General features: G+C 29.4%; 13 protein-coding genes, 1 long non-coding RNA gene and 3 pseudogenes across 32 annotated transcripts; 6 read left to right on the top strand and 11 right to left on the bottom strand.

Annotated features, from left to right (window-relative positions):
• Positions 1-5,121: 5,121 nt before the first annotated feature.
• On the bottom strand, positions 5,122-9,331 carry LOC145197894 (synaptotagmin-15-like). Of its 4 annotated transcripts, none has more exons than XM_080073951.2 (4): positions 9,003-9,331; positions 6,004-6,899; positions 5,728-5,842; positions 5,122-5,622 (listed from the first exon to the last, which is right to left on the bottom strand). In XM_080073951.2, exons 1-4 carry the CDS (start codon positions 9,022-9,024, stop codon positions 5,144-5,146), a joined length of 1,512 nt encoding a protein of 503 aa, XP_079930077.2. In that variant the 5' UTR covers positions 9,025-9,331; the 3' UTR covers positions 5,122-5,143. The 4 variants fall into 4 exon arrangements, with proteins under 4 accessions (XP_079930077.2, XP_079930084.2, XP_089936434.1 ...); XM_080073958.2 differs by lacking the exon at positions 9,003-9,331 and adding an exon at positions 7,616-8,077; XM_090080308.1 differs by lacking the exon at positions 9,003-9,331 and adding an exon at positions 7,338-7,436.
• A 191-nt stretch (positions 9,332-9,522) lies between these two features.
• On the bottom strand, positions 9,523-29,581 carry LOC145197868 (ATPase family AAA domain-containing protein 2-like). Of its 7 annotated transcripts, none has more exons than XR_016450226.1 (20): positions 29,430-29,581; positions 28,663-28,772; positions 26,681-26,864; positions 24,830-25,031; positions 24,519-24,662; positions 24,097-24,281; positions 21,996-22,137; positions 21,402-21,550; positions 21,022-21,270; positions 19,925-20,334; positions 19,594-19,723; positions 17,753-17,909; positions 17,441-17,656; positions 12,114-12,219; positions 11,814-12,007; positions 11,118-11,363; positions 10,792-10,828; positions 10,284-10,670; positions 10,040-10,188; positions 9,523-9,689 (listed from the first exon to the last, which is right to left on the bottom strand). XR_016450226.1 is itself a non-coding variant. In XM_090080305.1 (20 exons), exons 1-20 carry the CDS (start codon positions 29,535-29,537, stop codon positions 9,651-9,653), a joined length of 3,525 nt encoding a protein of 1,174 aa, XP_089936431.1. In that variant the 5' UTR covers positions 29,538-29,581; the 3' UTR covers positions 9,523-9,650. The 7 variants fall into 7 exon arrangements, 2 of the variants coding, with proteins under 2 accessions (XP_089936431.1, XP_089936432.1); XR_016450224.1 differs by having other exon boundaries at positions 17,441-17,601; positions 19,594-19,726; positions 19,947-20,334; XR_016450225.1 differs by having other exon boundaries at positions 17,441-17,601; positions 19,947-20,334.
• On the bottom strand, positions 14,276-15,691 carry LOC149892402 (uncharacterized; annotated as a pseudogene).
• On the top strand, positions 15,864-16,451 carry LOC149892401 (uncharacterized; annotated as a pseudogene).
• Positions 25,750-28,774, top strand: LOC149892400 (uncharacterized). Its single transcript, XR_016450229.1, has 3 exons — positions 25,750-26,150; positions 26,293-26,408; positions 26,506-28,774. It is a non-coding gene; the product is annotated as an uncharacterized LOC149892400 (long non-coding RNA).
• Positions 29,582-31,958: 2,377 nt separating the features above from the next.
• On the bottom strand, positions 31,959-35,187 carry LOC149892399 (uncharacterized). The gene is made up of 3 exons (XM_090078129.1): positions 35,103-35,187; positions 32,360-32,590; positions 31,959-32,290 (listed from the first exon to the last, which is right to left on the bottom strand). The coding sequence occupies exons 1-3, from the start codon at positions 35,185-35,187 to the stop codon at positions 31,959-31,961; spliced, it is 648 nt and encodes a 215-aa protein (XP_089934255.1).
• A 393-nt stretch (positions 35,188-35,580) lies between these two features.
• On the bottom strand, positions 35,581-44,393 carry LOC145193707 (ornithine decarboxylase-like). 2 transcript variants are annotated; one of them, XM_090077353.1, is made up of 9 exons: positions 44,233-44,393; positions 42,687-42,907; positions 42,149-42,311; positions 37,407-37,539; positions 36,926-37,014; positions 36,617-36,698; positions 36,461-36,544; positions 35,999-36,334; positions 35,581-35,828 (listed from the first exon to the last, which is right to left on the bottom strand). In XM_090077353.1, coding segments are annotated over exons 1-9 (1,335 nt in total). In that variant the 5' UTR covers positions 44,235-44,393; the 3' UTR covers positions 35,581-35,603. The 2 variants fall into 2 exon arrangements, with proteins under 2 accessions (XP_089933479.1, XP_089933481.1); XM_090077355.1 differs by lacking the exon at positions 44,233-44,393 and adding an exon at positions 43,031-43,647.
• Positions 44,394-47,826: 3,433 nt separating this feature from the next.
• On the top strand, positions 47,827-48,407 carry LOC149892398 (uncharacterized). The gene is made up of 2 exons (XM_090078128.1): positions 47,827-48,174; positions 48,282-48,407. Exons 1-2 carry the CDS (start codon positions 47,827-47,829, stop codon positions 48,405-48,407), a joined length of 474 nt encoding a protein of 157 aa, XP_089934254.1.
• Positions 48,408-50,302: 1,895 nt separating this feature from the next.
• On the top strand, positions 50,303-51,701 carry LOC149892397 (uncharacterized). The gene is made up of 2 exons (XM_090079468.1): positions 50,303-50,396; positions 50,523-51,701. The coding sequence occupies exon 2, from the start codon at positions 50,545-50,547 to the stop codon at positions 51,589-51,591; it is 1,047 nt and encodes a 348-aa protein (XP_089935594.1). The 5' UTR covers positions 50,303-50,396; positions 50,523-50,544; the 3' UTR covers positions 51,592-51,701.
• Positions 51,702-56,558: 4,857 nt separating this feature from the next.
• Positions 56,559-58,011, bottom strand: LOC149892396 (uncharacterized; annotated as a pseudogene).
• Positions 58,012-63,209: 5,198 nt separating this feature from the next.
• LOC145193716 (antizyme inhibitor 2-like) lies at positions 63,210-66,371 on the bottom strand. 2 transcript variants are annotated; one of them, XR_016449496.1, is made up of 10 exons: positions 66,106-66,371; positions 65,719-65,808; positions 65,413-65,630; positions 65,171-65,333; positions 64,851-64,983; positions 64,606-64,694; positions 64,428-64,509; positions 64,116-64,260; positions 63,694-64,038; positions 63,210-63,617 (listed from the first exon to the last, which is right to left on the bottom strand). XR_016449496.1 is itself a non-coding variant. In XM_090077352.1 (10 exons), exons 3-10 carry the CDS (start codon positions 65,627-65,629, stop codon positions 63,393-63,395), a joined length of 1,338 nt encoding a protein of 445 aa, XP_089933478.1. In that variant the 5' UTR covers position 65,630; positions 65,719-65,808; positions 66,106-66,371; the 3' UTR covers positions 63,210-63,392. The 2 variants fall into 2 exon arrangements, 1 of the variants encoding a protein (XP_089933478.1); XM_090077352.1 differs by having other exon boundaries at positions 64,177-64,260.
• A 12,098-nt stretch (positions 66,372-78,469) lies between these two features.
• Positions 78,470-91,251, top strand: LOC145180440 (suppressor of tumorigenicity 7 protein homolog). 5 transcript variants are annotated; one of them, XR_016449647.1, is made up of 19 exons: positions 78,470-78,773; positions 80,807-80,889; positions 80,961-81,084; positions 81,709-81,763; positions 82,180-82,249; positions 82,522-82,573; positions 83,916-83,997; positions 84,084-84,138; positions 85,951-86,047; positions 86,225-86,322; positions 86,446-86,538; positions 86,762-86,783; positions 86,888-86,960; positions 89,577-89,679; positions 89,863-90,024; positions 90,437-90,529; positions 90,622-90,761; positions 90,854-90,945; positions 91,071-91,251. XR_016449647.1 is itself a non-coding variant. In XM_090077867.1 (19 exons), the coding sequence occupies exons 1-18, from the start codon at positions 78,584-78,586 to the stop codon at positions 90,941-90,943; spliced, it is 1,671 nt and encodes a 556-aa protein (XP_089933993.1). In that variant the 5' UTR covers positions 78,470-78,583; the 3' UTR covers positions 90,944-90,945; positions 91,071-91,251. The 5 variants fall into 5 exon arrangements, 4 of the variants coding, with proteins under 4 accessions (XP_089933993.1, XP_089933994.1, XP_089933995.1 ...); XM_090077867.1 differs by having other exon boundaries at positions 89,863-90,013; XM_090077868.1 differs by lacking the exons at positions 89,577-89,679; positions 89,863-90,024; positions 90,437-90,529; ... (1 more) ...; positions 90,854-90,945; positions 91,071-91,251 and adding an exon at positions 87,718-88,611 and having other exon boundaries at positions 86,888-87,040.
• A 129-nt stretch (positions 91,252-91,380) lies between these two features.
• On the top strand, positions 91,381-93,983 carry LOC145180447 (acyl-protein thioesterase 1-like). The gene is made up of 10 exons (XM_090077872.1): positions 91,381-91,525; positions 91,840-91,871; positions 91,955-92,020; positions 92,110-92,157; positions 92,523-92,593; positions 92,882-92,941; positions 93,022-93,137; positions 93,230-93,275; positions 93,350-93,471; positions 93,554-93,983. The coding sequence occupies exons 1-10, from the start codon at positions 91,481-91,483 to the stop codon at positions 93,602-93,604; spliced, it is 657 nt and encodes a 218-aa protein (XP_089933998.1). The 5' UTR covers positions 91,381-91,480; the 3' UTR covers positions 93,605-93,983.
• Positions 93,984-99,409: 5,426 nt separating this feature from the next.
• Positions 99,410-102,149, bottom strand: LOC145188064 (histamine H2 receptor-like). 2 transcript variants are annotated; one of them, XM_090077871.1, is made up of 2 exons: positions 101,447-102,149; positions 99,410-101,102 (listed from the first exon to the last, which is right to left on the bottom strand). In XM_090077871.1, the coding sequence occupies exon 2, from the start codon at positions 100,787-100,789 to the stop codon at positions 99,551-99,553; it is 1,239 nt and encodes a 412-aa protein (XP_089933997.1). In that variant the 5' UTR covers positions 100,790-101,102; positions 101,447-102,149; the 3' UTR covers positions 99,410-99,550. The 2 variants fall into 2 exon arrangements, 1 of the variants encoding a protein (XP_089933997.1); XR_016449648.1 differs by having other exon boundaries at positions 100,991-101,102; positions 102,025-102,139.
• A 5,407-nt stretch (positions 102,150-107,556) lies between these two features.
• Positions 107,557-110,463, bottom strand: LOC149892395 (uncharacterized). 2 transcript variants are annotated; one of them, XM_090080487.1, is made up of 2 exons: positions 109,610-110,463; positions 107,557-109,499 (listed from the first exon to the last, which is right to left on the bottom strand). In XM_090080487.1, the coding sequence occupies exon 2, from the start codon at positions 109,314-109,316 to the stop codon at positions 107,700-107,702; it is 1,617 nt and encodes a 538-aa protein (XP_089936613.1). In that variant the 5' UTR covers positions 109,317-109,499; positions 109,610-110,463; the 3' UTR covers positions 107,557-107,699. The 2 variants fall into 2 exon arrangements, with proteins under 2 accessions (XP_089936613.1, XP_089936612.1); XM_090080486.1 differs by having other exon boundaries at positions 107,557-110,463.
• A 6,777-nt stretch (positions 110,464-117,240) lies between these two features.
• On the bottom strand, positions 117,241-122,681 carry LOC145192606 (N-acetylglucosamine-6-phosphate deacetylase-like). Its single transcript, XM_090079994.1, has 8 exons — positions 122,084-122,681; positions 119,573-119,712; positions 119,263-119,317; positions 118,973-119,185; positions 118,401-118,628; positions 117,924-118,053; positions 117,753-117,799; positions 117,241-117,577 (listed from the first exon to the last, which is right to left on the bottom strand). Exons 1-8 carry the CDS (start codon positions 122,322-122,324, stop codon positions 117,369-117,371), a joined length of 1,263 nt encoding a protein of 420 aa, XP_089936120.1. The 5' UTR covers positions 122,325-122,681; the 3' UTR covers positions 117,241-117,368.
• Positions 122,682-125,868: 3,187 nt separating this feature from the next.
• On the bottom strand, positions 125,869-130,587 carry LOC145184879 (dual serine/threonine and tyrosine protein kinase-like). 2 transcript variants are annotated; one of them, XM_080060661.2, is made up of 6 exons: positions 129,889-130,587; positions 128,412-129,269; positions 128,029-128,079; positions 127,304-127,851; positions 126,979-127,225; positions 125,869-126,655 (listed from the first exon to the last, which is right to left on the bottom strand). In XM_080060661.2, exons 1-6 carry the CDS (start codon positions 130,528-130,530, stop codon positions 126,146-126,148), a joined length of 2,856 nt encoding a protein of 951 aa, XP_079916787.2. In that variant the 5' UTR covers positions 130,531-130,587; the 3' UTR covers positions 125,869-126,145. The 2 variants fall into 2 exon arrangements, with proteins under 2 accessions (XP_079916787.2, XP_079916803.2); XM_080060677.2 differs by lacking the exon at positions 128,029-128,079.
• Positions 130,588-139,926: the final 9,339 nt, after the last annotated feature.

The raw sequence follows: 139,926 nt of genomic DNA, 5'->3' as shown, positions 1-139,926 counted from the left end.
TTGTTCTGGCACTGCATTGATATTGAAGGCATGTTGGTACATATTTGAAATTTTCCAGTCAACTGTAGAGATCTATTTTCTATGTGCCTGCCAAATTTCATTAAAAAATATTCATGACCACATACCCTATTGTTCCACGCAGTTAAGGTATGTATTTCCACTTCCGTTACATATGTTAGGGGGAAGGGCGGTTTATGACAGTAGAGAATTCAGTATATTTGTTTTTTTTATTCATTATAATGATATATTTTATTAGAACTGTTATTTATATATTTACATTTCATTGAAATTCATTAGTAACGATACAAATAAGGCGAAAACGCTGAGGCTTTTAATATATATATATATATATATATATATATATATATATATATATATATATATATATATATATATATATATATATATATATATATATATATATATATATATTTATATATATAATTATTGTAAATATTGCAAAAAAAGCGCGACATTTTTTATGCATGTTTTATAAAATTTTATTATAAATTTTACTATTACGTTTTAATCATTAAAAATACTTTGTTTCTTTAATTCGAAACTTTTTTAGTTACGTTTTTTAATCATTTTGCACATTTCACTATGCAAAATCATGCGCAAATTAACAATGATTCTATTACAAAGCTGCCGTTAGCCGAACGCGAGTTTTATACGAAGGTTGCATTTTTCTTAAGCAATGCTTCATAAAAATAATGTTACTTAAATGAGCATAACTTTTTTTGTAATGATTCTTTTTTCATAAAGTTTTCACCATTTTATTACAAATTCAGAGCTCTTTCGAACCATATATAAAACTTGAATAAATAAATGGTTTGAAATTTTTACACACGTACCTAAAAATTAAGCTTAAAACCTGATTCTATTGTTGTTATCTTGATTAACTAAAAGGAAGTTGATGTGACTGGTTAGACGAGACCAAAGATTTTCGACGAATCCGACAGACTATAATAAAATTTTATTTCTATTGTTTAAAACAAAAGATTTGTAACAATGCGCATCGAGTATGGTTTGCAAAAAAAACAACAGGTTGCAATCCATCTCTTATAGGTCCATGATCCTAAGTATCTTCTAAGCCTACAATAATTAACTTAGTAAATTGTTTTCGAGGACAGTGTTCTATTACTGATAGGTCTCGATCTGGACGAGGTCTCAGTACGTACGCCTGAAAATATAGAAAATTTGCGGCGCAGCATTGAAGACAATCCAACTACATCGACTCGAAGACGTTCTCAAGAACTTGGAACCTCACGGAGTTTGGCAGCGGTTGAACATGTATCCATGCAAGGGCATTGGTTGGAGTAATATGGTGCAAATGCACGTATGGCTATAGCCACTGCAAATTTAATTGCGATGTTTCAAAAATAGAATTTCTCAAAATTCTGATTTTTTATGGCTTCCACGACCACCTGCTTTGATAGCAATATGCTTTTCCTCAAAGAAAAGGTTTACATAGGTAAGCCTTAAATTATCCAGCAACTTTTAGAAGCAAAGCAAACAGGAAGAAATTCGCTCCATCCCAGCCTCAAATGCTAAAAACTGCAATGGAAAATGCCTTAAAAAGAGCTCGTGTTTGCGAAGCTAATAATGAAGGCCATTAACGTGATATTTTTCATACATAATCAAAATAAAATTGTGATTTTAAATCTTTGTAAACAAAAAATTAATAAAGTATGTTAATTTATAAAAATTATTTTAAAATGATAAAGCGATTTAGGCGCGCCACCCTGTATTACCAACAAGTGATGTTAAAGATTTTTAATCGACTAGACTATGTAACTGTCGTACTGCATTTTTTAAATTTCTTAAAAGCTCTAACTGCTTAGCATTACCAACATGGCATCAACGAAATTGTATTCTAATGTATTACGAGCAAAGCATACTAATACCTTTTTACAGATTGTTTATTTACTCCGAATCAAACATAGAATGTGCTATCTTTCAAGTCATCTATATTGTTTACTATACTGCCATCTATACTGTTTGTAAAGTCATCTATACTGTTTGTCATCTATACTGTATCACTACTCTGGCCTTTACACTGCTGATAATATAATGACAGTTAAATGTTGTTACCAAACGTTTAGAATGTCACCAATATTGCTGTGTAGGTGGAGCAGTTCTCAAAAGTATCAAAATCCTTTTTAAGAATATAGGCATTGTTTAAATTACTTATGATAAGTATGGTGGTTACTTTTGAAGGTGTTTTAAAATCCAGCTTCATCTTTTGATCCAAGTTGAAAGTGTAGAAGTGTTTAAATTTAAAAGCACAAGTTCTACTTTAACAAGATTAAGTTAAATACAAAACAGAATCAAATCTACACTTACAACTGCATTAGTTATTTCCATTATTCAGTCTTTAGATTATTTCCATTATTCAATCTTTAAATTATAACACCATATTAGAGAGTAGCAATACCATCTGATTCTAAGAATTTTTCTTCTAAAGAAGAACCTTAAATGAACAGACGAGAACGATTACATCCCAAACGCTATTTAAGTCATTTTAAAATACTTAAGATTCAAGGTATTTTAATTTAGACCAATTCGTATAAATGCTCCTAATTGTTGAGATAGTTGTCCTATAAAAATTCCTTTATTCTTGCAAACTTTAATCCGACTAATTTTCTAATCTCCAATTGAAATAGTCAAGTCTCCGATTAAATAGTCAAGTCTCCAATTGAATAAATGTCAAGTAGTGTTCTAAGAATGGGGAAGTGGAGTCATGCAGGCTGCATGACTCCACGTTTGTTAAGAAATTTCTAGAACGTTCTTTAACTAGTAATACCCACTTTGTACCCCTTCTTTAATTAACATACTTTAGAGCTTTGATACATACAGCAAGCTGCTGGTATCCTCTAAGGAGGATACCAGCAGCTTGCTGTATGTATCAAATCTTTGAAATAGAACAGTCTGGTAAAGAAGTTGTCTAACAATCTAAATTTTCTAAGTTTCCTTTATAACAGAAAAAAAAACATGTTCGTTAAATTGTATAAAGAACAATGAATGTTCCCACAAGTTTGTTGTGAAACGGAATCTACAATGAATCAAGATAACCTGTCACGTATACTCATCCATCCATAAAAATAATTGAAAACAATTAAGTATCTAAAAGTCAATCATTAATTTTAGAAAACCTTTCCTGAAATAATTAAAACAACTATAAAACAGGTTATCTATTTTTGATATACTAAAGCCCTGTAAACAAAAAACAAAATTTCTTTGCTTGTTTTTTTTTTTTTTTTTTGTAGTTTTATACCATAATGTGATTTTATAATTATTACTGTAATAGTACAGTAATAACTATAAAATCGCTATAATAATGAATAAATTTTTGCCATTATTTTGTTCTAAGTTACTGGTGTACTAGATGTATTTTGATAGAATAACAACATTAATTTTTTTATGCACATACAAATCAAACAAGGCTGCTATTCAAAGTTACAGAATGTAAATTACACAAAGTTTAAATGAATTAGTACCAAAAAATTACCAAAAGGCTGTTAGATATCTTGCTGCAATTGCTAAAGAGGTTGATTGAGCCGAAGTTTTCGTCTCAAATTACAACCTAGAAAGCTATCGAACTTAAAATTTGCAATCGTTGTAATTAAATTAGTAATAGCTTAGTTTACTGTAAGCATTGCAATAAACTTTTTAGAATCAGAGTATGATGAGAACCACTGCATGAGAATCATTTGAGAATCATTTTGTAACTGATCCAGAACTTAGTAACTTTAGTAATAGAAGTTAGTGTGTACAGCTTGATTTTGTGAAGGTTTAAAAACCTATATTAAACTTGCAGCAAATCATCAAGTTCATGGTGTTGGTAGCAACTAAAAAAAGTATTCCAAAATATTTTAAACACCTTATCATCAATAAGTCTTGAGCATTTTTTTTCTAGCTGTACAGATTGTAAAGTTAAATCTTCATTCTTTGATGAAAAAGTCACTTCCGATAGGCTCCGTATTGGACGGAGCATTTGATTCAGAATGTTTAAACTTGAGATAGAACTAAATAATTCTAACCTCGCGAAATGTAGAACTGACTTTAAGGGATTTAATAAATAAAAATTATTTTTTCAATATTTAAAAAGTGAAGTGATGCCAACATATAAAACTAATCAGGCTGAGTCATACCTGTATCATGTTGCTTCTAAAAGAAAAGGATGATGCTTATCATCCTTTTCTTTTAGAGTTGAAACCATAAAAGTTTTCGGTTCTGTTGCTTTAGTGCAGTCTGTCAACTTTTGAATTTTTACATTTGTCAAGATTTTACATCGCCTTATGGTGAAGTTTACGGTTTTTTTTGTCGGTGAGAAACTTTTTTTAAAAACACATTTTTATCACGAATTAAATTATGATTTCTCATTTTGCAACGTGTCGGGATTTTAAAAATTGTTTGAAGAAAAAAAAAATATCTTTTTTTATCAACTCTGTTTCATTTTTGAGGTTTTCCTTCAAGGTAAATGCTTTTTTCTATTGTATACTTGTTGTTATTGCGTACTTGTTATTTCTTTTTGCACTCTCCTTTTAATATATCATGTGCTTTGTCCTTTCACTAGTTAGCAGCGTCAAAATCATCTTATGTATCCTTTTATTCTTTACTTACAGTATTCTTTCACTAATTGATTTTTTCCCCCAGTTACATAAACTGTAACAATTTATATGACGTTTTAACTCTCTAAAGCGTTTATGTTACAGCTCTTTCTTTCAATAAGTATTCTCTTTTGAGGTTGGGATTTTATTGGAAATAAGAGAACTTGGAATTATTTTGAATTTTACACTGGACGGTTTTTTGAGAACGGGAGTAAAAACAACTGGGTCCATATTTGAAACTTGACATCTAAGGGCGAAAACGAGACAGGAATATTTCATTCTTTCATTTACAGGAAATAAATTTTGGTTTTGTAGCAAAACTTTGTTATGTAACTTAAACTTTAAGAATAAAAATCTTCCCAAACGCAATCATGCGCAGCAAACTGTTTATATTTAATTTTTCTTTAATAAAAAAATATTTCACGTTTCTATGCTTTAACTTTGAAAGTTTTATAAATAATATATAGAGATTAAGTATAAAAAAAAAAAAAAAAAAAACTCTCCAGTGTCGCGACCAATAGAATTTAGAACTATATTCTATCAAGCCTGAGAAAGTGCCATTGGGTTATATGATTGTCAAAATGTTTAAGCATTTCCCGCCAGTGAATTTGTTCTTCGTTTTCTGATTTGTTTGTCTTTCCAATATATAAACGTCCTATGACACGCTTGGTGATATTACTTGTGATTGCACGAACACTTAGCAATATTCCCATGTGATTTTTTAAAGAATCGGGGGGATGTAGATCCATTACACCGTCACTTGGAACATTCCGCTTGTTTCGAAAAGATGGTGATCTATTTACAAATTTCGAACGGTACGAAAGCAACTCCTGAGTCGTATCTAGCTGAGAGTTCTGAAGAAAGCTGTCCTTATCAAGATCGCCTGACAATGCGTTAAAATCAAACGTTTGTTTATTTGTCAAAATATCTCTTGAGGAAGGAAATGAATTTGTTTTTTTACTTAAAAGGACTTTGTTATCCAAAAGGATGGAAATCTTCACATAAACCTCTAAGAAATAAATAATCAGCAGAATTTAAACTTGTTTTTCACGTTTAATAAAATTTTAACAAAATGGTTACTGAAAGATACCTTTGTAACTATAAAAAAATTCACCTTTGTCTTCTTTTGAGATTTGTAAGTTTCTTAATCTGCGTACATTAACAACCACTTTATCGGTTACGCAATCATAAAACAATGACACCAGAACTTCACCAATCAAACAACTTGGCTTAAAGGTCATTTTTAAAGAAATTTTTAAACAAAATTGTAGACCATATCAAATAAAATTTAACTTACAATTTTTAAAAATAAAATCTCTTTTCAAATACTCTACTTTAAACGCGTGCACGTACGCATACGCGCACTCATGCAAAATATGAAAAAACTAACCTGCTTTGTTAAAGACATTGAGATGTTGCCATGGATGAGGGGAGTGACTTCTCCACGAACTAGTATTGATTCGTAATCACGCAGCAAAACTCGTACAAAACCAATAATCCTGACTTCATGGCTGTATAAAAGATCTCTGACTGTAAATCGCAAGACGCCACCACTCAACATATTTACAGGTATTGGGAACGAAAATTCTTGGTCATACATCGGATGAGGAGCATCATCTGGATTAGAAGTAACCTCTGATTCATCATTGTCTTCTAATTGAATGGATACAGCTGGAAATTTAAAAACATCCTCTAAATCAGCAGAATGAATTTCTCTACCAGAAATAAGTGCAACAGTTAATATCTCTTCTGAAACAGAGTATTGCAGCGTCAATTCAATCAATCCAAAGCCTTCAGTATAAATATTTTCAGACTTAATTTTGCAGCTTTCAACATTCACTTGATCATCAGTGTTAATAATTTTTTTATCGTAAATTTTTGACGGATTTTTAAGCCAACCTAAAAACCGGTCTTTGTTTTGATTTAAAGACTTTTCAACAGATGGAGAGCGCTCTTGGCGGTAGGGAAGAAGTATTTCTTTATCATTCTCAAACTCTGACGTTAGATGATCATCCATTGACTCATCGTAGACCAGCTTTTGGCGTTTTAAAGGCAACGGCTTTGGAGGAACAAGATTCACCTTGACATAAGAGTTCGAAGGAGGTTGGATAGGATTTCGCATTGTACCGATAACTTTACTGTCCCCATGTTCGCGTATTGTATATTTACGCAACAAAGCACGAGTTCTACTTTTCGTGCGTCTTCTCTTATAAAGTAACACAACAGCGACAAGAACCCCTCCGAAAATCAAAGCAAGGAGAACCAATAACCCAATTACTGGGGCCCCTAAATAACGCAATAAGTATAAATGTAGTTTAAGAACAATACGAGTTTAATCACATTAATCCGTAGAGATATAGACCAAAGGGCAATTAGAAAAGTAATTTTCGACCAAATTTTAAGCAAAAAGTTGTCTTTTTTGAAAATATTATGCTATACAAATTTTTATCAGCAAAAATCAAATCTTCGCGACTTTCGTAGAATTTTATTTTAAAAAACTATTTGAGGGGATTTTTATTGGAAGGTTTTCATTCTTGAAACTGTTGAATTACTAACTTCATACCGATCATACTGTGAACTCCTAAAATGTTCAGACATGCGCTTTTGCAACCTTTCTCGAGCCTCGATATTTAATTATTAAAATAGGTTTTGCGAGAAGACTATCGAAGTTTAGAAATGTATAATAACTATTTAAAAAAAAAAATCAAATATAAAATAACCCACGTTTAAACTGTACAACGTTTACACTTAAAATCTTTTTTTTTTTTGAAAACAGATATCAAAAGATAAACACGAATGACGGGTTTGGATTCAGCGAAAACTAACCACCATTAATACAAATAACACTGCTAAATGCTCAAATTTCAAGATGTATCAACCACGCGCATTTTCCTCTTTTATTCAAGTAAATATTAAAAAGGAAATTAGTAAAAAGGTTTAAACCAGTTTAAACATACTCCGCTTAGCTAAAACACACCTACTAATGGTAGATTGCAGCTTACCAATGTGTGGCATAGCAGAAGAACTTATCGTAACGCCACTTCTCAGTTTGCTAATGTCAAACAAAAAAACGGAATGTTCGTAACGACCTGAAAAAGTCTTTCATTGCTTCAAAAACAAACCTGTAGATGTTATCCGCACGTGGATTAAAAGTGTTTCTTCGAAAAAACGAGCAACAAAATAAAAATGTGTATGCGTCCTTTAGGATGCTTGTTGGTTTTAAAGAAATCTTTAAAGCATATTTGTCGATTAATGCCTTTTACAAAGAGACGCACGAGAGAATGAACTAAAATAATCTTCAGTTGTTACAAATGCCTTATTTAATAGCATGCAATATAAATACTGTTTTCTGACGAGTTTTACAAATTTCTGACAAAGAACTTAATTTATTAGAAAGATTGACAACTTTTTGAAATTACTAAGTTGTAACTACGCGGTAGTCGATTCGAAAGCACTTCAAAAGTAACTTATTAAATTACAGATGAAAATAACTGCTAAATCACTTTTAATTCGTATAACATGTTGGTCATTCCCACAAAATTACTCTCCGTCGAATAAAATTGCTTTAACTAAATGCACGACTTAAAATAATGGATCATTTTATTGTAACCCTGTTTCTTTCCATTCTATTATGGAATTGATAAAAGGACAGGATATTTGTTATAGAGCTTTATGCAATCAAATTCTTCGGCAATTAGATCGCTTGTAGTTAATAACTTTCAACGTAATGAGATCTTTATTAAAAACAAATTTAATTAATCTCTGCGAGCGGTCTTTGCATCCTCAAAAAAACATGAAACATAGTTTATACCGTAGAAACGTGTAAACCATAGCAACTACAAGGGTAGGCGGATAATTTACTTGATCAATTTTGTGTCATTTTTTATTACACTCATAAAAACTCATATTTCTATGCATTTTTAGAAAAAAATTTTTTTTTGGGGGAACTTACTTATAGGTTTACAGCTGAGAAAAAAAAAAAAAATTCACTGATTTACGTAAACCGAAATGTGTTCGGAAACAAACTGTTTCACCATCCGCCGTTGATATACAGTTATTGAACAGAAGGGTATTTTATTAAAACTTTTTAAGGAAATCTTCAATCGCACGGAAGCGCTTATTTAAAAATCAACGAATCACGTGACAGTATACAAAAGTAATACGTGAATTATGCAAGGATATCTTATCAGGAAATCTTGAAAAATATCGACAATGATTTAAGAACTAGAGCACGATTAACTAAATCAACGTAAGAGGTCTATAGGTGCATTTAAAAAACAATCAGCCAACTTTAACACAAAAACAGATTAACTGATAAAATCTGACTTACAAGACAAACAAAAATTAAAATCAAATAAAAAAGTAGCATATTTACAGAATCAAAAATACCTTGTAAAACGTGAAAAGGCATAAAATGATTTGCGCTTTGTTGTTGTCTTATTGCCCCAAAGTTTGAACAAAATAAAATAGTACAGAAATCTTGATAGGAACCCGGAAATCCAGCTTGCTAAGCTTCACCATTCGATAGGCTATAATGACTGAAGTGATTATTTTGAAAATCGCAAAATACAAAACAAACAATTCAAAATGATAGCTTCTTTTGCACGACGAAAAAATTTCAATACTTCAACTGAAACTAATAAGCGAGTTTAACAAACAGTTTAATATTTTTTTTGTAAATGTTTTTTTTTTTTTAATCGTAGAAAAAAATACGAACAGATTTTTAATCAGAAGAACGCAAGTTTGAACTATTCATAGATTTAATTGGTTTAAAAGTCCAAATGAAATGACAAAAGCAATCAAAGAGGCAGTTATTGACATAGTCGTGTTTGAAGTACTTAATATTAACAACGTAATACTCACGACCAAATCACTTCAAACAAAATTTTGAAACAAAGAACACAAGCTGTGCATACAGAATGATCTTATTAACGATAAAATTTTGTCATAATAAATAAGTACAAGTTAACTATGAAAAAACTTTAAAAAAAACAAAAAGAAAAGAAAATAACGGTTTTGTAAAAGATCCAGCCACTTTCATTTATTTTCAATACTTTCGACGATGTCTTTAAGACTCTAAAACAAAAGACTTTTACTTTACAAAATAAAAATACAATATTAAAATATGTTAATATAAATAATATAATAATATGAATATAAGTTTGATGTATTTATTGCAAGTTGTTGCCAATGATTGATTTAAGAATACAAAAGTATTCTTTTATATTAACCAAAGTTTTAATGAAAAATCTTTACATTTCCCACCCACCAAACTCTCAGAACAAAATAAACCAGTATCAAAATATTATCTCACAAAAATATTTTTCTTTTAAATTTCTAATTGCATAAACTAAACTAAAATGAAAAAAGAAAGCATCAAGATATTATGTTCAAATTACTAAAAAGTAAAACTAAATTTCCCCTACTTTAAGAACTAGACTTCTGTCTTCAGTTTTCAGATTTTGAATAATGCAATGTTTGAGCCGTGCATAGAGACGTTCAAGTCGATCAATATTCCAATACTTGGTTCCATCGACAAGTTGCGTTAACAGTGAAGTAGAATCTCGTAATAGTTCTGGAGAGAAAGAAAAAAAAAAAAAAAAAAAACTCAAAAGAACTCTTTTTGAACCCCTCTAATAAAAAGAACCAAAAAAATAGACGAAATCGCACCAGTGACTTGTGTGTTAGACTTTTTCTCATTTCGAAATGGTTCTGGAACTGAAGTTAGGGACTCATTTATTTCACCACCAATCGATTGTTGCGATTTTGTTTGTTTGGCAGGAGAGTTTACTTCTCGTTCTGATTCTTTATCGAAAGACTTTTTAGTTTGAAATTTTCTTTTTCTTCCTTCCAGCATGTTGAGCGTATTTAAATCAACATCTATTCCATCATTGAGGCCTCGAACACGATGACTAAACCTTGTTCCGGCAACATCAGGAATAGAGTTCTTGTCAGGCGTATCGTTTATATCTGATACAGACTGGTTGCTAACATTATTGCTTGATCTTTTGTATTGAGGCATGACTTTCATAAAGGCAGGGCCATTTGATTTAACTCCTAAAATATACAAAATGTCAGCAATCTAAAATTTATTGTTAAAATATTTTTTTAAACCTTCAAAGTTAAACGAAAGAAAGACTTAAAAACAATGACAAGTCTGAGTCCTAGATTACTTTACCTCGTTTTTTTCTCGATTCACTGATTTCAAGACATAGCTAAGATGATAAATATTAAAGATACATAAGTGAAAAAATATAAATAAACAGAGACTGTAATTGAAGTTCCACTAAAACTAATTAACTCTTACAACTATTCCTAGATATTCAAAGATAATGCTAGTATCTTTGTATACTAAGTTTGCTCAAAAAATATCTATCTTCTTATTATGACTCTAACTAATCTGTGTACCTACATTAAGTAGTTTAAACTTCTGTTTGAGTTATAACACTTGAAAACAAAAGTGCTTCATTTTGCCCTGCATTAGCCTATACAGTATTTACATACCTTCTCAAACTCTGGATCTAAGTCTGCATATATAAGAGCATTAGCTACATCTTTCATTTCACATGCTCGGTTCCGGAGCAACTTGTCAAATTGATCCTTGTCAGGATTGTATTCTAAACAATTGTTCATGATTAAATCAATGTCTTTTAAATAATGAGAACAGGATTCATAATAATGAGAATTGATTCGAGTCATCACAGTGGAGAGATCCATTGGTTCTTTGACCACCTGAAGGTAGTCATTAACCTAAATGATATAGAAAAAACTTGGTATTGAAATTGAATTTAACAGAGATTTTCCTTTATAATTTTAAGAAACTATATTGAAAGTCAATTAAAGCACAGTTATCAAATGTTATCAACCACAATTTTAAAGACCCTTGTTTTTAAAATGTTTCAACACTTTTTGAAAGTTATCAATGTTATTATTTTAAAAACCCACAATTATATTTAGTTTAGAAGATTCTTTTTAATTTCTTTAAATTGCAAATTTGTTCTAAAGGAGCTCTAAAAAAAAATTCTGATCATTTAAAGTAAAAGGTTAAAATAGAAGACATTTTAAACTTATGCAAGCAATTAACTGAATGCTGCATAGATTTATGCTCATTACAAATTTTTAGTGGATTTTAAACTGAAATTTAAGTAGTTTTAGGTTAAACAAAAGAAAAGAAAAAAGCAAAAAAAAAAAAAAAAAAACCTCTTCTAAATCAACTGGCTTTGAAAACTCTTTAAATTTTCTATCTGCCAAAAGCTTCCACGTAACTTGTCTAAGAAATACTCTCAACTCACGCAGTGTGGCCTCCTCCGTTTCTTGCAGAAGCATTGCTTCATTTGCTGAAAGTTCTCTGGGTTTAGGAGGAGTGGCTTCTAATAACACTTCTTTGTGAACTTCTGAAACAAATAAAACGGTTTACTACTTTGGTACTTCAATTCTTGAAAACCAATAAATTGATTTATATACCAGATCAGATTTGATTTAAAAAATGCAATTGCATACCTTTTTTTATAGATTTCTTAACAGATTTCTTTAAAGCGTATAGTAAAAATGTATCTTTGAAATAATCATATCTTTCTGAGTCAGAAGGAAATGTAACATGAAATGTCTATAAAAAATTTTTTTGTTTAAAATAACAATTTAATTATAATTCAAGTAACAGGCAACTGAAAATCTAAAAGTAGTAATATTTATAAACCAAGTAATATTACTTATGAAACAAAAACATTTCAGGGATGGTAATTGATTAAATCTTTAACTAACCTTTTTTTTTTTTTATTACAAACTGATTAATTCAACTAGTTAATGAAATAAGTTAATTTATCCTAATTTTAACAAGGATAACTTATAAGCTCTACAAATATTTTAAACAGCCAAGTTTTGACTCCTAATTTAAAAAACAAAAGGGAGCTCAACAACAACAACAACAACAACAAAACAAAAAAACAAAAAAAAAGTAGAAAAAACAGCTGAATAAGTCTTTGCTTAACTGCGGTAAATAATTATCCAGGCCCAAGAGCTAAATAACTTATGTGAAAGGCAAATTACCAAGACAATTTTTATGAAACCTATGAGCTGATTAATAAGATCAACTAAGGAACTAAGGAAGCGCACAAAATAAAAATAAAAAAACAATTTTTGAATTCAACAACTAAATTCTAATTTTCTTCATTTCTTTAAATTATATAAATTACACATTTGTATGTCATTTGTGTAAATCTCTTATTGAATGTTACAGTATGTCATCTTTTGAATAACAAAGGGACGAATATAGAGTATCTACCACAAAACAAATGAAATGTTTAATTGTTTTCAAATTTTATCCAAAAAGTAAATCATTTGTAATTAAGCTTTCTTGTATGTTAATGCACATAAATGTATTAGAATAAAACTTATTTTTGTTATTTTAGTTGAGCAATTTTTAACAAAAAACTTACAGAAAAATGACAAGAAATAAATATTGCATGGAATTATTTGTCCATCCAGTGCATATGAGATCACTTATGAACTTGATAATTCCCCAGATATATGGTAAGAAGATGCATCACACTGTGGACCAGAGTGATTGCCAGGTTGTTCCCCAGGTCTGATTTTTCTTTTTCAATAATCAGGTATACATTAGTAGACACCATTTATGAAACTAAAAACTTCTGAGAGGTTGGACAAAGTCAAAAAATCTTTCGTCTAATTCTATTAACATTTTTAACCATTAAAATGTTAATAGAAATAGACAAAAACTTGGTTGAAAATCTGCAAAATCAAAAAAATTGTTTATACAATTGTGGACTGTTTACATAAAACGTGTACTACTTGTCTTACACAGTTCGGTAAAAAGTCAACTTAAATTCAAAAGATCACTCCTGCAATTAAAACAAAGACAAAAACTTTCCTCTAGAACTAGTCTAGGTTAAAAATAACCAATTATCCCGATTACTTGTAACATTTGGCACAGAAACCTTTAAGACCTCAGCATTAACAACATGGAGTGTACCTGGAGAACTGGATAGAGAAGATATCGTAGGTAAAATTCATGTTAATTTACGTTTTGTTGTTTTTATTATTTATTATTACTTTCTAGTTAATACTTTGTTTTATTTTACAAACACATTTTCTTAACAAAAATATGGAATTGAGAAAACTGAATGCTTTTTAATAATACACATTTTATTAAAAAACTTTCAGCTTTCTCAATGTATTAAAATGCAAGTATATAACAAAGCTCATCACACTTAAATGTACGTTTAAGTATACATACATTATGGCATTTAAGAATAAAATGTATATGCATATAAGTTAGGTAGTTGCACCAAAAAAGCTTTATTTTAATCTATTACCAATAAATGTGTAATAAAATGAAAGTGGATGAAAAATGCTTTCCAACAACACCAAATTTATGATGCTGGCATTATTGGTTTAAAAGTTATTGAGATTTTTAGTTTGTCTGAAGTGCCTTGACATCCTATGGACTTTATATAGAGAAATAAAAAAAAAAGTGAAGCAATTTTCTTTCAAATGTAAATATTTCAAAAAGTATTATGAATACATTAACAAAAGTATATACCAAAATGAGCAGTTTCAAAAGAGGAATTTATTTGTACTAGTTGCAATGAAATATGAAATGAAATAAAGAAATTATTATCCATAAATTATGCAAATTACAAAAAAACGTTTGATGATTTTTTTTAAATAAATATGAATATTTCATAAGTTTTTAAGATTACATGTAGGGAAAAACACATCAAAATGAACAGTTTCAAGAGATGAATTTGAACTTATAAGTAGCAAAGGAACATGAAAATTTTTTTTTTACATAAACAATAACAGTTAACTAAACTTCAAAAAGTAGTTCGCCAAGTATCATGTCAGCAATAATTGACTCAATAAACATGTCAAAATCCTCTGATGAGTCCTCCTTGAAACCCCAGTAAGATGTAACATACACAGTTCTCTTGTCTTTTTGCCTTTCTGTTAGTATTTGTCCATAAAAAATTTTGTCCTGTCCATTGTCTAGTTCCCATTTATGATTAAACAAATGATTAGCCATACTTTGATTGCTTAACATTTTTTCAAGAAAAGGTTTCTGGTTTGGGGCAACTTTTATAAACATTTCATTACCAACAGAGGCATTATTTAGCAAGACTTTTTTAATGTCTTATTCCAGTTTCTTCCTGGATGTATTGTTAGCCTTTTGAGATGCTTCAATCCGTCTTGTTTTAATGTTATCGTCTATCCCTTTACTTTCAAGCACTCCTGCTTTTTGGATCTGTGATCCTCTAGTGATAGAAAATTGTATTAGGTTTCTTTGAATATCTTCTTGTTTGGATTCAATCCACTGAAGAGTGTGATTTAGTTTTGCTTTAACTTTTGAATCTAGATACCCAATAGTGGCATTGGGGGCTTTTCTAAGTAGACAGTCTGTCATGCCAAGAGCACGTTCTGCATGCATATTGTTGGCAGGTGCTGATAGTGTGTCCTTCAATATTTTCTCAGTAGGGTTAGATAGAACCCAGATATATAATTGTGTAACTGTCTATGAATAACACACTCAATTGAACTCAGAAGAGTTGATGTTGATGTTATTTTGTTGAGGAGCGTTATATTGTTGACTAAACTGATTGTAATACAATTTTAAACTAATATAGAAAAACGAATTTGCTAGGTGTATGGTTAAAAATTAGATATGTACGGTCAATAGATAAATTTTAATTAAAAAAACAAAACTTACCTTATTTCAAAGGGAAAAAACTCCAAAATGGCTACGGATACACAAAAATAAAATTTTACTGATGCTTAGAGATCCTCTTGTTGGTAAAATGAAACAAACAATTTGACTGAAAATGGCTGATTTATCAAACAATGCTTGAAGCACTGACGTGCCAAAAAAGCATTTTGTAAAAACGGAACAGAAAATGGACGCAAATGTCAAATCCAATATAGCGGACTATGGCGGACTATGCGAGTCACTAATATAAGTGTATTGTATAACTTATACAATAAATATATATATATATACATTATATACATTATACACATTATATATATACATGTAAACTATACTCAAATGCCTCAATATATGCCATACTTACACTATAAATATATGTATATACATTTAACTTAAATTGTTAAATGTATATACCTATACACAACTTGAAATGTGTACACAATTTGAAACATATACACAACTTGAAACATATATACAACTTGAAACGTATACAAAATTTGAAATGTTTACTTAAAGTGTAAACTAAAACTCTTCTTGAGGAGTTAGTTCCTGTTCCTGAGCTCCATGTTAAAATGGGAATAGAAAGAAAACTTGCAGTACTTCTGCTAAGCGTATGGCCCTGGTTTGAAAAGTGGTTACACTCAAATAAAATCATGTTTTGAGGATACCAAGACGTAGGATTTAATGGAAACAATTCAAGCAAATTCCTGAAGTTAGTGGATATACTTCAGAGAGATATTATAAATAATGGAAAGTATGACTTATTACCAATTGTAAACTGTCTTAGAAAGTTTAAATGTCTTCAAGTAGAAGCATTTGGTATAGTAGCAGGGGATAATATTAAAACTGCTGTTCTGGAGTTTAAAAAGTCCTATGCAGATATGTACATGACACATTTGAGGGTATCAAGCTTCAGTGTTACATGAAAAGTTCACATAATAGTACGTCATATACTTCATTTTCTTCATTCTACCAACTCCCGCCTAGGAGTCTACCATGAACAAACTGGAGAAGCTATTCATCATGAGTTCAAAAAAAAAAGGAATAGATAAAAGGGAAGAGTTAACTGTATAAATTATGCAAAATGGATAAAATCCAGTGTTGCTGAATTTACATAAAAAGAAAAAAAAAAAAAAAAAAAAAAGAAAAGATAATTCAATTTTTATAATTTAAAGTAAATATTGTAAAGTATACTATTTTTAGCATTCAGACTTTTAATATAACTAATAAACATAAAGATTTCTTATTTTATGCTTTAATTTTTATAGGATAAATTATGGCTGTTTTTTGAATTTTTTTGTTTTTAAAATTTTTCAAAAATCCCAACCTCAGAAGTTCTAAATGTTATAAATGGTATCTACTAATATATACCCAACTACTGAAAAAGAAAAATCTGAAAAGACCTGAGGAATAACTTAACCTGGTAGAAACTCTGGTCCACAGTGATGGGAAAATATGACTTGGCAATCTATTTATCAACTAACTAATGATCCTAAGGTACAGTCAAATCAATCAAAGCTATCTTTCTCAACCAAAAAACAATTTTTTGCTGTGGCCTGCTAAATCAACTGAGTTAAATCCTATTGAAATCTATGGAAACAGTGCGACAAGAGTGTTAACAGTGCTCGGCTATATAGGATGCTCAGAAGTACCAGTCAATTGTTCCAACAAATTGAAGTAGTTTGAAATATGATTCCACAAAAAAAAAAAAAAAAAAAATTACCCAACATCAAAATGGCTGCCTATAAATAATTAAAAATAAATGTTAGATTACCAACTACTAATTGAAAGACTAAAATGTTAATGGCTTCCTTTGCTTTGTGCACTTTTTTTTTTTTGATAATTTTTTTTTAAGTTTTGTAGGACAGTGATCAACTAATGCATCATTTTTAAAGTGCAAATCTACAACTTCAAATTAAAAAACAAAAAACTTCAAACTTAGAAATTTTAATTATCAACAATTTCTATTCAGATCTTATCATGAAGAACTGTAAAAAACCTTTTTAAAAATTCAAATTATATTTTGTAATCTTTGATAGATTAATCTTTTAGGGAAATTTTTAAATGAATTAAACATTACTTCAAAACAGAGTTTGGTGATTTCTACCTGTGTTTCTTTTGAAAAAATATTTTGAATCTCCTCTGGCAAGTTGTACCAATTTGTTTCAGCCGTCGACAACAAAAGTATAGGAAGATCAGCAGGTGTATCATTTAACAAAGTCAAAAATGTGGCACAAGCTACATCTGACATTGCACTGAACCAAGCATCTATATGAGGTAGATAGATAATACTTGGCACAGATTTTCTAGCCTCAAGAAAAATCTGTTTAAAAAGAAAAAAATTGAATTGAAAAAAAGCAGACTAATGTTTAAAAAAATAAGGATAAGCAAAAATGTAGGAAAAGTTTTAAAAACTAACTTGTGAAAGTGCTTCTTCAGGAGTGCGTGATGAATTGCCAGCAATTGAAGGAAGGTCAATATTGAATGAACTCAAATGCTCCATTGAGTGCAATAACGCAGGACATATATAAGATGATTGCCCATTGCCTGCATGGCCATACACAAGCAAACGAGATCTAAAAAATAGAACAAGGATAAAGAACTCTTCATAAATAATTTACACCTATAAGTTTTTTGAGCGTCTTTCTTTTTCCTTATTTTTTTTATGCATGTATTTTATGCATGCTTCCCTATTAAGTGAAATTAGATACATGTAAGGTAGCACCAATTTGCATTTCAACATATAAAAACTTTATATGAAACTTATATAAAACTTTCTATAGATTAGGGATAAGGAGTTGCATAGCTTTGCCATTAAAAAAAAAATAACATTATTAAAAAGTTCAATTAAATTTTTTTTTTTAAAAAAAAACTTTTATCATTGTTTGTTTTTTTTTTATTAACTTTTTTTTTTTATTAACTTCTAACTGTTTTATTAGATACTAATTTAAAAAAAAACTCAAGCTTTTCAGCTGTATATAAGTATCAACATTTGATTTTTCAGTTTTTAATAAACAATAACAAGAAATAAATAACTTCTGTACCAGGCTTTTAAAACAAATCAAACTTTCTGATGTTTATTAAAAAAGAGCAAATTTCTGCAATTAAAACAGCTAAACTTTTGGTGAGACAAGTTTGTTTTTATACATTAATTTGTTATTATAACTTGTTATAACAATAATTTTAACGGTTTTAGTCAAATAGCAATTTTGTACAATTTATTGAAACGATGAAACAAAGTAACAAGGTATTCAAGGTATCTTAGTTTTTTTCTGGAATCTTATCGTATTACTTTTTTTTTATTATTATTCTAAACATACTCAAAAATCCTTTTATAAAAATGTAATTTTTTAGTGATGAATCTGTAAGTAAAAACTTTACAAAAGATGAAAATTGAACTTTTTCAAAAAGTCACCCATTTTGAAATTCACCCATTTGAAAGTCACCCATTTTGAAAGCTTTGAAAAAACTTTTTTTAAACAACATTTAGACTTTATAAAGTCTAAATTTTTAAAAAATCAAAAAAAACTTGACTTTTTTCAAAAAATGCCATATCAACTTTTTAAAAAGTCAAAACTTCAAAAATGTTCAACTTTTTATAAAATTTGGAACTTAAAGAAAGCGAACATTTTTAAAGGCAAAAAGAGGAATATAACTCTGTAAATGTACATGATGCAAAATGAACTAATAATAACTAAATTTACAAAAAAATTACATATCATACAAGTTTAAATCTGAGAAGATTAAATTGTATACTTAAAAATTTTAAAAATCAAATTATTTTGATATCAAGATTGTTGCTGTGTAGCAAATTGCTCTATGAATCATAAGCAAATCTAGAATCAGCTCAACAAGAGTTCTTAAGAGAGTTTTGTGTTCCATAGAAATTAATCTAGGATGGAGAATATCTAAGTTTAAAGCTACTTTTTTGAACAGTATAAACTTTTGAGTTTTTACAGGTACAACTTCTTGATTATTGAGTTGGACGGATTTTTCAATTTTGTTTAAAAAAACATGTCACTTATCTGAAAAGGAATGAAACTTAGGCTTATTAAAAACTTTATAAACTTTAGTTTTATAAAAAAGGTTTTCAGGTATTAAAGATTAGCTAGTTTATTAGGGTCAAACGATTTATCAGGTTAATAAAAACTAAAGATTATTAAGACCTTAAGGTCTAATGATTATTTAAGCGCTTAAGTTTGAAGGATTAATTACATTTGAAACACTGCATTTGTATTTACAAAATATTTTGCCTCTTACTTGTATGATACTTTTTTGTTTAAAAGCATGTAATTGCTAGAAGATTCATTTGTTATCTGAGATGTGCGTTGATTACAAGTTGAATGTTCAAATATATCTTCATTTTCACTGCAACTGCTCTCATCAGAATCTGCTGGTAAAAGTAAAAAATTTATGTATAAATTTGTATAGTTAATTAATTATAGTAATTTGTATAGTAAAGTTCTAGTTTTGCAAAACAAAATGATTTATGCATTAATTTAAGCCATCTAAAAACAAACATGTGAAAAATTACATAAATATAAATTATATAAAAGTATTAAACAAAAAAAACTTAAAAGTTTTAACTTGCATTGATAAAAAAAGATTTTAACCATTATTATGCATTCCTGCAGGAAAGATATTGTTTAAAAGTTCCAAAATTTTCGTTACGCAGTTGTTTAGTAACAGCTTTACTTCTAAAGGAAGTGCCCTTGATAATAAAAGTGAGGATCTTGAAGATGCAGGAGTTATACGTTTCATTGCATTTTTAAAGTCAATTGATGATATTTTTATCTCCTTAGTATTCAGGACAAGTTTTTTGTTTGTCTCGTAGATCTGAGGATACCGTCTACGAAGGGCCAACAGGGCAGCCTCAGTACATAATCCTTTAATATCTGCACCACAATATCCAACACACTTCTCTGCTAATTCTCTAATAAATTCTGGAGACAATTTTGGCTGCCATTCAGAAGTATGAATAGTAAGAATTTTCTCCCTGGCCTAAATGAAATTTAAAAAAAAAAGAGCTTTTCAAACCTTTTCTTGTTTGAATGAAATGGTTAGATTCTCTGAAACTTTTATCTACTTTTAGTTAGAATCATAACACAAGGCTAAAATGTTTAAGAATCAAACAAACACTAATTATATTCATATTTTTTTTAAACTAAAGATGTATAATGGTGTGTACTAATGAAATTTAATATAAAGTGCACAAAGAATTAAAAAGGATAATCTTTGCACATCACCAAATGTGCATATCACTAAATGCCTAAATGCAGCCACTATTAAAGCAATTAGTAACTGCATTTTGTGTATTAAAAAGACAGAATTATAGAATAACTCTGTTTTTGATTTTTTAATTTTGAAAAAAGAACACAAAAAATAAAAAATTGTAATAGTTTTTAATGATTTTTCTTTTAAGTAAAGAGTGGATTAAAAAGGTATTTTTGATGAAACATTTAAAACAACAATTCATATGCTGAAGATTTTAAACTGCTTTATGGACAATAATATTTCAGAAACATTAAAATCAATACTTAGATGATAGTTTTATTTTGCTGGGTCTTTTTTGTGATAAGCTTTAAAATAATTTACTTTAACATTTTTTATGAACCACTCATGAAATAAAATACTTAAACAAATAACTAAACTTTTAATGAACATCTAGTATACCTAAACTCTACTTACAAATTTGTCAGGAAGCCCAAACAGAAATTCTCTATCAAATCGACCAGGCCTTCTGAGTGCAGGATCAATAGAATCCAATCGATTTGTTGCACCAATTATAACAATTTCTCCTCGAGCATCAAGCCCATCCATAAGAGCAAGAAGTGTAGATACAATTGAACTATGGATTTGATCCTGACGAGTAGAACGCACCGGTGCAATTCCATCAATTTCATCAAAAAATATTATAGATGGCCTCATAGTATACGCCTAATTTTAAAATGTGACATGCTGATTTTAATTTTGAAATAAAACTTTTGAATTAATTTCAGTTTTTTTATTATCTGTTTATAAGAATTGTTGTAGCAAAAAAAAAAACTCTTCTTTTAAAGAAAATGTACCTGATCAAACAGTAATCTCAGTTGGCGCTCAGATTCCCCAACCCACTTGCTTAAACAGTCTGCTCCCTTACGCATGAAAAAAGCAACTTTCTGACCATCTCGACTGCATTCATTAGCTAATGCACGAGCAACCAATGTTTTCCCAGTCCCTTGAGAAAAAAATTTTTTAGACAATTATTCGAAAGTATTAACAACTAATTGATGCGTAGCCATGAGAAAAAAAGCTGAAGCACATAAATAAAAATAAGTTGTAAAGTAAAATATCTTAAAAGAACTTTTTTTTTTTATTGTTAATCAAGTCATCACTGGTTTAATTTGATAAGAGTTTTTAAAATAACAAGAATTAAAATAACATTATGCATAAACTGACTTAAACTTTATACTTGTAAAGAAGTTAAAAATGAAGTTTTTTAAAAATTGAAGAGAACTTTTGTTTAAAAGTTAAATGAAAATTGACTTTGTAATAAAAGTTTTTAGTAAACAAAGGTTATATACAATGGTTACGCTGTTTATTTCTAGACAAAAAAAAAATAAAACAATACCTGCCTAAAAAAAGCTAACATAGAAAAAGGTTCAAGAAAAGTAAGTGCATACCTGGTGGACCATAAAATAACACTCCTCTTGGAGGAGTAATGTTGAATTTAGCAAACACTTCAGGATATAGCAAAGGAAATACAATCATTTCCTTTAATGATCGAATATGTTTATCTAGGCCACCTATGTCAGCAAATGAAGTCTAAATTCAAAATACACTTTTATCATTTAAATGATAGAAGAAAGTTTATTATAACTCAAATTACCTTGGAGGTTTAATTTAAGGATTGCAAAGTATAATTGTAACAAAACTGTTTACACTTTTTTCAAATGCTATTTCTAGATTTTTGTTTAGCTTTTAAAATTATGGTTATCCTGAAGCAGTATGGAGCATTTCATAAAAATTTTTTTAAAAAGTCAAGAGAAATCTATTATTTAGAAATTTATTAATTTGTTTCTTTTAAAAAACAACTAATCAATAAATATCAAGAGTATACATAAAAATTGTTAATGCAGTACAAAATGTGGTTTTAAAGAAGATAAGTAAATTAAACCAAAAAACACGAGACTTACGCACAATGATTTAAAGCATCAGAAAAAAGAGAGAACCTTTTCGCTTGATTATCTGATTTGTATTATAAAAAAATTTTTATTGAAAATTTTAAAAAATTTAACATCTTCAGGTGACTTTTCAAGATTTCAATTAAAATAACTTCTTATAAGGAGCACCAACCTTGATATTACAATACAGAACTTTTAATGTGTATAATCTATCATCTTAAAAAGTTTAACAGCCTGAGGTTATTTTTCTCGTAAAATTGACCATATTGATTTAATGTTGTTTAAATATTCTCTTACTATGTTTTTCTTAACTTTTATTGCATAAACATTTACATTTAAAAAAAAAAAATTTGTATACAATAGTGGCAAGTGTTATGGGCTAACTCTGGAGGTAAAGTGTCTGATTTTGCAGTACTTCTTTAACTTCATTTAGAATTGCAAAAGAAGCTGTATCTGTTGCAGGAAAACAGATAAGTACATTTCATTTTTTAAATCTTCTTCATTACCTATCTTTCTCCGATTTGATGGAAAGATATTTAAGGAATTCACAATTGGAAAAAAGTTTCATCATGGTAGAATTGCTGTATCCATCAGGATGGACATACAGAGTTTCTTAGGATTCCTTACTTCTTAACTCTAATGTAGGAAACTGTGCAATCGCAGAACTTGTTTAAGTAATTTGATATTTCTGAAAAGTTACCATTTCTTAAGTTACATTGGTAACAAAAAAATTTGATTAGCCGCATGCAGGACACATCTAGGAAATACATGTTGTTTACTGCTACAACATTTATTCAAGCAGTAAAACTAATAGACTAGGCAGCTCTTTGGTTAAGAAGCTTAAGATTGTGTAGAACTCTTTAGGTCAAAACTTAACTGCTTGTTTTTAATAAAATAAAGATAGCAGATATTTTTGATAGCTGGATGCAGGAACAGTTCAAGAAACCCTTGGAATTTTCTCAAAACATTATTAAGATGGAAATAATGAAGGTGCATAGTATTAACTAGTAAATAATAAATACACTACTCAAAAAATAACATTATTGAGAAAGGATACAGGTCTGATTATCTGATGACAAACCAAACAGACTCAAAAAGCCTGGGCCTGTGCATCATACCAGATATATGGTGAAATGAATATATTTTCTAAAGATGTATCTCTTGACAACTCAACCAAAAAAATGGTTAAAAAAGGGTTTAAAAAACAGACTTTTGGTTCTTTATGGGGATTGATGGAGTGTTCCAATCATAAAACAAAATTATTTATATAGTTATATCAAGGTTAGGTCACCTTATAAGAAGTAATGTTAATTGAAATTATGAAGTCTTTTTTTTTAAACACTTTAATGTATATTAGGTAAAAAAAAAAAAAGTAAACAAGAAATATTGTGGACTTATTTGATGTGATCAGAAATGAAATTGGCGATGTTCATGTTAAGCTGCAAGTTTAAAAAAATATATCACTTTTGAACACAATGAAATAGTAAATGCTAAACGTGTCTTCTCAAAAATAATTAAAAAAAAAAAAATGAAAAAAATACACTATGACTTGTTTTTAAGTCCATTTAAAAACTGTGTAAAATGCAATGTAGCAAGTTACCTTTGTATCAACAGTCATTGGATCAACATCGGCAAGACTTGACCCTAAATTACTTTCTTCTCTTGCTCTACTTCGATCTTTTAAAATACCAACCAGATCCTTTTCCTTAAAATTCATAGGTAGACATCTAGCACGACTGATAGCCATGCTCTTAGATTTTCTTCTTTCAAATCTAGCCTCATCATCTAAAAATTAAGATACCAGTACTATAAAATAAAATAAATCTCAATGCAAATAGTTTATATAATGGAAATAACCAATACACCGAATGCCAATGAAAAAATGCAAGAAATAAAAGATAATTAGTACTAAAAAAGAACTATGCAAGTGTTATAAAAGTTTTATGCACATCTTTTAAATGTTCCTGCAAGGAAGCTTTTTTTTTTTCCTGAAATTTCAAGAGCTACTTTAGAGAACTGTACCTGAAGAAGATGTTGAAGAACTTCTTCTGCTGTGCCTACAATGATGATGCGGTGAAGAATGTTGTGGGATTCGTTTAACATGATGAATCTTTAAAGGAGATTGTGACCCAGCATAGAGAATATCTCGACGAGGACGCCCATTGTCTTAGAGGAAAAAAAACAGTTTCTTAACTATTACAATACTAAAGTACTGTAAATATTGCATACTAAGATATTCAATAATAATATTAATAAAATATAATACAATAATATTTAGTATGATACAATAATATTTAATACAATACAATAATATTTAACTTCACAAAACTTACTAATTGGAGCTTGATATTTGTTAGTTTTAGGTTTTTTCTTGCGCAAACAGTATGCTGGCTGTAACTCAACTTCTTCATCTTCCTCATCTTCTTCATCATCCCCATCACTATCTTCTACCTCATTGGCAGTACCATCTTCATCATCTTGAGTGTCTGATTCACCTCTCCTTCGTTTAATAACATCATACATACTTCCTTGATCCTGTAGTTAAAAAAGCTGCTAGATGCAGAGCAACTAGCTCAAACTAAGAGAATATTACCAATATCGCTTTCATATGGACAAAATTCAAACAAAAAAAAACTCAGACTTATCAGCTAAGAAAAGATTTTCTTTAAACAATTTTTTTCAAATTTTAGAGGATGAAATAAGTAGTAATGATTTGAGTTGTAATTAAAGTTGACCTTAAACTAATAGATTAAATAATTAAGATAAGAACTAAAAGTAATTAAAAAAAAACTCCAGAAGATAAATTTCTAGAAATTCCAAAATAAAGTAGTTTTGTAACTAAACTGCTATTTAGAATTTTTTAAAGCTTTCCATGTAATAAATTAATATTTTTTACACAAAATAAATTTCTATTTTAAAATAAGAGTAATATACTATCTACTTGAAAAAAAACCATTGAGCAAGAAGAAACTTTGAGCAAGAAGAATTAAATAAAAAATCATGTTTTTTTTTTTAATTTTGTTAATGAGCTAAAATTAAAAATGTAAATCTGACAATTTGTTAAAGACAATTACAAATCAAAGTTTCAAAAATAGGAAGAAAAGTGCAGTATTCTTGCTTTATGGTATTTGTTATATGGTATAATATGTTATAATACATTTTACAGTTCATTTTTTTCAAAGGAGCTTTTTTTTGTACAAGGATTAGATTTCTTTCAAATGGAATTTTTGTAAAATTTTATTTATTATAATTGTTTTTTTAGTTTTGTTTTTTTGTTTGTTTGTTTTTTTAATTTACCAATAATAAGGTATTAAAGCGAAGCAAAGTAATAAATTGTATGTTATTAAAATTCAAAATAAGGTTTTTGAAGGTTACTGAAAGAACTGTTATTAAGAAAAATGAGTGTGGGATGACAGTCCTGGAAATTGTAAAACTGGTAAGGCCTATATGAATGCAATATTTTATTTTTAAAACAGTGAAAGATTGAGAAAGATTAAGAGGTCTGAGAACAGAGGAAAAGATTTAAAGATTCAAATCAGAATTCAAAGAAATCTACAAATCCATCAGCAATAATTATTAGCTATAGAAGAAAGTGTAAGATTTTTCAATAAAAAAAGTTTAACCTATTTAAAAGAGAAAATTTTTTTTTTCTTGGTAGAGCATTGCATTTTAGTAAAATACTACTATATTTACTAAAATGCAATGCTCTACCAAGAAGCTAAAATGTAGGATGATGTGAGATACATCTATGAAAAACTAAAAACCATAATTTTCTCTAATGAAAAGTTATTAGTAGATATGGTAGAACATTTCTTGTTTTATTTTTATTTAACAGTTTTGTTGTAAACAGTTTAATTGGAAAGAGATAGCCAATCAGATGTGTATCACTACAAAAGAGATAGCCAATCAGATGTGTATCACTACAAAAGAGATAGCCAATCAGGTGTGTATCACTACAAAAGAGATAGCCAATCAGATGTGTATCACTACAAAAGAGATAGCCAATCAGATGTGTATCACTACAAAATTTTTCTTATGTTTCTTAAAACTGATTTTATTTACATCTGTTTTTTTTTTTTTGAACAAATATTGGAATAGCAATAATATAAGAAATTTCCAAATATATGATTTTAGAAGTTCACGATCATTAAATTTATTTAAATAATTTTTCGAAACAAACAAACCATTTCCAACATTTCTTGATGTTTCTTTTCTATGGTTCGATATATTTCTTGTTCATTAAATGTTTCAAAAACTCTTTTAATTCTTCTGTCACTTCTTCTAACATATGAACTTCCATGTGAAGCAAACCGCAATGCAGGGACATGTTTTAGCGATCGACGTGATTTACCAATATGGTTTAAAGATCTGGATAGTAAAAGTATTTACTTAAATCTTTATCTTAAAAGATTTTTTACTTCTTTAAAAAAAAAAAAAAATGCAGTTAACAATCTCTATATACATTTACATACAAAATACTATCCCTATGCAACTGAATTTTGTTTGCAGTAAAAAACAGTATGATTTTTTCTTATTAAAATGAAATAGATAAAGTAAAATCTTATTAAAACAAAAGGCACAGTAAGATATTGAGACTTTTCAAAAGTTCGTGGTGGTAAACCTTCCAAGCATTTAATTACTTTTGAAATTCTAACAGTTTAAATTACAATACTTTGATAAACATTTTCAGAGTTGATTCTTTTTCTGAAGTCTTTCTTTTTTTCTTTTTAACTTTTTAAAGTCTTTGTGAAAAAAACTGGTTTTAAAGAATAGTACTTTTTTTCTATTTTTGTTTAAGGACACAACATGATTTTTTGCAAACTTGTAAAAACGCGCTTCTTGTTTTTTGATGTTCACACTGATATACAGTAAAATTCAAGTGGATGTACAAAAAAGTGTGATGGTACTATTTGATTAACTTCTTACTATGTGATTTTTTTTTATGTGCATTTTATGGAGCATAAACAAATATTGCTTGTATGAAAAACAATTTGCTCCCAAATATGGATTTTTATGATTTTTAAAATTGTATTACATATGATACAATTTTAAAAATCATAAAAATGTTTGTATGATACAACATCAGATAGTTAACCATAATATCCTTAAATCTAAATTGTTTCATGTGATTCTTTCCACTCCATGTGGGAAGGGATTAAAATGTTTTGAAACTTTACTTCCACTCAAACAAGAGATGGCTTCATTTTTCTTTTTCAAGGTTTGGCTTTTTAAAGAAACCAACCTTTTATTGAATAAAAAGTTCAACTTTTTTCTTCTTAATTGAAACCATTCTTTATTTCAAGAACATACATTTATACAAATACATTTTTAACTCGCTGAAGTTCTTTTACTTTCATAAATAACTACATTCAGTTTGTAACGCTCTTTAGAAAAGTTGAGATCAAAAGTATTTTTACTCTTAATTTTTAAAAATTTTAAAATTATTTGCATCAAATTTTTTAAGCAAATTTCATTGAAAATAAATAAAATCACATTCAAAAATGGGAGTCACAAGGAGTATAGTGAAGATCTCTTTAAGTCAGTAACAAATGTGGATCACAAAACAATTGTGGAATCACAAAAGCAAAAGCTGCTCTTTTGGAGTATCCAAAAGCAGCTTGCATGGATATGGATCAACATAAAAGCACAAAGGGGAATTTGAGATTTGAAACCCAGATCTGGTCAACCAAGAAATTTTACTGAAAGTTATAATCAACAACAAAATATCAAATGTCAAAAGTTGATGCTTACCTTACTTCTGAATTAAGATTACTTCTGAAGAAAACAAATATTCTGAAGTAAAAATATCTGATTTAACTGTAAAAAGAAGTTTAAGCAAAAACAATTGGAAAAACTAGGCCAATAGAAATACTAATTAAGCTTGTTGACTCAATGCCTAAAAGATGTGCCACTGTGATTGCCTCAAAAAACCACCAAATACTGATTAACATAATTACATATTTAATGGCATAATATAACATAACAACATAGCATAACATAATAGCCTCCTAATATAGTAATTTTATAAACAACTATTATGTTGCATGGACAACGGATATATTGTTTAAGTAAAATTCCAATGATTATTTTGTGTGTTATTAATATTAAGAATGCTTTAAGAACCTGTAATTTAATAAGCACAAAATGGAGCAAACAACAAAATTACCTTTGCTGATGTCTTATACTTCTTCTTTGAATAGCATCATAGTTAAAACTTTCAAATAACTCATTAGCTTTTTTACCCTTTTGAGATTTATCTACCTCTAGTGGTAAATCCTATAAAGTTTGTTTAAGAAATCATTTTAAAAAATACTATAATATGGTCTAAATATATATTCACATATGTATATGCATGTATATATACTATTGTACATATGTACATATATATCTACATATGTATTTCCATACATACTTATATACTGAACGTATGTGTGTGTGTGTGTTATATATATATATATATATATATATATATATATATATATATATATATATATATATATATATATATATATACATATACATATACATATATATATATATATATATATATATATATATATATATATATATATATATATATATGTATATACATACATATCTACATATCTACATACATACATACATACATACATACATACATACATACATACATACATACATACATACATACATACATACATATATAAGAACATTCTGAAGAAAGAAAAGAAGTATAATTGATAAAAAGGATAAAAAAGAAGTACAATAATTATGAGGAACCATGAAGAAATGAACAATATAGAACCAATGAGTACAAAACCACTATCAACTTAACCCAAACAGCAATTCATTCAAAATAAAAATGTAAATTAATTATAGTTATTATAAAGTATTTGTAAATTGTTAGTTTTATACATACATTAATATAAATTAACATTTAAAACATTTACATACCTCTTCTTTATCTATTTTTTTGCCTGCAATTTTAACGCAATTTCCATTAACACTTTTTAGATCTTCATCTTCATGTGAAGCATTAATGGAATGTCTGGTATTAACCATTTTTTGCTAAAGTTTAAAGATAATTCAAATAAGAAATAACACAAATATCATAAATATGTACAGCAAAGAAGTGCTAGAAAAAAAAACTTAATCAAAAATAGCTTTAATTTATAGGTAAGTATATTATGTAATCTAGCTATCTATGCATTTTTCTCATAATAAAGTTTAGTAAATAAGTTTAAAACCATGTTTTAATCTAGCATACACTAATGTATCTTACATTAAAACAGGGTTTAGTATACAGTATGAAACTTTAGCATTTATACTAAGTAATTTTATTAAGCAGCATTGTGGATTTTTCTAATGTATTTTAAATATCTGGCTAGTTTTCTAGTGTATTTAAAGTATCAAGTTAGTTTTCTATTGAACTCTATAAGTTCAATAGAAAACTAGGTAGATATTTTAAATATACAAGAAAATAGGTTTTGTTCCACATGGTCTGAATTGTTATTTTCTGTAGAAACAATTCTTCTTAGATTGCAAAAACTTTATTTCGAACTTCTATGGTTCGAAATGACATAAGTAAGACCACCACAGAAGTTTCTTCTTTAAAAAGCTTTTGATGCTCATTTTTTGAAAAGTTAAATAGTCGGCGTTTAACAAAATTATTTCAATATGAATAGAAAAAAATAATGTTATGCAAAGAAACTTATGCAGAAATAGTCGTTTTAAAAAAGAGTGCCTAGGAAGTAGCGCTGGAAACACTATGTAAAAAGTTTATCTATTGGCTTAACTTTTTTTTTTTTTTTTTAATGACAATGTAAAATCAGCTTTTCTTTCATTGAGCACTCGGTTGGCAGTTTGTCAGGAATTTTTGCTGGAAGAAATTATCGCGGATTTCATAGAACCTAATTGTTCTATTTTTCAACATTGACAAAACTAAATTTCTTGAATAAATTTTGCTCATTAACTCGTAAATTTTTTCACCTCGGCTACTTCTGCGAAAATAAATTCCCGCGAAATCTTCTTAGCTTCGCGCTTAACTCGATATGCGAAAATATCTGACATTAACACAAAACAACACCAGCATATTTGAAATACCAAGTTCTGCCATAAGCAGTCAGAATAACTGCTTCCCAAATACTATACACAATTTGAGAGAATATGTATATAATTGTTTATTAAATAATCAAACTAGTTGTTACAAGCATATTTTAGTATTTTACAATATGGTCGTGTATAAACAATTAAATTTCCATAAACAAAACAATTATTTTAATTTATGATTGATACATGAAGTAAAAGATTATTCTTTGAAATTTTTAAAAACAATCTGTTTTGTCAATATACATTTTCGATATACATATTTTTTGCATATATCGCAAATAAATATACTTTTGTTGTTATTGCAGTATCGTATTTGACACTGTTTACGAGTTTTATCCATTAGATATATAAGTTTAGCTGCATATTTGCACCATTCTCGGTATATGGCATCTTGAACTTACAAAATCATCGGCAAGTTCGTCTGTAAGTTGAAACATATAATCTTTTCGAGCTATATTTATTCCTGTTGTTTCCTTATATAGTATCCAAGCATTTATCATTGCGAGATCTAGTGTATTGAAGAATACTTGTAGTGGCCAACTTATAGATCCGGATTTTGTGCTGTGTTTTCTTGCCATTTGATCTGATGAATCTAAACCACATTTATTTTTTTATGAAATAAGTTTTTTTTTGTTAATTTTTACCGACTTGTGTTTCGAGCTCAATACAATCACCTATTTTTTGTGGCTTACTTTTTTATAAGAATGTTTTTTTTTTTTTTTGTAAGAATAAAATCATTTGATTTGTAAAGTAAGCTTGAAAAACGTTGCATCCTTTTTTATTTTTTCTCAAATTTTGGCAAATTTCGTTTATTAGCACAAATGGCTCCAACTAACGTGGTCTTTTTCGCAAGTAACTTCGATGCTAGCGGCAAGCTTATAAAAAAGTTATCAGTTGTTACAATTCTTCCTTTAATTGTATATGGTTCCATTAGTTTCAAAATAAAAAATTCTGATAAAGACGTAGATGTTGAACGAGTTTCATCATTTCCTAAATATGGAAATCCATTTATAATATACTTGCTTTGGACATCTGCTTTTTATCTGCTTTTTTCTGCTTTTAAAATTTTATCCCAAATTTACCGGGCTTATTTGGCATATACTGGATAAATTTGCATCTAGCTTTTGTAGAAACAGTTCTTCATCTAATGTAATATTTTGGCCTGGTTTGTAGCAGTTTTGACTATTTTCAATAAAATTGTTCCACACTGTAGATACTAAAGCAAATTTATCGCTTTGTAAACGTTGACTTCTAGAATTTTTATTATCGAAACAAATAAATCTTAAAATTTCTGTGAAATCATTTGTACTCATGGTATTTGAAAAAAACTTTGGTCCTCATTTTTTGTTCCATAAATATGCCAGGCTTTTGGCTTCATATGCTCCACGTCCACATAACAGCTTTTAATTTTTCTTCAGTTAGAGTCCATTTATTCCCCAAAATTCTAAAGGCTTCCACTTCTGTGCATGTTTTTATATTTTTCTGTGCATGTTTATTATATATATCAATAATCTTGCTGTCGATAATCAAAGAAAATGCACTACTTGCAGAACCATTCACAATATTTCTTTTTGCATGTCCTGTTATACCAGGTACATCTTTGAATATGTTGTACAGTGGTAATCTTCTGCTGCAAAGACCATCAGGTAATTTTTTCCAGGCTATTCCATCCACAGACATTTCAATTTCATCATCTTCTACTTCATCTCGTGAAATTGAAAACAATTACTGAATCCTTTTTCTTTTTCGTATATTCAAAATATTTTCATATTCACTCTCAGATGATTCACCATTATAAATATCATTTACACTATCGTCTTGATTGCTGTCATTATCATCACTATCAAAAATGTCGTTATCGCTGCCGTGCGGTCCGTTCTTATTATCAATTAGATCCCCTTCAATGTCATGAAGTTCATTATCTTCGATGTCAGAGAATTCTTTTTGTATATTATGAATTTTTTCTAATATTTTTACTACTTTCATTTGCTTTGTCATTTTATGGTCTAATAAATAAAATAAAAAAATAACAACCAAAATATTATTCATTTTTTTAAATTTTCTTACTTCAAGTTATTTTAGTATTTTGAAGTATATTTACTATATTACATTCGTACTATAATTACATATAATTTTACATCTTGTGTCTATGTCTATGAATGCAGAAGACAAGCTAAATAATAATATTGTTTTACAAATACAGATACTTACTGAGAGGTCATTTCTGCAGTCAAACCTGTGTCAGTTCGGCTCCAGTCAAAACGTATGGTGTAGTATAAATAGGTGTAATAAAAAAAAAAAAAACATTATTGTGAAATATAAAATTTTTAATATGAGTCAGCTATTATAAATATCTTAAATTTGTTTACGTTTATTAACACCATTTAAGCTGATAGCGGTAGCAATCATTATGACTGCTGTCGGTAGAAATAGGTATAGCACAAAATTTTTCGCCTTTGGAATACATTTGAAAATACACCATCATAAAATTAATTACCACTATATATCTAGAAAAGTCATGTAACTGTTTCAATAAAATATTGTTTGTAATTATATAATTTTCTAGCAAGAAAATTAAAAACATGCATTCTGACTGCCTTGGTAGTTCTAGTGTTAAAGAACTTGTAATTGTGAAGTATTGTGTTCCTCCACCAAAAGAGCTTTAAAATGCTCTGATGCAATTCTGTGGGGAAAAAGGCACATGTAGTTATTTTTCATTAGGTTTCCTACCTATTTGTAGCTACCTATTTGTTATATAGCTTTAAAACGGTTTTAGTTTTTAAGCTATTTTACATTATGTATGATAGTAGGTCAAGTCACACTTATTAAGTTGTGCTTTCTAGACCAACTACCAGATATAGCACATAAACTTAGGGCACATAGGTTAAAGGTTGCCATGAACCTAAAGTCACCATAATGCTTATGTAGATCTTCGGTTTTACAAATGAAACTTGAATGCCATAGTTTGTTTAGGTAATAAACTTGTATAATTCACTTTCCTAAAAAAGTGACAAACTCAAGTTTACAAAGTTGTGAATTTTTGTTGTTAAATTTGTGTTGATCGGGATTGCTACATTTTGTTGTGAGTTTGTAACTAGATATCCTCAAGTTGGGCGATTTTCTTCACTATGTAACAAAACTTATTTACTTTTACAGTTGCTCATTTCAGCTGTTGTTAGACCTGTATTAAGTTTATTTTCTGTAAAGTGAGTAAGTTGGTTATCTACTATACCTTAAGTCGTTACGTTAAGCTCCGAATGTCGACCTTAAGTCGTTACGTTAAGCTCCGAATGTCGCCAGTGATTCATGTATTTTTAAATTCATTTAATTACCACGATGGTAATATTTTCAAAAATAGTAATATGACTGGCCAATTAGAATTATTTAGGTTGAACTAATTAGTAGAGCTCTGCGTTACGACCGTCCGATTCCGGCTCGTACCGACTTTTTTGTCGGAAGTTCGACACCTACTCGTAACAAACTTGGAAATTCTGACTTCCATTCTGAGTCAAGTCGTAACATTTGAATTTCCCGCGTTTTGAATCGTAAGCTGTCGTAATTTTGCGTAATTTACCTTGGTTCAAGGTTTCAACTAAAATTTTTGCGTGATGATGAAATTTATGAGTTGATATTGAATCTTGGATATCCTAATCTAGTTTTAGTAAATTGAATAAATGAATTATATTATGACTTAAACTGCAATAAATCATTTTTAAGCTTTGACTAAAAGCTTTGTCTTGTTTTATTACGAACTTTTGCGTTAGATTACGGTTCATACCGACTTAATTCCGACTTTGTCGTAACATTAGGTTAGATTACGGTTCGACTTCGACATTAGGTTGTAACATTAGGTATGATTACGTTCCGAACCGACAAAGTCGGAATTTTTTAGGCTAACGCAGAGCTCTACTAATTAGATTTAGAATTAATTAGTTATTTAGAGTTAATAAGTTATTTGATTATTAATTTATTATGTAGTATTAAGTATTTAATATGACTATTTATTATGTAACATTAATGCTATAAAATTAGTTAATTAGTTATTATTAGTAAATTAGTTATTAATTAATTATTTTGTTTATTAGCTAATTAGAATTAATTAGTTGTATAAAATTTTGCTGTAAAGTTTATTTGAGTTCTTTATTAATACGTTTTTTTTATGAAGGTACTTATTTTTATGAATATGATTTCCCCTGTATTGCTTCAGGTGTTTGTTTCTAACCTCCTGAGCCTCCTACGATATTTGTCCAATAGAATTATCAATATTAGCAATAGCTTTTGTATCATCAAATTTTAAGAACGGGAATGTAATATATTCATTTAGGTTTGAAAGCAATTTCAGTTTAATATATTCATTTAGGTTTGAAAGAAGTTAATGACTGTAGAATATTCATCAAAGTTAGTGGTTAGTAATACAAAATCTAGTATTTACACGATAATCCTTGAAAAATAACCCAACACCTTTCAAATAAATTCATATCAAGTCCGATTATATACGATATACTAGATCAAATTAACTGCCACATTGAATGTCAGGGCGCTCAAAGTAACTGCCACATGTCGGGGCGCTAAAAGGGGACTTTTTTGTTAGAGTGTCATCCATATAGATATAGAAAAAAGTTTTTTTTGAAATCAAAATGAGGTGGCATAATATATGTTTTTATAAAAATGCATCTAAATATTACATAAAAGTTGATAATTCCCGAACTTAGAAAAAAATTTTTTTAGTACCGGAAACTATTATAAGTTGTGTATTAACAGAGGGTTAAGATTGCTATTAATTTACAACACATTTAGCATAAGAAGTTTAGTATTCCCAGATACCGACCGTGGATTATGTCATTACCGTTGTTAATAAGGTGAATGTACAAAACGTATTTATGATCTGAGAACAGCGTTAAATTCGTTCCAATATATTAGCAAATGTTTTCATTAATTTAGCTGTCTCAACCTAACGTACGCAGAATCAAGTTAATCTAAATTAAAGATTCAGTAATGCTTTCTAGAATCATTCGACTTTTAAACTTTTACAGGAACAGGTTCAAGTGTAAAAGGAACAAATAGATTCTTTTGAGATCCACACCTTATAATTGTACTTGTTGTGTCAGAAGGAGACAAGTCTTCGTACATATTTTTCGTACACGCATAGTAAACAATAGGCGGACTGAAGCCATTAAATTTCGTTGCTAGAGATGTGGCATACGATCCCATGTTTTCAAAATACAACCAATCGCCAACAGAAAGCTATTCGAACAAAGAAAATTTGTTGTGTAAGATAATTTCTTACTTTGATTTACGAAATCAATATCTTCAAATCGAGGCCTGGGTTAAACCGAAGCCCGGGTACTTATTTAGAAAGTTCTAAAGAAAAATAAACAATTTAAACAACAACATCCTTATTCTTCATTACTTACCTTTGGCAAATACGCTTCTTCAGAAATGCAGTCGCTGGAATCGCAAGTTGGCCCCCAGAGGCTGCATTTAAACAATGTACAGGTGTTCATTTCATGTAGAGTAATAGCGTCATAATGGTCGGAAAATAGAACGCTCAAAAAGGAATTGTAAATTCCATCATTCAAGTAATACATGAACTCGCTTTTTCTGTCAAAATCAACTTCCCTAACTGATGTTACATTACAGCATAACGTAAATGCTGATTGAACAAAATACGTTCCTGGTTCAGCAATCATGTTTATATTTCTTCCTGGAGGAAAGAACTTAGCTATACTAAGGTTCAATTGCGATGCAATCTAAATAATATGAAAACTCACAACTAATGACCCTTCCTCTAATACCACCAAAAATGCTAGTACTGTCTTTTGTACCAGCAAAATATTAATATTTTTAATGTCAGCAGATATAATTTAAATTCTTACCAGTTCAAAAGAAATCTTTCCCCCTTCAACACCAGGAAATCCGCCACCTATGTTCAATAATGTGAAATTGAAACCAACCTTATCCTGTGAACAAAATTAAATTAAAATGAATCTTAGAAAAAAATTTTTCCGCCGAGGATGTTGTTCTTCACTCACCCCTTGGTCGAATACATCAGCTGCCGACTTCACTGCATTATGGTACAACGAGGCATCATAGCAGCCAGTTCCAACATGAAAACTAAACGTAAGGTGCAAAACTTTAACGTTTGAATGATCCCATTTATTCTTTAAACGTTTGAACACGGACAATTACTGATGTGTAATAAAAACCTAACTGATTATCTTACCTAACTATCTTATAGCCTAACAACAACAATACATATAACTCCAATTAGATATCTACTAAATGTGTTACAGAAACTGGATATACAACAGGGTAAGCTCCAGCAACTAAACAGAATTTACCTTACACCAATGACATTCAAGTTTAGGTCCTTGGCAAGCTGTAACAGCTTTTCTGTGTTTTGAAGACTAGCACCAAACTTTTTTCCAAGCTAAATTAATTTTTTATGAATTACATTTATTTGGTACAGAGCAGTTAGAAGTAAATTCTAGTAAACGAATATTAAGGAAACAAAGGAGAAAGAAATTACCGAAAGGGAAATTGGTTGCTCTTTTAAAAAAATATTATTTTATTTTTGGTAAAAATAATTTTTCGATATCCTTTTTTTAACAAATTTTATGCTGGAATTTTTACAAAAACAAAAATCTCTCACGAAAACTAGATATACCAAACGTATAAAAATCCTACAAAATAACCTTTTTTAACATAATTCAGTATAAAATGCATGTGAAGCTAGTTTCAAACGATAAATAAACCATGTTAGTTTCAAACAATAAATAAACCATGTTAGGACGTACTCTATATTCAGTTTTAATCTTTTACCTTATATGTCGATTTTGAGTCGTCTACCTTAATTCTTAAGACAAGCTCGGCACCAGGGAAATGCTCTTTTACTTTGTGGAGCTCTGCTTCATTGTCGAACGTCATTTTCTTTATGTTTTTCTCATTTGCATATCTAATTAAAAGAGAAATATTTAAAATTTCATACAGCACAACTTATCAATCTTATGAAGCATTTGAAGTTCTGTTGTAGGCATCGCGCAGAACATCTTTACAAAGTCAACAATTTTTTTTTTAAAAAAGCCGTAAGTAAAAAAAAGTGTTGAAACGGTTTGATTTAAAAATAGTTTCCATTTAAAATAAACCAGATAAACCACAACTCATGATTAAACCAAATTTAGATTTACTGCCCTTAAATATATATCAACTGATAGCATCCGTGTGACTTAAGCGTTCAAAGTATTTTTAACAAACATTTTTAAAGTTTATTAATCAAGCAAAAATAGAAATTGATAGATTTATTAACGAAAAGTGTTTTGGATTTTGTTTCTAATTCCCAATTCCAATTGTTGTTTTAAGTTTTTCTTTGAAATACTCGCAGTTGCGAATTCTTTTTGCATCAAATAAATTGTATTCGGGATTTCAGAAAAAGTAGTTTGCTTATTTTTGAAGACAGGAGCTACTTAATTGAAATGTCATCATTGATTGGTTGTAATATCAGAAAACATGGTTTATGGTTTTACGACCTTTTTTTAACTTATCTCTAGTTCTTTTATTATCAATCCCCCAAAAATTCGTATCCATGAAAATTTTGTTTCCGAGAAAAACTTTATCCCCAAAACGCATCCATGAAAATTGTGCTTCGGAGAAAAACTTTTCTTCACCGAGTAAAATAATTTTATTGACGGTTTTTAGCTTTTGAGCTACTAAAGTGCTTTGTGTTGGCGATGAAAATGTATTTTCTTCATTAACTGACGTGATACCTTTTTCTGATAACGCGAGATGGTGGAACAGTCTTGAAAAAGTGCTTGATCAAGATTTAGTATCATAGAGTCAGAAGCGTTTTTTATCTTCCTCAAAAGATACCTTTTTTTTCTTCCAAATATTCAATTAAATCGTTGTTTCAAAAAGGGCTTCTAGCTAAATTTAAAGGTTTTATATGCTTGAAATTAAGTTTCGATTGTGATTAACTAATGCTTTAGTTCTTGTTGTTAAAGTGTCTTCCGGATTGTTGTGGCCGAAGGTCCAAAAACAAAAATCTCCAATTTTGCAAACTGCTGCTTCACATTTACTTGCATATTTTCCAACTTGCATAGTAAAGAACTCCTAACTAATGTGAAGAAATTTTCACTAACAGTAGTTGTTGTTAATGCTGAAGCCTCACGGCAGCTGGTTAACTCATTAGTAAGAACTCCCCAATGATATATAATAACTAGATGTCTAACTTCGCAAAAATTCAGTAAGAAAAAGTGAAGCAAGTTTTTAAAGTTTTTAATGCCGTTAGCCGTTTTATTTAAAATGATAACAATTCGTTTTTGCTTGCTTTATCATTGCGTCGTTTCAGGCTGGCAAAACAAACTTGGACTGGCAAAAAATTTGCTATACTGCGGAAGCGCGAGTTAGATATCTAGTTAATATATATCATTGGAACTCCCTAACGGTTGTATTGTTTCACTATGGAAGTCTGAAATAGAATAACATTTTAAAATTCTAGTGTTAATAGATTTCAATTGAAAGAGGCCAGTTTTTACCTTGGTTATTTCTGCTTTTTTAATTGTTAATTGTTTAACTCAAGCTCTTTTTCTTTAGATTCTTTAACGCAAAAAGAAAAGGTACGATGATTTACACACAAACGTCGCTTAAGTAAACTTAAGTAACTGTGTGTCACACTTAGTAATCTACGTGCCAATCCCAATGTCAAAATTGCGAGAAAAGAATTGTTCGCAAGAATTAAATGGAAAGCTTTAATATTCAAATACAAAATTCAATTTTTACTTTTTATATCTTTTTTTTTCGTATTATGTAAAATTTGGTATTTGGCATGCTCGTACTTTAATACAACGCAATACGTTTAGAATTTTGAAACTACATAAATGCAGTCTAATTTATTTGATCTCATGAGCAAGGAAGGACTAGTAATCTGGAAGAAATAGAAAAGTTCACGAGGGCCGTCTCCAAATTAGGCTATTTTTCCGAATGTGTACATGATATATCGATCAGCACAGTTTTTTTCCGAAATGTTTTTTATTTATTTCTATTTCATTGAGTAAGATAATTTTTAAAATGTTATCAAGTTAGTAACACTACCAAATGGAAGCCTCAGGGCAGCCATAACTTAGCCTTCTTTATCATGGCGTTTGGATAGTAATCTTTTTTCAAAAATATTTAGATTTTAGGAGAACGTGGGGCATAGCAGGATTCCTGCTATATGGATATCGTGATATCCATAGATTAAATATATAATATTAATAATATTATTAGATTTACAGCTTCCTTGTTCAAGATTATGTGATAAGAATTTTGAATCAAAATATCGATTACTTTATTACTAATCGACGAAAAACCCTGAACGAGTCTGTTAAATAAACTGATAAAATTTTGTTCGGCTGTTTTATGAATTTTTTGCTTTTAAATCATTAAATTGTCAAATCATTCGATACCGTAGATTTCCTTAATTCCGAACAGCTTTAGTTCACTTATTGTTACATCTTTTATTTTTGTAGGATTTTTAAAAGGAAAACTGATTGATAAATCGGAAGACTAGGGTAATAGAATATGAAAAAATATTTTCAAAATATATATTGATACCATTAAATTTTAATTGCAAGCAAAACACTTTTTAAAACCCTGAAAAACCAACAATATAAAACCGACTTAAAAAAAAGACAATTTAAATTGCGTACTGTTCAATGTAGAATTTGATGGTGATTATTTATCTGAAAAAAAAATTCAAAAATTAGCAATACTTTGTAAGATATCTTAAAAACAGTACTTTTCTGCATAATTAAAACGTTTCCCAAATTCCGAACGTACGGCGTGATTTTCTCACGTATGGCGTGAGAAAATCAAAGTTGAATACTTATTTTGTGATTTCAAAGTATGATGTCCGAGAAATTGTTTTGTGATTTCAAAGTATGATATCCGAGAAACTGTTTTGTAGAAGTATTTGCAAAATAATTTTAGTCTTTAATTTTCTTGAATTTTTTTTAATCGTTAACTTCAAACATAAAAACAAGCAAAGATCCAACTACAGGGTGGCCAGCGGTCCTTGAAATCCTTGAAATCCTGGAAAAGTCCTGGAATTTTATAGGTCCTGGAAAAGTCCTGGAAAAACACCCCTTTAAACAAAAAGTCCATATATATATGTATGTATGATTAAAAATACATATGTATATGTATGTATGTATGATTTATATGCGTATTCAAATGTAAATATTTAATTGTTTCGTTCTAGGACAATATATTTTGAATTTACTGGTCCATTTTATTGTTGAGAAAAAATCAATATATCCTTGAATAAACCAAAAGTTTCTTGAAAAATCCTGGAAATATCCTGGAATTTAAAATTTACTTTTAGCTGGCCACCCTGAACTATGATATACATGTATAGCTAAACTAGAGATTTATTATGCATCTCATTCATTATCATTCTAGTTTACTAAAACTTCTAAAAGTAAACTTTACCAAAAAAGTTTAACAACTGCTCGAACGCATCGTAATTAAGTTTTTTTTAGAAAGAACGTCCACATTTTAATAGAGAGCGTGATTCTACGGCATATATTCAAATCTTGCCACTTAATAAACTACGAAAAGTTTCAACTTGTTTTCCCATGTGATTTAGCAATTTTCATACAGCTATGATGTTAGCGGTAGTTTTAAAATTAGTGTTGTTACGACTTTGAAATTATTCGACTGTCGACTAAATCGATTAATGTATTTTTCAAGCTCGACCAAAATCGACTAATAGATTTTTAAAATCGACTTAGTCAACTAAAAGTCGATTTAGTCGAAATATTTGAATAAAAGTTTTTATTCAAATATTTCGACTAAAAAATTGTCAACATTAAAGAATATGATTATAATAATTGAATATTATAATCATATACTTTAATGTAAAAAAAAGAAACACAGATGGGCATTTTATATCAGTTTTCACAACAATTAAAGCATAAAGTTAACAAAAAATTTAATATAAAATGGTGGCGTAGATAGGTGGCGGGCAGATGGGGGGCGGCTAAACATTTTTGGGGGGTAACAGATTTATAAAACTTTTTCGCATCCTTAACTGAGTAACACATTACTTAACACTTTCTTTTAAAAAACATCAACTGGTTATTATAATGAGAAAAAGGAAACATATTAATGAAGTGGTGCTACATAGAGTTAGGTTTTTGTGACACAGCAAATTAGGTTCAGTGTTCAGATATTTTGGTTGAATTAAAAAAAACCTCTATGAATGATATTTTTACGCATGGCTTAATCTTTATAAATAATTTATTTTTAAAAGATAAACTACTCATCAAGATATCTCTTCACTAATTGGTCAGCATAATAACAATATTAAAGATTGATAAAACTAAATCAAGTGAAAAAATTGAGGTAAGGATGTCAGGATGATTAACCGACTAAATCAACTTTCAGTCGATTAGTAGGAAACCCAGTCGATTAAATCAACTTTTTAATTTTTCAGAGTCGACTAATTTCGACTTTCGACTAGTCGACTATAAGTCGATTTAAGTCGAAGTCGACAACAACACAAATTATCAATTTAAACGAAAAAATACTTGATAAACGACGTTTGCTTGCACGGATTAGCAAAAATAATTCTTTCAGAGTCAACTCCCAAATCAAGGACAGCTTTAATTTCACCCTTGCTTGCGCAGTCAAAGTTTATACCAAGGTGTGCCAACAGCGAAATCACTACGGGGTCTGGGTTACATTTAACAGCTAGAAATAAAGAGTAACATAAATAGAATTTATAAAGTCTAAAGCAACTTTATCAACAAAAAAAATAAGTAAAAGTTTAATTAATAAATATATTAAAAGTAATAAAATTCGTATGGTGCAACAAATGATTGCCGTTTAATTCTATTTCTCCCGACAAAGTTACCACGAAAATAAAATTTTACCAAAAAAAAAAGTCGGTCTCCAAAATAGTTTGTTTTGCAAAATTTGTTTGCATTTAAAGGATGCCAGTATATATTTTAAAATCAATTTTAGGTATTTTTTTACCATTAAAACATGGTAAAATATTATTTAAAATGCTCTAAACTCAGTAGGCTACATACCAAAAAAATACTCTACACTAAGTAGGCTACATACCAAAAAACGGTTTAACTTGAGGTAACAAATCTTGGAACTTTAAGTGTTTCTTGACAATATCATCTATGTTGCATACATAAAATGGGTCATCCAGGTATTCACGACCGTTTGAATTAACTTTAAAGCGGAGATACTGCTTTATATTGAAATCATCATTACAAACGTCTATAAAAGTATTATCGAAAAACACTGTGCCGAGTTTCATTGCGACGGGATTCATCCTGAGATGGAAAAAAAGTTCAGTAAAATCAATAGTTAAATAGCACACATAATTGATAATGGACTATATTAATAAGACAATAATCAAGGATATGTAACAAAATAGGAAACTAAGCACGGTCTACCCTTAGTTAGTTTCCTCTCTATGCGGACGGTATAGTCTATAAGTAAATTTGCAGCCGAATGAGTTTTTTTTATTATGCATAAGTTTGATAAATATAACTATAGAAATTTTTAACAGAGGAATTTCTTATTATCTGCCTGCATTATAAATTCTATTGTTTTATGATCGCTAAGATCACGAATGTGCTTTTCATACACTTTTATTACTAGATGATTTAGTGGTAATTACAGTTTCCTTTTTTTTTTATCAGTATTATATGGAGCTGTGCGAGATAAGGTTATTTTTTATCTTCGATTGAATTCGATCGAGATTGTAAAAATTTCAATTGAGTTCGAGTTCGCGATCTTCGAGTCGAATCGAGTTCGATATTTATTTTCTTACTTTTTCATTCTTTTTGTTTACTCTGCCTTTTTATCACACTCTGCTAATTCTTTCTTATGATAACTTCTCAGGTGAGTAAATAAACCAGTTGCAGATGAAGTAGGACAAGATATTTTTTGATTGCATTTTCCAACTTTGCAAAAACCAAAAATAATATCGTTTATTTTACGCACATCAAAATAATTCCGAATAACGCTCCTTACTCTCTACACCTCCATTTTGAAGCGTTTTAATAATATTTTATTAGCACATCGAAACTGAAAATATATTCGATTAACTAAACACATTCGATTCCAGTTCGATTATTGAATAAGCTCAAACTCGAACTCGAAATTCGACTTTCGCAAACTCCTTGTAAGCTCCTACTCAAAATGTTAAAATAAAATTCAAGTTAAAAAATGCGGTTTACATTTTCGACTTAACCATACTTTTTGGAGTCTGCTTTACAGGAGCGAATGATTTAAGTACAGTTATAATGTTATTCTATACACCAGAATACACTTTACAGGAGCGAATGATTTAAGTGCAGTTATAATGTTTGCGCCCTTTGCATTTCTATACACCAAACTACACTTTAAACAGACTGGGTCCCGATTCTAGATAACCTTTTAGCATATTGTACAAGTTACACTATTTTTTCAATTAAATTTCGTCGTATGAATTGTTTTTTATAATTTGCATGTTTTACCATAAATGTTACGACAGCAAAATTTTATACTTACAATATGATACAACTTCATACTAAAAGTATGCACCAGTTTTGTACTAATAATAATAAGCTATAATTCTTGAATTTAATATTTTTATATCAACTATACTTACATTTGTTGAAATATACTTTTTAGTCTTACTTTCCTCTTTTATTTCGCCGTCTGTAAAAAACCAAAGTTCTTGCTGCAAAAGAATATAGTTTTGTATCTGTTAATCCTTCGTTTTTTTTGTTTATTTACGATAAGCTTCTCAATTAGGATCGGCTAAAGGCCTTAAACCAGTTTTGTATTAAATCAAACCCAATCAGAATGCTTTATTCATGGATACGAGCTATTAATGATTGAATGAGGGATAATGCCTTTCAAACATACTATGTCCTGATGTAGACATACTGTGTTTGAAAGGCATTATCCCTCATTCAAATATTTTAACATTAAACCGGTAATTCTAGTTTTTATTGTTTGCATCGATAATGAGGTATTATTGTTGTTGTTCTATTGAACTAACTGTTGAGTGGACTAACTTGAAAGCTATTATGCGATATAATGTAAGTGCATGTTCGATTAGTCAACCACATATATGAAGATAGTGTACAAATTACAAATGAAATACCCAAGATAACAATGTTTCAGTAAGCTGAAGTATCTTCGAAATTATGAGGTTCAAACACTCGTTCAAGACTTTTTTATTTTTAATTTTATATACGTTTTCGTGTTATTTATGAAATAAAGTTTTCTTTTTTGTTCGGAAATAACCTAGATGACTTAAAAATTTAAAGAAGCAAGAGAATAAACCTTCTTCAGATAACACGTGCTCTCCTCTGAAGCAAACACGTGTACTTAAAAGAAAACACCTCAACAAGGAACAACGTGATAATTTACGTTTTTTTGGACTAGATTTTTTACACTCATTTACGAATCTATCTACTATTTAGATCTATTAGACAAGAAATTCTTCTCTCAGATCAGAGAAGAATTACTGATCTAATAGACCCTACTCACGTTCCATTTCGCCCTTATTTTTTCATTTTTCAGTGACAAACTGCGCATTTTTTCTTTCTCATGAAATATTCAAACAATTCTGCGTAATAAATTTGGTGGTTGAAACTGCGATTCAAAGGTTGTTTGAAAATGTCAGAAAATAGGGCAGTTTTTTAAATAAATGATTTTTCTGTGTTCTTTAAATCAAACAGTTGTTGTTTAAGATACTAAATTTTACATATGAGGACTTTTATGACGAACTGTAAACTGAAATTTATTACTAAAGCACTTTAAAATCTAAATATAGATCTGGTTTCTTTTTTAAACGATTATTAGTACAACTACTGATGTGTATAAGTCCTACTTATATGTTTCTTATTGTTTTTATATGTTTTTACGTTGTAAATCAACAACGTAAATGTTAATCACAAAGTAAAATAATCAATTCCAGTTGCACACTTATGGGCACACTTATGTAGCACACTTATGTAGCACACTTATGTAGCACACTTATGGACAAAGTTTACACTCAGAATTGATGGATATTTAGATTGAGATTAACATTAAATTGTGGAGGAGTATAAATTAAACATTGCTCTAACGAATCTATAAATAAATGCCATTCTATTAGTGTCCATTTATGTCTCTAAACTAAGAATATTTCCTATTGGGATGATGTAACGTTTGTTTTCAGTCAAAAGATTCCCTTGATGTAATCTAGAAATTAAGACTTCTGCTTTGTTCTTAGGATGATCCTAGTCATACTTTAAATCCTTATCTAAAATCATTTCAATTGGATTGATTTTTCATATTCATCTCATTTAATGTTTGATTTACCATTTTGGTCAACTGTATGTAAAATACAAAAAAAAAAAGGATACAAAAAAATGTAGACATTTTGTTTACATATTCAATGAAATGTATATTGGTAAATTTTGATTGCATAAATCCTAATTTGACCAATCCTGTTTACAGTAATAAAACTGACAAAAGTTAATAATAAGTAAGATCATGTTATGTACAACTGGTTTGTGCAAAGATTCTTGATGAGGTTAAGTTACTGTTTATAAATGCATTCGTTATTTCAGGATGATGGTAAGAAAAAGCTATGTACAAATAGTCAATCATAGTTATACTGTGCAGATCTTTTACATAGTTTAAAATAAAAAAGATAAAATGATAAAAAAAGATTATGATGATTTTTTACTTTTTATTTTAACAGACAGAAATCGGTAAAAAAAAAAAGTTTATAAGTCTAGCGCAGGTGACGTCCAATTTATTTTTGACCCCCACTATTATGATTCTTAGAAAATTTTTACTATTTTGTATATTTAACTTTCCTCTTTCATTCAAGCTTTTGAAAAAACTTGATATTTGGTATGAAATTTTAAGTAACTGTCGCTGTAGCTGAAGTTTACCTAATTACTTTTACTGAATTTTTTCTAAAATTTGCTAGTGGCCATGAAAATAAATAAATATACAAACTAATCTATTATGGTGTAAACTCAGGTACTCATTAGCAAGTCAGTAGGCTGTCATACTTTTCCAATCCATGTCTTGATTAACCTGTATTTGCATTTTTTATAGGGATTCTTTGCTCAGGAAAAAAAAAAACACGAAACATTAAAAAAGCTTACAAAATCTAATTGACCAACATCAGTAACCTACCCAACATAAGACGACTTTAAGACATCTGTAACTTACCTTTAACTCGTCTAGGCGTCTGCAACTAGTTAAAGACGTTTTAAGACGACTTTTGCACACGCCATTGAGACGTCTTCCAACAACCAGTTTAAGAAGCCCATAAGACATCTTAACAAGACGCCTTTCGGAATAACAAGTTTAAGACGTATTCCGAAATGACCAGTTTAAGACATCCTTAAAACATCTGAACAAGACGTCTTTCGGAATAACCAGTTTAAGACGTCTTTAATCATGGAAGTATAAGAGATGGACGTGCAACGTTATTGTTTTTTGCAAACCATCTTAGTTGCGCATTCTTAAAAATCTATAGTTTTAAACAATACAAATTTAATTCTCTTAAAGTCTGTCGGATTCGTCGAAAATTTTTGGTCTCGTCCAACCAGTCGCATCAACTTCCTTTTACTTATTAAAGATAACAGCAATAGAACCAAGTTTTAAGCTTAATTTTAGATAGATAGACATTCTTAATATTTTAATAAATAATGCGAATGTACTAAATGTGGTCACTTGTTTGACCACTTTAGTACATGTATGATTTGAGATATAATAAATAATACAAAGTATCTACTAGTTTTCTACCTGGAGCACAATGGCTCCATGTTTAGTGAACTACTCCATCTACTATATTGCTGCAGTCTTCCAGTTTATATATATATATACACACACACACACAGTGGCGACAACATAAATAGCACACTTTCATGACCAGTTGGTTGTACTTTTTGATACCAACTATTTTGTATTTATAGAAATTGCTGTTATTTTTTATAGCATCAACAATGTTCACCTTTTTGAACGGAAATACTCATTTGACATTTACAGCTGTCAAAATTTCTTGTTTTGAGCATTTAAGCGGTCGTGTTTACCCTTTGACGGTCATTTTAAGTAGCACACATTTACTTTTTATTTAAAAAAAAATTTAAATTCTTTTATTATATCAAAAAATAATCATTTTATTAAGTATTTATGATATTCTTATAATTCATTTAGCAAAAAAAAAATAATTCATTATCTATCAACTATGGGACGAGGTAAACATGGAACAGATGTCTTTCGAGGACAAGTACAGGCATTTCGAGATCTAGGATTGAACAATTCTGAAATGGCTCGAAAACTGGGTTGCTCTCGTAAGAAATTTATCAATGCTATTAATTTATTTAACGATACTGGTTCATTAAGAAACAAAAAACCCAAGTCTCGCGAACGAAAGACAACCCCAAGAGAAAACGCTGCTATTGCCCGTATCGCTAAGCTGAATCCTTTTGTTGGCGCACCAAAAATTAAAGAACAAATAGCTCAAAATTTAAAACTCGATCTGTCTGTCAGCACTGTTAAAAGTCGTTTATGCGAAAATAAGCTACTTGGAAGGGTTGCCGAAAAAAACCATTGGTCTCAAAACGTAATCTCGTTAGCAGTTTGAAGATTGCAAAACAGCACGTACACAAAGATTTACATTTATGGCAAAATGTGCTTTAGACTGACGAGTCTAAGTTTAATCGCGTTGGATCCGACGGAAAAAAATATGTTCGTCGTCCCCAAAACCAAGAACTCAGTCCTCGGTATACTCTTAAGACCGTAAAACATGGTGATGGCAATCAGTAAATCATGTATTACAACGTAATCGACAGGCTGGTGTTGCTGATAGACGAATTGGTAGTGGGAGGCGCCCAACTGTTAATACACCAGAAAATAGAGGGACTGTAAGCCGTTTGATAGTTAGTCCTGTTGGTAGGAAACATTTATCGTCAAGGATGATAACACGGAGAACTGGAATATCTCATCTGTTTGTAGAATTGTTAAATATTTGAATTTAAAGGTGTTCAAATGACAATTTGTTTAGAAGTTGACTGATGCTCAAAAAGACCGACGTATAGTATGTTGCCAAAAATTATTAGATAGATTTCCTATTCGTCAAGCTCAGAACATTTTCTTCACAGATGAAAGGATTTTTATTGCGAAAACTCCAAACAATACTCAAAATAACAGAGTGTATTGTGAAGTAGACAAAAAAAATGCGATGTTCCTAGTGAAAATCTTTGCAATCCACGGAGTCATTTCTCAAAAAGTGTTATGGTTAGTCTCGGTGTCACTAAACACCATAAAGGATTAATTCATTTCGTTGAACCAGGCACCAAAATTAATGCTCAGTATTACCAAAATGCTATTCTTCAGCAATTTTTACTGCCTGACTGCGAGTGAATTTTTGGTAAATACCGCTACACTTCTTAACAAGATTCTGCTCCATCACATCGTGGAAGAAGCGCAATAACATTTATGAGGAGTAAAGTTCCTTCTCTTATTTCACCAGATAAATGGCCCTCAAACTGGCCTGAACATAACCCATTAGACTATTTGGAAACCCATTAGACTATTTGGAAAATACTACAAGAGAAAGTGTACAAGGGAGTGGAAATAAGGGATGAAGTTCACTTGCGTGAACAATTTTTATATTGTTGGGATCGTGTGAGACAAGATACCATTGCGAAAGGAATTGATCAATGGCGTGCAAGACTGCAAAAATGCATCGAGCAGCAAGGAGGGTATTTTGAACAATTTTTCACTTGAACATTCTGGATACTGTAATTATTCGTATATTACTCTGTACTCACAACTATGCTTCTTACTGTTGCTCACTTTTTTGTAAGTGTTGTAGTTTCAAAAAAAAAAATCGTACCACTTTTTCTGACACACCCTGTATGTATACACACACACACACACACACACACACACACACACACACACACACACACACACACACACACACACACGTCTTTTTAAGCCGTCTTTAATACGTGTGAAATAAAGCAACTTTAAGACGTTTTAGTGAAGACAACTTAGAGTGTTTCATTTTTGATCAGTTTAAGACAACTTTAAGACGTCTTAAATAAGACAAATATAAGACGTTGTAAATATGCATTTGTGTCTGCAAAACTACAACTTAATAGTTTTCTTTTGAGCTTTATTAAACTGTAACTTAAGAGATATCAAACTGGCAACCATGTGACACATCAACTCATCATAGATGCTAGTATCATGATTTCCAAATTCCATTAAAAACTATTTTTTTAAATAAAAACAAAATCTTGCGATTTCCATACACTGCATACAAATGTCATAAAATACGCTTAAAATATCAAAAAAGTTTAGGCGAAGCCACAACATTAACGCTGACTATTTTATTAACAAAGAATTATATAATAAATTATAATAAAAAACACAATACTTTCAGAAAATCAAGAGCATGACAAAGAAATGTGATGTTAATCATCAATCTCTGATTAATGATCAAACTCTGTACTACTATGCATGTCACTGTGCTTTTAAATCTTTTGTGTCAAATATTAAATTAAAGTAAAGTCTTTTGATGTCTTATTTGATCATTAGCTGTTAGTTTTTAGACAATTCATCACTGTTAGTTTTAGGGTTGGGAATACCGGGATCCCGGTATTTTGAACAATTTATAGTTGCCGAAATACCGGTATTAAAAAAGTCGAATACCGCTATTTCGGTATTCGAAATAATTTCACCATTCGAAAGCTCATTTTAATTGATCTTATAAATGGAAACAAAATTCATCGTACAAAATTAAATGTGGGTATATATATACCAATATCATATATGATATTGGTTATTTTTAGTTAAATCAAAATATTATATAAAGTTCCAAACGGTAAGTTAAATTATACATTATAAATTATACATTTTATTACCTTTTAGAAAATTTGTATTTTATACCGATATGAATATTCAAGATTTTGAGGAGCATTCCAAAGCAAATTATAAAAATTCACCATGGTTTCATTTTTTAAGAGAAAAAGCAGGACAGTGTGCTAAATGCAAATTGTGTAAGAAAATAATAAAAACACATGGAGGTTCTACAAGCGGTCTTCATACCCATTTAAAAACAATTCATAAAGTCAATTTGTTAAAAAGAGATGTAGGTAGCCCCACTGTTTTAGATTCTTCAGAATTTTTACAGACATCAAAACCTTCAGTAACTATAAACAACTTTTTTAAAAGTGGTAAAATGGATGATTCATTGCCAGCGATTTTAGCTAGGATGACTGCGTGTGATGGTTTATCATTCAATATTATTTGCACATCATATGATATCAGAAAAGGCTTAACAGCCAGAGGCTTTTCTAACATACCAAAGGATCACAAAACAATTCACAAAATGGTATTGAATTACAGTAAAAATATACAAGATGAAGTAATTAAAGAATTATCTAGCAGAATTGCTAATGGAAACAGATTTTCTCTAACTTTCGATGAATGGACATCAATAAGAAATAGACGTTACATAAATATTAATGTCCACTCTGACAAAGAATTTTGGAATCTAGGATTAATTCGTGCTTTTGGAAAAATTCCCGCAGAAAAATGTGTTGAGCTTGTCAACGATAGGTTAAGTGATTTTAAGCTTTCGATCAAGAATATTGTAGGTATTACCACTGATGGCGCTGCAGTTATGACAAAGGTAGGCAGGTTATTCGAAGCACATCAGCAGCTATGTTTAGCGCATGGAATTCAGTTGGCTGTTATCAGCATACTCTATAAAAAACCTAATAATGAGGATAGTCTGTATAATGAAGAAGATGCCAACATTACATCAGTTCCTACACCCAGATTTGAAAAAGAGCAGAGTTCCACAGATGATGACGAATTAGTTGATGAAGATTATGAAAATGAAAATGGTTTACTCATAACCTCCACTGAAAACGATGATGATAATTCTTCTTTTCTGGTACATCAGCAAACGTTACCATTAATTCAAAAAGTTTGAAAAGTGGTCAAAATATTTCTTTCTTCGCCTACAAAAAATGACAAAGTCCTACAAAAATATGTAAAAGAAGAGTTCGGGAAAGAATTGTCTCTGGTTTTAGACTCAAAAACACGATGGAATAGTTTGGTGTCTATGATAGAACGTTTTGTCAAATTAAAAAGTTGCATCAAAAAGAGTCTAATAGATTTAAAATCACCTATTTTTTTTTCAGATGCAGAGTTTGAAATGTTGTCAAATATCCTTTCAGTTTTACTTCCTATTAAGCTTACAGTTGAAGCAATCTGCCGACAAGATGCAACTTTATTATCTGCAGATGCTGCTATTCAATTTATGATGAAATCAATAACTGGCCATCCATGTTCATTAAGTTATGAATTGAAAGCAGCTTTAAAAGTACGTATTCTTGAAAGACGAACAGAAATCTCAAGTGTTTTGCAATATTTACACAATGCAGACTCCAATGAAAATCCGAGCGATGATGAAACCGATAGAGATTATGAATTATTTCCAATCATTACCAAAGCTGCAATCGCAAAAGTTATTGTTTCACAGATACAACGTCTGGGTGTGGCCAACTTGCATTATGAAGCTGCACCTTTAGCAATAACATCTACTTCAGCCAACAATATAATAGACACAAATATAATATTCAATGTCGATGATGATGAAGTTGATCAAAGAAATGAAATTTCTATGACTTTAAAAGAAAAGTTGGAGATAGCAATATCAAAAAAAATTTGCACCAGATTACCTGAGAGTGGAATCGACCGAAATAAAAAAGATCTCACACGCTCAATAAAAAAAGAAATGTCATTTTTTGAGACAAATGGCGTAAGGGGAAAATACTTAACTTTAATATATAACTATTTGCTAAGTATTCAACCAACCAGTGTAGAATCAGAGAGAGCTTTTTCGGTAGCTGGCTTAATCTGCACCAGAATTCGGTCAAAGATGGGAGATAATTCGCTTAACAACCTATGTTTTCTGAGATCTTATATCAACAACCAACTGCAGAAAAAGTAGAACCTTAAAAATTTGTGTTTTCTTCCTTTTCTTATGATTAATATATAACTAACATTTTACTGAATTGTTTTTCTTTTTTTTATTCTTTAAATAAGTTAATATAGCTTTTTTTAATTGCCAAACCATTTTTTAATTATATTATTCATTCATTTGTATTATTAAAGGAAATCTAATATTACCGGTTTAATACCGGAATACCGGGATTATAAATTTTCAATACCGAAATACCGGTATTTGATTTTTGGTCCGGTATTCCAAACCCTAGTTAGTTTATTGAATTATATTGATTACCATTTTAAAAGTTGACATTTATTTCTATATTAACTCAAAAAAAAAAAGAAACTATAATATAAAGATAATAGAGAAAGAACTTTTAAAATAAAAAAATAATAAGTGAAAAAAGTGTTTATTTTGGTCAAAATCAGGAGAAATAATTTTTTCACGACCTGCACCAGCTCTTTTACTGATAAAAACTTTTCGCAGAAAACTTTTTAAGTTAAACAAAGAATATTGTTGCCATTCTTTGATTTATTATTTCGCTGTACTCCTTTTTTAACCAAGGTTTAGTTTTTTTATCATGTATAAAAATTATAAATCAATACAAATCATTAAATTGGTGACCGAATTGAACTCTTAGGTGGTCTTTATTGGTTCAATGTGAAATTAAAACAACAGCTATTAAAACAAAGAATTTATGCTTTATTAATTACATTCGAAAATATTTACTTTATGTTATTTGACAAAATTGTTTGACATAACAGAATTTCTTTTATAAAATAAAGTTACTTAAAAAAACCCTAAATAAATAAAAATCTAAAGCGAAACCGAACTTTTATATGTATGTGTTTGTATATATATATATATATATAAATTTAGAGTTGTCTACATTTTTTGAACAAATTACATTTGTTTGGGGCACATGCATTTAGGTTTGCAAAACTAATTAAATTCGTGTAAATAACGAAAGTCATTTTACAAAGTTTTAAAAATTCTAATAGAATTGTTTTCACTTGTTTTCATATATTTAAGCAAATGTTCAAATGACTTTTAATAGAAAATGCTATTACGACTTATGAGTTTTAATAGAAAATCCTTCTATGACTTATAATAAATGATGACTCAATTTTTTTGTAAACCAGCATAATTAGTTTTTTTGCTATCAAAATCTGTTGTTGTTTTTAGAAATTGATAATGATAGGTTAACGCTTCTTGGTTTCTTATTCTTTTTAACGAATCTTACTTTGTTAAAAAAATTTAATCTACTAAAAAAAATTTACAAATTTCTTTGGAGACTTTTTTATTTTATTTCAATTAAGTTTTATTAAAAGTTCTCTTAGTCTTTTTAATATTTGAATTTAAAATATTTAAAGTTCAGAAAACTTTTTATCTTTCAACTGAACACTAGCCTGAGCTAAAAAAAAACAGCAAGATGCTTAAATCCTTTAGATGATGATGATGATGAGCTTGTTAAATATGCATTTTGTGACAATAAGTTAATAACGTCAGATGAAGACCTTGTTTACTAGTAAGTTAGCAAGTTCTTACCGTTGAATTCTGTACTTAACAGGTTTTTTTCATTGACTGAGATATCTATGGTAAACATGTTATGCACTCACTTTGACGTTAACATAGTTTTCAGTGCCGTTTAAATGGTTGCTTATTAGGGTGGTTCACAGGTATATGGAAAAAGGCCATTTTAGTATTATTGCAATTTAAAAGACATTAACCCTTTCATGCACAAATTATTTTTCTGTAACTAACATAACTCATAAAAAATCATCTACAAAATGACAGTGGTACTATGAAATGTTAAAGTAGACTTTCTCTACAGCCTTTTTGAACTCTCATTTATAAAACAATATTGTTTTCAATCGGTTAGAATGCACCCTTTGAATTGGGGAAGCTTAGTTTGATTTGTTGTTATACAACAACCCAGCGCATGAAAGGGTTAAATGAGGCCAACAAAATGATGAAAGTTCGGTGAAAGGTTTTCGGTACTTCAAAACAGTTTTGATACGCTGATGATTGGCGGTAAAATTCGTATTTTTGTTCGATATGCCGTTTTTATTGGATGAAATAACTACATAAAAAGCTTTTCATAACGTCGTTTTTTTTTTTGTTTTCATTCTAAAAACTTCACGTTAACGATGTTCCCTTAAACATTTTTATTGCGAGCTTCTTCAGCTTTTTAACTAAACAGACCTAATGAAAAAACTAAAACAGTCCGTTATTTCTGGTCCGTAAATTAGGATCTTGCGAAGACTCGGAGGCATGTAATAACAACGGTACAAGCAGGAGTAAAGCTTTGGGGTTTCCAAACAAATTTCCTGACAAGTTTCTTGTCAAAATTTTGACAAAATTTCTGACGAAACTTACCGGAATTAAATTCAAATCTACTTTGTATACAAATTTTGTGCAACTTCACAACTAGTTTATTGTTTGTTCTTGTAATTTCGGCGAATGCATCTTAATTTGAAAAGGTTGGTCGAGCAATGTTGTCGTTGTTGGATGTTCCTGGTCCTCCACATTTAGAAAAGTCAACAACAAGTTTGTTGAAATGCCTTTTGTGTATTGTTTTTTTCTTGTTTAATAAAAGCTTCCTGCTTCCTCCTGCTTCTCATTCTTTATCTCCTCTTGCTTTCCATTTTTTGATTGGCTTCTTCTATGAATGACACAAAAGTTCTTATCTATGCATTAAGTGTAGGGGAAGTCGGGGCAAAACTGGAGGCACAACTGATTTTTAATATTTCCCTTTGAAAAGTGTTATTAAATGTGGCAAAAAAACCGTGCGTCGGTAAAATAGTTTCCTTTATTTAATTTCTGGTGTTAAAAAGATGTCATTTCTTATTCCTGTTGCGTTTCTAAGAGGTTGTGCATAAAAATGTTTGTTTTAATAAAAATATTATACATCATATTTTTCCAGACCTTTCTTTTGAGAATGAAGCAATATTTTTATTTAGTGTTAAACATATGTGTTATTATCGTTATTTCATCAAGTGAAAACCATTTTTGATATCAACATAACCTAATAAGCAAACTATGAAACTATTCTTTCCAAAAACTGTCCTCTGGGGCAGAACCGCATAGACGCACAGGAAGCACAATCGCATACTTTTGATATTTATCATAGTCAGATAATTAAGAATGGCAATAATTACAATTTTTACACTTTAATGCGTTCATGTAAAAACTAGAATAGAAATAGTTTTGTTTTGAGAAGTTGAAAATTAGATTTCGTATTTTTTATTTATTTTTTATGAGTTTTTGATTAAAATATAAAGCTAAGAGTATAAATCGATATCTTGTTATATTTATGTATATCTGGTGATTATTATATTATTATATAATGTAGGTATGTAATTATTTATTTCTTCGATTGAGAACGTAACAAATTATATTAATAACTTGGTATTTTTTGAATTGTTATTTTATCATACGGTTACTTAATATGGCTAGAAAATACAAACGTCTTACTAATCGACAATCTTAAGAAGAAAATTTCATGAAAGCAGCTATTGAATCAGTAATGAAGAAGGAATTGGGATATAAGAAGACATCAGTTGCCATGACTGCAGAAACAAAAAATGCTACACCAACGGAAATTGTAAGTATTTCGAATGAGAAAACTCAGACTGTAAACACAAAGAATGCCTACACAGTATGCAAACGTGCAACAAAATCAGCAAATAATCTGAGCTGTGACAATTATAAAGAAAATGTACTACGAAAGGGTACCCCTAACGATTTATGTGAGGGTGCGGCAGTAGCGGACTGGCAAATTTGAGCGGCCCGGGAAACCCCAAGTGGACCGGCCTCAAAAAAAAAAAACAATATAATATAACATTTTAATATAATATTACATATAAATACATGCTTAATAAAAAATAAATAAACAAAAGATTCTTAACCATTTAAATATTTACTAAAACCAGGAGCATTTTCTCTTATTTTATCTATTATTGTATAATTATTTAAGTTAACCAAAATATCCTTCTCTATCGCCATAAGCATCAAAAACTGCAAATTATCTTGTGACAAGGAAGATCTGAGTCTATTTTTTATAATTTTTAATTTGGAAAAACTACGTTCACAAGCTACTTGCTTGTGAACGTAGTTTTAATGTTAAATAAATTTATATGCAAAATAAAAATTGCTGTATACTTTGCTATATAAATTATATTTAGCCAAGAAATTAAAACAGCAATAAATACAATTTTTGCAACTCTTTTTGTTTTTGAGGCATACTTCACTTATTATTTCTGAATCTGAATCAGTTAATTCATCGGTGTTATATCTTGCATAGATATTTTAAAGTCGTCCCATTTTGTCATTAAATCAGTTAATTCCTCCCTTAAATTTGACGCTGTAGTTGTTTTACGATATTTTACTAGTAATTTACTGAGCTCTTCTAAACTGTTTTCTGAACATTAACTGTCGGTAAAATTTTTAGGGTCTAATATTGCCATGTCTGCATATAATTTTCCATGATTTTTAAAACGGTTTTCTATAGTATTTATTGTGGTATCCATAATTACGTTAAACGTGGTTATTTTATATTTTTCGATTGGGTTTTGAAATTCATGATCTTCGGTTATTTCGTCGGGCATTCTCTTTCGTCGTCTAAATCTCTGTTCTGGTATATCTTGTTCGACAATTATTTCACAATTTTCCTCTTCAAGTAGTGTATTCGCATGTTTAGCAAATGAATTTGACTTTTCTTTTACATTACTAAAATCGCGTGAAAATTTTTTTAACGAATTTAATGTGGAAGTTACCATGTTATAAGCTGTTAAATAATTTAAATTGCTGGTTTGTAAATATTTAGATAACGGTCCAATATATTGAAAAATTTTTAAATAAATATGCGCTGTAAGTATAACTTTAAATTTCAATAGACTCCATTAGTGTTGATGCAGTGTGTCTAATTTGAGCATTGAAAGATACGTTAGACACAAAATAGTTCAAAGTTATCAATAAGTCTACATATAATGAGGTTTCTTTGTTATCATAATGCCCAAAAAATTTTTTAAGTGCTGTTTCTTTAGCTGACCATCTTGTTTCACCTATAACGTTAAGCCTCTGATACCTTATTTTTACACTGGTGTTTTCCCAAACATCCATACATTGATAAGATTCTCTTAGAAATACGGCACACGAGTTGAGTAATTGAAAGAAAGAAGTACCTTCAATTACCGAACTAGTAGCATCTGTGACAACTAAATTAAATACGTGGGCATAACACCAAACGTGAATTTGACCAGGCGATTCTTTACTTAACCAACTGGTGAAGCCATTATACTGTGCACGCATGTTTGCTGCTCCGTCTGTCGAATTACCGATACAATTTTTAATATGTAATCCACCGTTTTTAATAAAAGTACTAATTAAATTGCGCATGTCTTTCCCTGTAGACGATTTGCAATTTAAAACAGCTACTACACGTTCATAAATATTTCCCTTTACATATCGGACAACAATTGAGCACTGATCCTTTTGTGTTATGTCCTGTGTGGTGTCAATTTGCAAAGAAAAAATACCTCCTTCCTGTATATCTAACAAAATGCTATCTTGAATTAATTTTCCACTGGCCAAAATTACCTGGTTAATAGTAGATTTTGAAATTAATGAAATGAAACTGCCTCTACCTTTAGTTCTCGCAGACGTTTCATTATTTGTCTTCTTTTCTTTGATGACTCTTGATAAATGTAATTTTAAAACAGCGTCATATTTAGAGAGTAGCAATATTAAAAATGAGAATAAGATCTGCCAACACCGTTCTTAATTTTTTTTTTTTTTAAAATGCAATCTAAAAAATTTAAAATTTTGTAATTTTAACAATTTTAATAAATTTATAAGATGTATTTTAAATGTTGTTCGACCGGCCCACCGGGAAATGTCCCGGTGTCCCGCCGGCCCAGTCCGCCACTGGGGTGCGGTTGTGCCTCACAATGGGAGTATAACTGTTTTTTCTACTAAGTGTAATTTTTGTGTAATAACATTTTAAAAAACTGTTTTATTTTTTTCTTAATTGCAGCAATTTAAAGCTTAATTACGTGGTTACTGAAATCAACTGTTAAAAAAAACGTCGTTTTTATTTTCATATTTGATGGATCGAAATGGTCAAAACGCGTTCAAAACTCAAAATTTTGTAAAGTAATAAACGTTTTTGTAAAATTATTGTTCCAATTCTCTGACTAGGATAGTACACATGAGAGAACCAAAATATATATTTTTCTTATCATTTGAAATTTTTTCTAATAAGTCGTAAAAAAAAATTAATGAAAATGGTGTATTAAAAAAATTCCACTTATGGCCACTTTTTGAGCTTTTCGCTTCATAGTGTAACAGTTTGCGAGGTTAGAATTATTTTGTTCTATCTCCAAGTTTAAACGTTGAGAGAAAGTTATTGATTTTTTCTAAAAGTAAAAATTGTTTAAATCTTTAGCTCTAATTTTTAAAGAAATAATAGCTTATACTTTAAATAATTTATGTTCAAGCAAATTATTTAGAAAAAAATTTATAAAATAATGCGTATTTTAAAAGTTATTATTACTAACTAAAGTTATTAAATCATTTTCTCCCAACTTTTAAAATGGAAGATAGAACAAAATAATTCTAACCTCGCGAGTTAGAGTTTTTTCAACAAAAATTGAAATCTGAAGTGGAACAATGCGAGTTTTAAACAACGACTCTTTTTAAATCACGGAGGTGATCAATATTTTTCTATTTGATAGTAACTGTGATTTAAACAATTTTGTTGTTCTGATCAAACGACAAGTCAAAAAATTTTATTAAATAATTCTACGATTTTATTAAACGATTCTATGATTTTGCAGTATCTTGAATGAATTACAAAAATACAAAAAAATTTTACTTTATGTTGCTTTTTCTAGTCGACATAAAACTGCAATAACATGCTAATAATAATAATATTAATAATATTAACAATAATAATAATAATAATAATAATAATAATAATAATAATAATAATAATAATAATAATAATAATAATAATAATAATAATAATAACAATAATAATAATAATAATAATAATAATAATAATAATAATAATAATAATAATAATAATAATAATAATAATAATAATAATAATAATAATAATAATAACAATAATAATAATAATAATAATAATAATAATAATAATAATAATAATAATAATAATAATAATAATAATAATAATAATAATATTAATAATAATAATAATAATAATAATAATAGTAATAATAATAATAATAATAATAATAATAATAATAATAATAATAATAATAATAATAATAATGATAATAATAATAATAATAATAATAATAATAATAATAATAATAATAATGATATTAATAATAATAATAAAAATAATAAAAATACTAATAATAATAATAATAATAATAATAATAATAATAATAATAATAATAATAATAATAATAATAATAATAATAATAATAGTAATAGTAATAATATATTAGTATGCTATAAAATGTAATAAAAAAAGATGTACTGAAAAAGTTACAAAGGTTTAAACTTTTGTTTAGATGTAAGATGGCAGCAATCACCATAACAACGAAAAATGTTTTTTTAATTGAAAATATTAGTAAAAAATTAACTAAAATTTATATTTACTCAAGATTTTTTACTTAAAAGATTTTGTAGTTAAAAAGTTGTTAGGAAGTATTTGTCAATAAACAACTTATTAAAAAATTATTTTTTGCATCACCGACTTTTAACCGAATATGAAATCATTTATAATTTTATTTACGGAAAAAACTGGAAAAATATTTACGCCGCATGCTCACTTACATACTTTGGCAACGGAAACCGATTCGCAAGAGTTTCGAGAATATTTGACCAAAGTTTTTCAGACGCCTTAAATTACAAGGTTATAAAATCTGTTATTAATACATGGAAACCATTAATTTCATCTTATTTAAACGAAATTTTTTTCTTTTTTTTATGAATCTTTTTATTTTAATGTCTAAACATAAAAATTATTTTAAGTTCAATTTATTTCAAAGGACTCATGTAGAAATTTTTTAAAGCATTCATTATTATTTGTTAAAAGCCTAAAAACTAAACGTCGATGTTTACTAAAAACAAGTTTTAAAAATTCATAATTAGATTAACCGAAAAGGTTTGCGTTTAGGGGCATAAAATCCGCCAACATGTCAGAGTTACGAAAAAGTTTTTTCACTTATGTTTTGGTCACAGTTACAAATCGGTCTACGATATCAGAGTAATGAAAGTAGATATTTTACTAAAATTTACATATCAATCCGGATTTATGAGTTACAAAAGGAGGATGCATTGGAACTTTTAACTCATTTTTTTGACAAACAAGATTTTATAAAAAGAATGAGAGCAACTTTGATTCAAAACATGAAAAAAATACATTCTTATAACCTTTTGCACAAAACATAAAAAAATACAGTTAAAGTCCTCTGGTCTCTAAAAAATTTGGATTTGGATTATTTAGACAAAGTTAAGGTCTACTCAGACTCAGTGGCAATAAAATTAGGAGGGCAATGTGGGTATATAGGCCGATTTCTCCAATTTTTTACTGCAGCATTGATGTTTTTTTTTTTTTTTTTTTTTTTTTTATCAACTTGTAAACTTTTTAATGAAAAATTTATTCAAAGCAAAAATTGCGTTTTTAATCTCTGGACATTCAAAAAGTATTTTTAGTTAAATTTTTGTGTTGTGTCATTTTTTGAAACCAAAAAACGTCATCCAAACCAGAAAACTTTGTTATAATACAGGAAGATTGTTTAAAGCAAATGTGACTTTATGTTTATCTATTGGTTGCTAATAACTATTCAAGTTAAAAGCCTCAATGTTCAAATGAATTTCGGCAGGCTCTAAACTGGAGCTCTGTCCGAATCGGAAAAAAGTTTTTGAAAATTAATTTGAAAACTTCACACGAAATTTCGTAAAAAGTTAAAATCAATGTAAATTTTAAGTTAAAAACGACCTTAAATCCGGAAAATTCTAAAACTTATTTAGTGCTTGAAATGCGGCGCCAAATTATTCAAAACACAGGTATCAATGCGGCGCCAAATTATTCAAAACACACAGGAAAGAATGGAAACATTGAAATTTTTTTAAGTTGTAAAACCGAAAGGTATTAGGTTCTATTTTTATACAATTTAAAGAAAGTAAGCGTTACTCAAAACTCTGATTTTCTAAGAGAAATTCTTCGTGTTTCTTTGAGTAAGCAGATGTTTTCTGAATGCGGATGTTTTTCTATTTTGGGAATTTCAGAATCTTTAAAGCGTTTTTTTATAAATATTTAATATTTATGAATGACAAGTAGTAGAATTTTTGTTTTTATTCTCTTGTTTCGGTAATTCTGGGGGTCCTTAGTAAATTAAAATATTTTTGACGTTTTGAAACGGAATTTTCTCTTACACATGACAACAGCTGCACTTCAAAGTGAATTATAAAACTAAATTCTAATTGAGAACGACTGGTTGTTTCACTTTTCCAGAGTTTGACTTGATTATCTTGTTCTTTTGTGATTCTGATACGTTTCGTATAATAATTTTCAAGTTTTCGAGAAAATACTGATACATTTTGATTTAGAGAAAATACCCGTTAAATAGTTTACAACCGAAAGCCATAGCACCAAAACAATTTGATCAGCCAATTTACCATAACCATCAAATCAACATTCAAGAAGGATAAAAAGCATAGAAGATTTTTTTTAAGAAGCAAAGTAAACTTTTGGCTATTACGGACGGTATAGTGGAGACTAAATACTTTACCCACTTCCTCTCTGAATTTAAAGTGCAGTTCATAATGTAATCTAGAGCATTTTGACTCAAATTTGTACTTTTGGACATACAAAATTTGTATTTAAATACGTGCTGAAAAACAACATACCCAATCAAATTTTTTTCCCATTCGGCAATACTGATATTATCATGCTACAGTATTGCTATATAGTGTGAAAAATAATTTGTCAGTATCAGTAACCAAGTGAGTGTTCTAGTTTTTGCAAACACTTGCGCAAGCTGTTTGCATAATTCACATAAGAGTTTATAAACGAAGTCCCCTTCAATACATAACATTTTACATTCTCATAAAGTTCCACACTGAAAAAACTCTAGTAAACATCTATAATTTTGACCGTGGTTTTAAATAGAATACATTTTATGATGTAAAATTGATGTTTTTCAAAGGCATGGAATGTTGAAAACGGTCAGCATGTAGGCGCGATCAGAGAAATTTTTCAGACTGCAAAAAACAACATTGTTATTTATATTTTTTAGTGCGAAAAGGTTACACTTAACGCTTTTGCTAAATTTTACGTTTAAACGCAGAATAACATGTTGACTTAAGAAGACAAGGTTGCTCATAGTAATTCAGTTGACATTAGCCTGAGTCATTTCAAACTTTCATTTATAGATTTTTCTTAATTTCACAGCATGACGAGTTCTTGTAGCGGATTTAAAACTGTATGATTTTTTCCTTCAAGGTCTAGGTAATCGAAAATTTCTAATTTACATATTAACGGAATGGAGATATTAAGTTTCAAATGAAATCAGAGAGGCTTAACAAATTTTTTAGATGAGAGATTTAAAAAACTCTAAAATTAAAATTTATTTTCTTTGAAATAGTTTACATCAGACATAACGTCTTCATAATATTTCTTGAAGATTCTTTAAATTTCAAAATAACTTTAAAACCTTTTAAATGAGATTCACAACGTCTTTTACTAAACCAGTAGCACACTGTAACCAGTAGCAACGCAAGTTAAATAAAAACATTGCTTAAACTAATACTGAAACATGTTCAATAGATGTTGGAACAAGAAGATTTTTAAGAGGTCCACACTTCATAACAGAGGTAACCATATCAGTTGGAGATAAATCCTCATACATGCTTTGCGTGCACATGTAGAAAACAACCGGAGGCTTGAAGCCATTAAATCTTATTGATGGAGCAATTGTGTAAGCTCCCATATTTTCAAAATATAGCCAATCGCCAATTGAAAGCTATGAAAGTAAGGTATAATTTAATCATAATATAATAAAAACTTTAAAAACCTTAATGTGCAAACAAGAAACTTACTTTAGGCAAGTAGGTTTCTTTAGATATGCAATCCATTGAATCACATGTTGGTCCCCAAAGACTACACTTGAATCGAGTGCAATTATCTGTTTCATGAAGAGTTAAAGGTGAAGGCGATTGATGGTCAAATAAAATGCAGTTGAAAGAACCATAAACTCCATCATTTAGATAGTACATAAACCCAGGAGGAGCATTTTTGTTAATGCTCACCTCCCTGACGGATGTAACATTACAAGATAATGTGAATGCAGATGCAACAAAATATCGGCCTGGTTCAGCAATTATGTTCACATTTCTCTCAGGAGGGAAAAACTTGGCAATTCCCAGGTTGAGCTGAGCAGCAGTCTGTAACAAGTTAATTTTCAATTAATATGTATTAGTTAAAACTTAACCATTATAGTATGATATAAAAAAAAACTTACAATTTTAAATTAATGTTTTCCACCATCAGCACCATTTTTCCAGCTATGAAATAGAACTTACTAATTCAAAAGAAATCTTTCCTCCCTCAACACCAGGAAATCCACCACCAATGTCCAGCAAAGTAAAATTGAAGCCAAGATTTTCCTTAAAAATACAAATTTGGTCTAAGAAAAAAAACTTACAGAGTAAAAAAAAAAAAAAAAAAAAAAAAAAAAAAAAAAAAAAAAAAAGCTGTTTTATATTCAAAATTTTCAAGTGATTCATAACTTTATCTTATATCTTCACACTAACAAACTTTGTTATTTACTTACTGCTTGCTCAAAAACTGTGGCTGCCAATTTCACAGCATCATAGTATAAGGAGGCATCATAACATCCACTTCCAACATGAAAACTAAATATAAAGTTTTAAATTTCAAAGCAGTCAAAAAAAAAAAAAAAAAAAAAAAAAAAAAAAAATTTGATTAAAAGCACAACTAAATTAGTGTACCTGACACCTATAACATTTAAATCAAGTTCTTTAGCAACTTGAAGTAATTTTTCTGCACTTTCGAGACTTGCACCAAATTTTATTCCAAACTAAACAAAACCAGACATTAAACTCATTAATAAATAATATTTATCTTGAGTTACATAACCATAATATTTATGTTTAAAAAATGGTTAAAAACATAAAAAATATTTGGTATATTTGGTATAAATGTGTAAGATTTTATCAGAGTATTTTCAACTTACCTGACAAGATGACTTAGAGTCATCTACCTTGATTCGTATAACAAGCTCTGCATTTGGGAAATGTTGCTTAATCTTATAGAGCTCTGCTTCATTGTCAAAGGTCATTTTCTTAACATTTTTCTCATTTGCATATCTAAATATTTATCATTGATGTATTTTAAATACTAAACAAAACAACCCAATAACAATATGATCTTTAAGAAATTGTTTTATTGTATTTTTCCAAAGTACTTTTGTAATTTTTTTTTTTTTTTAAATAATCTTACAAGGTTTAGGCATTCTTATAAATAAAAAAAATTAAATAACTTTAACAAACATACTTAATAAATGATGTTTGCTTGCATGGATTAGCAAAAATAATTCTTTCAGAGTCAACACCCAAATCAAGGACAGCTTTTATTTCACCCTTGCTTGCGCAGTCAAAATTAACTCCAAGATGTGCTAGCAAAGCTATCACCACTGGGTCTGGATTACATTTAACAGCTAAAAAAAAATAATTCAGTAACACTATTTCATACTTATCAGTTATAAGATTCTTTTTATTAATGGATAATTTATTTACCAAAAAAAGGCTGCACTTGTGGTAAATATTCTTGAAACTTCCAATACTTCTTCACTATGTCATCAAGATTGCACACATAAAAAGGATCATCTTTATATTCACGCCCACTTGAGTTAGTTTTCAAACGTAGAAAATCTCTCATATTGAAATCATCATTACAAACATTGATAACAGAGTCTTTATGAACTGTACTCAGTTTCATTGTGACACTGTTCATCCTGAAAAAGTAATAAAAAATAATTGGAAAAATAAAACTTGCCACAAGAAAACTTAAACAAATTTATGTACTTAAATATCATAGTGTACCTGAATCTTGCTTAGCAAATGCTAGCTAAACCCTTTATAAGCAGAATCCCACGAGTCGTGCGCCCAAATGATTAAAACTGGCCTGTGGCCCTAAAAATTTATATTTGAGTGTAAATTTCCGGTAGATATCAAAATATGAAATATTACATACTTGGATATAAAATGTATTAAAATCCATAATAAAGTACATAATTTGGAGAAAAAAAATTTATTTAACGGTTAATGCTAAGTACAACAGCAACTACATCTACATTCATTCTAACATAAAAAATACAAAAATGTGTTTTGGTTTTTAAATAAAAGTGAATAAAAGCCGAACTTTTTGCGCTTTTTAATTTTAAAAATGCTAACAACGACAAATAATCAGCATAATATAATCCAACTTACAAGTTCACAAATGGTGAACTGCCTTCGGGTGTTTTGACGAAGAATTTTCAAAGAAGCGAAAGAAAATATGAGATCTGTATTAGTTACTCGTTTCCTTGCCTTACTGAAAATTTTGTGTCGGAATTCTTTTTTATATGTTATTGAGTATGACACGTGATTTCTTTAAATATAACTTATTTCCACGTGATTTTACATGAATGGTTCAGTGATAATAGACAGAGTAACACCAAACACGATTATTTTGGGTGTAGATAACAATAAAATTCAATCTAAAAAAACTGTACTGGATAGGTATTAGATAATAGAAAACATATGTTAATCAGGAAATCTAACTAGTTTAATCTGGTAAGACTAGTTTTATATTTACCAATCCTATAGGAGATAATTCACAAATTTTATTTATATTTAGTAGTTAAGTTACCAAAAATAACATTTCACGCAGATTATAAAAAACGCCTTATGCTTTTTCTATTCATTTAACAAATGTCAAGCTTCGTTGTGATCAACAATGATAAATACACTAACACATACGGTTACATATATATATATATATATATATATATATATATATATATATATATATATATATATATATATATATATATATATATATATATATATATATATCACTTATTCATTTCCTTGAGGGGCAATATGCAGATGATAATTTCTTAATCCTTAACAATTAATTAAGTCTTAATTTTGCAGTTAATAGTTATCATTATCCAGTTCATTAGAAATGTGCTTACTTTTAAACGATCATTTTTAGATGTTAAACTTTTATTTATAAAAATATGCGCGTTAAGTTGAGAGAAAAAAAAAAAAAGAAAAAAGGTTTCAATAGATCAAAATAGAGATCGAGGTTTTGGAGTGCGACCAGATAAATTGATAACTTTTTATTCACACCTTTTTGTGATACTTTTTATTCGCACGATTTATTTCTCTATAAATATTTTTTTTGCGACAATCATCACATTTTTATAAGATAACGCTGCATATTGTAAGTGATATAAAAGAATGATGATGTCATCTGTTTTGAGGAAAAAAATCGATAAACATTTTTCTAGTTTAACTTGGAAGTACAGAAAATATTTACAAATCTCTTTTCGTGACGTATTAATGATAAAGGCTACTTTTATTTTATTGCCATTTTAAAATTTCTCCATTTTAATTTTTTTTTTTTTTTTTTTTACTTCTGATAAACAGAAGACGAAAAGGTGAAAAAATATATGTTTATGTTTTTAACGAGTATTTTATGACGCTCGACTGAAAAGTCTGTGGTAAATTTAAGAGTAAAAATAAATTCCAAATTTATCACTCAGTTAATGTTGTTGTTTCAGAGTTTTCTAAAAAGTTCTAGAAAAAACATCTGCTCGCCCCCAAAGAAGAAAACATTTCAATTGGATTAGTATGCTTGTTTCTCAAAATTAATCACGATTCTTCCGTCATTTTTATTTATTGATCACGTTTGCATTTATTATTTGATTGAATTGGATTCAATTTCTGGAAAAAGGTTTTTTTCTATTAACAGAATATTTTATATTTATGTTTCAACCAACGCTTGCAGCTTCATATTTATGTTTCAATCAACGCTTGTATTTTCATATTTTAAGTAAATATTTAATCCTGTTCATTAAAACGATTACTTTTCCTGTTACTTAACCCTTTTACCCCTCGTTTCTTACCCTGCCAAAAAACAATGCTCACAGTTGCGTATGAAAAAAATGATAAACCTGGGGAATAATTTCTGCTCATCTTGTATAATCTCATCTCTCGTATAATTCTCTTTCCGATCCCTGTGATTGTGAGCATGTTGAGCCTTCTATTTAAAAATATTTTTGCAAAAATTTCACCAAGTCTTGAAATTACCATAACAAACGTTTAGTAGGCGATCTATGCAGCAAGAAGGTTTTTCATGATTTTCTTTTATTTAGGGAACAACGTGTCGAGTATCTTATTTCTACTTAATGATATTTTTCTATCAACCAGGAATCATGATTATCAACATCAAGTGCTATTTTTAGCAAAACCTTTTATTTTTAAAAGTATATATATATATATATATATATATATATATATATATATATATATATATATATATATATATATATATATATATATATATATATACTTTTACACGTGAATAGTAAAAAGAAGTTAAATTTAAACTGTTTTTGCAAAAATTAGAATACTTTTATTGTCTTCATTATCTATTAAAGCTTTCTACAGAAAAAAAATGTTTTTCGTTTACATAATCAGTCTGCTCTAAAAAAATCTTTCTTTAAAGTAATGGCTTAGAAATGTCACGAACAGCAGACAATAAGGTTGATATTGATGAACTTTGTTGTCGTTGTTTTTTAGATGACGTAAAAAAACCAGTTAAAGCCTTTTTGAAAGCAGCAGTTTTTACACAAAAACAAGTCTATTTTTTAGATAGCACAGTGTTTCAAAAAACTCAAGCAAACTAATATAATCCTAATATACACCAAAGGAGACGCGGTAAAAAAACCCAACATTTAAAAAGTTATTTTGTCCTTGGAAAAATTTTTTATTAGGTTATTTATGAATGCTTTTTATGGCAAGGTATATAACGGTAAATTTCATTTGAATGCTTTTGGTTGAACGTTTTGTAAATGTCTTAAAATGAACCTGGTATAGAGTGAACCTGGTATTGAGTTTCTGATTATAAAATTTATTAAGATAAAAAATGCTTAGTTTTAAATTTGTATTTAAAGAGATCTCATTTCCCATTTTGATAAGAATAGAGATTCAAAGTCTTGTAACTCTACATTTACTTTTCTTCTTCTTTAAAAAAAAAACAAGTATTTTAAATAAAATTCCATGAGCACGTGGTTACCAAGGAGAATTTTTATGTTTTTCACTAAATGCATTTCTAAAACATTACTGATTTGAACAAAGCCATCCACACAAATTACTACTTAAAACTGATGCAAACCAAAAAGAGATTTTATTTGCGCTGCAGGAAGACAACTATTTCGTTAAATTCGGATCCAAAACGTTTCGACAAAAAAACGTTTCGACAAAAAAAACGTTTCGACAAAAAAACGTTTCGACAAAAAAAAACGTTTCGACAAAAAAAAACGTTTCGACAAAACAAGTAGCAAAAAAAAAAAAAAACCTCAAGAATGAATTCACTCAAAACTGCTATTTAAAAATGACAAAATTGTTCAAAAGTACGTTTGTTGCGGAAAAGCAGTTTAAATATTAGCGTTTTACAAATAATCTGCTTATAAATGAGAACCTAAACGCGTAAAGTGGAATTTAAAAAACACAAGCTAAAAAGAGAAAAAAAATTTATGTTATCGTGTTAAATATATTATTAATAAGTATATTAGAAATGACTCAAAAAATAGTTATAATTTTGCTGTCATTACTAAGTGCGCTAATAAAACACCCCAAAAAAAAACAAACAAATACTGTCAAGATATAAAAGTGTGATAAATTCTAGTAATTCTAGTAATTCTAGAAATTCTAGAAATACTTGAAATAGTTTCTACCTAACCTTTAAGTATTCTTATGATATAAAAGACTCCGGTAAAACAAATACTTTGTTTTGCTTCTTGTTTTTTTTTCCCGAAATATTTATTTTTGTCTATACTGTTTTGTGAAATATTTCATTTGGTTGTCTGCTACTTTTGTTTATGAAATGAAATTGCTTTAGTTGTTGTCATAAAAATATGATAAGAATTGTAAATAAATGATAGGAAAAATATTATAAAAAGTTTTATTATGGTTAGTGTAAAACACGCAACGTAAACACAAGAATTGTAAAAAGTCATTGCGTTTAACATTTTTTCATTACAATTATAGAGTTACAAGTTTAATAAAAATGTTAGAACTAGATTAAAATTGATTAAATTTTGTTCCAAAGTAAAGATTTCTTTTCGTGCTAATGACGCATTATAAACTCAGTGAATAATGTAACACATCTACTGAACTTTTTTTTAATTAAAAATCTTTTATCATGTAGCAAAAAAGAGATAATAGAAGATATTACAAAAATAATAGTAAAAAAACCGGAAGATTATCCTTCTTAACTTTTAAATATATTTAAAAAAAAATCTTGGTACATTGTGTAATCAGCGGAGTTTTTAGTAAACCTTTTAGAAAATAAAAAAACTTTATTTTTTAAAAAACATTTTTGTTTTTACAAACATTCACACAATTTTAAGAATAAATCTTAGGTTTTTTGCGCAGGTTTTATTCTCAAATTGCTCATTCAACACCTCATAAATATCCTATTACCAACATACAATAACCGCCCAGTTACCATGTGATAGCTTTCTAAATATAAAGCATACGATAATCTTCTAAATATAAAAACTCAAAAATAAATTTAGAAAAGGAGAATGAAAGACTTTTTTTAAGTAATTAGTAATGATTAAAAATGCAACACGTTTTTTAACTTCAAAATATAAACTTTGTTTAAAACAAGCTGACGTAACTTTTCTCTATTTGAAAAAATTTGAGGCGCACCTTTTTTTAAAAAGCTAAACGCAAGACTATTTATTCAAGATGCGTTGAAGCTAAAATTCGCTTAAAAAGTTGAAAACAACAAATCCCATCATCCACCTCAAATAAACAAACTCCACCACTCATCCCAGATAAAAAAAAAAAAACCTCCCCACCCACCCCAAATTAACAAACTTTCTAGTTCCACCACTGAAAAAGATAACTACTTTACAAGAAAATAAATTTCAACCTGGTTTTTATTAAAATGTCTTCCTTTTAAATATTAAAGCAGAAATTGGACTTTTTTTCCTGATATACGTAATACCGAATAATACCAAAAAATACCGAAAAAAAACGAAAAAAAACGAAAAATGCCGAAAAACAAATCTTGAAATTATTTTTGATTTAATTTAAGAGGATAAACGTTTCTGCACAACAATAAAATTTCTTTAAATAAAATGAGAAAATCTCACTTGAATAAATTTTACAAACTGTCACAAATTTAGAGATTCACTAACAATATTTTCTTTTTAATTTCGACAAAAATATATGACATTAAAAACACTTCTATAAAATTTTTCGAAATCGTATGATCAATTATAAAATTACTCTTGTCTGCGTCAAAAATGTTCCTAAGGGTTTCATTGGAGGTTCTGAATGAAATTTGCCATCTAAACCCGAATCAAGCATTTATATTGCTCAATCAGCTCTAGTTTTTGAGATACAAACTGTGTTTTTTAGATGGCATCAGAGAACTCAATGTCCATTTGACTGCGAGCGCGAGTGGTTTTGTAGCGCTTGCTCGTATTTCTATATCTATAAACAGTATTCAATTATATTTCTAAAGCTTTATTCATAAATGTCACTTTTTTAACAGACAAATACATCAGCTAAATAATTTTTATTTCATAAAAATGAATAGAATGTGTAAAAACAGTCCTAAAAGATTCTGCTATGTGTATGCGAAGTTATTTTTTAGGCATCAGCAATACACTATAAGTCCATTAGTAAAGTCCCTTTACCATACATATTTCGAAATAAGGTTGGGCGATCGAGACAAAAGTTTTGCCCCATATTTGTGCTGCAAGCCTGTGTCGTTGTCTTAAGGCGCTGGATTGAGAGCAAAACAAACTGTCTGTCATTTGGAGTACCTTTGATGTGGAGAGAAGAAATGGTCCGAGTTTACAGACTGCTATTTTTGCGTGGCCAAGGTAAGATTATAATTGCTAAAGAAAAATGCTTTTCTTGACAAATTCAAACATATTTATAGAAAACTTTTGGTAGCCTGTAAAAAATCTAGTTAAATATAAAAATTACAATAGAATTACAATAGAAGCCATTGAACAAGATGCATGTCAAGCATTTAGTATAGTAACCGACGGTTTTCTGGAGAACAAAAGACGCTCAGAATGTGTCTCGCATGTAACGCCAATAAAAATGCATTATCTCCAGCCACATTTTGAATATTTTCCAGAAAACTGTGGAGATAAAAACGAATAATAAGGGAAAAGTTTTAATTGAGACATAAAAATGATGGAGATGCTAAGGACGCAGGCTAGTGTTATTAATTTATCTGATTAAGACCAAAAAGTCTCCTTAGCAAAATTAGGAAAACAAAAACGACATAAAAGGGTTTAAAAAACAGTGTGATTTCTAAACATAAACAAAAGATTGTGCGTGTTACAGGAGAAATACAAATGTACTACAAAGTGTATATGTAATGTAATATGTAATGTAATATGTAATGTAAAGTGTATATATAATGGCCAAAAACGAACAGGGTGTGTTAGAGAAGAAAAAACGAATCACAAAAATGTAATAGTCGATATCATAATATTAATTTTTTTATTATAAAAATAAAAGAATTTTAAAATCTTTTTTAAAAAGTAAGCATGCAAGAAAAATAACAGAAAATGTGTCAACAAAAGTTTACAAACAGCGGATTTAAATATGTACATATGACACACTCTGATCATTAAGCATAATGGGCAGGCCTTATACAAGTTTTCAAATTGCTTTTGTTTGTAGTATTTGACTAATGTAATAAATTTATACTAGATACATTTATTTTTGATCATTATTTTAAGTTTGTAGCTAATAACTATAGAGCCATGTTAATGGTGATATATGTAAATGTTAATCTTCCTTAAACAAAAAACAAAGAAATTTTAACAACAGTTGTTAGGTTTTGTGGTTTATAGTTAAGCAACTTAGGCCTACCCGTCGTCGTCGGCGAAAGAAAATAATAGGGAAAAAACAACGAACTCGGATCAACTTTAAAGGCTTACAACTCTTTTATCGAAAACTTTTAAGCTTCAACATTTTTAAAGATTGTTTACTCTTTTTTAAAATTTGAGGAGCTAAGATATCTTTGAGGAGCTAAGATATCTTTTGAGGAGCTAAGATATCTTTTGAGGAGCTAAGATAACTAGAAGGAGCTAAGATATCTTTTGTTAAGAGATTTCGAAAGAAACTAAAAGCGCCCACATTTTATTCAAAGCTCAGCATTAAATATTTAAAACATTAAAAACATCGACGATTTGGTTTTTCGGTTTTGTTTTCCTTATTTTTGCAACAAGTTTTAAATAGTAAATTTATGCATGAAACTTTTAAATTATGCATAAAAAATTTAAAATTTATGCATGAATATAAACTTTTCACAGGAAAACTTTGCAGTTTTAAACGCGTAAAAATTTCTATTTTAATAAACTTCAAAAAAAAAAAAAAAAAAAAAGCGATTTTTATCATCAAAGACATCTACAAATTGGCACTTTATAACTTATTAAAAAAAAGTTTTTAACTACTTGAAAAATTTTCCTCTTTTTTTATTTTAAATGACACATTTTTTTCAACTGTAACATTATGAGCATTTTGTGCTCAGTTACAAAATCAAAAATATTTATGGAAAATATTTTCAACAGTTTGTTGGTTACTTTTCATTTCTCGAAATGCCTCCTGTCACCTTGGCACAGAATTGACCGTTTTTTTGGTAACTTCAGTCGAGATATTTCATTCTTTTTCAATGACGGGCTGGGGGCCATTTTGGTCATTAATTCTTTCGCCTCGAATTTTTGATCCAAATGCTTCCACATGTTTTCAATTTAATTAAGATCTGGAGATTGTGTTGGTCATTCAAAAGCTTCATATAGTTTTCCCTAGGGTCATAAGGTTAAGCGATTGAACTATGCAAAATTCATATAAATAAGCCGAAGTCGATTTGAAATAATTTTATCAAATGTAAACAAATTTGAAATATTAGAGTTTATTTATTATATACATATTTAGAAAGTCTGTTATCCAGTTCTTTTTTGAGCTGTATGACTTAACTGTAAAAGAGTCACCTTTAAAAGTTTTAAGGATTTTCATAACCTTACCCATAAATCATCCATTTCTTAACTGCTAAGCAGATTATCAAGACTTTTCTTTACTGATAGTTCCTCTAATTTTCTCCTCTTCGTCCATTTTGAAGCTTAAAATTATTTTGTCCAGAACGAAGCTCAAAATTATTTCAACCAGTGTTGTAAAGTGGGAGAACGAAAGAAATTATAAACGTGATCACTAATTTTTACTTTAATCAGACATGTAATGTATTCGATTGAAGAAAATGTGAGACAGCCGAAAAACCAGGTGAACACACATGTACAATTGCAAGAAAAATAAAACAGTTACACCGTTAAAGTTTAAAAATGTTTTTGAATTATCGACCAGAAACTCAATTGTAACTAATATTTTTATGAACAAGTTGTGACAAGGGACAAACACTAATCAAAGGATAACTGGTAAACCTGTTTTAGAAAACCATGACTAAGAGGTCGAAACAAAAATATTAAACGAACTCAAAGATAAAATCCATTGTCTATGCCAGAACAACATCTGATTTAAGGAACATCTGCAGATTCATAGAAAAAGAACGGTTGAGAAAATTTTGCAGGATTTCTGGCCATTTGTTGTGGAGGATCATGGAGTTTTTTTTGAGAATATTTGAGAAATTATCAAAAAGTGTGTTTTAGAAAAGAGAGAAAAGGGAAAAAGAAGATTTTGAAAGTGAAAATAAGTCTAATATAAATAGACACTTTGGCCATGAGTTCCGAAGGTGGATAAGGAATGTTTTTTGAGTCACGTTTGGTTGCATATTACTATTTGTATTTGTAAATATTAAAAGAATAGCCATGAGGTAAATAGTTAAGAGTATTTATTGAGTAAAACGGACCATAAGTAAGTATCACTATCATTTCGTGTATATTTCGATTGAGGAATTATTAAACCGTTCTTAATTGTATTAAGGCTTTGTTGTTAAGCTTTATGTAGGTCTAAATGGTTGGAAGACGAGGAACCACCGTTACACAAACCATACACAAACCACACACACACACAACACTGAGGGAAAACCAAAAATCCAATCATAAACACCCAAACACCCTAACATAGCTAAGTACATTTCCAAACATATCTCCATGCTTGCAGTATGAAGTTTTAATAAAAACATCACTCGGTCATCATGTCAGTGATCAATAACAATAAAACTAAATAAATCTATTATCGTTTAGTTTGACACATTATTTTATTACTGTTAACTACAAACTATTTTCAGGTTTAGAGAACTTTATCAATATTTTATGTCAATATATATATATATATATATATATATATATATATATATATATATATATATATATATGTTTTATATCACACCATCGATTGCTGATCATTTTCTAATTTAAAGACAAAAATTACGTACAAAAATTTGGTTTTAAAACGCTTCTTTACTCCAAAATATTTTGCAATTAATAGGAATTGATAACAGAAATTGACGATAGGAATGCCAATAGGATTTGAGTATTGTTGTGTAATAAGTTCTCAGTGATAAATTAAGCAGAAAGTCAATTTCAGTGATCAAATATAAATGTGGATATAATTAAAGATTTGTTTAGGTAACTTTCGACAAACCTTTAAATAAAGAAAATGAAAACATTTTTGACATCTAGTATATATAATATATCATTGTCCCTGGTTTAGTTTGTATATAAAGTTTTGGCCAACGCTCCGGCTGCCGAAAGACAATCAGAAAAATGTTTACGATATCTTTCGTGTTGGCTTCAAAAGAAGCAACGCGAGTTGAAAAGAAAAAGAAAGAAGAAAAAATGAAAGTTAATGAGCAGAAATAAGATCAAAAGTTGTTTTCGCTTAATAATTTTCATTTTTTAGGAAATTAAAAAATTAAAGAAAAAGGATTTAACAAGAATAGGAGATGGAAATGAAAATGAAATCCGAAAAATAAATTCTAAAATCCGAATAAATTTGGACTTACATGTTTTTAATAGATTTTTCGTTGATAAGTTAACATTTAGGTATCTCAATTTATTTTTTTTACGGACTCTTCGTAGATCTAAATAGATAAACTACCTTAAGATTATTTTAAGATTTTTTCAAACAACTGATAAGAAGTTTGTACTTTGTTCGATATTATTTGTTGTTAACGGAAGCGTTAAACGCTTATGGATTTCACTTCTACGGCCAAATGTAATAAAATATGAATATTAGCCGTTATTTTGTAATGTCGCAGGATCATGATAGTTTCATAAAGTGGCTCCTTTTAGACTCTTAATAAGAAGTTTTTTTTTAGATCTAGACTCTTAAAAGGTAGTTTTTGGTCATCCTGGAATTTCACTGGCTAACATTCATCTATCTACTAAACTGGAGTTATCTAAAAATTGGCTTTTCTAACTGGCACTTAAAAATGCTCATGAAAAGCTTTTAATTTCTATTTTCTTATCTGATTTTGTTAAAAAATATGTATGACAAGCTAACTCATTTCTTAATACAACCTTTTGTTCTCATAAGATGAGAACAACCTTACGAGATGGGAAAGTACAATAACTATGCTACACTTGGTGGGCTAATTTGTAATAATGATGGGCTAATTTGTAATAATGGTGGGCTAATTTGTAATAATGGTGGGATAATTTGTAATAATGGTGGGATAATTTGTAATAATGGTGGGATAATTTGTAATAATGGTGGGATAATTTGTAATAATGGTGGGCTTATTTGTAATAATGGTGGGATAATTTGTAATAATGGTGGGCTTATTTGTAATAATGGTGGGATAATTTGTAATAATGGTGGGATAATTTGTAATAATGGTGGGCTAATTTGTAATAATGGTGGGATAATTTGTAATAATGGTGGGATAATTTGTAATAATGGTGGGATAATTTGTAATAATGGTGGGCTAATTTGTAATAATGGTGGGCTAATTTGTAATAATGGTGGGATAATTTGTAATAATGGTGGGTATAATTTATTAATAAATATTTAGTAAAAGTAAAATCATCTACAAAAATGCTGCTAACAATGACACTCTAAACGGAAAACAGGGATTGAAATAAAAACTTTCATACCTTTTTTTTTTTTTTGAAAAGTCATTCTCTGACAATTTTTAGTTAAGTAAATCTTTGCTAAGAGATCCTCTTTGTATGGCCTTGTAAATATGAATCTTCAAAAGGCTTCAATTGAGTTCAGAGAATTTGCAGGCCTGAAAATTTTCTTTTTGTTAACTTTTTGCAACACTATATTTATCAAATGATCGATAAATATCAGGGACTCCGTTATCTTGCCCTTATTTGGAATTGTGTCCTTTGTATTTGCTTTAAATAACGCTCAATGGATAACACAATTAAACTGATTTTGTTATTTGCGATCTTGATAAGTAGAGGCAACCTTGTTAGAAATTGTTACTTTGAAAAAGTTGTTACTGACTTCACGGTTAATCTTAGCTCCATGTTCATTACAACCTTTTTGATTCCGTTCGACTTGGCAATGAAATAGAGGAAACAATTGATAATCAAACGTAATGAAGTAAAAAAACATACGCAAAAGATTGGTTACAAAATCGAATTTGATTTAACATAATTCTTATATATTTACAAAATTTTTAATCAATTTCTAAAAAAAAGTTTTGATGAAAAATCAAAATCTACTTGTAGAGTCTTAGTCTACGTCAAAACATATTTACTTACTCAGTAGCCCTGATATTGTAAGAGGTAGGAGGGATAATGGTTACAATAGAGTTCTCGTAAGGTGAGTCGGCCACTTTTTAGTTTTCGTACAAACTCATGTCCTCATAGACCGATCTCCAGTTAGGATCATTTTCTTCGGACAGAAAAATGTTCTGGTCAGAGAATCCAGTTAAAAAAGTGTTGTTTTTTTTACTAAATACATTATCTATTAATTCTGCTTTCTGAAAAAGCTTGTATTTTTGTCCGCAGAAAATTTTCCCGACTGTACATCAGCCTATCATACCATTTTCCTATCCTGCTTTTACTTATTTTGTTTGAAAAAAATTGAATCTTTGAAAATTTAAAAGCTGTTAATAAGATGGTACTTGAGACGGTTTAGTTCGCTCATAATTACAAGCAGCTGTGCTACTCATGGTTTACTAAAAATATTCAAACATCGAGACTTTTTTATTCAAAATACTTAGGAATATTTTTTATTTCATACTTTTTTTTACGGACTTGGATATCTAACAATTAAATTTTGAAAGTATTTCAAACTTAATTCAACCTTATTAAACCATTTAAAGTTTTTCTTTACCCCATTTTGAAGAACTTTAAAGCAAGCTGAAGTTGAACAAGAAAATGCAAATGTACTTTAACTTTTGATGACACGAATGATTTAAATTTTGTCATTTTTGATAAAATTTAAATCATCTATGTCATCCAAAGACACATACACACAAAAGCAAGTTACCAACTCAATTTCAACCAAATTCAAATCAGTAAGTGCGTATTTTCAGCCCAAATTTTCTATCGAGTGCCAAAAAAAGCGATTTCGCAATAGTCATTTCAGTCCACTTTATCGTGGTAGCTCGCATCTTTTAAAAAGCACCCTCTTAAATGTGAAATCAACTGTTACGCGAACAGGCTCAATTTTTTTTTTTTTTTTATTTTCCCAATTTTACATTTTTTTCAACATTCTTCCGTGACAAACACATATATAAAAGATGGCGGAATCAGAGGGCATGTGTGATTCACAAGCTACTATTTCTGTACCACCTACTACTATTTCAGATCGTATCTACAATTTTTTGATATCTAGCTGTGAATATCTTTTAAAATTTTGGTTCATTATGCTCTTTATAATAATTTGGTTTTTAAGAGGTCCATTGAAACTAACAGATGCAAGTAATACAGGTAAAAGGTCAATTTTACTAAATTCCTCATATACGTATGATCATTTTTTAAAACGTAAAATATCTTCGTTTTTCTATCATTATAATAATAATCAGTTATAAAAAATCAAAAAGTAAAAAGTAATTTAGGTTTTAGATTAGATATATAGTATAAAAAATTGAAAAATAAAAATTATTTTAAAGTTACTTCTATAATGCTTCAAAATCAACGTCAAATAAGAAATCAGGTTTGAGAGTAATCAGGTTTCAAAATCAATGTCAAGTAAGAAATCAGGTTTGAGAATATAATTCTGCTTAACAAAATCTACCCTTTATAACATGAAAATCATAAAAGCCTCTGCTTTTTAAGAAATCCATGAAAGGAAATATGCGAAAAAGTATAAATAGCAATTTTCTTACAGAAAAAGTTTAACTTTTACTTGTCACCTCAAGAAGTACTTAAAATGTTAATTAAAAATTGTGTAATAACTTCTGTAACAAATGTTACCCATCTACCTAATATTAACTTTAAGGGAGCTATGCTCTTACTATATACAATTAGGATAATATTTTTATTTTGCTACTATATTTTTTACCGATGTTTAATATCCTAATTTTTTCTATCTCTATCCTGAATCCAAACAATTTAGATTAGACACAGAATTTAAAAAAATGATTTCAAGCAGAATAGGGAAAGCAACCTGCAACTATACAAAGCAAATCTAGCTGATCTATTGTGTATTGCATAAATCTGTTGTGTAAGGTAAAGCAGATATTTTTAAAAATATTTGAAAAAAAGAAATGTATTTAGCTATTTTGCTTAAAAATATAGCTGCATACCTTTAGTATCCAAAGCATGTTAGTAAACATGCTAAAGAAATAGAAATGGCAAGACAATAGTTGTATGGTGAAATAGTATTGATCTTAAAGCTTTCATTACCAATCAATCAATTATAAATCAAATTTAGAACCTTATTCAGCATTCCTCTTTCTATTCACTTTTGTTTACTTAGGTGATGGTACTTTAGTCATTTATTTAGGATACCAGTTGCCTAAATGCCACTTAATAGTAATACGCAAAGTTGTTTTTTTTTTGTCATTATTTGACGGTCTAAATTCATGAAAAAAAAAAAAAAAAAGAAGAAAGGTGCCAGGTATCAAAAGTGATAAAATCATAAAAGGTGCTAGGTATCAAAGTGACATAATTGCAGTAATAAAATTTTATTCAGGTTTTGTTTTTCTTTCCTTAAATAAAAAAAATGAAATAATGTCTTAGGCAGGTGTGATATAAGCATGATAAAATTCAATCAAAATTAGGTAATATTCTAGGAGTATAGTAATGTACTTCCAGATGATAAAATTCAATCGAAATTAGGTAATATTCTAGGAATATAGTAATGTACTTCCAGATGACAAAATTCAATCGAAATTAGGTAATATTCTAGGAGTATAGTAATGTACTTCCGGATGATAAAAAGGCAATGAACTTGAAGCTTATTGTTTATTTGGCAAAAGTAGTTCATTTGCTCATCTCCATCATAGTTCATTTGCCCATCTCCATCATAGTTCATTTGCTCATTTCCATCATAGTTCATTTGCTCATGAATTAGGTCAAAATTATTGAAATATGTTTTTCATTTTGGAAACAAAATTTTCCAGCTATATAGCAAAATAAATCTCAATAATTTGCTGTGTATGGGGAAACAAACATTTTATTTCTTATTTACCTGTTTGTAATGTTTTCATGAATGAATATAATCATTCATGTACAAATAATCCTATTATACAAAGAAATAAGTATGGTATTTTTAAATTTTACTTGTTCTAATAAATGAATATATCAAAACATGTATATGAAAATAATTTGTGTGTAATAAATGCCTTTTAAACAAAAGTGAACTAAAATGAACAAAATACACAAAAAAACATAAAGTGAAGGTATTTTAGTTGCTTCATTAAAGATTGCTAACTTGTCTACTTTTCTAACTTTTCTAACTCTAACTTTACTACTTGTCTAACTTTTAGTTGACCTGCATTTTTTTGTGCTTTATTTAGTTGCAATGTTTCTGGGTACTCTTACTCCTAAGTTTTATGTGGCATTGACAGCAACATCTTCAATTTTATCAGGCTTAATACTAGTAAGTTCTACTTTAAGAAGAAGAAAACTGCTTGCTCCATCATTAGTCAACTTTTTTTTTTTTCTAATTAGATTTTTGATTGGTGGTATTTCTGCAAGTATGGAAGCTCATTTATAGAGTATTTTTCTCTTTCATACTTTGGACCAATACTTGGTCTTACACCAAGCCAGCCAAATGTAAAGCAGTTAATTGCAGGTAATCATTTAATATATCAATCAAAGTAGTATTTTTTTCATGTGCATGCTTTGTATGTTTTTTTCTGCTTTAAATTTGTAAATATGTAAACAAAAAAAGTAATTCTAGCTGAAATTAAACAAATCTAATGCAATAAACAATAAAATTGCTCACTTTATACACAATGTCTAAAATAATGTAAAAAAAATTGAAAGTATAAACAACTTTTAATGAGAGGTATGATAAACTTTGATTAATAACATGAATTTATAGTATAGTAAAGTAGGCCAAGACATTCACAAGAACTTCAAATTGGTTTTATTACAAGATGATTAACTTGCAATTGAATGAGTACTTCACAAAAGTGAGTATAAATTGCCAGTTCACTTTGATAAGAAGCAGCAAGAAGTATTCTATAAGATGTCAAGGGGACTTCCAATATCTAGCTAACAGTTAAAATAAGTTTAGTAAATGTAGAATAATGGCAAGATCAACAACCTGATGCAAAAAAAAACATATATATAAAATAAAGCATAGCTTAGCATTCAAAGTTCTTTTGAGAGTTATGACATATTTCATGTTTTGTTGTAAAAAATGGTTTTTAAATTGTTAAATGTTACTAAACACTAGTTATAATTTTTTCAGAGTGCAAGGTTTGGAGAAACCCAATGAGTCTTCTTCGAGGAGCTGAATACCAAAGGTAAACATCTCTTGAAAACTTAAAAGTTAACTGTAAACAAGTGTTTCAACTAAAAAGTTTTTTAAAATTATCTTTATTATTATTATTAGCTTATTAACTGCTATAAACTATAACCTAATGCTGATAAAATATTATTTATGCCTAAATCTCTCATATTGTCTTAATGTAAACACCATAATGTCATTAACTTTTCTTACTGTAACCAACATGATGTATCAAATCATAAAATTTTAAATATTTTTGATAAAATTTCAAATAAAAACATTGCATTGAGCCATCTTTACATGAATAATTTGCAAGGTATCACCATCAATGTGTCACAAAATGATTTATTTAGACTGGTGTGCAAATAGAGGAAGGGTGCAGATAAAATATAGAACTTTTCTCTATGGTTTAATAAAGATTTTTTATTCCAGGTTAAATTGGTCAATGCAGTTGCAGGCGTTGACAGATTATGATTTGCTCTTGTCAGAAAAAGATCATCTGGTATTCTCTTAATTTCATTTTTTCAACTCTGATATTCTGGACTTTAATCTTCTCATTACTGATTCTTGTACTCAGTAAAAATGTAGCACCTTTTAACTGCTCGAGAATATTGTATAAATGTTTATTGAAAATATTTTGTTATATTACATACTTTTACTTTATATTGTATTTTTATACTATAAAACCAACTTTATGTCTAGTAATAAAATTTAAAAAAACTGTTAAATATAAAATGTTTAAATATAAAAAATGTTTTTTTTTTTACTTTGCAGTCCTTTTTTACCTGTTCTACCGATAAAATCAATGGAAGACCTGGAGATTACAGTAAGTTATAAAAAGAAATAAAAGTTTTCTACTGTAAGAGATTTTATGCTTTCACAAGAAAATTGTAACAACAAGCAGAAACTGCCTCTTAATCATTTTCGAAGAGAAATTTTTCACACAATTCTACCTGCATTTTGAAACCTGCATGAAAACCTTAAAAATAAGCAAATTTTTTTGTCCAATTTATATGCAAGTTAATGTTTTATTTTTGATGCTACAGAAAAATGTTTTTGATGGTTGCAAAACACTAAAGTAAAGATAAAAAATTAGGTCTGTTAAAAATTTGCCTACCAAAGTTTTGGTCCAGCTTCAGCTGCATGTTGTTTAGGCAAAATTAGTTCATGCTAATTTAAGAACACATCTTATTTTTGTTTGAATTAGTCAATTACAATTTTATTTCTTGAATTTTCCACATAGCTGTAAAATGCAAAAGAATAAAGATTTTCACATAAGTCAAAAGTAAAGGTTAACAGCCATATTTGCCCATTGTTTACAGCTTCAGTTTCAGCTTCAATAAAAAACAGAATGCAATTGAGGCAGTTTAAAATATAATGAAAGTTCACCCTCTTGCCTCTTTAAGCACATCCAGCATTTATGACTGGTTTGCAAAATTAATTACTGGAAATTGAGCTCTACAAGATTATCACAATCATGTTAACCATCCTGTGTCAATAATGACATGCTGATTTTTGTGCTTAAGGCAGGTACCTCTGAGATAATAAGCAAATTCATGTGCTTGCAAACCAACATTGCCAACTGTATGCAATAGCAAAAGTGAAAAAGCAGGGTAGATGGGTTCCATACAAATTGATAGAGAGGAAAAAAACCAAGCAAGCTGCTGTTTGTGCTACACAAAGAACTTCTTTTCTTGGGTGCATCCGCACCTCTGATGAGAAGCAGGTGTCTTGGGACAACCAACAGAGAGCATACACCTGGCTGGACCTAGATTAACCATTCATGGAAGTGTCCAAATCTGACCATCATTCATGCAACCATATTGTGTATTTGGTGGGTCAGTTATGGAGTGGTTTAACATGATGAGAAGAAAGGAAATAAGGAAGACTCTGTGACAGTTCTAGAATACATGAGGCACATGAAGTTAGTCCAATAACTTAGTTAAGTTACTTCAATAATTTAATGTTTGAGCGTGGTCAGACTACACATGAAGTTATTTTAATAAAATTATGTTTGAAATTACAACTTGAAGGGGATATATCTCTTTAGTAGTAAATGTAATAGATTGTTTTCAAATAATTTTCCATCAATGCTCAATTGCTCAAATTGCCAGCAATCAAACTTTTTGAGCCTTTTGTGAACATTTTTTTTTTTTTTCATCTTTTAGAAATGTTAAAAGCATTTAAAGAGAAAAAAAAGGAAAAGAGAATTTCGATGGCACATGAAGCATTGAATATTTCACAATCCAAGTAAAAAATAAAACTTTAAGATTTGTTATTTAGTATCTGCGATTTTTTTTCTAAACAACATGTTTGAATGGGATTTTTTTAATTAGGTGTGCAACTGCGTTTGTGTTACTTGCAGAAGAAGAAGCAACTACAATTGAAGAGGTGAATTAAATTTCATATATTTTATGCAGTTAGTGTTTCATCTTTTATTTTTTACTGTTTTCAAAATATCTCGGGCTGTCTAAAAAGACTGTCAAGCTGATTTTCTCTCAAAAAAGATATCTTATTGACCTAAAAAACTTTTAGAAATTAACTTGCAAAATGGTTTTTTAAAAAGAAAGTGCTAAAAAAGGTGATGACAAGTGTTAGTATAAAGATTTTTTCAAACAAATTTAATGTTTTTTCAATAAACAAGTAAAAAAAACCTTTTAGAAATTTTTATAGAATCACTTTGAGGTTTGAACAAGTTTGAATAAATAATTTCATTTTCTCTAGTCATTTTAAAATCTCTCTGAAAAATTTCAGAACGATTGTAAAAGCCTCTCATTTTAAAAACTTCTACAACATCAAAATTAAGCATCAAAGATTTTTTTGATAAAAATTTTAAATATCTCAAGTTAGACATTTTGTTTTTCTAAAAAAAGATTAAGCTAACTAGATCTCTGAATTAAAATATGTTTTTAATTCTATACTTAACTTAAATAATGTGACTAATTAAAGATTGCAAACAAAGTACTTATTTTTTGTATAAAAAAATACAACACCAATTACATTAAGTATCAAATAAAATGGTTAATAATAGTAAAAGCAAACTAATTTCAAGTCATAATAAGTTCATTAAAGATTCAAGAATCAAACCAGTAACTATGTCTGAGTTGAGTCTAACTACTGGAGAGAGAAACTATTGGTGTTAATCAATCATGTATGGTTTGTCTTTTAAAATGTTGACATGAAAAAGATATAGACAAGCATCATCAAATAATTTAGCAACAAGTATTACTAGTCAATGAAATTTCTCTTTGGCCTACTTCTGATGTGCGTGAAGCATTGTTTTACAATGGTTATAAGTGGCTGCAATTGAAATCCAAGACTTACAAAAAAGCAACTTAAAGTTCAATTCAAATTTGTTAAAGACAAATTTTGAAAGCCTTTAAATTGGTGGTGATAGGTGTTGAAGTTGATATTTCTAAGGTTTGTTTTATGCTTTGTTGAAAAACCAATAAAAAATACAACAAAGGTTTGTGCTAAAACAAACAAATCAAAACATATTCTTGGTAAACATATTCTTGGTATATTAATTAAAGACCTGATTTTTCAGCAAGGTGTCATGTCATTGAGCAATAATTGTTCAAGATTGGTTAAAACGAAAGAAAATCAATGTGATGACCTGCAAATGGTCCTAATTTCAACTGCATTGAAAATTCATGGTCTTGGTTGGACCAACAATGTGCAAAACAGCATTTATCCTACAAAATGAATTAAAACTATAACTCATCATCACAACTCAATATTCCACAAATAATTGTTTACTTTTTTTTTCAAATTTATTTATTTACTTTTTTAAAGTTAAAAGGCCTGGGGATTCATCAAAAATAATTTTATAAATTTTATGTATATATATATATATATTGGATAAAATTATTTTTATGAGTAAATCATAATATGTAACCCTGGTTGGGCTGATAGTTGTTAATAATATGCACAATTACATGGATGAATGTATTTAAAGAAAAAATACATTTTTTGTTTTTTCAATTTTAAAGTTAATAGTTAAGTTTGATACTGAACTTTTTGATTTTCTTTATTTTTTCTATTCTATACTCAAATGATTTAAATCTGCATTATCCAGGTTATAAATTGCATTTCAGTTAGTCCAATATGAAGATTACAATGTTCTCTTTTCCAAACTGCTTTTGCATCTATTTTGTCAAATAAAAGAAGTTCAATCTGATGAAATTAATCTTTAATTGATAGGCAGAAAACTTATTCAAACAAGCATTGAAAGCAAGCGATAATAATTTGCGGCAATATAACAGTTTATCTGCTGACGGAGAAGCTGAAATCTGCCATAGTGAGTATAAGGGTACTCTTGAAAAAAAGCTTAAAAAGTTCAAAATTTATTTTGTCTTAAAGTTTTAAGTTAAGTTTTTTAAAAATTATTATTTTCATCACTAATATAAAAATTAAAGTAAGAGTGAATAATTAAAGTGTTTTGGTTTTCAGACTTTGAAAAATGAGTTTTTTCTAGGACGAGATACAAATGTTCATGTATATGTGAGACGAAGGCTGGCAATGTGTGCACGGAAGTTGGGAAGAACAAAAGATGCTGTTAAAACAATGAAAGATGTGAGTATTACATCAATTTATTAATATATAAGATATTTATGATGATGTTAATGGTGGTGATGGTGAATACCATGATGGTGTCATGTCATGGTGTCAGATTTACAAAAAATTTTTTTTTCTTAGTTGCTAAAAGAACATCCTTTCTTAAGTGTTTTAAATATTCATGAAAATCTTATTGAAGCATTATTAGAGATGCAAGCTTACTCAGAAGTGCAGGTATTTTAAATGTCATGTAATATTTTCATAATATTAATATAATATCTTAATAATATACAATATTTGGTTAGTGATCAGTGATTATCAAGTATTTGATTGGTGAATGTAATTTTATTGTAAATATATTTATGCTTTTTGCTTTTTCAATAAAAACTTAACACTATTTTCTTTTAACTTATAATCATACCTTATTCAACATAAAATGTTTTTCTTATTTTGTTAGCAAGTACTCACAAAATATGATGGTATGTTTTTATTGAATTTGTTTTAATTACTCAATGAAACTGTTTCTTTCATTTACTTTTCTATGAATATTTGTTATTTTTTTCCTAAACTTATTTCTTTTTAGATATTAGTCTTCCAAAATCTGCAACAATTTGTTACACTGCAGCTCTTTTAAAAGCAAGAGCAGTGGCAGATAAGTTAGTGTTTTCATATATACTTAATATTTTTTCTAAACATTTTCATTAACACCATGTTGACTTACTTTCGTTAGCACCAGGTTGACTTATTTTTATTGACATTATCTTGAAGAGAACCTTTCAAACTTTTTTTCTCACCAGGTTTTCAGATTTTCAAGGTTTATAAAGTAAAATTGTTGAAAAATGAAATATAGTTCAATAGTCTGATTTACCACCATTGGCGTCAATAGATTTATTTACTCTTTTGGTCGTACTGTTAACTAATGACCTAAGAGTATAAGATTATTCCAAATTTCTTTAGCAACATTCTTTGAATCTAGTATACTTTGTAGTTACAGCATTTTTCATCTCCCTCTGCACATTTTATAATGGGGTTAAAGTCTGAGCTGTTTTTATTTTTTTCTGTTCTGAATCCAAGTTATTGTTATATTACAAGATTCTCCTTATTGAAAAAATCTAAAAATTTTACCATTAAGTTGTTTGACTTTATAAATTGCAGCTGTAAGTATTTCTATATACTATCTGTAAATCAAATATTTTTTTATTGGTAATGGATCCCCAGACCCCTCAGATGGCTGATCCAAATTTTGGTTTATTGGTAGTTGGTCGCTTTTTTGTCCAATTTTGTTTGTGTACAGTTCAGTTATTTTTGAAAACCTTAAGTAAAACTTGAGGTGGGCTTTACAGAAACCTTTTACTTGATTGATTAATTTATTTTGGCTCATGTTTGATTTATCAAACTGGTATAACAAATTAGTTGATATATAACTTGCTACCTAAAAAAATTTATATTATTGAGAGGGAGTGTTAAAGATTTTGTAGAACATGTTCTACAAAATCTTTAACACTAGCTTTTAATTTCTTGATAGATTTTATGGAACATATTCTGACAAGATACTTTTTCATACTTGAGATATTAATCTTAAAAAAAAAAAAAAAAAAAAAAAATAGAAATTGTGTGATGCAAAACTCAGCAAAATATTTTGCTAATTCAACTAAACCATTTAATGTATGTGCTGTTGCTTCAAATATTTTGCTTTAGATGTTTCAATAGTGACAATCCATAATTTAAAACATTTTTGAAAGAAAGTAGCTGTTGCAGATGAAGGTCATATGGTGATTCAATGGCAAAGTGTAATCAAAGAGACAAAGAGTCTCAATCTTTTGTCATCACCAAGCTTGTAAACATTTGAATGCATCTAGAAGTCTTTTTAAAAATATAACAGTTCTTTTAATATTGCATTGATCTATTTTAGGATTTGATGATGATGCAAAAAGAATTTCTTCATAAAAAAAACAGAGAAACATTCTGTCGCTCTATAGTGCTCTTAAAACACACAAAAATTCAAAAGCACAAACAATAGTGACTAAAGAATAAAGTGCATCACCGATACTTTCAACAAGAACTTGTTTTTTCTAGGAAATTTGATATTAATTTCGTTTCACTCATAGACAACTATTAGGTTGAGTAAATCTTTTGGTATTTTTTGTTTAATAATTACTAACCATATCATTGTAATGGAAAGAGTCCCTGGCTAAAAAAGTTCATCAGGTTACATACTTCTTGCAATCGAATTTGCTGAAACTCTAATCCTTGATTTTGGTGGTGCAGTTGGTACAAGGCTGGGCTTAAACCCATTGAAAATAGAAGGTGGAGAAATAGTTCTTTCTTTACCATGAACATTTAATTTTCTGAAATCTAACAGTATAGTTACTATCAGGAATGTTTCTTCTTGGAATAGCAGTACCTTTTAACTGTTCTGGACTAACCTGAAGGCTGCCTTTATTAGATAACTATGCATTATGGAGGTCTGATCATTACAGGTCACTTTTAGAAACATATTGAATAAGTCTTTTCTCATGACTTTAAGTTTTCTGCTTGACAAATTCTAACTTTTCTTTTTATAGAAACATCTTGGCACATTTTCTTCAAATCTCAAAGGTGCTCAAGACAATTTTTTAAAAATAAGCAATAAAAAAGCAATAGTTCAATGTTCCGTCAAATTTTTTGGTAGTTTTTATAGACTTGGCAGAAACCTCCTTTTGAGAGATGTTTATATCTCTCAACCAATAAAACAACAGCAATAGTAAATTTTACAAAAATCAATATTCTGAAAAAAAATTAAATAATTGTTCAAAATAGAAAAATAGTTGTAAACAAACTTAAAATTTTAAATTTATATTTTGTCATGAATTAACTTGAAGTTTACTTAAGTTTTTATGCCAGCAAAAACCAAAATGTAGACATTCCATTCCATTAGCAGAACCATCATACATACTTAAAAGAAATTTAATTGTAATGGCATGGGTGTGGAGTGGGAGATGAGCTTAAACATAATTTTAGTTATTTCATATTTCTATAACTTTCTCACTTTTTGTCTCTTACTCATTTTAATACTTCTTTACTTACGCAATGCAGCATTATCATTATCAAGACATAATAAAAAGTCAATTTTTGAGTAAAATTAATGTTTGAAGGCCCCTATGATGAAAGTTTAAAAAAACAAACAAAAGCTTGTAATAGTTAAGGCAAAAATGAAAGTTATCTTGTGTCATTTTTTCACTATTAAGTGATATATGAGTAGAATTTAAATTTTTTTGTCTTAATATATGCAGATTTTCACCAGATGTAGCAGCAAAACGAGGGCTGAATCCTGCTGAAATAAGTGCTGTCGAAGCCATTCATAGGGCAGTTGAGTTTAACCCACATGTTCCAAAAGTAAGTTGAGTTTTTTTAAAGCTTAAATCTTTTTTCATTTTTTTTTCAACTATCAGAAATTTGAGTTGTAGTCAACATTTTTACACTTTGTTGTTAATCTTTTTGTTTCACTTTGTTAAATATGATTTACTGGGTAAAGATTTGGAGCCATTTTTGTAGTAGCTATTTGTTTATTTCCTTTAGTACTTGTTAGAAGAAAAAGCATTGATTTTGCCACCTGAACATATATTGAAGCGAGGAGATAGTGAAGCTGTTGCATATGCATTCTTTCATCTCCAATATTGGAAGAGGATAGAAGGAGCTCTTACTTTGCTTGATTGCACTTGGAAGGGAAGTTAGTGCAAGGTTTAAGTTTTCAATTTTCATTGTGATAAGCTGCACAATGCTCTGAGATATTATTTGTCTATTTTCATAATTTGTTTTTATTAAATAATTGTACAAATTTATTTTTTTAATATTTTTTAAAAGCACGATTTTATAATTATTATTTATATTTATCATCATCATTATTATTATTAAAAAAATAAAAAAATATTTGAAAAAGAAAAAAAAAAAGAGCAAAGCTTCTGATTATTTTCTGATTATATTTATTTTTTGATGTGTTAATCAACATTTAAGCACTAGCTTGGCTAGGTGTTATTAGTGTAGAACTTCCAGACCAAAAGTAATCACTTAATTATAGCTGTCTCAAAATGTTTATGTAAATTTTTTAAAATGTAAGGAAATATTCAACATTTTGCTAAAATTTTTTTTTTAGCTTTCAGTCTTGTGCCTTACCCTCTTGAAAAAGGACATTTATTTCATCCTTACCCATCTTGTACTGAAGCAGCTGATAGGGAACTTATGCCTGGTATAATCACTTTAATGTTTAAAGATTTCTGCTCTGTGAATCCAAAATAGTATAATGAGAATTTATGTTTTCTTGTTGCTTTTTTTTTTCAGAATTTCATAAAGTTTCAGTGTACCCTCAAAAAGAGCTACCATTTTTCATCTTATTTACTGCAGCATTGTGCTCTATTTCTGCTGTTCTTGCATTGCTTACCCATCAATTTCCAGAGACTATGATATACGCTGCCAATATGGTAAGTAACTTTGTTATATACACTCTTTTCTTGAAATCTTGAAAGGTTCTTGAAATTCACTTATAGATTTTTGATATTTAATATTTTTTTAGATTTTATCCTGTTGCAGTTTCCCTTTTACATTTTTGGTTCAAAAGATGGAAGAAATAGTTCCAATATCAATGTGGCAACATTTTATGTAAAAGTATGTTTTTTGTGAGTTTTATGTTTAGTGTACTTTAAGGAAATAGCAATCCAAACCTTGATTTTAATTTTTTATTATTAACAAAGTCCCAGTTAAATGTTTAAAACTTTTTTGCTTTTTTTTAGAATCTGGAAACAAAAAGCTTTCCGTTGAAGGACAGTTATATCAAAGCTCTATTTCTTCTTTAAAAAATGCTTTGTAAATAGTATTTATTTTCTGGATGATGGAAAATACAAGCTGTTTTGTTATTTACTTGTATTAGTTCCCTTTATGGAAAAGAAAAACTCCATTACTTAATATTCAAAATATGTCTTAAATTGTTTTTGTGATGCATTTATTTAATGTAATAATGCTACAATTATTCAATTGAAGCTAAGTTTATGATATTTTTTTGGTTTAAAATTTGTTCAGTTTGTTTTTATCTTAAAAGTTCTTATAGCTGTTTTTCAAATATGCAACTTCCTAAGTTATTATTAATTTACAACAAAAACATAAACTTAACCAAGATTCTAATTTTCATTAGTAAAATATTAGTATGTCGTTTCCCACAGTTCTACCCAGGGCTAAACACACTGCAACAGTAGGAGGCATTTTTCATGTTTTGTTTTTAAAGTACTTCAATGATATTTCTGCTATTTAACTGCTGATAGTTGGCAAAAGTTTCTATTTTATTAGAAGTGTGACAAGTTTCTCTTTATTGAAAAAATCTAAAAAATTTACTTTAAAATTGTTTGACTTCATGAACTGCAGCTGTAAGTATTTCTATATATTACTATATATATAGAGAGATACTTACAGCTGCAGTTCATAAAGTCAAACAGCTTAATAGTAAAATTCTATATATCACTAAATAATAATTTGTTGAAGGTTAATTTGGTCTAACTTTTGCTTTAGGTAATCTTTCTTCATGGTTTGGGGGATACTGGGTAAATAAATATTTTCTTTAAGTTTGCTCCATTCATAATTTCTACAATTTAAAGTTTAAATTGTTGTCTTGGGATTTTCTTAGACATGGATGGTTGGCAGCCTTAGAAGAGATTGCTCTGCCATACGTTAAGTACATATGTCCCAATGCGTAGGTGTTTTTTAAATGCATTCTTAAATTTTAAAACTTTGTACTTTCTTTTAAAACTTTCTAAATTTTTTGTAGCATCATTTTTTTAGACCAGTTCAAAAAGTTACTCTTAATATGGGAATGTCCATGCCCGCGTGGTATGTTTTTACTAATATAGTAAATAATGTGCAATTAGTAAATTTTATATATATGTGTGTGTGTGTGTGTGTGTGTGTGTGTGTGTGTGTGTGTGTGTGTGTGTGTGTGTTTGTGTGTGTGTGTGTGTGTGTGTGTGTTTGTGTGTGTGTGTGTGTGTGTGTGTGTGTGTGTGTGTGTGTGTGTGTGTGTGTGTGTGTGTGTGTGTGTGTGTGTGTGTGTGTGTGTGTGTGTGTGTGTGTGTGTGTGTGTGTGTGTGTGTGTGTAAATAAAATCATATATATATTGAATAGCTATCTATTTCGAAATTTATACATCTTTATCCTAGAAGTTTTATTAGAAATAGTTTTTTTATTTTTTATTATAGGTTTGATATTTATTCACTAGAAAAGGATAGTAAAGCAGATGAAGAAGGGATCCAACACTCTGCAAAAGAATGTTAGACGTTTTACTACCCTCTTTAAGATTATTTTGTGTGCTGAGCGCGAGATATTTTTTAGTACTTTGTTTTCGTTTTACCTCAATATAAGCTGAAATGGTTGCAGATAGTTAAAGGGTTTTATGTGTTGTTCTTAAAATAAATCTAAGGTATGATGCGAGATTAACTTGACAAATCAAGTCAATAAAAACTCGTCAATTTTATGCTCAACAATCGGTTAGAATTTAATAGTAAGAAAAAGTGCCGCACAAATTTCAAGATTATCGAAGTTTTTTTCTCTCTTTTAGTGAAAAAAATCATCAAAAGTGAAGAGGAAAATGGCATCCCTTCAGATCGCATTCTAGTTGGTTTGTTGTTAAGTGCTCTTAGTTAATAATTTCTGTTTTATTTATTGCAACCTCGTTATCGGTTTTTATGTTATTTTCAGGAGGGTTTAGCCAAGGCGGTGTTGTTGCTATTTACACCCTTTTAACTTATGAGAAAAAATTAGCTGGGTGTATTGGTCTCAGCACTTACATGCCTCTTCATAAAAAGTTCCCAGAGGTGGGTTCTTCTTAAAAGAGTTCTTTTTCTGATGTTTGTATTTTGATGCGTTTTTATTTATTTATTTTTTTTTTTAAATACCCTTTTTTTAGATGTGTAACGAAATCAACAAAAATTCAGAAATATTTTTGGCTCACGGTATTTATAACACTTTGTGTTACAATTTCACAGTTTAAATGTTTTGTCATCATTTCAGTTTTATTTGCCTTCAGGGGATGCCGATCCTGTGGTAAAATATAACTATGGCTTGATGACATCTACTTTATTAAAAGGATTTTACAAAAACACCACACTCAATACGTACAGCGGGATGGCCCATAGTTCTTGCATGAAAGTGAGATTTTTTAATCTTAACAAATGCGAAGGGCGTGTTATTATTTCGTCTTTTAATAATGTTTTTCCTTTAATTATTATAGGAAATGCAAGATGTTCGATCGTTCATATCGAAAGTTTTACCTCAAAAGTAAAAATCACGTTACAAATTTTTTCGATAGAAAAAACTTAATTCACTTTTTTTAATTTTTAATGGTTTTTCAGTTACTAGTTAATTATCGGGAATTTTTATTTCATCCTTTAAATGTAAACCCAAGAAAACGATTTCATCATCACACCTCTCTATATGTAATTTGAAAAAGTAGTATGAAAATAGTCATTATACGTATTTTTGGGGTAATTTTCGTTTCTTATTAATACGCTATTTTAGATTTACTATGTTACCAACTGAATAAATATTTAGTTTTTTTATGATGTGGAGTTTGCTTGGAGTGTATACTTTATTCCAAAAAAGGAGTTAAGAAGGTTATAAATAATGCTAAGATTTTAATCATTAAATATACATTACATATATTTAATGTTATAAATTTGTAACAAAACAAAAGTCTATTAATATGCAACACTAAACTAGTTAATAAGTGCAAAATCCTGTACTAAACTAGTTCGAGCTCAATAGTCAATTTTTAAATATACGTGCTACTAACATACTATGCAACTGCATAATGAACTTTACCAGAGTAATCCAAGTAGTCTGTCTCCTGTTGTATGTTATTACCATTGTAATTCACTGTCATTCGATTCGATTTAAAGTAGAGTTATCAACATTTGCACAGAACGATTAAAGGTATTTTTTTGTCGGTAAGCATACACTGAACATAGTTTGCACAATGTGAAAGTCACTTGTGTTTACAAGAGATCACTCAGTTTGCGTAGGTAATACTTAAAAATGAAGTTTGTTTTTATCTCATTTTCCTTTCTTATAAGAAAGTTATAGAATGACTGAAATATTGTTAATTATTATATTAGATATCATTAAAGCAATAACATTTGGAGCGGGGAATGAAATGGGGTTTAAGCTGTCGATTTGGAGAATTAAAGTTTGAATTAGTAATTTGATGCTCCCAATAGAAACATCAAACAGCTAATTCAAGCTTAGATTAACTAGAAACTGTTATGATAATTATAATAATTATATTGATTAAAATAGTCTTTGTACTATAAATTTTCACACAGCGTATAAAATCAAATTAAATCAAAATTTTACGAAAAGAAGCGGTTTTTTTTGTTCGTTGAGATGTCCCATTAATATTTCTATTTTCATCTTAATTTTTTAACTTCAACTAAATTGTCAATTCGCTATTTTTATTTTAATTTTTAAAAAGTTTAGTTGAAACAACAACAAAAATTTCTCTTCATTGACTAGCGAAAAGAACACGATGGGGGGAAGGGGGGGAAGGCGTGGGGAAACTTTGCTGGTTTTTTATTCGATAACTTATCCCTAAATTAACTACTGCAATTTTTTTTTTTTTTTCAAGCAGAACAAAGAAAAATACAAACTCTATAAACAGAAGTTTGTCACAAAATTATTTTTTTCAATATAAAACTTCAATAAATTTTATTGATTTGTTTTCCTTTTATTGACAAAAGACCATTGATCTAAAAAATTGACCTGAGTTAAGAGGATTTAAAGGCCAGAATTTCATAAAAATCCAATTAAATAATTTCAAATTTAGTACAAGTTGTAGACCTACTTGGATAGTTTTTAGGTTGAAGTAAGTTTTTAGTTTTAAGTTGAAGCCTAAGAAAGGAACCGATGACTAAAACTAAGCAAAATATTAATAAGCTGAGAAACCATGAAATCAAAAAGAAAATAAACGTAATCGCAAAAAAAACTCTTAAAATTTTATAAGTTACTTGATTTCTCAAAGCTTTTTCATTTTAACATAATCTCACTTTAAAACTTCTATTAAAATAAATAACTGCTGAACATACACCAATTTTAATTATTTTATTACAGCAATATTGACATATAGGACATCGAGACCAAACTATTGCATTTAGTGATTCATTGACACTCCGGGTTCCCATGATCCTTTACAAGCATTTGTCTAGTAAACAATCGCTACTTGGTTTAAAAAAACGGAAGCCCACAGTTAAGGTTCATAATTTAATTTTCGTTCTTCGTTTTTTTGCGTTCGTTGAACAAAATTCTACTTCTGAAATGATTGCTTCTCCAGCAATCATTTCAGAAGTAGAATTTTGAACTTTACTAATTTCTGGTGGTACATCTTTAAATCGATTTCCCTGAAATATTGTTTTTAAAGGTTCACAAGATTTTTTTTTTTACCCATTACAGCATTTCAACTAAGTAAACCAAACATTAGACAGTGGTAAAATGAAGAAAGCATGAGTTTGTTAACGTCTTGTAATTTCAAATTATAGCCAAAAAACGTGTTTAGAAGTTACAAAAAAATTCTTTTTTAAAGAATATTCACTACTATTTTTCGCATAAATAAAAACATTGAAAGTAAGTAGAGATCATTAATTTCAATCTTTTATTAAATAAACCTTTTAGCGACATTTTTTCAGTTCAGTAAAAGATTTTCTAATTGGACTTTGCATTAACATTTTTAAATTAAATATTTTTCCATTTTGCTCGCGTAAAAAGCATTTTTAATTTCAATTAATTTTTTTTAAAAAAAGGGAAAAAATAAAGATAACTATCCAAGTTCACAAAATTTATAATTAATTACCATTTGGCAACCTTTAGAGATAATCACAGCGGTACATCTTTGAAGCATTTTGTCGACAAATCCTTATTGTTTTTATAATTTTCTTTTCTAACTTGACAATCAAGCTCCTCCTATAAACTTTCAATAAGATTTAGGTCAGGACTTTGGGTAGGTCCAAAACACGCACATTAGAAGGTGTGAACCAATTTTTCGCTGCGTTTGAAGTGTGTTTAGGGTGATCATCCTGCTAGACACTATTGTTAACTTTTTTGCTTTGACATGTGGTAGCATATGTGGGTAGCATATGATTTTTCACCTAATTGGTAAAGTATTTGGTATCTATGATGCCCTTAATTTGAACTGATACATAAAGTCACGGGAAAAATGATCCCAAAACCATGGCACTACTTCCCACGTGTTTTACGGTTGGTACAGTGTACCGGGGGTTTTCTTTTTTTGTCCTAACATCCTTAATACCATCAGATGAAAACAAACTAAACTTACTCTCCACAGCATTTTACTAAAACCAATCCAATGTAAATGCTTTTTGGAGAGTACTGACAGTTCACATAGCTAATGATCGTCACTTTCAGTAGCTTTTGTTGGTCGATCATATCACCATTTTGTTTCTAAACTTCCCCTCAATACTTTTATCTTGATCCATGCCCTTAAAAGCTGTTTGTTTACTTTTTTTTGACGACCATCTTCCACTTTTGCGGTCCATAGTTATTAATTGCATAATTATTAACTGCATAATTATTAACTGCATAATTATTAACTGCATTTACAACTAATTTTACAGAGATCTTTGTGCTTTCCCATTTTTAAATTTTTGATTTTAACAACTTTTTAATGAAACTTGCTGAAAAAATGTAAATATGGTAGCTTTAAAATTTTTTATGGGTGAACATTTTTAAATATGATTTTAACAACTTTTTAATGAAACTTGCTGAAAAAATGTAAATATGGTAGCTTTAAAATTTTTTATGGGTGAACATTTCACAGACCAAGAATGGTTTAAATATTTTCTGTTAAAAAATTGTTGCAAAAAAAATATGACTGTAAAAATACTTTTGTCTGCAACTGTGAAAAAGATAAAATGTAAGAAATGTTGTTACTAGGACCGTAACCATGAAAAACGATTTCCGCATCTCATTTAAAAATCATTATATACCAATTTTAGTAAAAAATTTTAGCTTATTACAAAATAAGGTTATGGTAATTAACTGTTAGTGGAAACGGGGCTGAACTTGATAGAGTTTAATTTACTTTTAACTTCCTTTTTTTATTTTGAGAGTTTGAGCATTTTGCAAAACAACGTGTGTTACAATAATATACATTCAAGGTTCCTTGCAATTTATTTTATAAGCGTAATTTTCCTCAATGTAAAATGCTCTTTGCACAGTTCACATTTGTGTTTGATAATTTTTATGGAATCAAAGGAACTTTATTTTCATTGTTTTTAAAAGTTTTCGAAAATTTGTTTTTCCTTTTTTTTTTCTAATTATGAGTTAAGAAAAAGTTCGAGCTTTTTATATTATTATATGACTATAAAAGTCGATAAAAGATTAAGTAAAAATCAAATCAAAAACACCACTAGTTTGAGTCGAAGTAAAGATTCAAAACATTGAAAATGACAAACATCAGTCCACTTTATGTGTTTCAGTGTGAACATCAAAAAAGCAAGGAGCATAATTTTTATAAGTTTACAGAAAATGTTTTAAACGTTTTACTGAGCGAATATTGGTTACTAATGAATGAAAAGCAGCATGATCTCGAAAAAATGTACACAATACATTCTTTTGATTTTGATTTTGATTGGTTTGCAGAGGAATTTCAAAAACTTTTATTAATTTAAAACTTTCCCTAAAAACGTTTTTTCTTTTTTATAAAATCATTTTCCTGTTTTACTTCTAAATAATAAATAAAATTAATATAATTGAAATAGTGAAATAGAAAGAGGAAAAAAATTATATGGTATAAAAAATATATAAAATTAGAAAACGTAAATAAAAGTTATTAGAAAAATTCAACTGTAATTCAATCTAATATGATCTTTGTACTGTGATTAAAATATTGTCAAAATTAAAAGACATTTGGTATCTGCATCATTTGTGCATTGTTTTTGGATTAATTGTGTATTGTTTTGGACTATTATGGTCCTTCCCATCATCCCCTCCAATTCCGATATCCATGATTAATTATAATGTCTAAAGAGCATTTGGTTAGAGCAGTCCAAGACGTTATTTGTTTAAACTAATATCCTTCCTAATAACAGAATGTTTTAATTAATTCTCTTTCATTGTTTAACTCTTAATAAGGCAAAAAAACATCCTCAGATAAGAGGTGGTGCACTTCCTAAACTTTTCGAAAGGAATTTTTACAAAATTATACAACAATTTACAAACCCTAAATAATTCATGAATGAGGGCTGGCCTCACTTTCGTAACAGGATAGTTGTAATATTAAAGTTTATATTTGTATATGACTAGTGCATATATATATATATATATATATATAAACTAGTTTGTGCATCAAATTTATTAAAGGAAATAAGTAACAGAATTTTTATGATCTTAAGTTAACTTTAATTTTGTTTATTTAATTCTTGATAAAAAAAAAGGCACTTTTATTAATAGTTTACGAATACTCTCCTTTTTATTCACAAACAAGCTCTGTTTCACCCTTCAAATAATTAAAATTCTGTTTTTGTAGGGTGGAAAGTCAATAACAGCCGTTGCATGTAAAGTTTAAATCAATAGAAGAAATCAACAGTTAAAATTAATTTTGTTTACAATAGTTGTAAAAGTTTCACGCATTATATTGCACAATTTATTGCGTGCAAATGATGGAAGAAAAAGAAAAGACGTTAAACAATTTCTTAAAGGAAAAACACTTTTAATGTTGTTTTTTTTTTCAAAATGAAAAATGAAGCATTAACATCCTCTTTCTGCCTCCACTTTCTTTTTTGCAATTAATTCAGAAAAGTGTGATAGAAAATAAATTTTCGTTGGCGTTGATTTCCGAAAGTAATATAATTATTCATAAAAAATATGTAATCAATTAAATAACAATAATATTATAATATATCTTTTAACAAAGGGAATAAAGTTGAGCAAACTATTAAAATGCCTAAATCATGGACACGATCAGTAACAAGAAGCTCGATAAAATCTTTACCATGTCGATAACACGAAGGTTGCATATCGATTACATGAGGATAGCGTGTGGATGACATGATAACTTTTTAACATGATCGACAGCATGAAGATTTATATCATCTTTGAATTTGTTTCTCTATTTTTTCATCTTTTTTTTTTTTTTTTTTTCTGATTCCAGAAAATAAAAAAATAAAATAGTAAACCAATAGCTTTTTAGTATCACGTTACCTAAAGTTGCACTTACGCTTTAAAGGTAATTTTCGTCGCACTCTTTAGTCATTGTTGACGTTAGTGCTACGCTCTCTTGAACGTAGAGCCACTTTGATATTTTCTTAACGGTCATTGACCGAACTGCTTCTCGCAAGGAACGCGTCAATAACAGATAAACAATCGGGTTAGTACTTGAAACAACAAACGGTAAAGCGACCACTAACCAATTTATAAACCCATTAAAATGAATATCGTTTAACTCTTCATATACATGAACAAATGTAAAAAATCCCCAGCAACAGAGGAACGGCAAAACTATGACAGCAATGTTTGCCGATATTTTTAGTTCTTTGAAGCGGTTCAGGTGCATATTTTTATTGAAATGACGATGCATATCTTTGCTCTCGCTTATCCTCGGATACATGACAGTGGAGAGAGTCTTCAATCTTCGTTTCTCTTGTTTTAGCTGTTGATACGCGTTAAACAGGACCATTGCGTAGCAAAAAAGAACAACAATCATCGGTACAAAGAGCAGTGTGACTGCACACAAGTAAAAAAAAAAGTTCGCATATGTTTTGAGTTCTATAGGTATGCGAATGATAGATAGTATGAAATATGTGAAACTTATTGCCCATACAAAAAGCGTTGAGTACCTCGCTCGAGAAGAGGTAACAAACTTTGGGTAGCTTAAAGGAATAGACACAGCAATCGCTCTTTCAATACTAATTACGCTGATCTGTAGTAAAGATACTGATGCGAAAAGAAGATTAAACGACGGAAGCAGAAATTTATTAACTCTGTTTGGGATGCCTCCGATGTACTGATTATAAATTACAAAACTGAGAAACTCCAGTATAACACCAATATCTCCAACTGCTAAACTGCACAAAAAATACCCAGTCGGTCTAGGTAAACATCGGTGCCGTAGAACAGCATAGAGAATTAGAGAGTTTGCAATTAATCCAAGGGGCAAGCATATAGAAAGCAGGAGGTAAGTATACAAGATGTATTTATGCAAATCAAAGGTGTTTTGATCAAGAGCCACAGCGCATGAAAGGTTGATTTTTTTTTTTAAATAATCTTTTCCAAAAGCAAGGCATAATTTTGTCAAGCTTCTGTTCGAGCAACAAAATCCGTTGAAAAACTCGTCTTGTGTTGTGAGATTCGGATTGAAATTATCTAAGTTGTGACATAACACCAATATGTCCGAAATAAAAGCATTTTTTTCTCCACCAAAATGCTGCTTAATTAAAGAAGAGCAGTTTGAAAAAACCATTTTATACCAAAGACACCAAGATTAATCTGAAGCCTCTTTTTCCCTTTTGTTGTTTAAAACAATGTGGAACATATGTCTATAAGCTAAATTTAAGTAGCAACTCGTAGGAATAAAGGTTGCTTGTTTGCTGAAAATTGTTTTAAATCCATTTAGCTTTTGTTCGAATTTCTATTGTGAATTGAAATAAAAGGCGGCAATGAAGCTCAAAATAAAAACTGGCTCGTAATTCTGATGATCATTATTTATATGAAATTTCGAAGTAACGTTTTGGCGGCGGATTAACAAAACTAAAAAGGACGCGTCAGTTGTGTAACTAAATTATAACAAGACAAATAGCATCAACGCAAGCATCAAGAAAACAGACAATATTAATAAGTTCATAACAATATTTTTCCCTCTAAAACCTAACAAGACTACTTTGTTACTAAAAGCTAAAATAACTGCGTTTTGTTTTAAATATTCAAAGTTTTTAATTCATTATTTTAATCGTTCTTGCAATTAATCCTTCCTTTTGTCATCAGATAATTTTTATTTTAAACTAAATAATTAAGATTGGCGTGTTTGAGCAATCGTGATACCACTATAGAGCAACTCTCTGATATTAATTACGTGATTAAAGTATTAGACAAGAAATAATTTTGTATTATAACAACCTACCATACAATATCAGAATTTATTCATCAAAATCTTTTTAACGAAGTTGATGAATTTAAGATGGCGCCAAATGACTTCATTAGTAAACTATCAATTGTATTAACATAGCATAAATTTTTTTTGTTGGTTTAGAAGTTATTGTTTTCATGTTAATTAGAGTTGATGCCCCAATCAGTAAGCTGTTCGGTGTTTGACCAATCACTAAATTGCAATGGATTTATTCATTCCTGATAAAGTTTATTGAATTGATTTGTATTTTTTTTTTATTTTATTTTATTTCGTACAAAAAATGACTTTAAACAATTTCTAATGACGGCGATCTGATTTACTTGGCAATTAACAGTTACATTGTCTCATTACTCATCGGTTGCTTTAGATTTCTAGACAGATAGTGTTAAAGAAACGCATAGCTGCATTTATTTGTTACAAGCAGGCGTACCAACTTATACAAATAAAAAGACACAAAAATTCATGATCAAGAAGCCAAAAAATGCGCTCTTAATATTTTGCATTAAATCGGAGATTGTACTAAAATTCATTTAATTTAAATACCACAAATATCTAATATAGCTTTTTCTTACACAATATAAAGACGAAACCAAAATCAATTAAAGATGATGTGTTGCACTATTTATGGATCGTGGTAACAAATATCAATGATGATTACAAAATTTTAATAATCAATATTGAATCAATGTTTAGTTTCAAATTTGTACAATTATTAACTTTTATATGCTTTCTTTATTTATCTTTTTCAGGAAGCTTTAGATCATTATGAAAGGTCAAATTTATTTCCCGTTAAATATTGATGTTATGCTAATCAGAGAAAAATAAACCTTTACTTTTGAATATTTTTAATAAACGTTTATTTCAACTGTTAGTAAATTTTTATACATTTTTCACTCCACGAAGGTTACTTCATGTTTATGCATTTATAGATATTTCATTTGCATAAAAAGCTCTCTGCCACCCCAAGGAGTTCTAGAAAATTCAAGGCAAACCAGTTCAATTGTGACAAATTTTTACATCAAATTTCCGAGTTTCCGTTCCTAGAAGCAAATAACTTCCTCAACCAGGGTTTAGTTTCAATCAAAGATTCAATTATTAAATGATTGACATCAACTGTTGAAAGTTTGAAGTTAAAAAAACCGGAAAATGAGTGAATTTTCTTGTGGTTTTAAGTTGTTTTTTTTTTATTTTAATAGAATTATATTTTTTTAATTTAGAAGCCGCCTACATTTTGATGGGAAAATGTGAAATTTTAATAGGGTTTGATTTTAAAAAACATATTCTTTGTATGGCAATCAAACTTTTTGTTTGTATGGCAATTAACCTTTTAATTTCTCCCATATTTTTGTTTAAATAAAAACACGAAGATGGCCTCCGCATTTGCGCCACTAATATCTTTCACGTGTACTCATTAATATTCTTTAACATTGGAATGCGATGTTTTGAACATAAATATAAAAAACAGTACGAAAAGTTACGAAAAAACCTACCACCCTTTCGAATGTACCTTCCAGAATTTTGAAAATCGTTTTGAAAATAAAAATTTTTTTTATTTAAAACAAGCATTAATTAGAATTCTTTTTTTTTTTTTTTTTTTTATCATTATCTGAAAAATAGAAGTGTCAAACTTGTTAGAGCAGTTATAACGATTTACCAATTTTCACAACTGATTGTCAAAATAGATCTTTTGGGCCTTTTAAAGTTTAAAAATGATATTGTATGCGGTGTGTATGAGTTTCATGCATGAGCCCCTGGTACAAGTAGTTTGAATGAGTTTGACCTGAGGGAACACAATCAAACGAGTTTTTATTGCACTTCACCCTTTGGAATTTAATTCTGCAATAGTAAAGTTGAGTTATAAAACACAATGAGATATTTTCAGTGGGTTTTAATGGGTGACTTTTAACTTTCTATTTTCTTTCTACTTTTGTGAAGAAAACGAGTTTATCGATCATTAATAAAAAAAAATACATGAATACAACTTTTTATAAAACTGCGCTTTTCTCTCTCTTTCCCTCCGTTCTCCTCTCCTCTCCTCTTTTTCTTTCGCATCACAAGATTTATCTAAGATTCATCTATCGCATCTTTTAAAATCTCTTTGCGGACGCAGAAAACAAAACAAAAGTTGCTCATTGAATTTCAAAAATTTTACCTTATCTTAATTTAACTAAAAAGTCTACAACTCTGATTTCTATTAAAAAATATTTTTGAAAAATAATCTTGCAATAAAACAATTTTGAAATGGCCAAAAAATGGCCAAAATGAAATTTTTATGACTGGACCTTTATCTAAATTTAATTTACTCTCAAAGTTTTTTAAAATGAAAGTACTTTTTTTGCTTAAACTTATTACCATTAAACGTTATTTCATTATGAAAATTGAGAGTGGGCAAAATCAAGAGGGGGCAAAATCAAGAGACAGATGATGAAAAACTCAGGGAAATGAAATAATGATTAAATTCCGTATTTTACCATTAAAATTGATGCTATATTTCAACAATAAATAATTGATTTACAAAAACTTTTATAACATTAAATTCTTTTTTTTTTTTTTTTTGATCTCTGGAACTTAAGGATGAGTTTTACAGAAATTTTTTACTTAAAATTTTTGATAAAAAAACATTTTTTACAACTTCTTTCTTAAACGCAATTAAAAGATTGAAATAACTTTTGAGCAAACATTGATTGGAAAAACTCGTTGCAAATCATTGGATTACGACCACCTAACATATCTAACAACTTTCCCCCTGAAGACAACACATCTGTCATTTTGCCATAAGAGTCAGAGAGGAAGAATACCATTGACTTTAATCAAGAAAATTCTTTAGATAAGTAAGAACCTGTGAAATAATAAAAAGAAAAGAGAAGGAATTAAAACAAAGAATTAAAAAAAAAATAGGAGATAAAATTTAAAATAACAAAGCATTTAAACAATCATCAATAGGCATCAAAGTCTCCCTAAATAAATTTTTGGTTTTACCTTAAATTTAAAACAAAATTTCAACGATGCTTTTAATCCGAAAGCATGATGATCCGCCTGTCTTCTGGCCTAATCTTGCATTTTTTCATTTCTTATGGCTTTCTATTTAACATGGCTTCCTATATAACACGACCGAATTTGTTGCCTTGAAGACAAAAAATTAGTGAGCCGAAAAGTCTTGTCTTACGACGTTGAATAAGATTTAAAAGTTTCAAATGCACAGATTTAATAATATTTGTATAATTTAAATTATATATCAGGAGGTTAAATTAATTTTGAAAGTCTTTTAAAATTTTAAAAATTAGCATGAATTTTAAATTTATATATGATTTTAGCATTTTAAATTCTAATTTAGCAATTAATCTTGAAAATTTAACAAAACTTATTTATTACCAAAAATGACCAGTTTTGAGTCTTCAAAATATCATTCGCAGCATGCGCTGCTTTTATTTTTTAATCAAAAGAAATCTGCAGCTGATAGTCATCGTTTGCTTGTAGAAACTTCTGAAGAGCATGCACCATCTGTTAAAACATGCGACTACTGGTTTAGACGATTTAAAAGTGGTGATTTTGATCTAAGGAGCGCCCTGGTCAGCCAAAAAAGCTTAAAGATCTGGAATTGCGAGAATTATTGGATGAAGCTGCAGTTATTAAGCGTTTTCAATTGATGGATCCAAAAAGAAGGTAAATGTGTGCCATATGCATTGAAAGAAAGAGGTTTGCAAAGAAGATTGGTAATGAGTGAAAGCCTTCTCCAAAGGTACAAAAGAAAATTCTTTTTATATTGAATTGCTACAAGTGATGAAAAATGGATCTATTTTGACAATCCAATGCAAAAAAAAGTTGTGTTGTGACCCTGGTCAAGCGCCAACATCTACGCCAAAGCGAAGTATTCATGGTAAGAAACTTAAGCTTTGCATCTGGTGGCACCAAAGAAGTGTGGTGTATTATAAACTGCTAAAACCTGGAGAAACTATAACAGGCATACGCTACCAACAACAATTGATCGCTTTGAATCAAGCTCTTAAAGAAAAACGATCAGATTACGCCAAAAGACACGATAAAGTAATTTTTCAGCACGATTAACGCTTGTCCATATGTTGCAAAATGCGTAAAAGAAACGCTTGAAGAATTAAGATGGGATGTTTTACTCCACCTGCCATATTCACCAGACATTGCTCCATCAGATTATCATTTGTTTCGGTCAAAGCAGCATTCACTTGGAGAGCAGCATTTTAATTGCTTTGAAGAAGTCAAAAGGTGACTTGAATGCTGGACCAGCTCAAAAACCCGAAAAATATTTTTACAATGGAATTCATGTTGCAAAAAAGATTGGAGAAGGTTGTTGCAAACGATGGAAGTTATTTTGATTAAATACATTTTTTACAATTAAGAAATAAATATATTTTTTTATGATAATAAAAAAACCCTCAAAATTAAGTTAAGCTCCATTATATATTTCGCAATACCGAAAAAGTGCTGTAATGTTGGTTATAGAAATGGTTATAACTTTGGTTATGCATATTTTTCCATCTTTCGGTAATTAAATCGAAAGATGGAAAAATATGCACCTCATCGTTTCTATAAGACTTTTTAGTAATAAAATGGTTGTATGGAGAAATGTCAATTGGATGGCTGAAAATACATTTTCGTTTGGTTTCATGCAAACAAATTTTAGTTTGGTTTCATGCAAACAAATTTTAAAAGACAAATTTTAAGACAGTTAAAAGATAAAAATATAGATTTCAGAAAAAATAATAAAAATTTTTGTTTCAGAAAAAAAGTTAAACGAATCTCGTGCGCAGGTGAACTCTGACCAGTGACTAGTATGGAACAATCCAATCTTATAATAGCGGGTGGTGGGCTTAAAAACCCATAATGAAAGATTGTCTTATTACAGTTAGGAATTCTTGCAATATGAAAAGAATGAGCGAATTAAATACGTTCATCTTCATTAAATTTTTATCATAGAGTAGGGTCATTTTATAAAATAAAATGCACAGAAGAAAAAATTACGTTTCATAATCAAGTATAAGTTATATAATAAAATATAATGAAAAAGTTTGAAATGAAAAAGTGACAAATTTGTAAATAACATGTATTACTATTTTCGTTTTAACCATAAAGACCTAAATACTCTTTATTTACATATAAATTTAATGTTGTTTAATTACATACAAGTTAAATGCCAATTACACAAAACGATGAATGTCAACTCTATTTACGATTTGATTTTACATTTGATTTGATGAAAAGAATGTTGGCATTTTTTGGAGCTGCAGTTTGCTCTTTTTGTTCAATCTCTTTTTTCGAAGATTCGCTTTCATATTTCTGTTTCATGTTGAAACAAATCAAACGTTAAATGTTACATTTGTAAACATTTTTTATTGATCGAATGCCACTACTGCCAGTGTGAAGACTATTTCTGAAAATGGGCGATTGTGTTACCAACTTTGTGATTTAAATGTAATAGAGGATTTTAATGTAGGAGAGTTTTATAAAAATCTTCATTTATTTAAGCTTTTTATTACACTACAAGATTGGTAAATTTCCAAATACTTTCATAGCCTTTAAAAATTTCGTAATACTACTCCCCAAATTCGGCAGAATTAAGTGACACCTGCCGCCATTTTTCCCTTAGGCAGTTTGCATTTCATGCTTGCCCAAAGTTTTTCAATTGGATAGAGTTGTGGTATGTTTGCAGGATTCATGTTTTTTGGGAGAAAATTGAAGCCTTTTGGTTAATAACATTTAATTAATTTCTTAAGTAATGACAAGATGCAAGATTAGACCAGACGACGTGCAAATCATCATGCTTTCTGATCATTAGCTTAAGTCGCCATAAGTGCGTAAAAAGACATAAATCTGAAATCCTTTACGCGTATTTGCTAAAGTTTTTGTAAAACGTTTAACGCGGCCTGCGGTAAATTTGCAAAGAAAAAAGTACGCTGGAAACGATAAATATGTGTAATTACTGTGGTAATGTTGCATAAGAATGTGTAATACGCAAATTTATCGCTTTTATTATCGTTTACCGTTTTTACATTATTTACATTATTTACCGTCTTTATCAATTTACCGCTTTTCCTATCGATACACAGTGGAGTATTTGTATGACAAAACCGCTCAAAAATATTTTATGAATTTTTTTTCGCTTTATTAGTTTAAAACACAGAGTTTTATTAAAATTAAATGTTTAATTAAAAAAATAAAATTTTTTAAAGAGTAATTTATTATTAACAAAAAGACATATTCGCTTATCAAAGCTTCATGCTGAGATCATCATATTGACTGCTTCTTTGGAAAAAGGCAACGTTTTTTTATGCCGTTTTGATCTAGAACTACTTATGTATGGGTCTGAACTCAATAGCAGCCTATTTAATACGTCTGTATTGCAGTCGATACGAGAAAACTTTCGACTAAAATTTTGTCTGTACTGCCGAAAGTGTTTGTTTCGGGCTTCAGCTGCCTCCTCGGATAACTGGCCGATAGGGAGGATTGCATGAGTTATTACTTCGGCACCATGCATCAAAACTTTATGCATGGTTGGAGACATGGGATACCAACCATACAGATTGATATACAGTTTAGCAGTTTCATGAGCAAAAGCGTCGAATTTAACAGCATCAATTTTATATCCACTTGAAATGACTTCAAGAATAACGTGTAAACCTTTTATCAAATCCAAGTTAACACCAGTTATTTGTGAAGATAATTCCGGGTTTGAAAAAAATCTTCTTGACGTATTGCCGTCATTCGTATTTCCAAACCCTGCTTTAGGTATATCTACTTGAAGCCCTAATTCTTCTTTGAAGGATGTTTGTATTTTCTTCTTTGCTTCTTTGACAATTTTTTTTTCCTCGTCTGATCGAGCTTGCCACTTTTGTAAAGGTATTTTATAAGCTAAATGAAGAAGCGATTCAAAAAAGCGGATCCTTGCATGAAGAATCGAGAGTCCAAATGAGATGGTTTCCGTATTGATTGGCTCTTTTTTAATCAATTTATTAAAATCTTTCGATGTTTGTCCACAAATGTAGCACCTCATAGTTGATGTAGTATCAGTTGCAGCGTTGCACACTTTACCATCTACTATTGTAAAAAGCAAGGTATGCTTTATTTTTCCAATTTCATTGGGCAACCTTGTTTCCCTGAGATTCCTTATTTGGTTTTTTACGTGCTCTATCTCGTCCATTGTTATGTCTTTAGATTCACTAATGAAACGTATTCGAATGGGCCTGCAGAACCTTGGAGATGAGGTGACTGAGTTTTGCCATATAATTTTTTCTTGTTGGCCATCAATTTTAACAATCATTCTCAGAGGTACTAAAGAACTTTGAAAAATATTTGCATCACTGTCGGTGTTGTTTTGAAATTTTTGCTTAAATTTTGCTTGTTGCGATCCATCACAACCCCATTTTGATATTAAAACCATATTTTTCTTTTCTTCAATTGAACACTTTTCTACAACCTCTGAGACATATTTATATAAGCGTAATGTAGTGTGGTCAAGTAATGCTTGTAGTTGAATTTCAGCTGTTGTTTCGGTTACTTGTATCGATTCCTTATTAGGGTAACATTCTTTTTTGGCTTGTTGTATTATTGAGTAGCAGGGGTAGACACTTTTGTTTCTACTTTGAATAAGTTCCCACTGTTTTCTGGTAAAATCGCCTTCTACAAACAGTGCCAGTGCCTCTTGAGGTGTTAATTTATTGACAGTTACTTTTTTAAAAGCAGAGTTAAATGCTTTTCGGTATTTCTTTGCTCTGGTAGGCGTGGCCGTAATTTCTTTAATAAATTTTGAAACATCAGTATTTCCTGAAGTGTGCTGGCTCATTCTGGCTGCGTACGTCAACTCATCAACAGAGACCTGTTTGCGCAAATCCATAGTTTTTCGACGCTTGCTGCAATCACTTAGTTCTATAAATGATTTTGATGGTCGTCCAGGTTTCTGTCGAATGTTTATTGACCAATAAGGTAGCTCGATGTTTGATTTGAGCCATTGTTTATTGTTTTTTATAAAACTTTCTTGTTTATAACTTGCAGCTATCCATCTTTTCTTGAAATCACTCTTAAAGAATTTTAAAATTCTTGTTATGGTACTTTTTTGATCTATTGGATATTTCATGACTGTTATAAGGTGTTCTTCTAACAACGAAAACTTTTCATCAAATTTTTTACCTTTACAATCTTTCATTATTTCATATAACTCTCTTCTAGTGAACAACTTTTTGACTTCTGTCGAATCTACATGATAAATAATAAAATCAGTAAATACATAGTGGTGTGACCTTAATGAAAGACAAATAAGATATATATATATTTTTTGAGATTTTATAGTTTGATAGTTTAATATATTAGATACAATTTAAGATTTACGTAGTTTGGTTAAGTTTGTACAAAAATATTCAAAAATTAGACAACAAGAATTTATTTTATAGCTATTTCAAGACGTTTTACGAGATTGTGTATATTACGAAATGGTCTACACACTATTTTTGAAGCGTTAATATAAAAAGTGGCGGACGTTGGCGGATAATTTTACAAAAGTATCTGATTGTTTACAGCCTATAGTTATTGCTCGTAAAAAAATTATAACTCGACAAGACCATACTTGTTAACAAAAACATTATTACATTATAATTTTATATGAAAATTAAAACTCAAATAGTCCATCATAAAAACGCTTTATATTATGCACAATAACTACAGAAATTTAATGTAATTTTATTTTAAAATATAGGTCATACCTTCCTCTGCCATAATTAGCCGTTTATTTTTTCAAAACTGAACAATATTATAATAATAGCTGCAATAGCAAATGTCACAAATTTTTGAATTTTTTTTTCCCACGAAATTTCAAATAACAACGCCACGTTCTGAACAAAAATACGACAAAAGGAAAAATCGAGAAGAATTTTCTGTTACATAATCTAATGAAGCAATTATCTAGCTTGAAAATAATAAAGTTAATAAGACTTTTATGCGAACTTGATTTTTTGACTTTTGAGCGGTTTTGTCATACAAATACTCCACTGTGCGATAATCGAAATGTTAAATAAGAGTTTTTTTAATTTGTTATTATCATTTTTATTAAAAATTATGCGTTTAAAGTTTTAAACAAAAAAGTTTTTAATCATCAGATTTTTTTTCATCATCTGACTTGAATAAAAGATTTGTACTTATTATTCTCATTCCTCTTTAACTTCTTGTTGATCTGGAGTCCCTTTATTCTCTCGAGTGTCTAGCTGAAGTTGTTGTAACTCTTTAGGTCAAGAACCAGTTTCAGATTGTGGTACTTGACTTGGAGAAGCCTTTAGAGGTGTACCTCTTTTTTTTTTTTTCTTTTTTTTTTTTTTTTAAGTTTTACTTCCCCTCGGCTATAATGCCAATTTGAAAGTGGGATGTTTGACGCTTGCCTACATCACCCCGTTTAACGTCTTGGCGACAAATAGTCTTTCACCCCGATGGATCTGGCTTGAGAAATTCTGGGTTATCGAAAAAAACGAGCTAAAAGAAGAAAAACTCAGATCTTCTACCAGACTTTAGCAGCTAAATGATCGAGCTAGTATCACCGGTTTACCACATTGGTTCACTACATTGGGTGCACCAATTTTTCGGATGAGCTTTACGATACTTCACTTGATCTTACCCATTAGGTCAAGAAGTGGTACACCTCTTTTTTTAGTTTTAATTTGACTTTGTTTTTGAGTCTTGGTTTTAGATTTTCCCTGTTGTTGAGTTTTCTCCGGTGGTGGTAGTGGTGGTGGTGTGACATGAGGTAAACCATATGGCTCACCTTCAAACGTTTTTTCCCATTCTTTGAGGTTATAAGGAACTCTTATGTAGTTCTGACTTACAAAAGCTAATATGCTAGTGATTTCTGGGTTTACATTATACCTAAATCTGTTACAGTTCTACGTCCTACTAAAAACATCCTTTCTGATGAAGAAGAAGTTATAGGTATAGCTATGTAACTTCTATCCACACCAACTAGCAAGGTTAATTCAGTTTTTGTTTAATCCCACTATTTCAAGGCTTTCATTTCCCTTTCAGGTATGGCCATTGTCAAGGGTGGCTTAAATTTTGATTGGATTGACTGTGAAGTTCCGGAAGATTGCGCTGAAAACTGCCTCCTGTTTTTCAAAAGTTCAAAGTCCACTGGATACATAGCTTCATCAAGGTCTGATATTTCTAGCGAAAAATGATCATCACTCAATGACTTGTAGAACTGGATTGTGGTTGGGTGAGTGTCAACCAATTCCTTGATGGCAGCTTCCCTTCCTTCCTCGCTATTTGCTGTTTTTTGAGTATATATCGTTTATAATATGGGTGCAGAAATGAATTGATATATTGTATTTGTTTCCAATGCCATATTGGGTAGCTTTTTCTCAGATTCTTCCATGAAGTACTGTAGGCACTCTGCAACTGGAGGGTCACACTCATTTACTGTTCTTTTGCAAAGCAAGTAGAAATTTAATGTCTTTTTAAACTATGTGCATGGCCACTAAGTTTTCTAAAAACCAGGAATTAGAGCATCTTTTACATTCTGGCAGATGATGTAAAATGTTGTAAATACTAACGAACTCTAACTCATTCGGAATCAAACTTTGAAAATCTGATTTGTCTAGGGTTTCAAGAGCAACCAGTAAACCAAATTTCAGTCTAAGAAATAACGTAAGCATCATGAAGTTGGAAATCCATATTGTTACCAGAGGCTAAATTATCTTGACTGGTTCTATATTTGCTGCCGCACATTTCTTGATGTCCTGCCAGTCCAGTGGACTTTGGTGGGTCATTTAAGCAAATCATTAACATTTCTTGATTATAGTATTTCTGAGTTTTCTACAGTCTTTGTTAAGCAAGTGTTAAGAAGATGTTAAGCAAGTGTTAAGAAGATAACTTTTTAAGTTCAAAAAATTTGGTAACATAATGCAATGTAAGGGAGACGAAGGAATCACCATTTCTTACAGCCCATCTGTTGTGAAAGCTGCCATTTCGCAATGCGGGATGTCTCTCTGAAGATGCTTTTTTACATCACTTCTTGGATTGAGATATATGATAAACAGCTTGTATTTGGATGATGTGGTTGGACTTTTTAGGGTGTAGAGATAATTCATCAGTATTTTGAAGCCAACAGTTTCAATAACGTGAAACGGAAGGTTAGAGAGGAATAGTGCCAGGGTTAGGGTGGTGACAAATTCCAACTGTTGTACACTTTGTGGAGGTCACTTTATCGCTTCAATAAAGTCTCCAATTTTTGTTTGGCGAGATAGCGGGTAGTAGGATCTGAAAGAAATTAGTGGAATCACAAATTTTAAAAAAGATACAAATTACAATGTTTCGATAGTAGATTCATAAATACTAAATATATAAACTACAAGACACATTGATGTGCTTTGAGCAATTTAAAAAACATTTTTTCATTAAAAAAAAGTCGCATTTTACTCAGAAATTCCGGTTTTCGCTCATTTTACCGCATCTTCGCATAATTAATGAGATTTAAAATATAAACTATTGCAAAAAATAAAAACACTTTAAGTGAGCTTTACTTTAGCTCTACTGGTGCTACCTTAAGACATCTTAGTCACGTTTTTGTATTTATTGCACTGAGCAAATCCTGTTTTCCTCTTCTCTGTCAAGCTTGGTTACCGTTATCGATAAGTACTGTTTTTACGTATTTTTACGCAATTTTACCGTTATTTTTGGGTTGGCTTCATCACCCATAATAATCCACTTTTGACTTCTTTAAAGCTTTTCTTGTAGCAGATTCGACCGCATTTTTGGCTTTTGATGAATTGCTGTTGGGGCCTTCTAGGGAGTTTCTACTTCTTGTATGTTTTGAAGCCATATTTATTTTTTTACTTTTCGGATTGTCTTCTTGGGAACATCCTTACGGGACCCAGAACGGAGTACTCTGGTTTTGCATCATTTGTTCATCACTTGTTGACCAAGTTTTTAACTTGATGGACCTCTTTCTCAGTTTCTTGACTTTCTTTCCAATCCGCGACTCCACGATTTAATGACACGACTGACAGTTTTCCTTTGAACCTTAATTTTTTTTGCTACAGAAGTAATTGAAACATAGCGATTTTTAAACTCCTATTCTAAAATGAATTTTCTTACTTCTACTTGCGAATACATTTTCTTTGTTTACAATCAATATTTCTACTTTTATATTATTTGAAAGGGGGATAAAACTACTTTTATATTATTTGAAAGGGGGATAAAACTACTTTTATATTATTTGAAAGGGGGATAAAACTACTTTTATATTATTTGAAAGGGGGATAAATTTCCTTTAAAACAATAAAAAGTTTTGTTTCTCGAAATATTTCAAAAATTCCTATGGGTTATTGACATTCAGACGGTCTTTATCAGAAATAACTTTATAAAAAAATTTTTGAACAGCTTTTGCTTTCCTTTAAGAAACGTCCATTTTGTTTTTTTTTTTTTGCTCACAGATCTGTGACACTAACTTACAGATCTGTGACACTAACTTACAGATCTGTGACACTAACTTACAGATCTGTGACACAAACTTACAGATCTGTGACACTAACTTACAGATCTGTGACACTAACTTACAGATCTGTGACACAAACTTACAGATCTGTGACACAAACTTACAGATCTGTGACACAAACTTACAGTTGTTTTCCAGCTTTATTTTTTTCCTGCTTCATTCTTTTTGGTTCTTTTCCTTTTTATCACACTCTGCTGATTCTTTCTTGTGATAACTTCTCAGGTGAGTAAATAAGCCATTTGTAGATGAAGTAGGACTAAATATTTTTTGACTGCATTTTCCAATTTTACAAAAACCAAATATGGCTTTGTTTATTTTACGCCAATCAAAATAATTCCAAATAACACTCTTACTCTCTCGTTCTCCATTTTGAAGCATTTTAGTAATATTTTATTAGCCCTTCACAGCGATATTCCGAATTAAAGTTCGAAATACGAATTATATTCGATAACAAACACATTCGATTCGTGTTCAATTATTGAATTAACTCGAACTCGAGCTTCGAGTTTCGCACACTACCTATTACCTCGTATTTGTTCATCCTGAACTCCTAATAATAAGATAAAAATTAAAAAAACATAGAAAGCAACACAACTTGTTATCAGAAAAACATTGGTTTTACTGAGCAAAATAAAGCGATAAAATCTCGTTGTTTTTTTTTCTTTGGTTAGCATTATCTCGTTTGGTATCGTTATACTTCATTCTTTTATTAAAATTAGGTAAAAATAGCAACTTTTATAGGAGATTTTTAAAAGTATTATTCTATTCCGGGACAGCTGTCTTGTCTCGTTTGTGTCAGTGACTTTTTCTTGCGCACACCATGTCTCGATGACTTTCTTTCAACGGGACATACCTTATAGGATCGTCTTGTTTCGTCTCGATTGAAAAAAATGAGACGCAAAGGCTTACTACGTTAAGGCGTAAGTTTTTTAGTCAAATTCAATTAAACACATATGACAGTATCAATTCAGTGAAACACATATAGCAGCATTAAATTTGAAAAGTAAGCTAAATAATATAATACTGAAAAGAAAAAAAAAGTGAAATGCTGGAATAAGATATTTGTTTCAAACACCGTTTCCCTCGTAATTTTTTTGGATCATTTTTTTTTTTTTTTAAAAAAACAAAGTGAGCAGCTTTGCAAAATTTTAAAGTTAACGTTCAAACAATTTTTTATTTATATTTTTTTCAAAATATTTTTTGTCGACAGAAGTCTAAAAGGTTTATGAAAGTAAGACTCGCACATTGAGTACAGACAGCTCCATCGCGGTCCACTGCACAGCACGTTTCTTTTATATAGTAACTATCATTAGAAACTGTATCACTATGAAATGGTAAAAAAAGAAATGATTGCTCTGTGTATTTTTATATCAATGGTGAGTTTTACATTAGAGTTAAGTTACAATAAAATTGATACCTGGGATAATGCATTTAGTAATCCAAATGTTGATTATGGTCTTCGGAGTGCAAACACTTACATACCACGGCCCAAGTCGTTTCTTCGTCCATTTCCACAATATCTTCGCAATTATGACAAAAAGATGGCATTCAACTATGTTCTTAATTTGCAAAACATTCAAAATTTAATTACAAAACCTTTTGTAGATTTAACGCCTTTACGACCAGAAAATGAATACAAATTTACGTTTCCAAGAGAATATTTTCCTCAGAACGACCTCAGCGCTCCTTTCCCCAATACGTTTTACCAACGGCTTAACCTGCCGTTATGGTCAAAAAAGAGATTTAATCGACCTAAATCTTTATATCGAGTAGCGCTGCCGCTAACAAGTTTTTATAACCCTGAGATAAGAGACACTTTCAGTACCGTTAATTTTGGCCCAAATAGACTGTCTATTTACAAACTTCAACGACCACAAAGTTACAAAGACGATACCTCTTACAATTCTTTACAACACTTATTTCCATATTTATACACGAGTAAAATAGATCCTGAGCAGAATTCTAGTCTCGATTTTAATACACCTTACGTCAGCCCTCAACAACACGCCACATTTGAAGATAAGCAAACAAGGTACAGAATACTCCCAACAAACAAACGCTTCTTGGATTATTACACTGAAAATTTCTTAAAATCTATTCAAAAAAATATTCAAGAAAAATTTCCTGTGGTATTACTTCCATCAGTATCTGAGGGGAAAGCTGTTTTTGACGACTTTAAGAAAAGCCAAAAGGCATTTGATAATCTTCAAGCACGTTATCAATCCTCTGAGTATTAAAGCTCCTTTAACTGGTTCCAACTCGCCGATTGCTACATCTATGATACAGTTACGCGAGAACACGCCTCAACAGTTTTATCCCAAAAGAGTTTATTTAGAAAATATTGAACGATACCTGAAAAACTTGATTAAAGTTCGGTAATGAAGTCAGCAAGAAGTATACACATTTTACAAGGTCATCAGAGAAGTTCATTTAAAAAGAAAAATTTTGAGAAAATTTTTACATAAAATTTTTGCATGAAAAATATTTAAAACTTAAGTCAACGTAAATATGTCATTTAGAATATATGTACATCCTGAAATATAGAAAGGTAATGGGTCAACCTTTCTTTTCACCTATAAATGATTTATCTCATATCTCCGCAAACAATGCGCATTTAAATATATAAAAATAGTCATTTTACGGCACCTCTTCTTTTTGAGTAATTGTAGGAACTTAAGCATTACATCCGGCACCTCTTCTTTTTGAGTAATTGTAGGAACTTAAGCATTACAATTCTGAGTTTGCGAGTGCACGCAACCTCTTTCAATAGAGTTAAACGCTTTTTGTATAAATCAGTTGATAACTTTGCCTTTCTTAGGATTTTGCAAAAAAATTCTTGATTGTGCGAACCCGAAACTCTCAAGTTTATTTGGCTTTTTATTTGGCTCTCAAGTTTTAACACAATTTTCTCAAGCTTCAATATTGAACTTAAGTTATAAGTTAATTCTGGAATCCAATTTCAGTTCGGTTTTAAAAATTGCACAAATATTATTTAAAAGAACCTCTAAATAACGATAAAAAAAACACTTTTTATGAACTAAGGGTTTAGGGTGTTTGCGTCTATTTTAATACGATTTTTTATCAAGGATTTACCCAAATTCGATGTTTACTTTTTATAACGGCGCACTCTTTTCAACTGAAATAACTTTTCTATCCAATATTATTCTGGGATGACTTTTCACTATATTCTTTAAAGTCTGTTCTAAAGAACTCAATCAAAATCAGTGAATATCTCTCAACAACTACATAAAATAACTGCATAAAATAACTACATAAAAATATCAGATTAGAAATAAAAATAGTTTATTATAATTTAAAAAATTGTTTAAAAACCAAATAATTTGACGTATTTCTACGATATTTTGAAAATTTAAAAACTATTTATATTAAAATCCTTTTCTACTTCTAAGGATGTCAATTATAAATTTTGGACAAATAGGACATTTTTTCACTATTCCAAACCAAATCTCCCGCAATGAAAGTGGCATGAACATTTAACTCGTCATCAAGAAAAATAAAGTCAGCATCGGTGCCGAAATCCAATGTACCTTTACGGTTGGATATTCCAAGTAATTGAGCTGGGTGCAATGTTGCAGCTTCGATGGCATCAACGAGGGAACATTCTATAAATAAAGTCTTTTTACATTTTTTTATTTCAAAATTTGTAAATGTTATTAACAAGTATATTATTGGTAACGAATTTATTTTACATACGAAAACATTTTATATACCTAAATTTATTTTACAACAATACTATTTAATAAATCTAAACTAAAAGGTTACTGAAAGTTTTTTTACCTGTTTGGTTTTTGAAATGGTAGACACATCTGTCCATGCTGCACACACTGTGTAAAAAATGCATAACAAAAAGTATTATTTCCTTAAAGTAAACTACTTCACTCCTTAAAAAACTGTCTCCTTGAAAAAAAAAGTTCTAATGTTTTTCAAACTCAAAAAATAAATATGTACCTTCCAGCAAGAGTGTTTGTACCAGCAATTTTAGCATCTTTCTCAGATATTTCAACAGACATTGTTCCTAGTTTATAGGTACCAGGTGATAGAGCTAAAGCAGCGATTGCATCAGTTATAAGTACAATGCCTGAAAAAAAAAAAATGTAAGTGAATACATAAAACATTTATCAATTTTGATTTTAACTTTAATTTCATTTGTCACTTTATACTTTTAGTTGTTAACCTTAAAAAAAGAAAACATTAACAGTTAAACAAAATGAAAAAATGAAATCAACACCTATTTATTTATAAATCGTTTATTCAAAAAAACATCATTTTTATCAAGAGCAGCGCCACTTTTACCATTACAGACATTTAGACACCATAGCAAATGGGGGACTTTACATTATAATGATAATTCCATTTATTATCATTTTTAAAAATTAATAGAAGTTATTTTTAAGTGTTTCATAAAACAATCATAAAATTAAAGACCTTTAGGATGGCTTCGGTGTGCAATTCGCAGTGCTGTAGGATGTGTATGTATACCATCAGTTATCATACCATAGAAGACAGTTTTTTCTGTTACATTACTAGTCAAAACGCCAACCATTCCAGGGTCACGATGATGGAATGGAAGCATTGCATTAAAAAGATGTGTAATAAAAGAAGCACCCTGAGACACAGCACTCTCGCTCTGACACAAAGTTGCAGTAGAATGACCTTATCAAATAGTAATAGATTAAAATTATTAAATAATAGTAGTTATAAAGTTAGTGGAAAAAAAAGAATTTCTTAGTTTCATTAGAGGTGGAGTGCAAACATTTTGAAATGATCTGAAAGAAAAGCTTTTCCTTATTTAAAGAAATTATTTTTAATGTTTCTAATCTTATTAGATAATTAAATACAGTATCAAATAAATTATAGCAGAAAATGACTTAAGCAAAAAAAATTAAATTAAATAAAAATTCCGATGAAATTTACCAAAAAAAGAACCTGAATTTTTAAAGATCTACACATTATAGACAAATATGTTTTAACAACACCTAATTTAAATGTTAACTCACCAATGGATACAACAATATTCTGATTCACAAGTAAGGGGATGCAATCAATGATTCCAGGAAGCTCTGGAGCTACAGTTATAATAGCAATATTATCAAGTGAACCATAAGTTGATTCTAAAACTTGGATGCCTCCGATAGCATTTGATTTAATATAGTTTGGGTCGTGAGCTCCTCTTTTTTCTATGTTTATAAATGGCCCCTCACAATGGGCACCTAAAACAGAATAACTTTATATCTGTAAAAGAAGAAACTAAAATATAAAAAATTTAAAAGAAATTTATTAACTATACCAAGAATTTCAGCTCCATTTCGACCACCTTTCCTTTTCATCAATATAGGTAATGCCTCAATAAAAAATATTTGAAAAAATATTTTAAAAAAAACAACTAAAAAAGCTGATTAAAGATTAAATTTAAAGTGTAATGAAAGAATGACTAAAAGTAATTCAAAAAGAAATTAATGCTCTAAGTCAATCTTTTGTTATTTGTAGCTTGTTACTGGTAAACCAAACTACTCAGCCCTTTTTTGTAATAAACTCTATTTACTTGATTCTAATTTAATTCTTGGCACAGAGTATTTTTACATTGTTTTTTTTTTTACCTGTCGATAGATGTTTGCTGGAGAAGTAACCAATGTTGGACAGAATGATGTTACACCATGTTTTAAGATACCCTTTGAAACAATATTTAAGCCATCCTCCAGAGAGTCAATATTAGAAGAGAAGTCATAGCCAAAGCCACCTGTATAAAACAAAGTCAATAATATTTTGTTCCCACTGAATTATTGTTAAACTACCCACTTAAAATAATAATAAAACCATTTGATTGAAGTTTTTATAATTTAAAAAAAAACTTTTTTAAAAACATAAGTAAACCATGTATACTCATAACTTATCAAAGCTTTTTTCTTAAAATAAAAAAAAAAAACTACTCATTGCAATATTATTTTTTAAACATCTCAACTTTAGATTTAAATAAAATTTTTTTAGATTTATTCATAAACAGTTGCCTAATTAATTTTTGTTAAAACTTTTCATGTAAAAATGATTTTATGCAGAAGTTTTTTTTAAAAATTCAAGCTTAAGAATTGAGGCAGTGTTATCATTCATATTGCATTATGAGACTGAAAAGTTGATATCGAAGTTATAAATATTATTGTAATAATCTAAACAAAGATATTTTATTTAATTATAAATTAATAAACATTACTTAAATCAGAAAAATAATATAAGTAGTATAACAAGCTTTAAATGAAAAACATTAAAGAAACTACTTATTGTTCCTTTGTAAGAATTTTAGGTACAATCTCACGCTAAAATTTGATTTCAATGTTAAGAAAGTCACTATTTTGAGATTCTGTATTATTGAGCATTCATAATATTATAAAGTTATTATCCTAGAACTTATTAGAAAAAGGTTTGTTTTTTTTAAACAAAAATGGTAAATTCAATGAAATGATTATGACCACTAAAAGTATCCAAAGTAAACTTTTAACTTTGCTTATTTTTCTAGTAACAGACAGTTTTTTAGGAGCGAAAAAATCTTTGCTTTTGGTGTGATGCTTATTTATGAGCAGCACTTTCAATCTATTTCAAGATTGAAAGTGCTGCTTAGAAAAACCTTGCATCATTGATTACTAAAATTTATGTTTTTTGTTTGTTTTCTGGTTGTTTTTGTTTCTCAATTTCACTAGTTGCACTTTAGGGTTGCATTTATTTAATTTCCATCTATTTCCAGATTGCCAGAATTATCTTACACATTTTGGTTGTCAGGGTTATTATCTAATTTTATCTAATTTTAATTGTAAAGTTTGATGCAAAAACTTCCTTTGCTGCATATGGAAAAAAATTTAAACCCATTTTCTATCAATTATGAGGAAATGTAAACAGCCATTTGGAAAGCTTTTAAAAAGAATCTGTCTCATCTTGCTTTCAATTCCTAATCTTCAAATTCTACTAACTTGAACATTCTTTGCCAATCGTTATTGTCTTTCTGATCTTTTTCTGATATTTATCTTGCATATCAAAAAGAGAAAGTTTTTTTACTAAGAAATTCAACATTTTCAATTCAATGAAAAATTGTTTTCAAAACTAAAATTCCTAAAGCTTATTTAAAGTTTATCCACATGTGTTAGTAGCCGTTATGAAACATGTTAAAAAAAAGTTTCTTTTTTTATTTTCTTTCAACATGTTTAAAAAGGTTTTTTTTTTTAAATTTTTGCTTTTAAAATTTGAAAATCATTATTAGAAATAGATGGAATTTTTATGATAGGTAGTTATTAGTACAACGCTGTGATTTTTATTGCATTCATTATTGTGACATTTTACAGCTTCTAAAAATATTTAAGGGATATTAGACAGATTATAATGATAGAACTATTAAATTTTTATGGTTTTATTTTGTAATATCAAATTGGGCAGTCTTTTGGATTAAGATTATTCTAGTAACATCTCAATAGGGAGTTTACAAGCTAAATGAGAATTCCAATGGATTTCACACTCAAATTTTTTTTTTTTGTTTTTAAAACTTAAGAAAACCTCAGGCAAGAAACTTGATGACATCACCTTTTTTTAACAGTTTTTTTCCTTTATGTTTTTAATATAAGTCACGTTAAATCAGATTAAGTGTTAAATGGATTTTGTGATACCAACTTTCTTTAATTGGAACTAAATTTGAGGAGTATTTGCAAGATAATTTTATTTTGCTTGGCAATTGAAAGCATAACCTTGTAAGTTACTTGTTGTATAGTAACTGTTGGAAGTGCTTGATCGTCAGAATATATTTATTCTATGATATCCCAACAGCATAAAATTTACCAGGGTCATGACAAACAATAATTGCACAATCTTTTGACATTCATTGAGGATGGCATTTGGAAAACTAATTCAGGCAAAAAATTTTTTGTATATGTATATACATACATACATATACACATCCTTGTAGGTGTGGTATGGGTGTATGGATGTGTGTATATATATATATATATATATATATATACACACACACACACATATACAAAATACTATTTTTTTATTTTGTGCATATTTATGTGTATGCTTACTGCTAAGAACATTAATCTTGGAGGAAACGAAGTATAAAAGATTACATATACCGTTCAGCTGAGTATCAATATAACCAGGAGCAATAATCATGTTATTGCAATCTATTTGAATGTCAGCTGAGATCTTCTCATCAAAAAAAACTTTCTCAGGATTTAATATTACACCATCTCTAACCCAGAAATCTTCTTTAACAATTGCATTATTGAAGAGCATGCGACAGTTTACAAACTGAACCAATAATTGTGATTTATTCTTTAAGCTGTTGAAGGCAGTTTCTGTAGTTTCTAACATTTTTCTGTAATGTTAAATACTTTGTGAAGATAAATTTTTGCAAATAAAACAATACTAAATCATAAAAACAACTCAAAAGTGCTAGTATTTTATACATTTTTGTCAATAACTATCCTTTTTGTTTGGAGATGACACCTTGATAGATGAAAAAGCAGACTTTTACTATGAAAACGAAACTAAAGAAAAGTATAGATTTAGATTTCCTGAAATCGGCAGGTTCTTTGTACCATCCTACCTTCCTTTCCAAATTTAATAGTAGCTACAACCGATACATAAATAAAATGTAAATATTGTGATCACATGGTTTATATCGATTTTAAAAAATATTTGTAATGCCTTGCCTCCCGTAAAAACGATTCATTCGCTTAGCTTATGAGCCTTAAATAAATAACCATCGGCGTTTAGTTTTTTTCTTTCGGTTTTTAACGAAAAATAACGAATAATAATCAACATCATTAAGATAAATCAGATTTTCTTTAATTAAAGTAGAACTCTCTAAGCGTTAAAACAGTAAAGCTACTGGTGTAACAAATTTATGTTTATACATAAATTCATTATTTAAATTTTGTTAAAGGTAATAAAGTTTAACAACTTTAATCGAATTCTGCGCAACGTCTCCAAAGGAAAATATAAAATAACATGAGAAGTAAGAGGTATCGCAGTTATTTTTCTGGAATCTTATATTCTAAATCATATATCTAATTTGTATGTCTAAATCTTGTGTCTAAATTGTATGTCTAAATCGTATGTCTAAATCGTATGTCTAAATCGTATGTCTAAATCGTATGTCTAAATCGTATGTCTAAATCGTATGTCTAAATCGTATGTCTAAATCGTATGTCTAAATCGTATGTCTAAATCGTATGTCTAAATCGTATGTCTAAATCGTATGTCTAAATCGTATGTCTAAATCGTATGTCTGAATCGTGTCTAAATATATAAATCACTTTAAATTTGATTTAATTCAAATGGATGATAAAAAAGTGGGTACTTTATTAGTTACTATTCGTTTAAAACGGAAAAACGAAATCGATCGAAAATGCAGCTTTTTTACGATTATTCGAATCGAAACAAAAGTTCGATTCTGAATTTTAAGATTATTAACAAAAATTCGAACCTTCGATTTTGTACTGGACTAAGATCATGAAATGGTCCCTTTTTTAAGACGATTTTCAAAATCGGTATTTAAGGTAGCAATGAACAAACAAAGTATTTTTTACGTGTATTTTTTAAGATATAAAACAACATTTTTTAACTTTTTATGTTTTATTATGTTTTTTTTCCCTGTTGTTTTGTGAATTGTTTTTTAAACCCTTAATCACGCAAAATAATACCTACCCTCTAATTTTATAGTCATAAATCACTCAAAATAATACCTACACTTATATAATCAATCATAATGAAGTTTGAAATTTTGCAACTGCAAAAAAAATATTTTATCATCATTTGTTTTTAGAACATGAAATTTAACGATTAATTTAACGAACATTTAACGATTGCGGCAATATTTTGATAAATCACTAAATGATGAAAAAAATGAAAAACAAAATGTCCAAAATAATAATTCCAGATAACTATCAGTTCCTAGCGTTGGTTTTCCTGCCTAACCTCCTGGAAAAGTTCAAGCAGATATTTGATGGCTGAAGTGCTCAAATTCGAATTACAACTGAGAAGCATTCTCAGTCTTGTGTTAATGATTGTGTGAGGAACTCAACGTAAGAAACCTGAAGTATAGCTCTGAAAACCACACTATCTTAGAGGTTCATTGTTCTTCTGCCTTAGAAGCACTTTTGAGGCAGGAGCGCAACTTTGATCCCGTTTATAAAAAGTTGGTCAGTAATCATCTAACTGTAATTGCATATAGTTATGAGAATGTATTAAATTTATTTACAAAAACCCACTCACAGTACACCCACTTATCAGCACAACCAGTTGGTCAATAGACAAACTGGTTGTGCTGATAATGCGTTCTTCCTTAATAACAAATATAGTTATATGAAAGAGTTGTTGGCAACAAAAAGTTGTACTCAACTGAACACTAGTTTAGTATTAGTAGGGCTTTCATATTTTGATTGAGTTGTGCTAAATACAACCAAGCGAGCAATATTGGAGACAATCATTGAAGAAATTATGAAGGCAACCTGGAAACAATGAGGAAGGCAATAGGGGAAATCATGGAGGAAATCATAGAGGAAATATGGGAGCATTTATGTAGACAATGATATCTCACTGCGCGAGTAAAACTGATCCTCCCAAAAAAGCTGATGTAGACATCAGGGACTGGAATCTTAGTATTGCTTAGATTCTGGGAATCTCAACTGGGTTTCTTAAAGAAGATCTCTCGTATTGAGACTTTGGGGGCGATTACAGTGCTGGTCTTGAATAGTTTAACATTCGCAGGTTATAAATGACAACTAATATTTTTTTTCGAGGCGACAACTCAAACAGCAAAGCAGTTCAGTCAGATTGCTTTTTTCCTAAAGCGCTGTATTGACAAGTGGCCTCAGCTGAATAGTTTAGTTATTGATGAAAAGAACAGTTCCATCACAATGAGCGTTTATGAAAGCTTGCATGAGCTCTTTCAAGTATTTTTGACGAAACGTTTTTGTAATGAACTTTAATATGCTAATAAATGCATACATAATGGATATATAATTACAAATGCATAAATAATGCGTTTGTAATCCTTCTTCACGTATTTGAAATACTTCTATGGCACCTACTGATTTTTTAGAAACCTACTTATTTGATTGTCTATCAATTCTTTGATGGTAACTAAAATATTGGGCGAGTATTTCTTAAAAATCTTTAAAAAAAAAATCAATACAAACATTCAATGTGTTATAATTCAATGTTTATTATGCGTTCATGCATGCAGAATAATTAAATTTTGAAATACACAAACTGATTTTGTGATAAAAATTCATACTGTTAAGAACGATGTTTTTATAAACCACGAATAACATAGAAAACTAAGCAGTTATTTAACTATAGAATTATAGATGCACCAAAAAATGTCCGATGTATCAGGGATCCCCTGGGTCTACATACTTGAACTGGGCTGCTTCTGTAGAAATCATTTAGTTGCAGCTGTAAATTTTTGAGAAATTCTTATCAATAGAATTAACTAATCTGTGCTAGAAACTTAAATTTTAAATAAAGCACTGTGATTAAAATGTTTTAGAGTCTCCTTTTACCAAACTTTTATCTTTAACTCCCCAAATAACATTTCATTATTTCTTCCAAGAAGAACGGATGGCCTGATATTCCGATTACTATTATTGCTCTATAAAATACATACTATTTGTATAAATGGGGTGAAGTGAGATCTTGCCTTAAAAATAGTAAAGACTCAGGTGCTCGTTTATTCCGATAAATAAGTAAGCAATATCGCCTGATTGTTAATAAGTGAGAGATTTTAGTGGTGTCATACGAACATATCCTTAACAAACAGTTTACAAACGTTATGTATTTTAGGTTTCTTTTTATGCAATAAATTATAAATTTTGTGCAACTCTCACATAGGAATGTTTGAAAACTAATGTTTTTGGATAATATTTATTCTATTGTTTTACAAAAGATGCATGGGTACATAAATCTTTATATTCATTATATATTACAGGGTTATAAAAATAAATGTAAATGAATTTTAGAAAAAAAAAAAAAAAAAACTAGCTAGATTAAGTCAGTATGTCACAAAAAATTGAAAGATATATAAAAAAATTTTCTTTTTTATATCATTGTATAAAAGAGTTTTAAGTCTAGTTCTGTTTAGCATGATAGAATAGCTGATCGCTCACTACAAAAACACATTTCTGCTACTAATCGTTTTGCAACGGGATCTGCATTACACGAGAGGGAGAAACACCTGGATGTTCCTGACTAACTGCCGATCGCGTTCGTAAATTAGGACGTGATTGGCGTTTTTGTGCATCGCGAACTTCTATCCTTTCTTTTATAATAATGAGCCGAGGTTGAATATTTCCCAGTAGAGGACGAGCTACATAATCGCCTGCCCAGCACTGATCCATTAAGTTCCAGCATTCATCGTCAAAATGAACTAAACGTTCAGGTCTCACGCCTTTACGTACGGAATTCCAAAGCTGATCTTTACTCGCACATTGTTCGTAGGAGCCAGGAAGTCGGACACTGCCTGCACATATGTACCAAAATAATATGCCAAAGGCATAAACATCAACAGATTGATCGTAACGTCCAGAAAAAAGTTCAGGGGCCATATGAATAGGAGTCCCAACAATCGAGCCACTTATCATAGCTCCAGGTTTGCAGAAACCTAGATCAGTTAATTTGCCTCGATTCTTTGAATCAAGCTAAAAAAAAAAAAAGTAATTGCTTATGCAATATAACCTGTCTGCAGTATAAATTTTTGTTGTATAGATGCATTTATCTTCCATTTAAGTACAAATCTGTCAGTAAGTTAAAATACAACCAATTAATTGCAGATACAACATAATTAACCAATCAAATAACCAATCATATTCAAGTATTAAACGTATTAAAGTTCTTCTTTTTTAATAAATAAATTTTCTCAATTATTTTAGGTTTTTGAAAACCAAACTTAAAATCATCAAACAGTTTAGAAACCTTAAAAAGTTTACCATTTTTAAGCAGCTGATATGGAAAATTAACTTACTAAGACATTTTTGAGTTTTATGTCTCGATGTATCAAACCTTGACTGTGTAAATATCTTAGTCCTTCAACAACATCAATAGCAACTTGTAAGCGACTTCGAAAACTCATTCCACATTTTATACCAGCATATAAATCTCTTTGCAACCTATCCATTATTAACAGCACAGCTGGTGAACTGCCTCCAGCATATGTGTAGTCAATAACTGATCCGCGAATTTGAACAATTCGATCATGTTCAGGAATAGCTCTATCAAAAGGGAAATGCTAATTATCAAATTAAATTTTTGATAAGGACTAAAAATAAAGATAACGTTAACAAAAGTACCTTGTGTAGTAGAACTCAAGAGCTAAATCATTCCAATGCTTGTCATCAGGAGGAACAACAGATTTAATGGCACATGGTCCCCTGCCTCCCCATTTATCACATGCATAAACAACACCATACTGACCACGGCCAATTTCCCGCCCAAGTTGTGGCATCCCGAACAACACTAAATCTCGTAATGAAGTACTCTCAAGAACGCATCTTGCGACACGAGGAGCAAAAACCTTCCTTAGCTTTAAACGCTGTTCTTCTTTCTTTTCTAGTCTGCCATTGTGTCGCATTTCCAAAACTCTCATGGAATGGGTAAAAGCTTCATGTGAACGCATAAGGCGGGCACGAAATTGTGAACATATATTCTTTGCAAGTCTAGATTCACTTATACATCGAATAACATCAGCGGCAACTTTTCTCTTCCATGCTGAATCTAAAACAGGAGAATTTTTTCCTGGAAGCATCTGAACAGCTTGTTTAAGTTTTTCCCACAAGAGACGTGTGAATGAAAAACTGGCCTGCACAGTAACTTCCACCTGGTAGGCTGCATCTAAAACCTTTAAATGAACAATCACACTTTAAAACTAAATCTTCAATGAAACTAATCACAAGAATATAGATACATAATTAGTGTTTAGTGACATGACTATGTAGAATGATTAATAGAGTAACAAAAATGCTGACAGAAGTTAATTTATGTTTATATTATTTTAATATAAACAAATTAGTCGCACCTCTTTGAAATGAACACTAGCGCAAGGTGTTAAAGGTGTTTCTTTTCTGTTCTATAAATACAAGATGTGTGTTTTATCAAGGCTCAAAACCATGAACAATGAGAGTACATTTTTGTGAAATAATATGACCAATAAACCATGACCATTATGAATTAATAATGTTCTCTATGAACAAAGGGTAAACAAAGTGCAAAGAGAAACTGTGAGTGGGTTTTTGTAAATTTAATACATTCTTACATAATTTAACTCAAGAATATGATGCATCAAATATCAGAAGTTATAGTTATCACATCAGAAAAAAGGGGGGCACAATCATTGATTAATAAACAGGGTACAAAACCCACAAATGAAAAAAAAAGTAATAGAAAGAATTTTTTTTATACTTGTTTTAATGCTACAGAAGCAACAACTCCACTTTCTCTTGCAAACTCAGCATCAGCTTTTTCAAGACTTGTCAAACACCTTGTCAAGGTACCAACATAACTTTCTTTAAGATACTCAACTGAACTAATTAACTTACCAGCAACTGATTGATTCAGTCTACTCAAAACAAGCTCCTGCACTTGCTGGATGCATTTTTCAAGATCCTCAACATCTGTAAGTTCATAGTTTTGCTTAAATGTAACACCTTGGAGTTTTAAAAGGCCAGCCTCTTCTTGTAATTGTGGACTCAAAACTTCGATAGTATTTCGAATTACTTCTCTTATTTCTTCTTGCTTTTTATTTGCAATACTAATAAGAGATTGAAATAACTCAGCTTCTTTTGAACGTGCATAAGATATTCTTTTAGGAGTTACATTTATGTCACGAGCCATATCAAAGGCAGAATTTATGAACATACCAAGACACCTTGTGTGTGCATCATTTAAGACACATGCAGCAGCAATAATATGATATTGTAACACTTGTCGAACAAACATTAAAAAGCAAGGAAATAAAGAAAAGTCTTCAATAAGAGCACTCTTTGGGGTTATGCTTTTAATAACTGATATAGAGCTATTAAAATCACTACATGTGTTTTGCATTCCCTCTTGTGTAACTACTGTTTCTTTTATAAGAAAACCTAAATTGCAAAGTTGAGTATATAATGGTGATTCAGTGCTCATGTTAAAAGAAGTCTGTTTGGTGGTATCTTGAAGAGATTCAGTTAATTCATAGTTTGCTCGAGATGGTACTTTAATGAAAAATATAGGTAAGTGATTCATTGCAAATGAATTGATTTGAGCAAGTTCATCCAAGTCCTATACACAAGAAAGCATACTTCATAGCTTTTTAATACTAAAGTATAATAAAATTATTGTAATACCAAAATAAAATTATTGTAATACTAAAAAGTTATACTTATACCACTAAAAGACTAAGATATTTTTAAAACTAATGTATTTATCATATTTTTTTAGTACAAATAGACTACTTTATTTAGAACATTAAACTCACAACTTTTCTATTATTGAACCTCAAGCAATTAGGGTATTATATTTATAGCTACCTACTTACATTTTAACCACAACTTTTTAAACTAGAATCTTACTTTAGCTACATTGATTTCATGCTTAACAAGTTGGATTATATTTCCTTTTTGTTTATATTCTTTATCAAATTTTTAATTTAAAGTCACGCAATATATTACTAAAATACTGCAACTTTTAACTTAAAAGACCTGAACTCACTTGATAAACAATTGAATACCCAAACCTTAGAACCAGATTTTTCTTTATTTAGCATGAAATTTTAAAATAACTGTTTCTAGCCTACATGCACAGACTTCATGCTAATGTTTTAAAAAAAGTTAGGAAAACAATGAAGAAAGAACTACATAGCAAAGTTATCAAAAACATCAATAATACCACTGAATAATACCTTTTGTTCAAGAACATCTGTATCAGTTGCAAATATAATAATTGGCAGGATATCTGCTACACAAGCTTTAAATACTTGTTCTACACAACTTCCTGAATTAGATGGTGAACAAATTATTTCAGCTCCTGTTTTTAATAATGGATGATCCAAACTGACTTCAGCTACAGCTGCTGTTAGTGCTGGATCCCAGCGGTCACGACCTCGAAGTTCTAAATCTGCACGTGGAACAGATCGCCATGTTCCTTCATAAGCGTCAAGTGCAGCAGCTAATTCATAACTATCTGGCAAAACTAGACTTAGTGTAGAATAATAACCATGTTTAAATCGAACCATTCGCCACATTGTAGACTTATCACCATCGTCTACAATAGGAAGAATTGGTTCACCAACTAGTTCATTTATTGCACAAACTTTTGCATAGCAAGATGTTCCAAGAACAATTATTGTAGGTGGCTTTTCACAAATATTAGCTAACTCATGATATTCATCTTCAGGTAAAAGATAAGCACGAAGTGTTTCCTGTGGAAACTGACCAGATTGCTGAATCTCATAGAATGCTCGGTCAGTTTCTTTTTTCACTTGTTTAAGAAGCTTAGTATGTTCTCTAAACTTTGTCAACTCATATGGAAGATTAGCAGACATCTTTGAAGATAATTTTCAAACATGTAATTCTATAGTGTATTCATATTTTATAATCATTCTAAAAAAAAGAGAAGATTACTAGCTTCAAAAAAAGCTATAATAAACAAAATAGAGAAAATATTAATATAAAAGCTTGAAATACTATGGTTATTTATACTAATTCCTCTCACTCTATTACACCAACACCAAGAAATCTATATATTGTAAGTAAATACATAAAAATAACAAAAAAAAAAAGAAATTTTTGTTAAAATTAAAGGTGAATAGTTTTAGGATTTATACATTTTTTTAAAAGTTTTGTGAAGTTTTATTGATTATTCAGCAACATAAGCAATTCTAGATTTGATTCAAAAGAAATCTTTGTTCAGACTATATACCTTAAACTAGATATAAGTGTGTGTGTGTGTGTGTGTGTGTGTGTGTGTGTGTGTGTGTGTGTGTGTGTGTGTGTGTGTGTGTGTGTGTGTGTGTGTGTGTGTGTGTGTGTGTGTGTACAACATATTAAAGTTATATCTACTCTAATAACTTTTTCCAAGCTGAACCATTGTCTCTAGTTACGAAAAAAAAAAAAAAATTTAAGTATACAATTTTTGACAAGAATTTCAACCCCTTTTTTTTTTAATTTTAATTTAATATCAGACTTTTAAGTTTATTTTTACGGTCTAAAAATTGTGTTATTTGTTTCATACTTTAAGCTAATGGTACAGTAGAATGTAAATATAGGGTAATATGGAAATTCCGATTATTATAATCATTCTAGAGAGCTAAATATTATTTTTATAGATGTGCCTTAAAGTTTCTTTTTAACCTTCGGAAATGACATTTTTTGTGAGAGCCGTAACACCTGTCGTTTCCGTAAGGCTTTAACTGATATACAGTATTAAAAGGACTGTCCATTTTTAACCACAGGGTGATTTTTTAAAGTGTTAATTAATAATGATTACCACGATTGAAAGAGATGAAAATAAAAAATGACAACGATAAGTAATTTGAATATACGACTGTTTTCGGTACTAAAATAAATTGAGAAATAGAATATGTTTAAATTTAAAATCACAATTGTACGGTATGAAAACCAAATACAAACTGTGACGGTTTCGTGAAATCAAATTTAGAAAAAAAAAAAGATTATCCAGCTACAACAATTAAAAGTTTTTAGACGTGCTGATTAAAAGTTTGCATCATCCAGGCTGATTGAGTCTCAGGAAAATAAAACCCTGAAATATTTTATTCTTAACGACGCCCGTAGCGTACATACTGTATTATAATAATCTCGCTGTTTATAAATAATCTTCTTAAAAAAGAGGGCGATTAGATAGCGAGAAAATGAAATTCAGATAATTAATATTTTATTACATTAAATGGCAGGAATTCACCGAGACCACAAGTATCGCGAATTATTAATACTGATGAAAATTCAAAAGAAGTGCTAAATAAAGAAAATCAGTATTTAGTTGAATTATTACTATCCCACATACTCGCTGGATAAGCTAAAATCTTTATTTTGGGGTGGAGTTGTCTGAGGGAGTGCTAACTAATTTTCCATTTTTCAAAAATGACAATTTTTTTTATTATAAACAAAGTTTTAAAAAGTGCCACTTTTTTTTTGTTTGAAATATTCATTAAAATTTTCGTTAAATAAGTTGTGAAATAAATAAATATAAAATATAAATGATAAGTTGCAAATAAGCAATGAGACTGGAGAAAGGGAGGGGGGGAGGGAATGCCGGAAAGTTACTCTTCTGATCTTTTTGAAATCAAGTTTTAGAACTTTAGTACCTGTCACGTTAGTTAATTATAAATATTTTAATTTGCTGTGGCTGACTTTTTTCTGTTACCTTCTTAGTTGTCCCGTACTTTTCCATGCTGCTACTTTTACCCAAGCCGATTCAAAATTTTTACACGTTGAAATAGTTTAAAATAAAAATTTATAAACAGCACAAAAAGTAGTTAAGTTCTTAATTAAATTTTTCTAAACAACTTTCTTTATTGGAAGTTCATTAAATATTGAGTGCCAGTCAGCTTGCATTTTCAAAACTTGCAAAATTTGTTAGTTTAAATAAAGCTTTATCAGACAAGGATGAAATATAGTATGGTGTGCTGGATTATTTGACAGGATAATTAAGTTTGAGATTCATCAAGAATATTGACGGCATTTAACCTTATGTGCAATAAAAAAGAATTTAAATATCTGCATTTTTTCCAAACTTACTGAAAAATAAAGCAGGTCTTTAAATTTAAAACCTCCGTCTTGCTACTTAATATCCTTCTCATACTCTCTCTTAAAGCAATTTGTAAAATAAACAAGTATTAAACACTAAAATTCACTAAAAATTTCTTAACGTTTAAAATATTTCTCAACATGTAGTAATGTTTACTTTCACTTAAATTGTACAAACAAGAGCCAAACCAAGCTCGGCACAGAATGACTATGAATGGACTCAGATTTGAGTATCGCAGTTCTTGTGCTTATCTGGTTTCGCACCTACTTTTTTTTACAGATAAATAAAAGATATAGAAGGGTAGGGTTTCAAAAGGGCGTAGTTTTACAGGAAAATTAAAAGTTTTAAGTGTGAATTGAAATAAGATAAACTGGGGTAACTTTGACCCGTTTTAAAAACTCAGGTTAGAGCAAAATATTCTCAAATGGTTTTATTGTTCCATATTTTATTTCGGAAACGTCACAGGTTATAGAAAAACAGACAGGTAACGTTTTAATGATATTCGACTTCGATTAAGATACTGATGTCAATCACAGGTGATAAAGATCCCTTATGAAAGGAAAACATAAACATTATTTAATCCAATTTTTTATCATACTGCAGTAAATATTTAAATGGATAAACTTTATAAACACCATGCAGATTAAAAATTTATTGAAGAAAAATTAAACACAGATTGAGGATTTTTTAACTTTATTGACAACTTTGATCCTTTGGATAATTTCTGTTGCCGCACGTGTGAAACTAGTTTGATGTAATTGATGCTGCTGATCACTTACATCAAACTAGTCTAAACTGACATGGCCTTTAAAAATTTTTCTTAAAAATCTTCCTTTAAAACTCCACTTCTTTTTTTTTTTTGCTATATAAGAAGTTTTTTTCCTCCTTTTTTGTTTATTTCATGAGAAGTCCTTCGTAACTTCTATTTTTGAGTTTTTATAGTTCTCCATTGTTATTTGTTTCGTTGCTATAATACTTCTCATTTATTTACTTGACAGGTAAATAAGTCTCTGCACTACGTCTTTTCTTAATCGCTGTTTTTAATTTTTCTGCATTATAATTTATCATGTTATCGTTTATTTATATGACAGGGTTAGTAAGTCTGTGCGTACATCTTTTCGCTGTTTTTAAACTTTATCCCTCCTCACATTACTAAGGAGAAATCGGTAGAGTCATAAAACATCACCGTTTTTTAATCTGGAAGTTTTTTAATCTGGAAGTTTTATATGAAGGATGCTTCGAAAGAGGAAACGTCTTCTTTTTTTTAATTCTTTTGAACTTTATTTTTTGTTTTCATTAAATTTCTTCATCGTTTTTACCATTTTTCTGAAAAAAACATTGCGCTAACTTAAATAACAATCAATAACAATTTACAATTCAAAATTATACACCTCAGCGTACAGTTTAAAAATTAAATGCAGAAAATTCATTCTTTGTGCGTATATTATTTAGAAATATCATGAATATCAAATGACAAATGTTATGTACACCTCTTCTTAATGGTTATAGGGTAATCCTTCAGTTAAGCGGAGTAAAATAAAAATATCCTTCTCGGATGGTTTAAGGCCCGTCTGAGAAAATTTCGGTTTTTTTTTTTGTGTTATTTTTTGTTCAAACGCGGGTGATGTGTTTCACACTCGCGGAATTGATCACATTAAGAATTTGATGTTAAGTATAAAGTTTTTAAAGGCCGACAAGGCTTTTGCAGAAACAGCCGATTAGATAAAAAATATATAGATAAATGTAAACATTTATATTTAACAAAAATAATACGGTGGACATGTTATCGGCGCACCCCCCCTAAATTCGGTAAAACCGATAGCTTACGAGTCTGCTGGTTTGGTGTATTTTACAGAATTGGAATTCGAACGGTGTTGGGTTTCGAACGGTACGAAAAAACTCATAAATAAACAGTTTCATTTTTCAACTAAATTTTTTCGTACCGTTCGAAACCTAATGCCGTTCGAATTCTAATTCTGTAAAATACACCAAACCAGCAGACTCGTAAACTGTCGGTTTTACCGAATTTAGGGGGGAGGGGGGGCGGTGCGCCGATTACATGTCCGCCCTCATTGAACTTGAGGTTCCAAAATATTCCATCCTTTTTGAGAATACTGCTCAGAAAATCCTTTTCTTGCTTCACCAACCTAAATCTTTTTATGGAAAAAAAATTGGACAATTCACTAGATTTTCTGTAAAAATAGTCTTTTTTCGATATGAATTTGAAGAAACTGGCAATAAAAATCTTCATACATTTTCTTTTTTTGAGAACAATCGGTTTCTTTTAGGCCTCCTAAAATTTCAGCTTTTATATAAAAGTACAGTTCAGCGATGTTCTTAGATTCGAATTTAAATGTTCGAAACCTTTTCAAGTTTATTCTTTTTTTTTTTTTTTTTTTTTTGCGAAATTCGAACTTTGCGCGGTAGAAATATAGAAAGTTTAGTAGATTATCCTAATTTAAGCCTAAATAAGTCTTCTAACTTCTGAGGGGCATTTGTCACTCGTTTATAATACAAAAAGGCTGAAGGTCGACCCTGGTGTATATTTATCCTGATATTTTTATTTTTTCACTTTTCAATATCCCAAGCATAGGCTACATCCTAAACTTTCGATTCTAACGAATCAAGAGATGATAATTACTTAATCTTAGGACTTAAAAATTTATAGATAAACATAAGGTAGTAAAATATTTTCTTTCTAAAACAAAATACAGTTAAAGATTGTTTTTCAAACTGTGTTAAAATAGGTTTACTGGCCCTGCCATCAGTCTGATCCACCATGTGCTTTACATACATTTTCTAAAAATGGATGAAAGAATGAAATTTAGCAAAACCTTATTGTGAGATTTAATACAACTTATTATTTAAAGTAATCAATTATTGGGGAATAAAAGGATTAATTAGTATTTAATATTATCATTTCTTAATTTTGCAATGAAACCATCTGCTTAATACAATGATCTCATTCCCATATATCGCATTTTGAAGAGTGCTTTATATTTATTTTTTATTCTGCTAACAGAAACAAGGTTTGTCAGTATTAATCCAGCACCTTGTGTCTCCTACACAATCTAATGTATTTATCATATAATGAATAAAAAAAGATTACGTGGAATTTGAGGAAGAAATTTAAAAAAATTTTCTCTAATATTTGTATAAGTTTTATTTAGACCCACCATCAATTAAAACTTCAAGGTTGTCTAAAGACAAATATTTGCTGAAAAACATTTGGATTTTGTAATTTTTCCTTGTACTTTTAAAACTTGGTTTTTTATTATGATTACATTTGCTGAAAAACGAAAATTTCACAAAACTTATAGTACTAATTGAAAAACAAACAACGTATAATAAACCATATATCATATAATAAATCACACAACTTATATTTATGCAATACTCCACGAGAACAAATGGCCATTCTTAAGTGGCTTTCAAAAAGGAGTCTTGTTAAATACAATTTTTATTGTGACACATGCCGCCTCCCTTTAAAATCAAATGCATATAAAAATGTATTTGATGGTTAGCGTTGGTTTTTCTCTTACTGTAAGACAGTAATACACGAAATAAATTTGCTTGTAAAATATTGTGATGTTTTTATTTCTGACATTTTTTTTTTAATTAAAAGGTTATTTAAAAAAAAAAACTCCCAAAATATTTAATAAAATTTATTACGAAACATTTAATAAAAAAACTCCTTTTAATAGATTTTTGTATCTATGAGCGAGATTGTTAAGACGTGTTTGTAACAACAAGAAAAAAAAGCATGTAGGATGTATTCATTTTCCTTCGTTTTACTGAAGATTACTGAAGGTCATAGTGACCGTAATAAATTCATTTAAAATTTACTTACAGTCTTTTCTCCATTTTTCTTGACGTAAAATACTGTTTCAATTTCTTTAAAATAAGTTTTTCTAGCAATTTTCGGAAGAATAAAAAAACTGAAAATAACTTGTGTGTGAATCACACGCGTGTGTGTAAGCTTATGTAAGTGTTTACATTTTTTATTCAATAAAAATGACAAAAAAGATTTGTTCATTTAAAACATCAATGCCCCGCTAAATACTTCTGGATCAACTTTTATAGCGATGGGCAACATTCCTTCATTCATTAAATGATCTTAAGCTGTATGTGGATACTTGTAATTGTTTCCTTCATTTACTTTCAGTGTTTCAATCTTACAGCTTTAAGTACCAAAAAAAACGTTGTTTAATGTGTCTCTACCAAGCAAGCACACAACGTTGAAATAACGTTGATCGACATTAATCAACGTTATTTTAACGTTATTTCAACGTTGTTTCAACGTTGTTTCAACGCTGTTTCAACGTTGTGTGCTTGCTGGGTAGGCCTGAAAAGTTTCCTCGGCAAAATTCTCAACCTCATCAATATTCGATGGATTTGTTGGATAGTTAGCACTTTGAACAGCACGGATGTAACCTAAATCTAAAATGTTCATACCAGAGCTGTTGGGAGGTTGAAAAATTAATTAAATATCAAACTCTCCTCTGGTTGCATGTGAAACAAAATAGGGATTTTCTTCCCTAAGATGTAAGGCTTTGCAATACCTTGTTGAGTAAAAAATTTTTTACTCAACAAGGTATTGCAAAGCCTTACATCCTGTCATCAAATCAAAGGCCACTTTGATTTGATGATAGGAAACCGATTCCAACTTTCCCATCAAACCAATTATCTTTGGAACGACCGAATCTAACTGCAACTGGTAAAAGAAACATTACCTTTTTTGTGATGAATCTTTTTTATTCAAAGATGTGTCTCAGGTTCTTCAGGCTCTATGCAAAATTTGCTCTGCTCTTCCTTTAAGTAAAACTATTTTTCATCGACATGAACGATATCAAACGTGTCCACAAATTCAATATTTTCGTCTTCAAAAAATTGCAAGTGACAAAAAAAAAAGCAAAAGTTTCGGTACAAGCTGTTTTTGGAATTTTGAGAGCTCCCGCAGATGAACGAATTGTTCAGTGGAATTTGCTGGATTCGGGCTTCTTTCTTTTTACGACCTACTTTTCCGCAATTTTTTGATACTAGATTTAATGGTAAACTTACTTGACGATGCTTCCATAATCTGGCAATGGTTTTGAAATTTTGAAAACTTGAAATTTTTTCGCTGTGTTTTTCATTGCTCCTTTAGATAACTTTCCACTGTCGCTCTGAGTCAATAAATTATCATAAATTATTTTTCGTTCTTCGTTAGTCAATTCACATGTTTTCATACAATATTTTTGATTTGAAAAATGTGTTTATTTTAATTAACAATCTTGAAAAAAGAAATGTCAAAATCAGGTGGTGTGCCAATCGAGCAATGGAAGCCACATTAGGTCGAAATGAAAAAAAATATCAACTTGAATTTCCGAAGAAATCCTCTGGGGGGGGGGGGGGATTATTTTACACACAACTTCCTGATTCAAAAAATGTTTGAAAAAAGTTGATATGAAACTCTTTCGTCCGAGAAAAAAAAACTAGTTTGAAAATCTTCTTCACTTAGCACAAAATGTTGAAATGACAGCATGCAAAGTTTTGCATTTTTAAACCACAAGTTTTTTCTAAATTAAATCATCATCCTAAATTACATCAAAGGTAATTTATTTTGTTTAGAAGTATTTTATGAGTTTGCATTTTTCATTTTTTTCTGGGAAAGGGCAAAATATTGTATAAAGACAGAACACAAAATAAACAAATGTCATTTTTTGAGAAGAGGCATTTTTTTCGCAAGTTGTTGTGAAAACTGCAAGTAAACATTGACTCTCCTCTATTTAAAAAAAAGCTTAATTCTGACGAAAATCATGATGAAAACTGCAGAAAAACTGTTTTCTCTGCCTTCAAAAGTGCTCTAGACAGCTCACTTCTTTTTAGATTGATCGTGTCAAAGAACTGTCTTCTTTTTAAATTAACTTTACTGATCCAAGAGTACGGTTGAAGTGTGTGATCATTGTCAACTTCACTTTCAAAAATAGCACAATGGAGAGAATGTATCTCTGCCTTCAGTGTACAACTTTGACTTCATCAAAAGTCACCCTCCAACTAGAGGTCAAGGATGTGACTATCTCCTCTTCAAAATCGGCCATCTGAAGCTAAATAAAACACGCCCCTTATCAACACCTCAACCATCTACTGCTAATCAGCGAGCCAAAGTTGAAAAAAGGTGCTCTTTGTACTTTTCAGTTATTGGAAAAGGAATGTTACATATGTGTAGCAAGTCTACCTTCCGAGAAAATATGAGGGATCTTGTTTCTACTGACATGAGAGTCAGATAACTAATTGTTTTTTCTGTGATTGCTTCAAAAGAGGTTTCTTCTCATGGAACTATTAGGGTTGCACAGCCTGTTGGACGACCACTTCCAATTACTCCTGGTAAAAATTTAAGAACTTATCTTTTTCTCCTGATTGAATGCATTTTTATGTAAGTTAATAATTTTATGCTGTTTACTGTAAAAAAAAAAAATTTAGACTACTTAAACTCTTTTAGCACTTCTTTTAAACAGGTCCAGGCTTGTTCATAGAAGCTTTTCAGTGAAAAAGCAAATTAGACTGCACAAGTCTTATCTCATGTCCAATCCAACACAGAACTATCCAACACAGAAATATGGAAGCTTGCTACCACTCTGAATCAAGTTTCAAATGTTAAATTTATTGAGACAAATTTCCGTGAAAAGTTTCTTCAACTTGGAAAGCAACTCTCGGATCACTTTACGCAAACAACTATCAAGGTTTACGGTGATCAGCAAATGCAAGAGGAACATTTTGTGGTTCATGGCAAGGACATTGAAGCGATTTAAAATGAAATCTTATTGAAAAGACAAGTTTACAGCAATTACATTTTGTATCGATGGTGGAGGTCGTTTCCTAAAGATAAGTCTTGGAATTTAGGAAGACTAAGCCACTCAAGCAAAATTTTCTCCAAGCAAAAAGCTCTTGACAACTCAATCAGCAAAAAATAGCTGTGTCAAGTGTCAACTTCTGGTTGCTATTGCTGAAGATATTCCTGAAAACTATGAAAATATCAAAACACTGCTCAAATTGATTCAACCGGACATTTTAGGTTTAATTGTCTCCTGTGACATGAAACTTGGCAACATCCTTTGTGGTCTGCAGTCCTCATGCTAGCACCCATTCTTGCACATGGCGCAACATTGACTCTCAAAATCTATTCAAGAAAGGT

The sequence above is a fragment of the Hydra viridissima genome, unplaced genomic scaffold (genome assembly GCF_058129835.1).
Source record: "Hydra viridissima isolate aposymbiotic clone 2 unplaced genomic scaffold, HvirCarnegie_v1 scaffold_2, whole genome shotgun sequence".
Classification (NCBI taxonomy): Eukaryota; Metazoa; Cnidaria; class Hydrozoa; order Anthoathecata; family Hydridae; genus Hydra; species Hydra viridissima.
Note: the sequence above shows the minus strand (reverse complement) of the source record. Positions and strands in the feature narration are given on the sequence as shown.

Bases quoted from the DNA above. Each gene is read 5' to 3' on its own strand.
- LOC145197894 (XM_080073951.2), bottom strand. From the start codon at position 9,024: ATGCCTTTTCACGTTTTACAAG. The intron at 5,843-6,003 runs GTTAGTTTTTTC...ATGACCTTTAAG, and splicing joins CAATGTCTTTAACAAAGCAG to CCAAGTTGTTTGATTGGTGA. The intron at 5,623-5,727 runs GTGAATTTTTTT...TTTATTTCTTAG, and splicing joins AATCTCAAAAGAAGACAAAG to AGGTTTATGTGAAGATTTCC.
- LOC145197868 (XM_090080305.1), bottom strand. From the start codon at position 29,537: ATGGTTAATACCAGACATTCCATTAATGCTTCACATGAAGATGAAGAT. The intron at 24,663-24,829 runs GTAAGTTTTGTG...TTTTCCTCTAAG, and splicing joins CAAATATCAAGCTCCAATTA to ACAATGGGCGTCCTCGTCGA. The intron at 17,657-17,752 runs GTTAGTTTTTAA...CTTTTTAAACAG, and splicing joins CTGAAGAAGCACTTTCACAA to ATTTTTCTTGAGGCTAGAAA.
- LOC149892399 (XM_090078129.1), bottom strand. From the start codon at position 35,187: ATGGATGACACTCTAACAAAAAAGTCCCCTTTTAGCGCCCCGACATGT. The intron at 32,591-35,102 runs GTTAATTTGATC...TTTATTTATTAG, and splicing joins CCCTGACATTCAATGTGGCA to ACCATAAAATGACAAAGCAA. The intron at 32,291-32,359 runs GTGAATATGAAA...CAATTTCACGAG, and splicing joins TAATGGTGAATCATCTGAGA to ATGAAGTAGAAGATGATGAA.
- LOC145193707 (XM_090077353.1), bottom strand. The intron at 37,015-37,406 runs GTAAAAGATTAA...AAATTAATTTAG, and splicing joins ACTCAAAATCGACATATAAG to CTTGGAAAAAAGTTTGGTGC. The intron at 36,335-36,460 runs GTAAGAATTTAA...CATATTATTTAG, and splicing joins GAAAGATTTCTTTTGAACTG to ATTGCATCGCAATTGAACCT.
- LOC149892398 (XM_090078128.1), top strand. From the start codon at position 47,827: ATGGGACGAGGTAAACATGGAACAGATGTCTTTCGAGGACAAGTACAG. The intron at 48,175-48,281 runs GTTGCCGAAAAA...AATGTGCTTTAG, and splicing joins AAAATAAGCTACTTGGAAGG to ACTGACGAGTCTAAGTTTAA.
- LOC149892397 (XM_090079468.1), top strand. From the start codon at position 50,545: ATGAATATTCAAGATTTTGAGGAGCATTCCAAAGCAAATTATAAAAAT.
- LOC145193716 (XM_090077352.1), bottom strand. From the start codon at position 65,629: ATGAACAGTGTCACAATGAAACTGAGTACAGTTCATAAAGACTCTGTT. The intron at 65,334-65,412 runs GTAAATAAATTA...ATTTTTTTTTAG, and splicing joins ACAAGTGCAGCCTTTTTTTG to CTGTTAAATGTAATCCAGAC. The intron at 64,039-64,176 runs GTAAGTTCTATT...AACTTGTTACAG, and splicing joins GAAAGATTTCTTTTGAATTA to ACTGCTGCTCAGCTCAACCT.
- LOC145180440 (XM_090077867.1), top strand. From the start codon at position 78,584: ATGGCGGAATCAGAGGGCATGTGTGATTCACAAGCTACTATTTCTGTA. The intron at 80,890-80,960 runs GTAAGTTCTACT...TTTTCTAATTAG, and splicing joins TTTTATCAGGCTTAATACTA to ATTTTTGATTGGTGGTATTT. The intron at 90,014-90,436 runs GTTAGTGCAAGG...TTTTTTTTTTAG, and splicing joins TGATTGCACTTGGAAGGGAA to CTTTCAGTCTTGTGCCTTAC.
- LOC145180447 (XM_090077872.1), top strand. From the start codon at position 91,481: ATGTCGTTTCCCACAGTTCTACCCAGGGCTAAACACACTGCAACA. The intron at 91,872-91,954 runs GTAAATAAATAT...GGATTTTCTTAG, and splicing joins CATGGTTTGGGGGATACTGG to ACATGGATGGTTGGCAGCCT. The intron at 92,594-92,881 runs GTTAGACGTTTT...TCTCTCTTTTAG, and splicing joins CCAACACTCTGCAAAAGAAT to TGAAAAAAATCATCAAAAGT.
- LOC145188064 (XM_090077871.1), bottom strand. From the start codon at position 100,789: ATGGTTTTTTCAAACTGCTCTTCTTTAATTAAGCAGCATTTTGGTGGA.
- LOC149892395 (XM_090080486.1), bottom strand. From the start codon at position 109,625: ATGAAAGATTGTAAAGGTAAAAAATTTGATGAAAAGTTTTCGTTGTTA.
- LOC145192606 (XM_090079994.1), bottom strand. From the start codon at position 122,324: ATGTTAGAAACTACAGAAACTGCCTTCAACAGCTTAAAGAATAAATCA. The intron at 119,713-122,083 runs GTATATGTAATC...TGTTTTATACAG, and splicing joins TATTGATACTCAGCTGAACG to GTGGCTTTGGCTATGACTTC. The intron at 119,318-119,572 runs GTAAAAAAAAAA...TTTTTTATTGAG, and splicing joins CAGCAAACATCTATCGACAG to GCATTACCTATATTGATGAA.
- LOC145184879 (XM_080060661.2), bottom strand. From the start codon at position 130,530: ATGTCTGCTAATCTTCCATATGAGTTGACAAAGTTTAGAGAACATACT. The intron at 128,080-128,411 runs GTATAAAAAAAA...TTGTATTTATAG, and splicing joins CTTCTGTAGCATTAAAACAA to AACAGAAAAGAAACACCTTT. The intron at 127,852-128,028 runs GTGCGACTAATT...GTTCATTTAAAG, and splicing joins CTAGTGTTCATTTCAAAGAG to GTTTTAGATGCAGCCTACCA.